Consider the following 144,179-nt stretch of genomic DNA (forward strand, 5'->3'; position numbering starts at 1 on the left):
CCTTGTAATGTTTAATGCTCACAGTTTTAAATTCGTAGCCCTAAAAATAGCTGCTAAATCTTTGTTAAATATTGTTATTGCTATAATTTTCTTCTCTTCCTTCTCCTCCTCTTCATCTTGGTCTTTTCACTTTCTTATGTTCTTTTCAATCATTTTCTTTTTTTCTCTTCCATCCTCTTCCTTTCCTATTTCCTCTTAATAAATGGTGTTGGGTGGTTCTGGGTCAGGGAAACTTCTGAGGTTGCTGTTAAGATGTCAGCCAGGGCTGTAGTCCTCTCAAAATCACCTAAAACTGGCTCATGTGATAGTTGCAGACTTGAGGCATTTGCCATCTCAACCCCTCAAGAGAGCTACCTTGTGACAGCTGCTCTCCTCCAGAAAAAATAAGAAATGACACCCCCAATGAAAGCCACAGGTTTTTTGGTCTTTTTTTTTTTTTCTTTATAACATAATCTCAGAGCAGATACCTCTGAGATTTGGCCTGTTCTGTTCATTGGAAGAGAGTTCTTCAATTCAGCTCATGCTAAAGAAAAAGGGATTCCACAGGGAGTGGACACCCTGAGACAGGGGTCAGTGATCACCATCCTTACAGGCTGCCATGGTCACCACCTGCAAACCTAGGGAAACTTGGGAGAGCAGCAAGCCAAAATAACAAGTATTTGCATCAAAAACCAAAAAGTAATCCCTTGAAGTAATTTCAGTAGTTGAAGCTAGAAACAGATAAAGGCACATACAGTGGTGACTAAGTAAACCTTTCATTTCTACCAAAATGATGAATCAACTCAAAGAATATCCTTATATATTTGTTATAGTTGTAAGAATGTCGCAGAGGTGTTTAAAATACCAAAATGTTCTCCATTACCAAAGTTATATGACTGAAATTAGGTTACCTGTAGGTTTTTTGTTTGTTTGTTTTAGTTTTTCTAGTAAATTTTGTTATTGTGAATGTTGCTGTCAGCTGTATTTTGACCAATATCTTAGGGTGTTGTGGTAGACGTAGTACTGACTGTTTCTGGGATATGTTTCTGCTCTCAGTATAATACTGAGCCAACAGAGAAGACCTACATGTCCTGTGGTGCCTGATCCATCATGGAAGGTAAGATTGTAGATAGCTTCTGTCTCTCTTTTTGGTAAAGACTTTGCTACGCTAACTAATAATCTGAGTTATAATAGTCCAATGAGAACACAAGAGCCCTTAGTACATCACGAATCGGCTTGATTTTCTTGAGTTTCCCCAGCTTGTTGTCCTGTGGTTAGCCCCACCCTAGAAATCCGAGGCCAGCTCCCACACTCTGTTTGAGTCAGACTCCCTTCCAGGCAGACGAAAGCAGCCGATGTTGGAGAACAAGGCAAGCCAGGTCTTGTGAAGTCAAATGCAGAGAGGTAAGAGAGGTGGAGAGAAAGACGTAGCACCTTAGCACAATAGGCATGCGGCTAGCCAGCCTGTACTCCATTGGTTTCCAGGCTCCGAGACCAGGCGGGACATGTAACACCAGCCATTCCTCTTCCCAACCCTGTGTTCAACTCCCAAGTGCCTGCAGTCACAGAGCAAGGAGCAACGGCTTGTGAGGTTCCATTCCCACACACCGTTCTGTGAGTTAGAAAGAGAAGGCCAGGCGTGGTGGCTCACGCCTGTTATCCCAGCACTTTGGGAGGCTGAGGTGGGCGGATCACGAGGTCAAGAAATGGAGACCATCCTGGCCACCATGGAGAAACCCTGTCTTTACTAAAAATACAAAACATTAGCTGGGTGTGGTGGTACACACCTGCAGTCCCAGCTACTCGGGAGGCTGAGACAGGAGAATCACTTGAACCTGGGAAGTGGAAGTTGCAGTGAGCCAAGATTGTGCCACTGCATTCCAGCCTGGTGACAGAGCGAGACTCCATCAAAAAAAAGAAAAGAAAAAAAAAAAGAAAAAGAAGGAGAAAGAGCAAGGTGAGGAGAGAATGCATTGATATCCTCCTGGGAGGGGCAAGAGAAGTTTACATGAGACCTTCTGTCCTCTGGAATGATGTAACAATGACCTTTGGTGTTTTTTGCTCAGTCAGTGCCAATTTCCCTGAACCAAAGTGTTTGAAAGAGGCCCATAAAGGCTTTTTACTTCTAAAATAGCTTGTCAAAGAATAGACTTTGATGGAGGAATCAGTGATATGTCCAAGCTTAAGATGATGCAAATGTAATCATCTGAATTGAATCAGAGTCATCACCAAAGGAAAGTGGCTCATTTTGTGGTCAGTATCATATTTCCAATAATATCAGTTAGGTTTTACCCATCTTCACTGGAAACAGCACACAATAACAGATAGTCTATAGGAGGTTGTCCTGCAGTGACCTTGATGGCAGGGGAGTTTTAAAGGCTGAGAATAATTGTCCAAAGCAGCACAACAGATTTGGAGGAGACCTGGCGAATGAGCCCAAGTCTCAAGAATCCTAGAATACTCAAATCACTTATCTCTGCTGCAAGCAAATGTAACCAGATTGCTGCAGTGGTTCAACTATGATTTTCCAGAGTCTTAGCATCCTGGCTGCTACAAGCAAAGTGAGGACATAACAGGGGAGGTGAGGAGGAGGCTTCATTCCGTATCGTTTTTATATAACTCAATCCTTGGGTTCTCTTGATATACACCAAGCATATTTTAAACTTTCCCTGGCTTACTTTCCAATTAAAGTCATTGTTAGTTTTAGAGTAATCTCATTTGAAAATCAAAGATCTAGAGTCATCACCCACTATTCTGGGCCATTCATTGGTAAAAATCTAACCCTTTTTAAACAAATTTATCATAAATTCTTCATGATGTTGGTTGTACTAAATAAAATTCACTATGAGTAAAATCTGAACTTTCTCTGTAGGTGCTTCCTTCATTCACTCACTAATTCATCCATCCATCTATCCAATCCATCCATCTATACTTACACAATCCATCCATCCATCCATCCATCCATCCATCCATCCATCATCCATCCATCCACCCACTCATTCAATCATTATTCCATTCACCTATCCACTCATCCATCCACATGTCTACCCATCTACCCATCCATCCACCTACCCACCTATCCATCCATCCTTCCACCCACCCATCCACCCACCCATCCACCTACCTACCTATTTATCCATCCATCCATCCATCCACCCATCTATCCACCCTTTCATTTATTCATTCACAAGCACCTACCATGTGCCAGGCTTTGTTCTAAGACCTGGGGATCCCATGGTGAATGTGATTCACTTCCCTGCCCTCATCATGGTCACATACAATGAAGGATTCAGACAGTGTGCAAGAAAACAAACAAACACGATTTTTGGTTATGATAAAATGCTATGAAGATAATAAATGGGTGATTTAATGGAGGGAGACTGGAATGGGAGTGACAGAGCTACCTGAGACGAGTCAGGGAGGGCTCCCCAGATGAAGACCAGGGGGTGCTGTCCTCTAAGGAGGGAAGGTGCAAAGCAGACAGGCCAAGAGCAGGAGCTGCAGGCACAGGACCGAGTGAGGGAAAGTCCTAAGGCAAGAATAAGCTTAGCTAATTTCAGAAACAAAATGGGCATAGGTAGATGGTATGTGTATTTGCTGCCTGAACACATTTCAAAAAGTTTATAGGTCAGGTTTGAAGCATTTAAATTCAAAAATAATCAATGAATATACACAGCATTTGAAGGTGATTTTGTGTGTGTTATTTTTATTTCTAGTAAGTTTTACCTGATCAATGTAAGGAATGCATGAAGATTCACTGATGCCATAGGAAGATCAATTTATATCACAAAAGCAGTTAGGCATTTCTACATCTGTTATTCTGCCAGGAATTCCCCCAAGTACAACTTTTGCTTGACAGTCTTTCCTGAAACCATCTGAAATCATGAGTCAGTATGCACCAGTTGTATTTAAGACCAAAGGCTTAATGTATCCACATCTGGGGTAGGAGTCAGATGTAAAGGAAGCCCAACATTGCCTTGGAAGTTGTATAGGATAAGTAGATGCTAACATTCACTTTCTTGCCTCAGTGGCTGTGGTTCTTCTCACCTCTACTACTGTAACTAGAAGCTTAATATTCACTTTCATTCTTTGAAAAGGTGATAGTGTTTCTTCCCATCCAATAATGGAACTTTCCACTAGGTTGGTAACACAATTCAATTTTTAAGCCAAGCTAAGCCTGGTTTTGTCTTAACAATTGGGTTATTTAGCTTGACTCCTATAAAAAACCAAGCTCTTTCATGATGGGATGTGCAGCTGTGAATAGTACAACGTGGATGAATGTAATTATGGGATTTGTTAAGTTTGGTGAAAAGAAAGTGGGTTGGAAGGCTGCCATATTTATCTATGGAAAGAAAAAAATGAAACATGTACAAATGATATATTAGAGGTTTAAAAAAGGCTCAGACATGCAAGGAAATTTGAACATTGACTAGATATTTGATGATATTTATATTTTTAATTCCATTTGTGAATGATTATAGTATTACAGTCATATTTTAAGAGTCCTCATTTTTTAACATGCATGAAAAAATTTACATATTCTATGAAAAATACCTCTCAGTGGGGCTTTTTTTAACCTTTGTAAAGTCTTCTGATCATGTTTTGTTTCCAAATTTTGTTCTGTTTGTATTGTTTGTTGTTGTCATTGTTGGTAATACACCGACCTAACCACCATGATATTTGGAATTCAACTCAGAATTTCCACAATCATAGAGAGAGGTCGTATTCATAATGCTTTATTCCTAAACGATTGAAAATTTCTCCTTCAAGAATTTGCTAGTATTTTGACATTTAGCCAAGAGTTTTCTTCTAAATCTACAGCAATGGACTCTTTTCATGTCTAGATTTGAATCCCATGTACAAGAGAAGCTTCCAAATGTGTTGTTTGGCCACAATGAAGAATCCTTATTGAAAGATCCCTTGAATGGCATAATTGAATAGACGTAATTGCAAAGCTCTGCGCCATGTAAAATTGTAAATAGCACTGACAAAATAATTTATGCTCATTTATGATACAGTAGCACATTATGGCTCCAATTTTCATTTCCTTCATTAGCTAAGCTCATTTGTTTCTCTGGTAGACATTCCTTTTGTCTTATCTACAGTCCTTTTCCCAGAGAAATACTTGTGCATGTAGATGAGAAGAACTGAGCATAAGAGGGTGCTGATGACAGGGGATGTAGGCACCGTATAACCTAAACAGACATTGACACCACATCAAAAGAGGGACAGGTACTGTAGAACAATGACAGGTAAATATTGACTTAGAATAGTGCCTATTGCTGCTTTGGTTTCAGGAATGTCTTATAATGAATGAATAAAGTGGGTCACCACTACAATTACAGCAATAATGATAATGAGTTCAATAATAACATGAAAGAACAAGAAGCTTGCAATCAAGTCCCATATTCCTTGTGGGTGTGTTTAAGGAAACGTCATGTCATAGATTTGTTTTACTTTAATCACTTCCCTTATCATCTAGTTTATTACTTCTCTCCACCTTGTGTCAGGTTAGAAACCATCACTTCCCTCTGTCGCCCATCCTTAGCTGCAATATTCCTTCTTTATCTTGAGCAGCGGGAGATCTCTTTTCTTTCCACTTGTTCCAGCTGGAGACCATGACACAGAAGCCTCTCACTTTCTGGGATTGTTGGAATAAAACTGAACCCCTTTCCCACTTTACTTGTTCAACCTAGAGGGAGGCTGAAAAACTGTGGAGCTGGCAGGATGCTTGCAGTATTTATTCTCTTTTTTCTAACTAGCAAGGTTAATATGTCAACATTGTAGTCATGTGTGACTTACTTGTAAGGTTCCTGGATTCTCTGTGTTTGGCCAAGTGAGAGGTGGCCCTGGTCCTCTATACCAGTGGGTCCAAAGAAAATCTGTACTTATCGAGTACAATGTAAAGGATAATTTTACTAAAGGCCCAACCATGTCTACTAAACCAGAAATAGGAGTAATAAAATTGCTCTGTTTGTCATATTTTAATATAAATATGCCTCTACTTTTGTTTCAGTTGGTTCCAAACTCAGAGAGGAATGAGGTAGGGTTAACTGTTGCCCTCCTAAAACCCAAAAATGAACAGTAACATTATATTAAAAGGGTGGGCTGTTGGCTAAATATGGTTTTTTAAAGTATATTAAGACAGAGAACCTCATTAAGGTGTGTGGTGTCATGTTAATGGCACAGACATGTTTTGTTCATCCTCACATTTAAAACATGCGATATTTAGTTGGTGGGTCTCAACGTTTTGTCTGAAAATTTTATCAGTTAAGAATAGTGTTCATTTGAATTACAGGCTAAAATATAGCTGCTTAGATGAGAGAGAGGTTTGTTTCTCTCTCATGAAAACATCTTAAGAAAGGGGTCTGAGGCTGGAATAGTGGTTTGGACCTAAAGGTCATCAGGAACCCGGGCTTCTTCCAGATTGTTGCTCTGCTCTTGATCTCCATTCCTCTTCATCTCGTTAGCAAGATGGCAGCATCAGCTGCAGACACCATGTCTACATTAAAGCATATAGGAGAAGACAAATAAAAAACCTAGGTTGCCGTCCATAGGAGGAGCATGTCCTTGCTATGCTTTGGAAGTTGTCATATGACACTTCTACTTTCATCTAGAATTTAGTTAGTCACCTGACATTCCCTTGACCCAAGGTGTGCTGGGTAATGTACACATTATTCTGGACAGCTACCTATGAAGTCAAAAAACACAAATTCTATTCTTATGGTGGAAATGCATAGGGAGAAAACGAGTAGTCTCTTCCATAGGAAATACAGTTGCCTTTAAATGGTGAAGACTAACATTTAATATACCTGCAATTCTGAGCTCAGGTCAAGGTGCGCCATGTGGTCTGTGGCAGTGTAGGTGCATGACGGCACATTTTCAACATCGCAGCCAACTGTATGTTTGTTCAGATGGTAACAAAGACATTGAATAGAAGCAAATGCACCTGAACTTCAGTGGCAAAACTTCTAAGTACCCTGCGGAGCCTCAGTTTCCTTCTTTCTAAAACCAGCATAATATTATGTAACATTGTGATTATAATATTTGCCATGCCTACTTTCAAAGGTGTTATAAGAATCAAATGGCCAGGCTTAGTGGCTCACTCGTATAATCCCAGCACTTTGGGAGGTGAGGCGGGTGGACCATCTGAGGTCAGGAGTTCAAAACCAGCCTGGCCAATATGGTAAAACCCCATCTCTACTAAAAATACAAAAATTAGCCAGGTGTGGTGGTGGGCACCTGTAATCCCAGCTACTCAGGAGGCTGAGACAGGAGAATCGCTTGAACCTGGTATGCAGAGGTTGCAGTGAGTGGAGATCGCGCCACTACACTCCATCCTGGGCAACAGAGTAAGACTCCGTCTTGAAAACAAAACAAAACAAAAAAGAATCAAATGAGAGACCATATAGAAAGCAAATAGCAGGTATCAAAATGAAAACCTGTGTGATTTTACTTTGCATGCCATACTAGGAGTCCCCAGTCCATTGGGTATTTGAGACTCACATAACATAATGTGTCGTAAGTACTTAGAACAGGGGCTGGGAAAGAGGAGGCACTCATTGTATGGGACTCGTCTTTAGGATGTTAAATAGAACCTTTCACCTGTAAATTAATTGGTTAGTTGATATAAAGTTGGTATCTTTTAGATAAAATAAAGAATATACATGCCTAGGACTATAAGATGTGGGGGAATTGAGATAAAATTTAAATCCACTGATTCCAACCATGTCCTCCATCAATTTTCCCCATTCTTCCACATAGTGTATCACCAGGACCCTGCCTCCCTACCTGATGGGTATTCGCTTGGTTGATATCCTGGAATGAGTTCATCATTTGTACCTCACACTATATTGTCTCTGACAGGAGCCATTAAAGAGAAAGACTTTTTGTTTTACATTGAACGATCTGAAGAGCCATTTTAAAGTAAAATCAAATAATGGCATTTTTATAACCAGGGTAAATTTCTTTGCCTTTTCCGTCTTGTCAAATGCAGTGTCCCTATTCGTGGATGCTTATTGTTTAGACTCAAGTAGATTAGATTTCCTCATTTTCCCTCTTCCTAAAGCCACGGGTGCTGATACCTGCTCAAAAAGATAACAACGATAACAAAGTGTAGTTGAGTTTGTGCAAAATTAGAGACACTGGAATGCTCAGTTCTTGTAGAATCAAAGTTGAGAAAAAACTCTGGAGCAAAAAATAATGCATCATTTAAGTGGATCCTTTCCAGTATCATGGAGGAAAAATCACTACTGTTTCTCATTTAAGTAGATCATAATATTGACCATCTCATGGGGGTTTTGTGAAGATTCTATGAAATCGTATTGGCACACAGTTCCTGTTGAGTAAATGTTGAATATTCCTATGGGAAACAATGGGCTTTAGTGACGGTTCTCAGATGTCCTTGGATGGAGGAATTGGATGACAGTTTTTCCTGCAGTCAGGGGACTCCGAGGGTGAGCAGCTTCCCACCTGGGCCCTGGTCTTAGGAAACTTCACCCTAGGCTCATGTCGGGGGTGCAGGTAGGAAAAAAGCCTCTAAAGGGGCTGGGTTATCTTTGCCAAATGGGAATGTATTTCCAGTATTCACAAATCTTCTAACGTTTCACAGAAAGCCAGATATTGCTATTTTTTGTAAAATATTTTATTTTTACATGTTGGATATTAATTTTAAATTTTTAAACATTCTGCAAGGCAAATGCAGTGTGTTTGCAAACAGCGTTGGGCCAGATAACCACCAGTTCACTCACTGCCTTTGCTCTGAAAGAATACAGTCTATCCCCAGGGATGCTGTTTCGTAGGAGAATCTCAAAGCAAATGAATGTAAAAAATATTGCTTATATTTTTGTCAGCACATGTAAAATGGAATCTTGGTGGAATAAATGGAATTTGGAGAATGCATGATCCTATCCCTACAGGGTTGAGTAGCATAGAGTTTGGAGAGGGTCAGCTTCAGTTATAGTCTGGTTTCTATTGTTATATCCAGTTACTGAATTTACCTCTCTAAATTCAGTATTTTGTCTGTGAAACAGGGATGATAATGCTCCCCGCACACAGAAGCATGCACTCACCTACACACATTAGGCTTTTGTGAGGATCTCGTCAGTGATGCAGGTTAAATCTTTAGATCATGAGCCAAACCCAGTGAACTCCTAGAAAAGGCAGCTGCTTCCTTCGTTCAGTCCTAGCTGCCGCTACCCTTCATTCAGCTCAAGAAAAACAGCCTTTATTTAACTGAGACTGGCTTGTGAGCAAGACTACTCTTGGGAGCACATTAATTTGTATTTGCTCAGATTTGGGGTTTCTTTAAAGTCCAGTGGAACACAGGTCCAATTGGCACTGGTTTTTAAGTATTCATGATGTGCACTCCTTAGTAATTCCCTGGAAGAGACATATGTGTTATGTGGGTTTTCAAGCTATACTTACTTGCAAGTTAAAACGGCAGAGAACTTTATAGTTTCGGGACTGGTGGGAACTGGCTCATTTAAGAAAATCTATGATGAGAGAGGTCTCCTTCTGTCTGTTTCCCTGACATTATAGCCTTGCATCTATTGTTTATTTTTCTATTTATTATATTCATTGGCACAAAGATGCAGCCACACCAGGGGGAGAACATGCTAGTAGGAATTAGAGTGGGGTTAGCTTTCCCCACCCTATGCTTTTCCAATCCCTGGATAACATTTTCCCCCTTTTCCGCTGTAAATGCTTACTTCAAATATTATTTTGATGTACTTTCCCCCAAAAAACCCTTTCATAGGCGTAGTTATGGAATCTTAGATTCATGGACTGGAAATTGATACAGAAATTTTGTCGCTGGTTCTCTGGGGAAATAGCTCATGCTGTTACTCCTGAATCCTAAGTAGCTGCCTTATCACTTGGCTTGGAATGCTAGGAGAAAGAGCTTGCAAAGAGCCATTTCAGCCACTGAGTTTCCTCCTCTTTCTTTATAGATGAGGGAGGGAAGCCTTCCCAAAGTGGGTTGCATTTTTCCCAATGCATAACGAATTTGCAATTGAAATTTAAGAGAACGTACATCTTTTGTAAAATACTAAAACCTTTTATTGTCATGAAAGTAAATTTTATCATAGAAACACTTAAAGACACAGTAAAAGCAGAAGGTAGGAAAAGGACTCAACTAAATCTATTGACAGTGAACATTAGTCCATTTCCTTAATTTCCCCCTGTACATTTTAATTGTATCCTATTCATGTTGGCATATAGATTTGAATTCTACTCCTTTTGGTCAGTATTAAGTATAAACATTTTTTGTCTTATGATTCCATATTCTTTATAAACACATTCATGATGTCGCAAATACTTCATCTGTAGACTTGCCATAATTAAGCAGGGTCTTAGTGTGATATCTTGGGATGGTTTCTGATCATTACTATTATACACAACCGTAATAGTAATAACCAACATTATGGAGCATTTGCCAATGTCAGCCACTGTGTTCAGGGTTTCATGTGCATTATTGCATGGATTTCTCAATAGCAGCTGAGACAGTTTCTATTGTCATCCCCATGGGCAAATGAGGTCACCGAGGCCGAAAGAACGTATTTAATGAGCCCAAGGGCCAATGGCTCACACGTGTTAGAGGCAGGATTGGGTGGTTGGAGTTTTCCGTTTTTTTCTGTGTTTGGATTCATGACCAGAATAACAATGTGGAGCCCTGCCTAGATTTAGGCGCATGACAAAGCAGGTGGAGCACCCAAAGTGCGGCTGGATTTCCAGAGACTGACCTTCTCTCTTGCCTGAATGAACCAACAGAAGTGATGTTCTTAATGGAACAGGTGCTTCCTCAGATCAGTTGGTTTTTTCCTCCTTGTTACTTAGGCAGCTCCTGTTTCTGTCAGAAAGTTGGGGGTCTCATTTTAGGACCCAGAGGAATGTGCAATTTCTATTTCTTTTTGGGAGGCTTGGGGGTAAAGCGGCGTTAGGTAGAGTTTGGGGTTGTCTCTGAAACGTCTCAGAGGACTGACTACACAAATACTCTTCCACAGAGAGATCAGTAGAGGCCACACCAGCCCAGAAGTCCTGAGATTGAAGGTTTAGTCTGAGCTCCACCTTGTGGTAGCTGTGGGTATGCAGGAACGTCCGTCCGTACTCACCTCAATTTCCTCATCTCTTAATTAAGGAGGGGAGTGTTTTCTCTTCCTGTGTCCTAGGAAGAGAGTATCTCGAGAACCAGTGGGAGAATTATGATGTCCTGTTTGTTTCTTCCTATCTGGGTCCAATTTCTCCTTCTGATAAGAACCCCCAGCTTTCCTCTGAAGATGAACTTTTTCCTCACAGTCTATGTCGTTCCAATGGGGCTGAGTCGACTCTGTGGCTCTCTGTCCATGACCTTTCTGAAGCCAAGAAAAAATACACACCCTCAATAACGGCTTCAGATATGTATCTGTGATCCAGGCCAGATCTCTCAGAGCAATGTTTGAGGATGAGGTAATCACAAAGCAATCCAAAATTGAGCACACTTCCCAGCCTGTTCCATGGAGCGTGTTCCATTTATAGGCCATCAGTCCCTCATGTCTCTGTCATGGTGTATACAGCTCTCTCTGGCTGCCCGGGCTGCCACTTTCCATCTTCATCCCTGCGTAATCATCTGTGTTGACATGTGTTGCGTTTACCTGCTCAGCATCCATCCTCCCCTCCACCCCAACCCTGTCTGATGTACTAACTTCCTGGGGCTGTCAATCAACGTGCCCAATGCTCTCTTGGCAGAGGGGTAAGGGAGCAATCTAGGACATGCACATACTCTCCTCAGCAACATAAATCTTGAGTTGGAAAGGCTGAAACCAGTTGGAGCTGCTTTATCCATTTGTTGCTGTGGCAACAAATACGTCCTCTTAGCTCCTGTTCAGTTTCTGTATTTCCCAAAGCCTGCTTTTTCTCTTTACCTTTGATGCTGTAATCAATATTATTTTTCTTTCAGTAGAATTCTATTCTGGGGTAAGATAACCAAATTTGTTTCAAAGAAAAATTGCACTCAACCTTTCCCTTCTCTACATTCTTGATACTCTTTGCTTCTTTCCTTCTCATAGAACTTAGCCATCCTTCTCTTTATCTCCTATTCCATTCTCTCCAGTCAGCTTTATGAGAAGACCCCAATAGTACATTGCTATTGCTGTTTATTTGAAGATTCCTCTTTCCATAAGCTGGGATGTCTTTGAGCATCTGACTGCCTGATAACCTTTAAGACCCAGTGCTGATGTCTGCGCTGGACATGAGAAGGAACCAAATATTATTGAATGGGAGTTGCCCTTTAATTAGTTGGTAAAGCAGCAAGTGAAAACTAATTAGGCAGGTAAGTGAGGGAGAGCTGTCCCAGATCAATTGCCCATGTGTTCTTTTTGTTTTCGTTTTCTTTTGTTTTGTTTTGTTTGGTTTGGTTTGTTTGTTTGGTTGGTTTTTGAGACAGCATTTCACTCTGTCACCCAGGCTGGAGTGCAGTGGCACGATCTTGGCTCACTACAACTTCTGCCTCCCAGGTTTAAGCAATTCTCCTGCGTCAGTCTCCTGAGTAGCTGAGATTGCAGGCATGTGCCGCCACGCTCAGTTAATTTTGCGTTTTTAGTGGAGACAGGGTTTCGCCCTATTGGCCAGGCTGGTCTTGAATTCCTGATCTTAAGTGATCTGCCCACCTCAGCCCCCCAAAGTGCTGGGATTACAAGTGTGAGCCACCACACCTGACCTAATTGCCCGTATGTTCTTGATCCTATTCTAAACAACACTCGAATCAAAAGCCTAAGTTAAGTGAGTTCAGATGAAAACACACAGACCCACAAAAATCTGAATTATTATCTTCAAGTCATAACTAATTTTCACTTTTCTGTATATTGTTCTTTTTTTAAAAAAGAAGATACAGAGGCGTGTGTATGGAAGGAAATTCTTGAAAAGGTAAACCAATTAACCTTTACCAGGAAGCTAGTACAAAGAGAAGGGGTGGTAAAACGACATCATTTGTAAAGATCAGATTTCTCGCTCCTGCCAAAAATATGCCTACGAATGCCAGGAGACAGACTACATTTACTCTACCTTGTAATCTACAGGTAACTTCTTAATGAAAAGCTAACTTTTTCTTGTCACCTTGTTATTCTTGCTTTCACATTTTTGGTTAATTGTGGGTTATCTGGGCTACACATATAAAGAAACAAAATATATCTTTACTTATATTAGTCTTTTTAAATATGGAACTTTTCAAACATGCATGAAGATAGAAAGAATGAAATAACTAATCTCCCTGTACTTCTTGAAGATTTTCCACAATTAGGCTGGGTACAGTGGCTCATGCCTGTAATCCCAGCACTTTGGGAGGCCCAGGCAGGCAGATCACCTGAGGTCAGAAGTTTCAGACCAGCCTGGCCAACATGGCGAAACCCCGTCCCTATTAAAATTACAAAGATTAGCCAGGCATGGCGGCACATGCCTGTATTCCCAGCTACTCAGAAGGCTGAGGCAGGAGAACCACCTGAACCGGGGAGGCGGAAGTTGTAGTGAGTTGAGGTCAGGCCACTGCGCTCCAGACTGGAAGATAGAACAAGACTCCATCTCAAAAAAAAAAAAAAAAAAAAAAGATTTTCCACAATTATCAATATTTTGTTTCATTTGTTTTATCACCACTAATACTTGTCATTATTATCACCAACAAAGCAAGATTATTATTTTTTAAGTTCCCAGACCTCAAGTAATTTTATCTGTAAATATGGTGGTATGTATTGCTAATAGAGAACCTTTTTAAGTAACTAAGATACATGATCGTACATAATGCAATCATAGTCAGCAATATTCATTTCATATTGCTCAATACCAATCTATCTTCACACTTCTCTGCTACCTTAAAAATGTCTGCCTAGAGTTCATTTAAATTAAGGTCCAAACAAAGCCAGATGCAGTTGTTTTCTTTGGTAGGTGTGTTCCATAAATCTTTTCTAAGTTTTTTCAGTTTCTTGTACTTTTCCTCTTTATCTATGCCATTTATTTGTTTTCATATAAAAACGATTTTCCAATAGATTTTTCAGATTCTACATTGGGCTGCGTGCAGAAATGAGTCAGCATAGCGGGATGGAGACTACTCTCCACAGAAAAGTGTTCTTGCAAGTCGGCCCTTGGTTGATGTCTAGGAATGGATTTTGGGAATGTGCCTGCCATTCCATGGTAAGACTAGCTCACTATGCCTGGACTGTTCAAAAAATATGATTTATTCTGAACACCTGCTTTTCTTTCGGGAGTCTGGCATTTTGGTATGTGCCTGGCAAAAGATCTTTACGTGACCAGCTCCCAGAAAACCTTGGGTGCCGAGTTTTTTAATGGGCTTCCCTGGGCAGAAACACGGCCTACCTGTTGCTATATTTTCATAATTGGGGGAAGAATGGATTCTGAGAGCCTCATAAGAGGGAGAGAGCACCGGAAGCTGACCTGGAGATTCTGCAGGCCCTGCCAGTGTCTTTGACCCCTGGAATCCAGTGTGTATTCCTATCACATCCCTGTTATAAATCTTAGTCATGAACACAACTGTATGCTAGCCCTATGAAACTTTCTAGGAAAACTCCAGAGGGAGGGTGGTCTTGAAGGCCCTCCACAGAAGTCGATGATGTTATCATGGCCTCTCCAACACATTCTTACATCCCCTTGTTTCTGTAAACTGGATTTTTTAAATACTGAGGCTCAGTTGTATTGGAGGGAGGAGTAGATTAGAAGTGGGCTTGTACTTCTTTTATTTCATGATCTCAGGAGGCAGATAATAGCAAGTCATCTTCCCTCCAATTATGTTCTGATTGATCAGTAGAGGGAAGCATAGAGTCATTTTGTCATGGTTTTAAAGAAGTCGAAATATGTGTAGATGGGTGTGTGGGAAGCTGGTGAGGCTGGACCAGTTATCGAGTTCTTGACTTTCCGTTCCAAACCCATCCGTCTTGATTCCCTCTGTAACACGGGGGCTGAACTTTGTAAACATTGCACATTTGTTAACCGGAACAACTTACAAAAGAATTGTGCTTCTTCTCCTGATCCCAATACTCTCCTTCTTATTCCCATAAGGAAGTAGTCACCAGGAAACTCTCTTCCAATGGGCAGCTTCTTTGCCAGAATGCGTGGGGCTTCAATAGTACATCCGTCCAATAAGTTTTGCTGGTGCCCCAGTGGATGGTTTCTTGCTGGCCAGGCCCAGCCTGTTGTACCTCACCAAACCTCTCCACCTGGGTTCAGAGCCACATCCCTTCCAAAGAGTCTGATGTCAAACTTGGAGACGGCCCTTTCCCAAGTCTCTTCTCTCTTTGGCATGCCCCTTCAGTCCCAGAGGTAGTGCCTGCTCCCCACGTCTGTGACTGCCGTATCCTTCAGATCGCTTTTTACCCTTCTTAGGACATGACCCTCTTTTACATGCACGCTTTATACGTGATATGCAGCCCCGCCCCTTCCCTCACATGAGGAAAAACAGGCTTCAAGTCATTGCATCATAATAACAGTTGTATTAGTTACTCCTCAAATGTAGTCAGGGTCCCACTGACTATTCTGTTACCTGAAAGCTAGATTGTGTAACAATAGCTTATAATTTGTATGTAAAGTAATAAAGGGAAGGAGAAAAAGACAATAAAAATTATTATTTATAAAACACACACACACATAACAAGGAAAGAGAAAATATGCAAAAGCATAGAACGCTCATTTCTGCTTATATATACATGTGCATTATTTTCTTAGGATCCATTCCATATTTCCACACTTCTCTTGCTCTCAGCCAAGAAAATCAATTAGTCAAGATTCCTTATTGGTAGACTAACTCAAGCCTTCATTTCTAAAGAATCTGAATCTTCAATAGTCCTACTTTTGATTGTTGCTTTGATTTTCACTAAAAATTAATATAATGATTTTCATTTTTTCATTGACAGATAAAATGGTTTGTATTTTCTGTGTACACTATGATGCTCTGAAGTACATATACATTGTGGAATGGCTCAATCCAGCTAATTCGCATATTCATTAGCTCTCATAGTGCTCATTTTTGTGGTAAAAACACTTTACTCTCTTAGCATTTTTCAAGAATACAATATATGATTAACTCTCATTGTCATGTGCAACGGACATCATTCACTTATTCCTCCTGCCTAGCTGAAATTTTGTATCCTTTGAACAACACCTCCCTAGCTCCCTCCCAGGATCCTTGCTCTGATCTGTCCATCTTTACTACTGAGCACAGAAGCACCAGGAGACATCAGGATCAATAAATCACTGGGTTCCAGTGAGTCCTCCTTGCTCCGTGTACTAAACACGAACCCAATCTCCTTTTGGTAATTTGGTAATTTCCACCCCCAGCCAGCAGAGGCGCTCTTTTCTTGCCTATTTGTTTAGGGATGGCTGTCTCATCCTTCAATTCAGTAGAACCATTGTTGAGTCCTCTGCTGGGCCAAGACATTGTCTTATGGCCTTTGCAATTTTATGATTACAACCCAGATTATTTCAGAATTTTTTTCAGAGTGAGCTTATTGCAAATTTCATGCACTGCATTTTATTTTGTTCATTGGCTTATTTCAGTTCTGAAACTGGCCAATGCAATTAGCATTGTTCTTAAATAGGAGCACATTTGGACAACTTTGAAAGGCCAGTCTCCTACTCCTAAGCCAGCATTGCCTGTTTTCAGCAATGCATATGCAAAACAGGCGATGTTTCCCCAGAGCAGGGTCTGCCTTCCTGAGGGCCCTGGCTTTCAAACTACTGCTCACTCTGTGTCAGTGGCACAAAATCAGTTTAATGGATTGGAACCAGGTATTAAAAAACAGAATAGGCTGAAACAGAACAGCATAGAGAATAGAGTAAGAAATGTCAGAGCACATTATAGGTAGTAAGGTGTATACAAATTTATGAAACTTCTCTTTGAGTTTTGAATGTGTATGATCACATACTACATCATTAACATAAAATGTAATTCTTGCTGTGGGTTATGCTACAAAAGTGAAGTTCACTTTTCTACAACTTATACTATGAAATGGCTAGTGCTTACACCTAAATGCAGAGAACAACCTTGTATGGGTAATACAGTGATGTTAATTTAAAAGAAACACTCATCCATAGGTTTCAGCTTTAATTTAAAAAAAGATAACCATAATAACACACAAAACTCACACTCATGTACATATAATTACACATTCTTAGTGTGCCTTACTACAGACTTATTCTTCACTATCTCAGTGAATCACCACCTATCCCCTTGGAATCGACATTATTATTATCCTCATTTTTCAAATGAGGAAACTGAATCGCAGAAAGGTAAAGTAATTTCCTGAAGGTTGCACATTTAGGAAGAACTGGAGCTAGAATTCAAACACAAACAGGCAGCCTATGTTTCCCTGAATCTATTGGCGTTTCTTACCTGGTCATCTGGAGAAGAGAGATGAATGGGAATTTGTTTCATAATCCTATTTGCATAAAGCCAATTTATTTCTTAAGTGATAGGCAGTTAGTCTTGGAGTAAGGAGGGTGATATCATGTTTAAATTGAGCAGCAGCTAGCTCCAAAATTGTGGCAGCATCAGTAAGAACTCTGATATTGTTTATGAGTCTAGTAGAGAAGTGTGGTGAGTGATTAGCAATGTCTGCCATGGGCACAGAATGAGATAATGGCACACATGCCACCAAGTAAGTGTCCTGCAGTGTTTCTCTGAAGCACTGTGGCCTAGGCCTAGGTTCTAGTTCCTGAAGAAACAGAAGTGAACAAAAAAGACAAATGAACTCTCCTATGCAGGAAAGACAATAAAGATAGATAATAAAATGAATACTTGAATACACACACCATTTTAGGTAGTCACTTTGGATACTAAGAAGGAAAGAAAAGCAGTGCAAAGAAAAAGAGATGGCACAGAGGTAGGCAGTGACCCACTAAGGTATCAGGGGAGCCATCTCTGCATCTCTGCAGAAGGGATGTTTACTGGGACAGAGGAGAGAGTGAGCCCACAGATAGCCGCAAAAAGAGCATCTGAGGCAGAAGAAATAGCAGAAGAACATGCCACTTCCTTGCCTTACTCAAGGAATAGGCAAGACCTGTCCTAAGCTTTTCGGCCTTCTAGATATAATTTTAAATTGTACAAAAAGCTCAGAAGCATAGGCATGAGCATGCTAGAAGAATTTGTAGAGAAGCAAGTGTCTTTTATTTTGGACTTTTTAAAAAAAATTATTTATTTTGAAATAGAGTGTTGCTCTGTCATCCAGGCTGCAGTGCAGTGGTGTGACCCAGGCTGCAGCCTTCACCTCCCAGGCTCAGGTGATCCTCTCACTTCAGCCTCCCAAGTAGCTGGGAGTCATGGGCTCATGCCACCACACCTGGCTAATTTTGTTTTATTTTTTTTTTAGAGATGAAGTCTCAGTATGTTGCCCAGGCTGGTCTCAAACTCCTGGGTTCAAGCAGTCCTTCCACCTCGGCCTCCTAAGGTTGCTGGGATCATAGACATGAGTCACTTTGTACATTTCAAAGTTTTTTTTTAAAGTAATTTATGAGAGGCACGTAAACGAAAAATATCAAAATACTTTATAAATTGTGTAAGTGTTATCTAAGTTAATAACACATTTGAGGTCGCGGTTTGGAATTCCTTCTAGGTCTTCATGATGTGCCTGCTAAGAAGATATTTGCTCATTTCTCTGTGGCAACCAGAACCAATTTCAGAATAAGGTCATTTTTAAAATGTAAAGAAATTATACATTATACGACACCCCATCCAATTTGGTTCTACGTTCCAATGACCTAGTTAAGTTTTTCTCAGCTGGGAATGATTTCTTCCCACAGAAGACATTTGGTAATGTATGGGGACTACTGAGGTTATCCCAATTAGAGAATGGTACTGACCTCTAGCCGGCAGAGGCCAGGATGCTGCTAAAAATCCTACAGTGCACAAGAAAGACCCTATGACAAGGAAGCATCTGACTTATAATGTCAATATATAAAAGGCTGAAATGCCCTGATTTAGGTAGAAAGCACTGTTAACAAGTGGACACTGAATCCCTTGTCTCTGCTCTGATTTTCTAGAGTTGCCATGGAGACCAGGTGATACATGGATGCAAATTCAGTGGCTGGGCAGAAGTTTCAAGGTCAGGGCAAGGGAAAAGACAGACAGTAAATGAGACTGCAGAGGCAACACTAACAAGCAAGGTTCTGCAAGGGCTGAACATCACATTCATCACACTTTGGAGTTTGCCCTCGGAGATCCCCCTCCTGGAGCAGGGGAATTCCTGATCTATCAACTTCTGTGTCAGTATCCTGAACCGGAGGACCGGCTTCTTTTCCCTTTTTCTCCATACTCAAGAAAACACCTTAATGAGAGAGGTGGCTGCAAAATCCCTTCCAAGAGATCATGGTCATCACAGTCAGAGATATGTCAAAGCACAGGCAGTGCAGGCTGGGTGGAAATGTGGTTTGGAAATTCAGAAGGAGTTTACCACTTGGATAACAGATGCATTGTGTCATTTCTTCTGGTGGTCATTTTGACATCGAAGCAATCATCTTGAATTTTGCTATTTCTTTCTAATTTTAATTCCCTTCTATTTGGCTTTATTATTAATCCTGAGAAGGCTTTTCTTTTTTTTTTCAAAAAAGACAAATATTTGGTATTGATCATCTTACCAAGAAGAACAGAAGAGTATGGCCATGTTACCTTAGAGCTATTAATGCTATTGCAGCATAGGATGGAACAATTGAGGCTTCATTTGTGCAGGGAGAGAATTCAGTCTTCTTCAAAGCTGATCTCTCTCTCTCTCTGGTGTGTGTGTGTGTGTGTGTGTGTGTGTGTGTGTGTGTGTGTGTGTGTGTATGTAATACCAGGATCTCATTTTATCTGTAATTGAAACGTAAACTAATGCACTAATATTAGTCTATCACCTATCGAGAAAAAGAGAGTCTTCAGTGATCAGAAATCAACTTAATACACTCTAAGTCCTTTTAACATCTTACACCACTTAAACCACACAGGCACATGCATGGGGTGAGTGTAAAAACAAACGGACACATCATAGAAGACAGTTCGCAATTTTATCAGAAGTCTTAAAATATATTTACACTATGAATTCGTGTTTCACTGCGAAGAATATATCCTAAGAAAGTAATTTCAATGCTGCAGTTAACTGTTGCTTCTGCCTGCCCTGGAAAGGTTGTTCCTTCCGCTACTGGCACCCAAATTCCCTCTGGGAATGTCTGTCGTGCCCACTCTCCCCCCATGCGTTTATGTGGGGCTGGTGCCCTCCTCTGCTTAGAGAGCAGTCCCAGTGTCAGGTCTAAGGAATTAGTGAATGTCACTGTTTTGCACTGTAATCTGTTCAAAGCTCTAGGCCAGGCATGTCCCAGAACATTAATAGAACTGTGGAAATAAGAAGGTCTCTTGTTAATCACATGTATTGCCGGAAGGATATGAGCTTGAAAAGGTAGGGTACCACCACACGGACAGAACCTAACTAAGAAGGTATCTGTCACAGAAAACAGTAGGGCTGAGCATGTGAACCTAGAACGGACGCCTGGCCTCTCTCACCATCGGTTAGAATCTTGGCTTGAGGAAGACAGAGCTTCTGTGTGCACTGCTGTATCTCTGCTACCAAGAATGTCATTTGGGAGATGCTCATAAATTGTGGGATAAAGACTTTGGGGAACAAACTCCTGATGAGGGCCCTCGAGTACCTCCACGAAGCCATTCCTAAAGCCAATGTACTTCTTTCCAGTCACGACATTTAACACATTCTTGTTGTGTGGGTGTGTGTTTGTTTTCTGGCTTAAGGCAGCTTGAATTGGGTTCATAACAAATAAACATTTCTAATACAAGAGATGTCTGCACAGGGGTTTATTCACGATAGTCGTCTCACAGTTTGCTCTGGACTGTGTGTATTTTGTATTTCGCTAGCTGGTGAGGATGAACGTGAGACAGCCAAGTAGAAAGGGCTCCCCGAAAGAACCTCGGTCCGGCCTGGACACTGGGAGGCTGCGCGCTGGGGTGCGGGCTCGGGAAGTTCGCGTCCTTTGCAGGAGGGAGGAGCCTGGCCTCTCCTGTTCTGGGGTGAAACTGGGGATTCCGTCTGTGAGGCAGGCAACCGGCTAGCAGAACTCTCGCTTTGCTGAGAGTCCCTGTTTTCCTTTTTTATTTTTTCTTTTCACCCAATCCATTTTATTTTTCTCACCTTTCAAGGTGTCTGCAAGCCTAATCTTTCACGGCCGTGTGAGAAGAACCTGGCTTTTAGCTGAACTAAAAAGAAAGGCCTACTACAAATGGGGTCACTGTTACAGAGAGATGCTCTTAGATTCCATGCATTTAATGAGCAACAAGTTTAGTCTTGTGTAGGTTGGTCTACCCATACATTTCCTAGAACCCCTAAAGGGGCTTATGGATATCACCTTAATCACCTTACAGTTCTCTGAGACGTCTTGAGATTTTACATCCTAGGTCCAGTTTTTCTGTAGGTCCAGGGGATCAACAGCCCCTTTATGCCTTGGGCCAGCATTTCACAATATCCCCCTAAGTCCACCTCCCTGTGAATCTGCGCAGTGAGTGTGTGTTACCAAATCTGTAACATAACCGAAATAAGGCTCAGCTCATATCCAGCCAGGAAATCTGTTTACATTTACAGTGATAGAAAATAGCATCAACATAATGCCCAACAATAGATTTAATAAGAGCTTTTTTTTTTTGAGGTGGAGTTTTCCTCTTGTTGCCCAGGCAGGAGTGCAGTGGCACGATCTCAGCTCACTGCAACCTCTGCCTTTTGAGTTCAAGCGATTCTCCTGCCTCAGCCTCCTGAGTAGCTGGATTACAGGCCCCACCACCATGCCTGGTTAACTTTGTATTTTTAGTAGAAATGGAATTTCACCATGTTGGCCAGGCTGGTCTCGAACTCCTGACCTCAAGTGATCCACCCACCTCAGTCTCTCAAAGTGCTGGGATTACAGGCATGAGCCACTGCTCCCGGCACATCCAATAGTTTATCATACAGTTATTAAAACCAAGTTCATTTAATGCACTCACTTAACAAATATTTTTTGTGTCCTGTTCCCAGATTCCCAAGCTGGCCCTGGGAGACAATGGTTTAAACAAATGTCTACCTCACCTCTGAGCAACTGATACTTGCTTTCCAGTGGGAGAGGTGGATAATAAACAAGTCAATAAGCTAAATAATTACAAACTATAGTAACTCTATAAAGAAAAGGGAGCTGTGATAAGAAGTAGAAAAGATAAAGCCTATTTTCTCTAGGGGTAATCAGGGAAGGTCTCTCAGAGGAGGTATTGACTCTGAGACTTAAAAAAAAGGAGGAACCAGCCATGCATAGCAAAAGAATGTCCTCGTGCACTCAGGGAACCAACCAGTTCTGTGCAGCTGGCATGTCGTGAGTCACAGGAAAACAGTACGAGATAGATCTGAGGTGGAGGTGAGGAAGGAGTAGTCTTCCTGGTTCCTTTCCACCCCAGTAAGGAAGCATGATTTATGTTTGCTTATTTTCATGAGAATATATCACTGAAGAATAAGTAAAGAAAAATATATTACATGCATGCAAAAAATGCATTATCATTCATGGATAGAAATAAATGTTGGTGGCCGGGCGCGGTGGCTCAAGCCTGTAATCCCAGCACTTTGGGAGGCCGAGGCGGGTGGATCACGAGGTCAGGAGATCGAGACTATCCTGGCTAACATGGTGAAACCCCGTCTCTACTAAAAACACAAAAAACTAGCCAGGCGTGGTGGCGGGCGCCTGTAGTCTCAGCTACTTGGGAGGCTGAGGCGGGAGAATGGCGTGAACCCGGGAGGCGGAGCTTGCAGTGAGCCGAGATCACGCCACTGCACTCCAGCCTAGGAGACACAGCGAGACTCCGTCTCAAAAAAAAAAATAAAATAAAATAATAAATAAATGTTGGTAAGGAATACTTCAAATATTCAAGAATATAATGGGTTTATGAGTGATCTTTTTGTTACTTCTTTTCGCCTATCTACGAGGGACATATGTAAAAAGAAAAAGACCCATAGTTTAAACACAATGACACTGTAGAAAACTTAACAGATGCCTGCGTGTAATGTGGTTGGCAAACACTGATGACTCGGCATGTGAGGCACAGGCAAATCCTAATGGAGGGCTGCTCACCATCCAGAGAAGCGGACCTGTCATTGCTGCTCTCCCGTTAACATGTGAGGTCATGTGCACAGATCCTCAAAGATGACTCTTTAATGGGATGTGGGCACCACGATATATAATTCTACAATATTCATACCGTGGCTCATATGCCATTTGAAAGCTGGCAGAAATAAACCCTTGAGAACTGACATGGCATCTCCCTAGACCCCAGAAATTTTGTCACAGGAAATATTTTGATTGTGTTAATCACTATTGAATTGCCCATTCCCTGCCTTCCAATCAGCCCTTGTTTAAAGCTTATTTTCTGTGCCAATCAAAGATTTCTTTCAGATAATCATAAGAACTCTTCTTTGGGAGCTAACAAATGTACTCATTGGGTTTCACTGTCTACACCTCCAAGGGAATGCTGGAAGACATGATGCGTATCCTAATGCTACTCACTTTATAGCTGTACTCAGATAAATGTGAATTTGGTTTCAATCTTCAAATGCATTGTCTGACATGAGTTGTGTAGACCACTGCTCCATGATTACATTCGGGGAGATTCAGAGGTTCGTGACTGTGTCTAAGCCAAAAATAGTGGCAGTATGTCATATGAAATAAAAGTGAGTAAAAGATTACATAACGGAAAATATGAAAAGTGAATTTCTCCAGGGTATGCCTTCAAGATTGCAGCCAACCACATCTCCCAACAGGAGAAACTAAAAGCACACAGACAAAATATTTTTAAGCTTTTTTCTCTTTTTTTTCTGACAGAGTCTCACTCTGTTGCCAGGCTGGAGTACAGTGGTGTGGTCTCAGCTCACTGCAACCTCCGCCTCCTGGGTTCAGGTGATTCTCCTGCCTCAGCCTCTCCAGTAGCTGGGACTACAGGCATGCACCACCACACCCAGCTAGTTTTTGTATTTTTAGTAGAGATGGGGTTTCACCATGTTGGCCAGAATGGTCTCTATCTCCTGACCTCGTGATTCGCCTGCCTCAGCCTCCCAAAGTGCTGGGATTACAGGTGTGAGCCACCGCACCTGGCCTAAGCTACCTTTTTCAAGACATTGGAGAGCCCTAAGGGGAGGAGGCCATGAGCGACAAAGACCTCGGTATAAAGGAGCCCGGTTGGTGTCAGCTGCTGTTTTTCACAACCTTTATCCATTTAGGCAGTTACCAGCTTCAGTGTGATGGGGTGGGGGACTGGGAATCTCAGCAGAAATCCTAGCATAAAACAGAAGCCAGGTAGCATTCTCAGCAGCCTCACAAGGACAAGGAAATAAAAATTGGAGTTCATGGTCATCAAGGTAACTCGAACTTTAAAGGCTAAGGTCTAAGAGAAATGGGAAAAACAGAAATGAACTCAGAGAGTCTTCTCAACTGAAGGCATTTGAGAATGCCTTATTTTCACAGTGAAAGAAGCAAAGAACCTGCAGAGAAACGTCATTAAATGGCTGAAAAGCTAAACATAGCTTTCAGCAGTCTCATAGTTTCAGGGAGATGAAAATTGCAGTTAATGGTTGTCTTGATTTATGACAAGAGTGACACCATAGTACAGTGGCGGAAAGAATCATTCTTTGGATGTATGGTGCTGGATCAAATGAATATTCATACAGACAAAAAATGAATCTCAAGACTTATCTAAAAGTTATACACAAAACTCTAAATTGCCTGCACTTCTAGAAGTTACAGATAAAATGATAATCCTTCTAGAAAGGAGGATAGGAGAATCTCTTTGTGACATTGGGTCAGATGAACATTTTCTAATTAGTTCATGGAAAGTAAAAAACTTCAAGGAAAAAATCAATTTAGCTACATTAAATTGGAGAGTCTTACTTAACAAACAAACACCAATAATTAGCTTGACTATGGTCATTTCACAATGCACATGTATATCAAAATATCATGCGGCACACATAAAATATACCAGTTTTTGTTTGTTGATAATACCTCAATATAACTGTTGGAATAAAAACACTGGTAGGAAAAGGCAACCTGTAGAAACACTATAAATATATTTTTTTAAAAGATGAGATTCAATAGAAACGCTGGGAAATTTTGGAACAAGCATTTCATACAAAGAAAAAAAAAACACACACATCCAAATAATCACTGAAAGTCAGCATAGCAGCTAATTCTGGGTGTGGCGGTGTCTTACCGGGTTGAAAAGGGATCTTTTTGGGGGGCCAGTAGTATAGTAGTTCTTAATTTTGATGTTAGTTATACAAGCATATTAACTTAAAAAAATTGCTGAGTTCTACACCTATGATTTGTGCCTTTTTCTTTATATCAACTGTATATGTAATTTCATTTAAAATTATTTACTTAAATCTTACTTTAAAAAAGAGTAGGAACACTTCCACTTCCAACCAACATAGAGTAATGAGAGCTGCTTTTACCCATCCACCTGATACAGACCAAAAAAAACCTAGAAGTAAAAATATTTGAAACAATAGATTGTAAGACATTGAACGTTAGCCAACAAGGGACGCTAATCCCTGAGGGATGGAAGACAAACTAGATGGATATTACAATGCTTCTAGTTTACAGCCTCAAGAGATTATTCTTGCTGTGGTACAGGGAAAAAGAAAGCTCTTTGATTTGAGGACTCTGAGAGACCAGCAGACCAGAATCAAGAGGACATCATACTGAAGAAGAGAGAGCAGCGCTCTCTGAGAGAGAGAAAGAACCCCCACATTCTTCAGAGGAGCCTCAGTTAACATGAAACAGAATTCCGGTCAGCAGAGGAATGTGAGGAACCCCCTGAAGCCAGAGGAAAGAAATACTTGAAAGAATTTGTGGTAACCACATTCAGGGCCAAGTGCAGTTGTTGTTCTCACCAGCAAGAATGGAAAGCCTCATGCTTCAAGTATTACACACGGTGCGGAATGAATCTCACTCAAGAAGGGGCGAATCATTAGACCTACAATGGCCACTATTCAAGTTGCAACTAAAACATTGTAAAGTAAGTTCTAAAACTGACAAACTATTTTCATAAAATATAATGGCATCCCAGAACAAAAGCCAGGATTATTTCTAGTAATGCCAAAAAACAAAAATAACCTCACCCAACTAGGTAAACTGTAGTGTCTCGCATCTGATCCAAATGTGTTAAGGCATGGAAATAAGCACACAGATATGCCTCATGATAAGGAAGAAAACCAATCAGTCAGAAGCAAACAAAAGAGAACTGACACAGACGTTAGAATTATTAGACAAATACATGAATGAAGTTATTATAACTGCATTTCATATGTTCCAAGACGTAAAGAAGGCTATCCCCTTTCTTTTCCTCTCTCCCCCACATAAACACTGACACGCTCACACACATACAGACAGAAATGCTCCTCAACTTACAACAGAGTTGTGTCCAGATAAACTCAACATGAGTCATAAGCAAAAAATGCATTTAATACACCCAGCCTATGGAACATCATAGCTTAGTTTAGTCTACTTCATACATACTCATAACACTTACTTTAGCCTTCTGTTGGGCAAGGTTATCTCACACAAAGCCTATTTTATAATATGGTGTTCAATATCTCATGTAATTTATTGAATACCACACTGAAAGTGGAAAACTGTATTGTTGTGTGAGTATTCAAAGTATGACTTCTACTGCATAAATATTGCTTTTGCACCAGAGTTCAGTTAAAAAATAAAATCCTAAGTTGAAACATTGTAAGTCCAAAACTGTCTGTATATGTACATGCATTTATATATACTTACATGCATATATGTTGAAATATACATATCTACATATGTGATGAATAGATACAAATGTTTTAACATGTAGAAAATCCTATCTCTCCCAATTAAAACTTCTAGAGATAAAAACCACAATGTCGGAGATGGAAAATACCCCGGGTAGGCATAACAACAGACTAAGCATCACAGAATAAGAACTGTGAACACAAAACTGTAACAGTAGAATGACTTTATCCAAAATGAAACAAAGAAAAAAAAAAGAGAAAACAGAGAAATAAGAAGAGCATCAGTGAGCAGCAAAACAATCCCAGTCACCTAATATTTGAGTAACTGAGGTTCCAAAAGGAGAAGATGAAGAGGGCGTGACAGAAAAAAAAAGATTTGAGGATATAGTGACTAATTTTTTTTCACCTAGTTTTATCAAAACTAGAGATCCAACAGGCTCCATAAACCCAACCCAAAGCCCAAGAAGCATAAAGAAAAATACACAAAAGCACGTCATAATCAAATCCGCCAAACCCAGGGATAAAATCTTAAGAGCAGTCAGGAAAAGAAGTGTTTGATACAGAGTAACAAAATAATGATGAGAACCATTTCTTGTCAGAAACAAGCTAAGCAAGAGGAGAGTTGGATAGCATGCTTTAAAAACTGAAAAAAAAAAAATGGTTCATCTATTCGACAATTGTCTATCCCCAGAAAAATATGTTAAAAGTAAAGGCAAAATAAAGATTTTTTTACACAAAAGATGGATAAAAGGATTTATCAGCGACAGACCCACACTACAAGGAATATTAATAGAACTCCTTTAGGCAAAAATAAAATGATTTCATAAGGAGATATCGATGTCCACAAAGAAATAAACAATTCTAGAAATGATAATTGCATGGATAACTGCATAAGATTTTTTTCTCATTTCTTATTATAAAACTCTTTAAAAGATAATTGACTATTGAAACAAATACAAAAACAATGTAATGTGAGTGTTATGTAAAAGCTTGGCAACAATTGCCAAAGGTTTAGAAGCAGAAATAGAAGTACACTATTTTGGTTTCTTATACTTATGCAGAGTAGTATAAATCACTCTAAAGTATGCTGTGATTGCCTTTGCCACGCCATGGATATAACTGTAGATCATCACATTAAATGAAATAACTCAGAAACGGAGAGTCAAATACAGCATGTTTTCACTTACAGGTGGGAGCTAAAAAATGTGTGCATGGACATACAGAGTGGAAAAATGGATACCAGAGAATCCAAAGGGAAGGGAGGCTGGGAGGGGAATGAGGGATGAGAAATTACTTAATGGATATCATGTACACTATTCAAGTGATGGCTACACTAAAAGCCCACACTTCACCACTGTGCAATATATCTGTGTAACAAAACAGCACTTATACCCCTTAAATCTATTGAAAAAAACTATACTGTGATGTTACAGTTGTATAATTTAAACTCTGAAGAATGAATCATAATAACAAAACAAACATTTAATCAGCAAACATAGAATATAAAATGGAATAATAAAATATTCAATTAATCCAAAAGAAGGCAGGAGAAGAGGAAAAGAGGAAGAAAGAATATTTGAGGAAACTATAATATAAATAGTAAGATGATAGATTTAATTCTAAACATATCCGTAACTATATTACATGTAAATGTATAAATACTCCAATTAAGAAGGCAGATTTTTTTAAATATAAAAGCAAAGCTCAACTATGAAGCCCACTTTAGTATAAAGAAACATATAGGTTAACATTAAAATTATGGGAAAAAAAACATGCTAACACTGAACAAAGGAAAAGTAAAATTGATGCATTAATATCTCATGAAGTAAATTTTAGAGCAAAGAATATTGTCATAGATAAAGTTGATTTCACAATGATAAAATAGTCGATATATTGAAAGGCTATAATAATCTTCAATATTTACACTCCTATTAACAGAACTTGAAAATATATGAAGCAAAAGCTGATAGAACTGCTAGAAGCAGACAAACCTACAATTATAATCAGAGATTTCAGTATTCCTCCCCAAAATTCATAGGTCTAATGGAAAAATCTGTGAGAATATACTTGAACAATACTAATAATGAACCTGACCTAATTGACCTTCATAGAATAATCCACCAAAGAAGAGCAGAATACAGTTTTTTCAACTGCACATTGAATAATCACCAAGTTAAACCACATCCTGTGCAATAATACAGTATTACTGACTGAAACTTGTATTTTTATTTTATGTTTATTTTATGTTTTATTACATTTCAGTAATACAAAATACATGTTGTGACCACACAGGAATTAAAATTGTAATCAATAACAGATTTCAGGAAAATTTTCAAATTTTTCAGAAATTAAATATGCAGTTTTAGATTTCTATGGGTCAAAGAAGACATTAAAAGGAAAATTAGGAAGAATTTTGAAATGAATGAAAATCTTAACACAATATCAAAGACTGCAGGATGTCAATGACCCAGAATTTGGGAGGGGATGTTTAAATACCTGTATCAGAAAAGAAGAAAAGCCCCTCGGTGACTTCAGCTTCCGTCTTAAGCAACCAGAAAAAACGGATGAAGCTCAAAGTAGGCAGAAGAAAGAATATGTTTTTTAAAGAGCTCAGAGAAGATGTCGATGAAATGGAAAACAGGGAAAAAAGAGGGAAATTAATCTGAAAGCTTGTTTTTAAAGGATATAAAAACTACTGATAAATACCTTTCACACTGATCAAGAAAAAAAAGGCACACAAATTCATAATACCAGTGAGCAGAGAGATGGCATCATGACACATTCTAAAGACGCTAAAATGCTAATAACAACATTATGAACAGTTATGTAGCAGTAAATTTGAAAATATATATAGAAAAAATCTTGAAAAACAAAACTACTGAAGCTCAAGTGAAGAATGAAGAGCTATCTTAAACAGCTGTATATCTAATAAGGAAATTTGCATTATTCGTTTAAAAAGTTCTTGAAAGAAAATTCCAGTTCCAGATGGTTTCACCGTTGAATTCTACCAAGTAGTTAAGAAAGACACAACACTAATTTTATAAATTCACTTCAAAACATTGAAAAAAGAAACTATGAGGCCAACATGGCCAGGATACAAAAACCAGACAAAACTTTACAAGAAAAGAAACCTAAGGACCGATATCCTTCATGAACATAAATATAACAATTCTAAACAAAATTTTAGCAAATTGAATCTAACAGTGTAAAAAATCATAATACCTCCAGATCCAGTGTTGTTCATCTTAGGATTGTCTAGTTGTTTTAAAATTTATATATTCATCAATTCTTTACTTCATATCAACAAACTTAAAATGCAAAGCCATAAGATAATCTCACTAGATGTTAAAAAGCATTTGGCAAAATTCAGCATTCATTCCTGATTAAAATATAAATAAATAAACTTCTAACCAAACTAATCATCAAGAAAAATCATTGCAATCTGTAAGAGGCATCTACTGAAAACCAGCAGTTGGCATCGTTCTTACTGGTCAAGTTTGAGTGCTTTCCTCATGAAATCAAGAACAAGACAAAAATGCCTGCTTAGATCACATGTGTTCAACATTGTACTGGAAGTTCTTTTTTTTTTTTTTTTTTTTTTTTTTTTTTTAAGACGGAGTCTCGCTCTGTCGCCCAGGCTGTAGTGCGGTGGCGCCATCTCGGCTCACTGCAAGCTCCGCCTCCCGGGCTCACGCCATTCTCCTGCCTCAGCCTCCTGAGTAGCTGGGACTACAGGCGCCGCCACACCCGGCTAATTTTTTGTATTTTTAGTAGAGACGGGGTTTCACCGTGTTAGCCAGGATGGTCTCGATCTCCTGACCTCGTGATCCGCCCGCCTCGGCCTCCCAAAGTGCTGGGATTACAGGCGTGAGCCACCGCGCCCGGCCTGTACTGGAAGTTCTCAAAAGTGCAATAAAGCAATTAAAAGAAATAAAAGGCACCCAGCTAGAATGGGATTAGGAAAACTGCCTTTCTTTATACACCATATAGAGAGTGGAAAAAGTCCGTGTAGGAAATCCAATCAACTGTATCGTAAACCGACCGGAACTGCTTAGAACACTTGCAGGGTCCAAGCACAAGATTCAGCAAAATCAAACTACAAAAATCCTTTCAAAAAACACTCAGATATCCACATTGAAATTCAAAGATACTACATACTTTCAAAGAACAATCAGACATCCAAATTGAAATTCCATGTATAATGCATAAAAAATGTAAAATACTTAGGGATAAATAATAAAAATGGGAAAGACCTACCCTGAAAACGATAAGACTTTGCTGGGAAAATTATAAAGAAAGAGATACATCATGTTCATAGGTGAGAACTCTCAATATTGTTAACATGTTGGTTTTTCCCAAAACAATTTATGATTCAATGAAGTCCCAATCAAAATCCATGAAGACATTTTAAATAGACATTGACAAACTGATTTCAAAATTTATATGGAAAGGCAAAAGACCTAGCATAGCCACAACAATATTGAAAAAAAAGAACAAAATTAGTACTAATCAAAATCATAACACACTTTTTGTATAAATCACAACTAAAGAGAATAAAAATGCAAGCCACAGACTGGGTGAAAACATTTGCAATCATAAATTTGACAAGAAGTTTGTATCTAGAATATTAAGAACTCTCAAAATTCAAGAAGAAAAAAATGATATGAGTGAAAAATGGGAGGAAGATTTGAACAGGTGCTTCACCAACATAGATATATGGAAAGCAGACACACAAATAGGTATTCCACACCATTAGCCATTAGAAAAATGAAAATTAGAACCACAGAGAGAGATTACTACACATCTATTTAAATAGCTAAAGTTAAAAAGACGAATGGGCCCAGACATGGTGGCTCACGCCTGTAATCCCAACACTTTGGGAGGCCCAGGCGGGCGGATCACCTAATGTCAGGAGTTCGAGACCAGCCTGGCCAACATGGTGAAACCCTGTCTCTACTAAACATATAAAAATTAGCCGGGCATTGTGGAGAGCGCCTGCAATCTCAGCTACTCGGGAAGTTGAGGCAGGAGAATCACTTGAAACCAGGAGATGGAAGTTGCAGTGAGCCCAGATCGTGCCACTGTACTTCACCCTGGGCCATAGAGTGAGACTCCATCTCAAAAAAAATAAAAACAAAAATAAAAATGAAAAGACTAATGGCAGGAATGTGAAAGAAATACTCCACAACGACTTTGGAATACAAGTACTTCGGCAATTTCTTTGAGTTAAACATATGCCTATCATATGATGCAACCATCCTAGGTATTCGCCCAAAATAAATGAAAAGACATATCCATAGAAGCTGGCACATGGATTTTCACTGAAGCCTTATTTGTGAATAGCCCCAAATTGGAAGCCAACCAAGTGTCCCTTAACAGGTTAACGGATGTACAGAGAGTGGTATCTTCATACAATGAATACTAATCAATAATAAAAAGAAACAAAACATTATTAAATATTACAAAATAGCTGAAGTGTAAAATAGCCATGCTGAGTAAAAGAATCCAGGCTGGGTGTGGTGGTTCACCCTTGTAATCCCAGTGCTTTGGGAAGTCAAGGCAGGAGGATGGCTTGAGGCTAGGAGTTTGAGACCAGCCTCAGCAGCATAGTGAGACCTTGTCTCCACAAAAAATAAATTAAAAAAAATTAAAATTAGACAGCTGTGGTGGCACATACCTGCAGTCCTAGCTACTCGGGAGGCTGAGGTGGGTGGATCACTTGAGCCCAGGAGTTCAAGATTGCAGTGAGCTATGATTGCACCACTACACTCCAGCCTGGGCAGCACAGCAAGATCCTGTCTAAAAAAAAAAGAAAAATCCAGACCAAAAAAATTGTACAGATTCTATTATTTCCTTAAATGATGTTTGAGAAAAATGCAACTTCATTTATAGTCACAGGAGGCAGAGGAGGGGTTGTCTGAGGAGGGTGGTATAGAAGGGTGTGAGGGAGGGATTACAAATCAAGGTGAAAAATCTTTCTGACCAGTCTCTACTAAAAATACAAAAATTAGACAGATGTAGTGGTGCATGCCTGTAATCTCAGCTGCTAGAGAGGCTGAGGCAGGAGAATTGCTTGAACCCAGGAAGCAGAGGTTGCAGTGAGCCAAAATTGCACCATTGCACCCCAGCCTGGGCAACAAGAGAAAAACTGCATCTCAAAAGAAAATTCTTTTTGAGAAGATGGATGGGCTCATTGTCTTGATTGAAGGGAGTTTTTCACAGGTGCATACGTATAGCAAAACTTATGAAATTGCACACTTTCAATGTGCACAGCTTATTGTATGTTAATCATAATTCAGTAAAGCTGTTAAAAAATACTTGTCCACAATTTATTTGCCACTTTTTCTGTTAACAAACAAGATGTAATAGAAAAGTATATGCAAATACCTGTGAGTCACCAGTGTTGTGGTTCCCCAAACTTTGGAAATCTTCTTTTATATTTCTTTTGTTGGTGGGAGAGGAAGCTTATTTGTTTCCTTCCTGGGCCCTGGAATAAAATACGTTGTTGTCTGTGAAAGATACATGAACTCAGTACTACCAAATTTAGCAACCATCATCAATAACATCTCTGAAATCACAGTTTTCTGTGCTAATTGTATGATCTTCAACACTCATTAAAATAAATTCTTATTTTTTCATAGTCTACTCTAGTTCCTAAAAATCATCTTTGCATTACCAGTTTGATGTTCTTTATGGAACATGGTCAGAGCTTAATGTCCATGGTGTAGTGCGTGTCTCCATCTCATTTTCCTTCTTCTCTTACCTCACCTGCTATATTTTCTCCAAATATGGTGGTAATTTCAAAAAACGTGGGTTTGTTTCTTAATTTTGACTTTTTAATATTCCAGTGGAAGGCCGGATGCGGTGGCTTACTCTTGTAATCCCAACATTTTGGGAGGCTGAGGCGGGCGGATCACCTGAGGCCAGGAGTTCGAGACCAGCCTGGCCAACATGGTGAAACCCCTTCTCTACTAAAAATATAAAAACTAATCAGGCATGGTGGTGAGCGCATGTAATCCCAGCTACTAGGGAAACTGAGGCAGGAGTATCCCTCGAACCTGGAGGCAGAAGTTGCAGTGAACTGAGACCAAGCTATTGCATGCCAGCCTGGGCAAAAGGCAAAACTCCGTCTCTTAAAAAAAAAAAAAAAAAAAAAAAAATTCCAGTGGAGATTGTGCTTCTAAAACTCTATCTAAAGATGATCTAGGCTGCCTTGCTAGTAGAGTTCTAATTTGTGTCTGCAAGTGAACGTCAGGTGCGTGAGGTTTAAAAGGTAAAAAGCAGGGAAGGCATTTGTCTCCAGTGGCAGGTGCAGAAGTGCATGTGGGCATTGCTGGATGGTGAGCATGAGGTGGTGCCACAGTTTCCTGACTTCCTCCTGGGCATCAGCCACTTGGGTGCGAACATAATTTGCAAGATTTCCATCAGCCTTTCTGACTGCCTGCTCAGTCCTTCCCTGGTTGAATCAACCTTTAATTCTCTACATGAAATAATCCCTGCTAAAAGCATCTAATGACTTCAGATTTTTTTCTGAATCAGTTAGTGTTTTCATATTTGGTTGGTTGGTTTCGTCTTTTAAGTCACTAAACTTTCTGGGATTTCTTAAATTGTGGTAAAATATACATAACATAAAAATTTACTTTTTTTTTTTTTTGAGACGGAGTCTCGCTTTGTCACCCAGGCTGGAGTGCAGTGGTGCGATCTCGGCTCACTGCATGCTCCACCTCCTGGGTTCACACCATTCTCCTGCCTCAGCCTACTAAGTAGCTGGGACTACAGACACCTGCCACCATGCCTGGCTAATTTTTTATATTTTTATTAGAGACGGGGTTTCACCATGTTAGCCCGGATGGTCCTGATCTCCTGACCTCGTGATCCGCCCGCCTCAGCCTCCGAAAGTGCTGGAATTACAGAAGTGAGCCACCATGCTTGGCCAAAAATTTACTCTCTTAATCATTGCTAAGTGTACAGTGCATTCACACTGTTGTGTAATTGATCTCCAGAACTATTTTCATCTTGCAAAACCAAATGCTATTCCTATCTCCCCTTCCCCCAGCAAGCACCATTCTCCTTTTTGTCTCTATGGATTTGACCATTATATGTACCCCATATAAGAAGAATTATACAATATTTGTCTTTTGTGATTGGTGTATTTCACTTAGTATGATGTTTGAACCAGTTGTATTTTGTCATGTTTAATATATGGAACCTTGGCCTGAAGAATAAAGCAAGTATTTGATTTTGTTGATATAAAATAGATTCCTTTCCTAGAATTCTAAGTAGTTCTACCCATGCAAAAATATTCAAATGCTTTGTTTCTTACTTCCTCTGCAGTTTTCTACTACCCTGATTTTTAGTGCATCCAAGGGGCTGATGATAGCTAAGGATAATATGCCAGAGAACCTCTGCCGACTGGCAAGCCCCGGGAAACCTCTCCTTGTTGTGTTAAGTCTCCAAAATCAGGCACTCTTACCCATGCTGAGTGTTATCTAGACATAATTTCTCTCTAAATTCTATTACTGGCCTTTGGCTGCAGACAAATAAGTTAATTCACATCCATGTCAATAACTCAGTCACACTAAAATTGAATCAATGAATATAATTAGGACTCCAAGTATGCTGTAATTTGGCAATGATGGTACTCATAGTGAGGTGGTGAGATTAATCACTGGGTGTCGTAAATGAAATGTGCTGGTTCACAAAGAATCCAGCACAATTTCCCTGGCTAGGATGAAGGTTGGCAGTCGTGGGTTTTCCTGGACAGTGTCGGGCCTATACACTCTGGGGGAGCCTGAGTGCGCTACCGTGAAAACATGCAAGCGTGAAGAATGTTCTCCATCACCTGGAGATTCAGGGTCAAATGAGTCAGTGTTCTCTTTTGGCTGCCCAGGTTTTGGGGGGTGCTAAATGTCTTTACCAGCCAGGAAACCTGTGGTCCCCCAACTATCCAGTACAATGGAGGAAAATTCGAAATGAAAATACCTCATGCAAACTCGAAAGCTCATCCATGAAAAACTAACAACTTGTTCTGCACATGAATCTTCTGAATTTGGTTTTCTGGTTTACAAACCCACAGCAGATCAGAAATAGCAAGTTACAAAATGAAACAGAGCAAAGTATTCATGAAATGACAATGGGCAATGAGGAAACTCTGGAAAATAACACAAACACAGCAGACGTGGGACCTCCAAGAACATCTCCGTTTGGGTCATTAAATGTAGGAGCAAATAGCTCTACAGACTGCAGCAGGTCTTATGTTTATCTACAAATTTCACCACCACACACACCACACGCTTACAAACATAAGCAGGTCTTATGTTTATCTACAAATTAAGAAACATGTTCATAATTACGATGTTCAGGTGCCCTGAAGAGACTGATAATCCTTGTAGTTTATGGAGTCAAGGGATGCAATAATATGTTTAAGCACAGTTCTATCTCCCACACATATTAACGGGCTCATACATGGTTCTTAATATGTATCAGGCATTATTATCTAGCATTTGACGGTGCTCGTTTCAGACAAAGAAAATGAGGCTCAGAGAAATTAACTAACTTTCTTAAATCACGGGGTCATTAAGTAATGAAGCATGAATTCAAACCCCAGCAGCCAAGCCCCAACCCTGCTTTTAAGTACCACAACACATAGCTCACTTGTGACACTTCCAGATAGCCAGAAGCTTTCTTCTATTGGAAACACATCCTACTACCCTCTAGAATAAAATTATTGGAAATACGTCTTTAAAAGGAAACTGACTAATGTAACTCTGTGAAGCCTGGGGGAGCCTGTGCTATTCTCATTAAGCATGAGTATTAGTGAGTTGATTTCAAAGTTTATTAAATGAGTAAGTGTGGGAAACAAATTAGGAAAGAAACTATTCAGAGGAATAAAAATGACAGAAACAGAAGTTTTAAGTTTATAATGTCCTCATGTTACAAAGCATGTGTCTGTAGGCTGATACAGGTCCAAATATATTGAATTCCTATGGACTGATGGTTTTGCACACACATTAGATCTCTTTTGGAAAGAATAAATGCATACATTTGATAAAGAAGTTTGGTAGTAGTAAAAGAGATTGTGCTGTTGAGTGCAGGTGATTGTCACATTCTGTGGTATAAAGATAACCAGCTATGGAGTAGAGGGCTGGATTTGATTGCTGTCTCTACTATTTGTAAGCTCTTTGACTTTGTGCAAGTTAACTCCTGTATCTTTCATTTTCTTATCTGCAAGACTGGGAAAATAGTAATATGTGCTTGCCAAGTTGTGAGGGAGGATTAAATGAATTGGTCTTCATGTATTTCTTAAGACATGGTACTAGATCGGAGCTGGTAAGCTCTTTTCTGTAAAAGGTCAGACTTTGAAATATTTGCAACATTTCTGGCTACCAGGACAGAACTGCAGCCACTGAATTACAGAAGTCTTTTCTTTTCGTGGGAAAATAGCCATACAACCTACAGAAATTAATGAGCACAGTTGTGTTACAATGAATCTTCATTTACAAAAACAAGCTGTGGGTCAGACTTGACCTCAGGACTGTGGTTTGCTGACTGCTTCACAAGATAAATGAGGGTTAATATCATCAAAGGATTTTGATGAGAAGTCATTGGCATACTATATGAAAAGTATGTGGTACAGTATCTTGCCCGTGAAAGGTGTTTAGCAAATGATAGTTATTATTGTAAGGCAGATACTTCATATGTAACCTAGAAAATTACATATGGCTTTCCAATCATCAGACCCTCTGTCCTAGCTTCTTAATTTTCATCAAGGAAGGTTAAGAGACAAGGTTAACTTAGCTAAGAAGTAACTATGTGCAAGAATAAATGTAAGCAAAATGACAGAATTTGGTTACAGTTCCAAGATTCCTAGTTCAAAACAGAATGGGAAGAAAGGCTAATTTTCTCCTGATATGGCCTTCCCTGACCTCGCAATATGTCCCCAGAAGGCTGTAGACCCTTTCTCCTTTATAAAACATTAAATGTGACTACCTTATATTAGTAACAGGTGTATTAATGGAGGTGCCGATGGCAGTCAGGAACAGGCTGAATGACATGAATTCTTCCCTTCATAAATGGGCATCTTTCCATGAAAGCACAACATCATTTGTTGAATGTCAAGTAGACTAGAATTTCAGACCTGGAAACATTTGCCTTGAAGCATCAAAATAATTGAATACTGTAATGGCTCAGCACCTGGCTTAAAGTTATAATACCAAGATTTACATTATTCTTAGCCACAGGCATATTTTTCACCAGCTTTTAACAACCCACCTCCTTTTCCCCTTCCCTCCCACACAATAACTGGGATGACTTGTCTAGATCTTAGGCAAAAATTCACTTAGCACATCAGCTCCTGGAAACAAATGCACTTAACCAGAAAAATAGGGACATCAACCAGCAAAGATGCATCCTCATTTAATAGAGCTTGAAATTACTATAATCTGTAAAGTACAGTGAGAAGAAGAAGTTTCACCTGCCTGCACATCAGTCATTGATTCTCCATTTGACTTGGAGGGACTCTGAGGGACCGACCTGAGCCTGAGAAGAGGCAAGATTCCCCTTCAAGGACACACTGGGAACTTACGGACCTCTTTCTCCATGGTGCAGAGCACAGAGGTAATTACATAATTGTCTGTTCAATTACTTTATTCAAGAATCACAATCTCAAATTCCATAAGCCACCAGAGAAATGGCATCAATGAATGAAGCAGTTCATTTGAGGGACTTCAATTAACGGAAAGGGGTGTGTCCCAATAAAGACTCATACAGTCAACTGTTTCCATGCTGGCATACCCCACTGTTAATTGATTTCCCACATTTTCAAGGCAGCAGGAAATGTCATTTTTAATACTTTTATTTTTGGCTTTACGGAATTACTGCAAAGATAGTACAAAGTTCCTGTAAATCCAATGGGGATACCCAGTGCCCCTATCATTGACATCTTACATTAGGATAGTGTATTATTATTAATTATTATATATTAGTATAGTATTATACATTAGTATAGTGTTATACATATGCATAGTATGTGTGATATACATTATTCATTGCTATTAGTGCTACTAATAATTATTATACATTAGTATGTATAACAATATATATTAATAATATATATTATACATATGTATAGTATTATACATTGGTATTAGTATTAGCAATAATTACTATATGTTAGTATGGTATATTATTAGTATGGTGTAGTTATTATTATTAACTGAAGCCCATATTTTAACCAAAAGTATAAATGGTAAATGTTCTGGTATTTAAATATTGATCACTGTGATAGGCAGAATAATTGATTCCCTCAAAGATGTCCCAAATACATAGGCAGAATAATTGTTCTCCAAACATTTCAAAGGCTTTCTAATCTTTGGAACCTATGAATAGGCTACTTTACATGGCAAAAGAGACTGTGAAGATGTGACTGAGATAAGGGTTAAGCTAATGGAGAGACTGGGAGCTTGTCCTGGACTATTCTGGCGGACCCATGGGAATCACACATGTCCTATTAGAAGGAGGCAGGAGGGTCAGAGTAAAAGGAGCTGTGATGAAGGCAGCAGAGATAGGACTGATGTGGCCATGAGCAAAGGAACACTGGAAGCTTCCGGAAAAGGAAAATGGTCACGAGATGGATTATACCTGAGAGCCTCAGAAGAAATTGAACCTTGAAGATACCTTCAAGGGATAATGATGGTGATGATTCTCTTGCTAGTCCAAAATTATCTTTGTTCAGATTTCAAATCATGAGGCACATGTCCCAGGGGCCCAACCTAGACAAAAGAAAAGCTTTGTAGATAAAGTCTTATTAAGAGAAATCAGAATAGGCCATTGAGGATTTTTCTTTAGACCCTTGAAATTGAACAGACTGACAATACACTCTGAAACGGTGCTCTCTCTGCTTGTGTAATTTTCAAAAGCATAGTCACCCCATCTGTAATGACACTTCACCTGCAAACCCAGTAAGACCCATTTTAGATTTCTGAACTGGAGGATAATACATGAGTGCTGTTGTAAGACTATGCTAGTGGTAATTTGTTGCAGCAGCAAAAGGAGCTAATACAGGCATCAATTCAATGAGAAAGAAATACTCTGTTCCATCAAACAGAGACTCATCCACTAGGCCCCCATTGTGCAGAGGGTGCATGTCTGCTGTGTGACACTAGTCTTAAAGGGGACCGAGACTATGCCCCCTCTGTATCTCAGACCTTAAAACAGCACTTGACACAGAGAAAAGACTCATTATATATGGATTAAAGTAATGCTTTTTAGCCCTTGAAGAACTGCTATATCAATGGTTGTCTTTGATATGCTATGCATTCTTTATTCTTCTTTGGCAAGAAGTGTGAGAAATATCAACTCTATTTATCTCTGTCCACTTAGGGCTCCTGAAGTACTTATCCTTATTTCCAAGCAACGTTAAGTATGTCTTTGGTTTCTTATTATGGAACAAAATGAGATACATACTTAACGGTTTGCAGATTAAGTATCATTGCAGATGGGGTGACTATGCTTTTGAAAATTATGCAAGCAGAGAGATCACGGTTTCAGAGTGCATTGTCGGTCTTTCACTTTCAAGGGTCTAAAGAAAAAAAAACTCATTGGCCTGTTTTGATTTCTCTTAATAAGACTTTAATTGTGAAGCTTTTCTTTTGTTTGGGTTGGGCCCCTGGGATAAGCGCCTCATGACTTGAAATCTGAACGAAGATAATGGTGGACTAACAAGAGATTCATCAACATCATTATTCTTTAAAACTCTGCAAAGCCCAGTGTGTTTGCACCATTAGACTTCAGTTTTCCTCTGCAAAGAGAAATCAAAGGCGATATGAGAAGACCACACACACACACACACACACACACAGACACACACACACACACACACACACACAAAGCACAGAAATGGGAATCTCAGGATCAATGCATTATTTTTTTCCCAGAGAGGTTCTGATGGGAGAAAGGGCTTTTCTGCATCTCTTTCCCTACATCTTGCCCCTCCTGCCCACCCCTGTCCTTTCCCCCTGCACAAACACATTGTAGACCCAGCCATTGGACACCACTGCCTGTGTTTTCCCTGTTTCCTCTTTGACACCTGAACCCTGGCAAGGAAGGCATAGCCTATGCCATCCTGGGTAATTATAGTTTGAACACTTTTCCCCCCAAGTCTCATGTTGAAATGTGATCCCCAATGTTGGAGGTGGGGTCTGGAGGGAGGTGTTTGAATCATGGCGGCAGATCCCTCATGAATGGCTTGGCACCATTCCTTTGGAGATGAGTGAGTTCACAGAAGAGCTGATTGTTGAAAAAAGCCTGGTCTCCTCTCACTCTCTCACTGTCTCGCTCCTTCTCTCTCTTGCTCCCAGCCTCCCCATGTGATGCACTGGCTCCCCTTAGCCTTCCACCATAATTGTAAGCTTCCTGAGGCCCTCACCAGAAGCAAATACAGGCACTATGCTTTGTGTACAGCCTGCAAAACTGTGAGGCAAATAAACATCTTTTCGTTATAAATTAGCCAGTCTCAGACATTCCTTTTTAGTAACGTAAAAATGGCTTAACACTCTAAGCCTGTTTTGAGCACATTCCATTGAGGTCTGCTCACAGGTGATTGTCTCCTCCACAAACCCCTGTGATCTGTGCTGTTGCTGTTGGTGCATCCCTCTCATGATGTCGCTGCTGTGGACACAGCCTGCGCCCCCTCCCCAGAGTTATATTTCCATAGACCTTGCTCTTCCTATATTTTCCAGAAGCAACTCAGTTGGGGTGTGGCCAAGAAGGGTGACAATCACAGAAATGATTTCTCTCTTCTACCTCCTTCAGGAAAATCTGGGCTCCAAAATCTGCTTCTACTGATACCTGGCTGTGGCCAAGGTCTTTCCACCCCTCCAAGGCCTCCATTTTTTTATCTTCATAAGACAGAACGATCCAACCTGCCTATCAGTATTGTGAGTGTATCACGGCTCCCCTGAAGTCCTGCAAGTTCTTGACTGCAGGTTCCCAGGAAATGGCAGATGTGACTAGCAATGATTCATTCATTGTTTCATTAGTCAAGCCAGCTTCCCTGATGATCTACTGGGTGCAGGACTCTGGCATGGCAGGCTGTGCATTCTGCCCGTGCCCAGTGCACATTTCAGCCCTGTCTTTTGCTGCCTGGGTGAGCTGGGCTGAATTACAGATCCTTTGCACTTCAGTTTTCTCCCTTCTGAAATAAGTGCTACAGTGGCATTGCCCTCAGAATTGTTTTGCAAGGAAATCAAGGAGTGTCTTGCATAATGTGTGCAAGACACATAATTGGCCCTAGAAAATTTTAGATAATAATAATGCCACTATTACATTTATCGAAGGGCTCAGACAGTGTGAGTCCCGAGCTGTGTGTTAACCACTGCAATTATTGCTAGTAATGATGTTATTTTAAACTTGTTTAATTATTCCTATGTGTACACAGTAGTGCACCCTTATTTGGGGTTTAACTTACACTGGTTTTAATTACCAAAGTTCAAAAATAGTAAGGTATTTTGAGATAGAGAGAAACCACATTCATAAAACTTGTGTTACAGTATATTGTTATAATTGTTCTACTTTACTATTAATTATTATTGTTAGTCTGTTATTGTGCTTAATTTATACTTTTATGATTTTAATTTTTTGCAGAGATAGGGTCCTACTATGTTGCCCAGGCTGGTCTTGAACTCCTGGCCTTAAGCAATCTTCTTGCCTCTGCCTCCCAAAGCACTGGAATCACAGACAAAAACCACCATAAACAACTTCCTAATTTATAAATTAAACTTTATCATAGTTATATATTAGGAAAAAACATAACCTATGTAAGGTTTACACTATCTGCAGTTTCACACACACACCGAGGGTCCTGCACTGTATCTTCTGCAGATAAGGGGGAATGACTGTATACACATATATGTGCTTCTATGTGACTATACACATTTAGATGCAGGAGTAGGTGCAGGTGGATACAGGTACGGGGTATACATAGATAGACATAGAGATGTGTTTTTCCTCTTCAAAGAGCAAGGACTTAGGAGAAAACAGAACTAACAAACTGGAACATAGATTTGAGGAACTTGCCCAGAACACAGAGAGACAAAGCCCTGAAAAATATTCTACAGAAGATAAGAGACATGAAGGATAAAATAGGCAGGTGTTCCATACGACGGGAGAAGAATGAAGAGGAGCAGCATTTGAAGAGCTGAATCTAAGCATCATCTAAAGTTCATTTTTGTGAAATGCACCTTCAGATTCAAGAATTTACATCAAAACCCCAAGCAGAAGTTTTCTAAGCCCGTGCCTAGATAGCACTTGGTGAGTAAATTCAAGGAAACTTTAAAAATACAAAATAGTGGCCAGGCGCAGTGGCTCACGCCTTAATCCCAGCACTTTGGGAGGCCGAGGCAGGCAGATCACGAGGTCAGGAGTTCAAGACCAGCCTGGCCAGCATGGTGAAACCCTGTCTCAATAAAAATACAAAAAATTAGCCAGGCATGGTGGCATGTGCCAGCTACTTGGGAGGATGAGGCAGGAGAATTGCTTCAATCCAAGATGCTGAGGTTGCAGTGAACCGAGATCTCACCACTGCACTCCAGCCTGGGCGACAGAGCGAGACTATGTCATATATATATATGTGTGTGTGTGTGTGTGTGTGTGTGTGTGTGTGAAAATAATAAAAATTATGATAAATTTAATGATGATTAAATTTAAACATATTAAAAATCAAATGATGCTAAAATTCCAAGTAATAATAATATATAATTCTAACAATTTGGCATTGGATATTTTGTTTATGGCGGTTAAGTACATATAATTTGAAATTACGTTACAGTGCCCTAATATTTAGATTTAAAAAAAATCAAGCACACTACAGAAGTCACTTAAAGATAAAATTATATATGTCCTTTTCAGGGACATGGATGGAATTGGAAGCCATTATCCTCAGCAAACTAACGCAGAAACAGAAAACCAAACACCGCGTGTTCTCACTTAAAAGTGGGAGCTGAAAAGATGAGAACACATAGACACATGAAGAATAACAACACATACCGGGTCTTGTTGGAGGGGGAGAGTAGCGGGAGGGAGAGCATCAGGAAGAATAGTGAGCGGATGCTGGGCGTAATACCTCGGTGATGGAATGATCTGGGCAGCAAACCACCACGACACACGTTTACCCATGTAACAAACCTGCACATCCTGCACATGTACCCCAGAACTTAAAATAAAAGTTGAAGAAAAAAATACAATGATATAGACAGAATACAAGAGAACTAATGGAAAAAGTATGTACAATAAATGCCAACCAGGGAAAACCTGGTAAGGTTTCATTAAATGTCAGAGAAATAGTATTCTAGGCAAAAATGTTCTGGATACAAATAGAATACTAAATAATGACATAAGAAACAACCTACGAGTTTGTGAGAAATCTAAAATTGGAAGTAACTAAGAACACAATTTAAATGTAAGTTGCTGTATGTACTGTCAGAAATATAAGGTGAATTTAACAAATAATTTTAGGAGTAAGAAGGTTTATCATACCTTACTTGGAAGCTGATGTGCCAAACAGATATAAATGAGGAGGAAAAGCAATAGATGAGCAAATTTTAACTAAAGGACTTATTTAAATGAAAGAATATGCATTTCCTCTAAACACAAAATATCATTTCTAATGATATAAAAAATCTTTAAACAATTAATATAAAACAAAACACTTTTTTGAGCAGTTGATTTCATCCGTATAGATTCTTTTTATTTATTTATTTATCTAATTTGTATTTTAAGTTCAGGGGTGCATGTGCAGGTTTATTATATAAGTAAACTTGTATCATGGGGGTTTGTTGCATAGACTATTTTATAATCACACAGGTATTAAGCCTAGCAGCCATTAGCTGTTTTTCCCGACTCCCTCCCTCCTCCCATCCTTCACCCTTTAGTAGGCCAGAGTGTGTTGTTCCCCTCTATGAAGACGTTTTTTGTTGTTTTTTGTTTTTGAGACAGGGTCTCACTCTGTCACCCAGGCTGGAGTGCAGTGGCACAACATTGGCTCATTGCAGCCTCCACCTCCTGGGCTCAGGTGATCCTCCCACCTCAGCCTCCCAAGTGGCTGGGATTGCAGGGCCATGTCATCACACCTGGCTAATTCTGTATTTTTTGTAGAGATGGGGTTTTGGTATATTGCCCAAACTGGTCTCGAACTCCTGGGCTCAAGTGACCCCCCTGCCTCAAACCTCCCAAAGTGCTGAAAACACATTTTTAAACCAGAAAAATATTAAAAGCAAACCAAATCTTCAGAGATTTGGGATTTATGTAAAACAAGAAACTCTAATACAAATGAGAAACATTTAGAGTTGAACCACAATGAAAACAAGGTCTAGAGATCCTGGCACAGGCGCGGAAATGATGTGTAGAAGACACATCACCATATATGTGTTCTGGAAGTGAGAATTTTAGAAAATAGAACAAAAGAGTAACAGTGAGTAGAGTAAAGAAAGCAATTAGAAATAGAGAAATTAGTTCAAAGGAAATCACAGGAGCCATTGAAAGAACCAGTAAAACCAACATGGAATCTTCAAAGAAACCAAGGAAACGGCAAAACCATTTGAATGATCGATCGAAAGAAACAGTGTGTGTGTATGTGTGTGTGCATGTGTGCATGTGCTGTGCGTGTGTGTTTAATAAAGGTAAAGACAAGAGAAGAGACAGCCATAGATAAATTATCGTCTTTGGAGAAGATCAGAGATACTTTTCCTCCTCATTCTTGAACTTCTTTCTCAGCTTCAGTAAGAATGGTGACTCTCTTGCAGGGCATGTGGGAAGGAATTAAACTTCAGTTTTGTTCAGCCTTTCTAAAAAACAAATAAGTAACCGCTGTATGAGAGACAAAGCTAATAAAATGTGTGGCATTATGAAACGATTGAGATCACATCTGATATGAGGAAAGGAATTAATTGTTAGAAAAATATGCGAACACTGGCCTTTGCAAACTTATCTCTACTGTAAGAACCTATAAAAACAAGGGTAATGGTGTCAGAACTTCTGAGCCAGCATTAATGAGTTTCCTATTTTTTGTTTTTGTTTTTGAGACAGAGTTTCGCTCTTGTTGCCCAGGCTGGAATGCAATGGCGTGATCTCAGCTCACTGCTACCTCTGCCTCACGGGTTCAAGCAATTCTCCTGCCTCAGCCTCCCAAGTAGCTGGGACTAAAGGCACCTGCCACCATGCCCAGCTAATATTTGTATTTTTAGTAGAGATGGGGTTTCACCATGTTGGCCAGGCTGGTTTCGAACTCCTTACCTCAGATGATCCACCCGCCTCAGCCTCCCAAAGTGCTGGGATTACAGGTGTGAGCCACCGCACTCAGCCTATTAATGAGTTTCTGACAGAAAATTTGTCTTGCAACCAAATCAGGTTGTGTGTGGACTTCCCCTTCTTGGTGACCTTCCTACGCTCACGTGAACCTGCATGTGCTCTGGTGCCCACACTCTGCCCTTTATGTATTAGTAGGAGCACAGCTTTCATGGTAGAGATAAAGATTGAAGAAGGGATTAGCAAGACTTGAATGAAAAGAATTTGGTAGTAAGAATAATTTGTAAAATATCCTATCTGATCATTTTTACAGTATCAAATTTGGTCCATTTGCTGTTATGTGCAGAGGCTATACAGAAGTTTGTTTTTCTGAACAAAAAGGATTTATAAAAAAGTAATTAACATTTATAATAATATTGTTATTATTTTAAGTGCCCATTAGGCCAGATGTCTAAAAAATAGTTATAATTTATCTCCAATCTTTACAAAATCACAGCAAGGGAGATACTGTTATACCCATTTCACAGATGTAAAAGCTTGAGGCAGTCACTAGTTATAGCAGAGCCAGGATTCTCAGCCATGTCCCTCCAGAACTAAAGTCTAGCTCTTTAAAATTCATTGTTATCTTTCCAATTAGAGGGAAAAAATGTGTAGACTGACAGGTGACTTCTCAACCAAAATCATTGAAAGTATCTCAGCAAAAATATCCTTTAAGAATGATAGTGAAATAGACTTTTCAGACAAAGAGAAACTGTCTTTGTTACCAGAAGACCCACATTAAAGAAAATATCAAGGGTTGTTATTCAGGAAGAATGAAATAATCCCAAATCTTGGCCAAAGCACACACACACGCACACGTACACATACACACACACACACACACCCCCCACCCCAAAACAACAATAACAAAAAGCCAAGACGGAATTAAATCATCAAAAAGGATGAATATGCAGAATGAATAATGACCACATAAAACAATAACACAAATACAAATTATCACGTGAGAAATTTAATGCACACATAAACAGAATTAACATGCATGGCAAAATGGCATTTAATTCAAAAAGTGCATAAATGAAGTTAAACAATTCTAAGATTTGTGCCTTTTCCTGGAAAAGAAGAAAAGCCACAATTAATGCAATCATTAATATTTCAATTATCCATATTGCTATCTTTATGATAATCACTTAGAAAGAGTAATATTATTTATAATTTCCTAATTCATAGGGAAAATATGTAAATAAACATTTTCTAATTTGGAATAAGAAAAGACAAAACAGACAAGACAAACAGAAAAACAAAAGCAGATTAAGCTGACAGCCCAAATATATTAAGAACTGCATTACGTATAAGGAGACTGAATCTAACAATTAAAACAGAAATAAGCATCTCTTTGGATTAAAATAAAATTATATTTATAGGAGATTCACTTAAAACAGAGACAGAGAAAGACTGAAAAAATTAGACCATGCAAGCTATACCGAAGAAAGATTTTGTGACCAGAAAAATATCTGACAAATTAGTCTTTAAGATAAAATGTACAACTAGAGATAAAGAGACTTCGTAAAAGTTTAAAGTCATTGAGAAAATAGAATGATTCTCAATGTGCTTGCACCTAAATAGTTTAGCCTCAAAAGGTGGTTATTTTGGGTGACATTGATTATATGCTTCTATATGTATTCTGCTTTATGTTTTTAAATCTATGTCTATTAGTCCGTTTTCACACTGCTGTAAAAATACTACCTGAGACTGGGTAATTTATGAAGGAAAGAGGCTTAATTGACTCACAGGTCCACATGGCTGGGGAGACCTCAGGAAACTTACACTCATGGCAGAAGGCGAAGGGGAAGCAAGGACTTTCTTCACGTGGTGGCAGGAGAGAGACGTGTGAGTGCAGGAAAACTGCCATTTATAAAACCACCAGATCTCATGAGAACTCACCCACTATCATGAGAACAGCATGGGGGAAACCATCCTCATGATGCAATCACTTCCTTCCCTTGACACATGGGGATTACAATTTGAGATGACATTTAGGTAAGAACCCAGAGCCAAACCATATCACTGTTTTGTTTTGTTTTGTTTTGTTTTGTTTTGAGACAGAGTCTCGCTCTGTCGCCCAGGCTGGAGTGCAGTGGCGCCATCTCAGCTCACTGCAAGCTCCGCCTCCCGGGTTTACGCCATTCTCCTGCCTCAGTCTCCCGAGTAGCTGGGACTACAGGCGCCGCCACCTCGCCCGGCTGGTTTTTTGTATTTTTAGTAAAGACGGGGTTTCACCATGTTCGCCAGGATGGTCTCGATCTCCTGACCTCGTGATCTGCCCACCTCGGCCTCCCAAAGTGCTGGGATTACAGGCGTGAGCCACCAGGTCTGGCCAATCACTGTATTTTTAATTGTTTACAATAAATGTATGAGGAACTGCTATAGGATTAAATAAGAAACTACTCATATTTGTTCAACATGCGATTAATCCCTAGCAAGCACTCAGTAAATGGTAACTGGGATCGTCACACATATCACCATCATCATTAACTTTTTTGTAATTGAAACAGAACAATGGTCAAATAGGAAAAAGTAGGAACTGGAGTCCTACAGAGCCAATTGTTTTTACTATAATTCATAAAAGCAAAGCGTGAGAGTCATTTGTCTCACCCAGCATTTATAAGCCATCCTCCCTGAGACATTTAGGGCTCATCAGATGCAAGCCATGGAAGATACAAAAGTATAATCACTATTTAGTATTTCCATCACTCCTGTAGGCCCTGTCTTTGATCCATTTTGACTTAGTTGTGTTTCCAGAACTCCAAGTACCTGATCATATCTTGGGGTCACGTGAGGGAAACTTGGCCTTGAGGAAAGGGGCTTCACAGACAGGCTGTTTATTGTTACTCTCCCAGGGAATTCAGTCCGGAGCCCAGAGCCTGGGTTTCCGTGAGTAACTCCTGACATCTGCTGGCCAATGTGCTCCTGGCCTGTTCACTGCATGCTGAGAGCCAGAGAATGCTCACTCAGGACAGTATGTCTGTGTTGGATTTTTTTTTTTTTTTAATATTTAGAGAACTTTATTATAGTGTTTATCTCAAAAAAAGAATAAAAAATTCAATTATTAAAAGGCCAGGCATTCTCTAATTTTCATGAACTATAAGTAGAAATGATAAGGAAAATAAATGTCCAAACATGCAAATAACCATCAGGTTAAAGTAGGAATTAAAATCTCAATTACAAGCCATTTAGGAATTAACAAAAATGACACCGCATATCAAATTATAGAAAGGCAACAAAACTGCAACCAGAGGCTGACTCTTATGACTAAAAAACTGATGGATTTTTTTTTCTTGTGGTTACATTGGTAAATTCTTCGGTGGTAATTTCTGAGATTTTGGTGCACCTGTCACCTGTGCAGTGTACACTGCACCCAGTATGTAGTCTTGTATCCCTCACTCCACCTCCCAACATTCCCCAAGTCCCCAAAGTCCTTATGTCATTCTTATGCCTTTGCATCCTCATAGCTTAACTCCCACTTATAAGTGAGAACATGCAATATTTGGTTTTCCATTCCTGAGTTACTTCACTTATGCATTTGAGAGAGCTCACAGTTCAATTCACCCTTCAGGCTTATGAGTCCAGAAGCTTTTGCACAGCCAAATTGAAAAAAAAATGACACTTATAAAGTGAGTGGAAGCCCTGATGGGAGATTTGCCTAAAGGGTAGGAGCCTGGATGTTGAAGTCTGTCTCATAAACCTATGCTCACCTCCTAGTGGTACATCTGTATCCCAGCTAAATAACACCTTTGTGCCTCAGTTTCCTTGTCTGTGAAATGGGGCTGAAAATATGACCTACATGATAAGATTATTATGGGATGGAAGTAGTTAAGGCATATATATATATAATATATATATATATATATATATATGGTAGAACAGTTCCTTGAAAAGAACAATTTCTTAATATGTGAATGTTGTTATTAAACCCTAAAATTGTGACTCATACAATCTAATAAAGCTATTAATCAACCTAATTTACTGCACATTTATTTTAAAAATCCCTAAATTATGGGGGCTATTTCCATTCTGCCAGCACTGCAGGAAGCTGCAGATAGCTCTGGAAAAGAGTAAATGTGCTGTATATAACAACTTCTTTTATACCCTGCTTTTATTCTAAAATATGAGAAGGCCTGGGTGTAAGTATGGCTGAGAAGTCTTTTATTGTTACTATTAACGTGAAAATGAGTTTGTGTAATGCACTCTGATTGTGTCTAAATCATCCCAGCTCTTGGTCTGTTTCACATCGTCTCAGACAAAGAACACTGGGCCTTATATAGTAATCACACATTAATAGGTATTAGTTGTGGTACAAAGAGCTTTTTTAGCAGATTAATTGAAACTCTCACTGTGCAAGCTTGAGGACCTCCGCTAGTGACATTGAACATGCACTCTTACAATTAATGTTAAAAACTAAATATTGTCATGGATCCCACTGCCAACATTTTGCTTAGGAAAGTCACCAGCCTGAGCCATTCTCACGTTAGAGCTTGGAATCCCACAGATGGGCTGTACAGCATAAAGACTGAGGCATGGATCCTATACGCAAGCCAATGAGGTTTAGATGCTGGTTCTGCTAGCTACTAACTGTGTGACCTGGCGGGAGTCAGGGGTGCTCTCTGAGCATCAGTTTCTTCATCTGCAAAATGACAATTACAGAGATTCCCTATCTCATTCAGTCACCGAGAGGACAAAGTGAACCAGCTTGTGTGTGAATGCACCCATCATAGAACCTGGCATGTAAAGAGTGCAAAGTAAGTGTTACTTGCTATTATTATTATTAGTTTATTAACTGGGTCCTCACAGGAAATACATGGTACACTCAAAATGGGATTGAATTTAATAAATTTAATAAAGATAGTAGTTAAATAGATTGGACAACATTAAATAAATGGGAGATGGCACTGCACCCAGGACCTAGCAACAGTGGGAAGCCATCACACGAACTCCACACCACTACCCCAACCCAAGGAACAAGAGGAGGGGACAGTTGCCACATCATACAGGAGCTTTGGCATTAAGAAGGCCTTGACATCTGACGCCACGTAAGCTGTGGCCTCCGTAAAAGGAACACAGACAACGCCAAGTCACGGAGAGCAGGGAGAGAGGGAAGGTGATAAATCTCTTGACTTCTCTCTTCTTTTGACCCTGAAAACCCAGCGTCTCCAGTCAGAAAACTAACCAGAAGCCAGAGAGCAGACGGAGCCAGGTGATGCAATATGAAGAGGTCAGCCTACAGGTTAGAGGTCAGCCTACAGGTTAGAGTAGTGCAGGGTGCACTAGGGTTAGGAATAGATCTGGAGGGGAGACTGGCAAATATCAGTCCCCAAGGAGAGTGGTCTTGGGGCCATCTATATTATGCATGCAATCAGTATGAATAAACTGAGCAAATATTACCAATATAGCTGCATACCCCATTGCCAAGAAACACCAAGGGAACAAATATAACTGTGGAAGTGACTCAGTGCCTTCGAGTCTGGTTCTGGACTGCGAACAGGAAGAGTGATAATCCTAACAAAAACAACTGAATAAAAATAGTAACAGCAACTGGCATTTCTATAATACTTTGTAATTTTCAAGTTGCTTTCATGTATATAACCACATTTCAGCCTCGTAATAACTCTATTGGAAGGCAGGTATTTATTTCCATTTTAAAATGAGAAAATTGAGGATGAAGTGTTTAGTTGGCTGAGATCAAAATCCCTTGTGTAATTCTTGCTTAAATTTCCTAGAGGATGCATGAAAAATGTTGATATTACATGTTAGTGTTCAGGAATACAAGATGTGGAATTTACTTGGTTTACTCATGTGTTGTGAGGCTTGTAACGTGTCAAGCTCTGTTCTAGACACTGGGGATCCAGCAGTGACCAAAACAAAGTCCTGCCTATTTTTGAGCTGCAGTTACTTTGGAAGAGTCTGGAAGTCCTCCAAGAAGTTAAAAGAGTTATTTATGACCCAGAAGTCCCAATAGAAATGAAAACATATATCCACAAAAGACCTTGGACATAAATATTCATAGCAGAATTGTTCATGATTGCCAAAGTGTAGAAATAGCCCAAATGCCTATCAGCTGAAAGATACATAAAGTCATATATCCACACTGAAATATTACTTAGCAATAAAAAGGAGTGAAGTACTGATTTATACTACAGGAAAGAATCTTTAAATGATTACACTAAGTGAAAGAAGCTGGTCCCAAAAACTACTTATTATATGATTCCACTTATATGAAAGATCCAGATTACGCAAATCTAGAGAAAAATTAAGTAGATTAATGGTTATTTAGGGTAGGAGCAATGAGTGAATGAGAATATTGGGAGGGAGAGTGATAGCAACAGCAGGCAGCCAAATGCCCAGACAGACAGAGGTGGGACCCTATGACCCCATCTCCAAGCCGAAGACAGTTGAAAACCTGAAAGCCAAGCTACAAGTTAAATCCTTGGACTGGATTGAGAACTTGTCTTCCTGTTTGGCACACTTTCCTCTGATTCATGCCTGCTCTTCACGTATTTTACATATAGCTACCCTTGCCTAGTTGGTTTTCTACACTATCATGCCAATCTTTGGATGGTGTCTTCACTTTATAACCTTTTTTGCATACTCACAAACCAATCAGCACACACTCCCCATCCTGTGCCTATAAAGTCCCCAGACTGAGTCAGTATTGGAGAATATGACCTGACTTCAGGGAAGGAGATGGCCTGACTTCAGGGAAGATGACCTGCCCTTCCTGCCCCCTCTCCAGCTCCCCTCTCCATCTCCTCTCTCCACCGAGAGCTGTTTTCATCACTCAATAAATTCTCCACCTTCACCATCCTTAAATTGTCTGCATGACTTCATTCTTCTTGGATGTCAGACAAGAGTTCAGGACCCACTGAGTGTGGGTACCCAGAAAGGCTGTCACACTAGCCCTTTGCCTTTGCTGGCAGAAGGCAACCACCCCACGGATGAGGCAAGGGGCCAGTGAGCTGCTAACATGCTGCGGACCGTTGAACTAAAGGAGCTCTGTAACACCTCCTCTGGGGTTTCAGGATCATGGGCACCCTCACCTGGGAGCTGCCACATTTCCCTCAAGGCAACATGCCTGGACTGGCCCCAGGTCCCACTCAGAGCTTGCTCCTCTGTTGATGCCCAAAGCAGCCAGCCAGGTTCTGCAATCGCTCACTCACTTGTTCCCTTCTGCAGGGGGTTAAGCATGGCAGATTGAGTAGATGGGCATCCCTCCCACAAGTCTGGCAAAGGGGACTGAGAAAAATCCTGCATCAACAGCTAACTGATGTGGGGTTTCTTTTTAGGGTAACCAAAATGTTCTAAAATTGGTCGTGTGGTAAATGCATAATTCTGTGGATACTAAAAGCCAATTGCCTGTACACCTTAAACGAGTGAACAGCATGTTATATGAATTGTATCTTTTTTTTTTTTTCCTTAGACAGAGTCTGGCTCTGTCACCCAGGCTGAAGGGTAGTGGCACGATCTCAGCTCACCGCAACCTCTGCCTCCTGGGTTCAAACGATGCGCCTGCTTCTCAGCCTCCCAAGTAACTGGGATTATAGGCGTGCACCACCACACCCAGCAAAGTTTTGTATTTTTAGTAGAGACTGAATTATATCTTAATAAGGCTTTTCTTTTCAATGCACCACCCCTTGAAGTCTGAGATTTTAATCTAGTGAGATGTTGAAACTTTTAGCCAAACTTCTCTTGGTAAACTTCTTATACTGTACTTGACCCAAAATATAATTGTGAAATATTTTGGATGTTCGTCCCCACCCGGATCTCATGTTGAGTTGTAATCCTCAGTGCTGGAGGTGGGGCCTGATAGGAGGTTTTTTGGGGTCATGGGTGTGAATCCCTCATGGCTTGGTGCTGTTTTCATGATCGTGAGTTCTCAGGAGATCTGTTCATTTAAAAGTGTATGGCACCTCCCCCTGCCAACTCTCTCTCTTGCTGCTTTCACCATGTGAAACGCTGCTCCCACTTCACCTTCTGCCATGATTGCAAGCGTCCGGAGGCCTCCACAGATGCTGACGCCAGAGCTATGCTTCCTGTACAGCCTGCAGAAGGGTGAGACAATTAAACCTCTTTTCTTTATAAATTACCCAATCTTGGGTATTTCTTTATAGCAATGCAAGAATGGCCTAATACAAATTGGATTAGAATTTTTACATAAGCAATCACCTTGGATGTCCTGCTGAGCTGTATCTTTCTGGAGGCATTTATGAGAAAAACTGAACACACACACACACACACACACACACACACACACATATTCCTAGACCTGATTCTTCCTCCAACTTTACATCAATTTCAAATTAATAGAACTATGATTTGTTCAGATGATTAGGAACCTTTGCAGGAAAACAACTTCCTGAGCAATGCATGTTCCTTCTGATATTTTCATCAGCCTCATTTCCAAAGAAAAGGTGCCTATTCTTTTCATGTGCTCTTCACTTTGTTTTATTTCATTCTTTGATGCTAAAAGTTAAAGCGTCTTCAACTTTTGTGCCGATTTCTTTGTAGATTGTATCACTCGCCTTGCTTAGAGATAAAACATACCTGTATCTCTGGCCTTGGGAAAATCTGAAAGCTCAGGGCTGCTCCCCAGAGCTAAGCTTTTATGGGCACATCTGCCTTTCACTGTCTTGGAAGATCATACTCAGGCCACCATGTCCCCCAGTCATAGGGGTTGCATCCTAATGCCTACAAATAGCCCTACTGGATCCTCTTCCTTTGGGGGGTTTGGGATAAGAAGATGGGCATTTGCTCTCCCTTGGGAGGGAATAGAGGTAACAGCACAATTGATTTTTCAAAGATAATCCACCTCCAGGAATCTTTCTTCCTCATCTCTCAAAGCTTCTAAAGTCTTAAAGCAAATAAAATATTTCAATAATTGTGAAAAAAGTATTTTAAAAAAATCCATGCATAGCAGATTCAGCATATTATTTCAAAATTTCTCATCTTTCTTGACACCTGGTTGGAACCCGAGTTTGGCATCATTGTGTGCATCTGTTTCTGCATGTTGGTCTGTCTGTGCAGCTGGGAACAGGGAGTACAGACTGCGGGTGGGTTTCTGTGAGGGTCTGTGTGAGCATAGGGTCCATAGACTGTGGAGAGACTTAGGAAAGGCGGAAATGTTCCTTTTCGATTCCCCATCAAGAGGGAACCTGTCAAATCCAGGGCAGTTAATAAAATCCATCAAGTTGGAAGTTCTCCTTCAAAAGCCATGGAAATGTGAGTGAAGTATCTGTCTCATCCTCAGGGCATGGAAATATCTGTCTCATCCTCAGGGCAGTCCATCCTATATGATCTCATTATGCTGGACTCACAAGCCCTGTGTCCACTGCCAGAGAAAGAGGTCCTGAGGAGCAACAAAGGTGTTCTAGTTCTTCACATTCTATTTCCTTCAGCCTCTACTTGGGGCCTAGCCCAGGAATAAATGCACAGTGGATACAGAGAGTGGAATAATAGCTTTGCATGAATATATTCATCCAGAAAAAAAGAAAGATACCATAATCAATGAACTAAATGTTCATGCCATGGTGTTATTTTTAAAAACCAGCAAGTCACAGAAAGTAAATTCTCTTGAAAGTAGAAAATACTGAAGGAAGAAAATAAGGACAGAAATATGTGAAATAGAAATAAAATATACAATAGAAAAACATCATCAAATGTAAAAGATATTTCAGTGAGAAGACTAATTAAATTGATTTGAATCTAGGAAGACTGATGAAGGAAAGTAAGATAATGAATAAATTGCAAATATTGACAATGAAGATAGGGCATCATTAAAGCTCCTATGTACATTTAAAAGAATAAATTTATAATATAAACAATATTATTTTTAAAGAAAGAAATTCAGGTAACAAATTCCAAGAAAAATACTGAGAATATATAATGAATTTGATACAAGAAGGAGAAAATTGGAATATATCTGTGTTTAATAAATGAACTGCATGAATTTTTCTTAGAGCCTTATCTAAGCTAGCCCTAATTCCCTACTTATCTTCTATTATCCAGTTTTATTTTTATAGCAGTTATCACTACCTAAAATTATATCATCTTCTATATATCTACTGCCTGTCTCCTTTCACAAAAGTATAACTCTTTTTAGAGTCTTGAGACATTTTGGATATGCTTTATTGTTGATTTTAGGCAGTGGAGAAATCAGTTATATTTTTTATGGGCAGATAGTCTATTATATTTTTTAAATCTCCAGACTATGTGTTTATGTCATTATATTTATTATAAACATTTGTTTAAAAGTATTTTATTTTGATCCTATTGAAAAACTAAGTAATAGGGGATGAGAGTCCTCTCTGTCTTGATCAACTCCACAATCCTGGTATCTAAAGTAAGACTGACTCACATTAAGTACTCAAAAATATGTTTAAAGAAACAAAGGCATACAGGAAGAAATAAATTTATTCATATTATAAATAATTTCACCATCTGAGAAATTTTTATGGCAGGAAATCTTGTTACCAGTGTACAGTGGTGACCACAAATAGAGAAATGAGAAAATTTCCACCCAAAGAGGTGACTTTCAGAGATTATTTCTTCTCCCTGTCTTCTACATTTCTTGAAGTTTCCTTCCAAAATATTCTCTTGTAAATTTTCAAATATATTTGATTTTTTAATACTTCATTATTGGGTGAACTCCAGTATTTCAACATAGGCTCCTTTCTACTTTCCCTAAGTGTTGGCTGGTCTGAGAAATAAAGGGAAAGAGTACAAAAGAGAGAAATGTTAAAGCTGGGTGTCCGGGGCAGACGTCACATGTCGGCAGGTTCTGTGATGCCCCCTGAGCCATAAAATCAGCAAGTTTTTATTAGCAATTTTCAAAAGGGGAGGGAGTGTACGAATAGGGTGTGGGTCACAGAGATCACATGCTTCAAGGGCAACAAAAGATCACAAGGCAGAAGGTCAGGGCGAGATCACAAGGTCAGGGCAAAACTAGAATTACTAATGAAGTTCCATGTTCTGCTGTGCACACATTGTCGTTGATAAACATCTTAACAGGGTTCAAGAGCAGAGAACAGGTCTGACTAGAATTCGCCAGGCAGGAATTTCCTAATCCTAGCAAGCCTGGGGGCGCTGCAGGAGGCCAGGGCGTGTTTCATCCCTTATCTGCAACTGCATAAGGCAGACACCCCCAGAGTGGCCAGAGGCACCCCCTCGATGGGAATGCATTCTTTTCCCAGGGCTGTTAATTATTAATATTCCTTACTGGGGAAAGAATTCAGCGATACTTCTCTTACCCATTTTCGGTAATAAGAGAAATATGGCTGTGTTCCGCCCGACCCACAGGCAGCCAGACTTTAAGGTTATCTCCCTTGTTCCCTGAAAATCACTGTTACCCTGTTCTTAAGGTGCCCAGATTTCATATTGTTCAAACACACATGCTTTACGAACAATCTGTGCAGTTAACACAATCATCACAGGGTCCTGAGGCGACATTCATCCTCAGCTTACGAAGATGACGGGATTAAGAGATTAAAGACAGGCATAGGAAATTATAAGAGTATTGATTGGGGAAGTGATAAATGTCCATAAAATCTTCACAATTTATGTTCTTCTGTCACGGCTTCAGCAGGTCCTTCTGTTTGGGGTCCCTGACTTCCTGCAACATTTCATGACATTAAGCCCCTTTCTCACCAGACTACTTGTGTCTCTAAGTCTGTCTCCTCTGTCAGGAATTCCTGGGGGTCCCGGTGAAAAGGGTCCTCACCAGCATCCCCCTGGCCTGTGAACCCATAGGATCAATAGTCAGAAGGTGACAGATGGAAGATGTGGCTTCCTGAGCTCTCCTGTAGGGCTGCATTTCATAAAGTCACAGGGGAAGGCTGCTAACATTGAAACGTTTTAGTATCTATTCTGGACTGTGGTTCTCAGAATTCAGGACCAAAGTTGGGCACTGTGTGTCAAGATATCTGCATAGAAAAGCCATCCTGGCGTTCAATGAGGAAAGAAGAGAAATTAGCAAAAATATACAGTCAGGTCTTAGTATTAAGAATCGTATTTTCTCCCTGCAAAGGCTACCTGAGAATATCCAGAGACTACAGAGGTCATCAAGTTGACGCATCAATGTTTACATGTAAGTCATTCAAGATGTATCTCACTAGTTTGTGAATACTATACCCCTACCCTTTTGTCTCTATTGTGCTTTAGAAATATTTCCAATAAACCAATTTATAAAGGAGGGACCATAGGAGGAAAAGGCCAACCCTTCAGCACTGCATTCCATTTTTGGCCATAATCCACTCATTAACAATCTGCAAATAACATGCAGTTCAGGATGAAGTTTCTAAATTGCCTTCAGCCAGAGGACTCTCCAAACCACTTCATTGTCACGATCAACATGGAAAATCAACTTTCAGAGCAGTCTGAAGAACGTGCATATTCTTCTTCTAAATATCGTGAATATTTAAATATTGTATTGAATATCCTAATAGCATATTTTGAAGGTTTGTTTTTCTGGAATACATTTAAGTATAGAGAGTTTCATGATTTAGTCATAAACACTAAAAGAAAACAATTATAGCACTTGTCAGATAAATACATAGAACAATTATACTAGTGGTTCACCAATCCCACACTGAGGAGCCTTTTTTTTTTTTTTTTTTTTTTTTTTTTTGAGGCAGAGTTTTGCTCTTGTTGCCCAGGCTGGAGTGCAATGGCGCAATCTCAGTTCACTGCAACCTCCGCCTTCCAGGTTCAAGCCATTCTCCTGCCTCAGCCTCCTGAGTAGCTGGGATTACAGGCATACACCACCATGCCCCGTTAATTTTATATTTTTAGTAAAGATGGGGTTTCTCCATGTTGGTCAGGCTGGTCTTGAACTCCCGACCTCAGGTGATCCACCCACCTTGGCCTCCCGAGAAGCCTTTTAATTAGGAGAAGAAGCAGGCAAACGTTGGTCTCCTGCCCTCCTTTAACTCCCCATCTCATGAATTAGATTTTGTTTCATGAGGGCACCAAAGAACTCTCATCTCAGTCCTTTCTTCATCAAGGGCTAACCTTGTTTTAGGGACTTAGTAGAGGCATGCTAAGATTACAGACTCTGAAGTCAAAGTGCTCTAAGTTCAAACATCAGCTCTTGTACTACTTAAGATCTTTCTAAATTCAGCCGATCGCGGTGGCTCATGCCTGTAATCCCAGGACTTTAGGAAGCTGAGGCGGGCAAACCACTTGAGGCCGGGAGTTTGAGACCAGCCTGGCCAACATGGTGAAACCCTGTCTTTACTGAAAATACAAAAATTAGCTAGGCACGGTGGTGCACACATGTAATCCCAGCTACTTGGGTGGCTGAGGCACTAGAATTGCTTGAACCTGGGAGGTGGAGGTTGCAGTAAGATGAGATTGTGCCACTGCACTCCACCATGGGCAAGAGAGCGAGACTCTGTCTCAAAATAAATAAATAAATCCATACAATTCATGTTACCTCCTAACTATTCCATTTCCTTATCTGTAAAAGAGGCATTGAACATATTGTAGAGTGTAATTAGATTACAATAAAATAATGTGGGCGGATAAAAGCTCAGTATATTCAAAAACTTACTATTTTTGTTTGTCTCCGCAATTCATGAAATTAGGAGCAAGTAAGTTTTGGGCTGCGATTTGGCTGTATGCTGTCTTATTGGGAAATGCCTGAAACATTTTTAAAGTATTTTATTGTTGGTTTTAGAAAGTGAGGAAATCAGATTTTTTTTATGGGCAGATATTCCACAATATTTTTTAAATCTCTAAACTATGTGCTTATGTTATTGTATTTATTACAAATATTTATTTTTAAATATTTTGTCTTTATTATTTTGACAAATTAAGTAATAAATGAAGAATCTCGCTGGATTTACTGGGGATGGGAACTGAGCATGGGGGGTTACTGAGAAGAGCTGCAATTTACTACACACGACTGACACTGTGCACTGGTCAACAGCCACACAAAGGCTCCTCTACACATGCCACCATGCCCTCCTTACCGCTGGCTCAGAAAGCCTGCTTCTACGAATCTGCTACTATTTATTATATTATTGTTTTATTGCTTGAAGAACAGAAATTGGAAAGCCCTAACTGAAATAGATAACTAGGGAAGCATGACTTTCCCTTGTGTGTCCAGAAGCACCAGGTATAAAGTACACAGGACACAATCAGGGGTTAAATGAGAAAGAGACATGTTAGATTTGGTGGTTTGACATGGAGTACTGAGCTGTCACGAAGATAACGGTGGATTAGATGCAGCATCATTGTGTTCTGAGAAAGTGATCAGATGGATCAGGCCTGTGAGAGGAGAAATCTCTGGGCAGATCCTGTTTAAGTCTGGAATTATTCATTGTCCAACCAGAAATTCCAGTCCTGCTAACAATATGCTGCCTTCATGGATATCCAGAAGCCAAGTGGAAAGGAACTCATTTGCATTTAAATTAAATTTGTATAAATATTTTAGTAAAAATAAATAGAGGCAACCTCAGTCTTGCCTAGAGTTGTTCCTCTTTGGCAGGAGAGGGAATAGAAATTGCCTTTGTTATTGTGAGCCCTCTCCAGGTACCCAGAGAAGGGCAAGGGGACCCAACCTCTGAAGTAATGCATTTTCCACTGAACTACATTGTGAGATAGAATGAATTCAGACTTTCCTTTCCTCTACTTTTTCAAACCAGAATGAAAGATAACCCTATATATTTTCTAGAAATTTCTCAAAATTCTAGAAATGACCTCAGTTAGAACAGAGTGAAATGTGGATCTAATTAAATTCAAGAGATGAGGAGGTGGAGGCAGACTACAACAAGAATCAGCAATTCAGTTTGCAGTTGAAGCCACCGACTAAGTGCCTGTTCCTGGAACACCAAGCTCATTTCCACTATCTGCTCACAAAAGGACAGGAGTGTTCTAACGTAGCAGAAAGAAAGCTTAACTTCCGGTTAGGGAGTGAGAATTTCGACAGGAGGGCGGAGGAAGTCTAGGGTGGGGTCTTGGTCAGGGAGACCCTCTCTGGAATGGCTGTAACAGGGTCTAACCAGGACAGACAGTAAATCTGGTGATTGACAGCTTCCAGATGAGCGGGACCTAAAGGATTTCCAGCCCCAGAGGTGTGAGCTTCGGGCTGCCAAGGGTGCAGATGCAGGGCCAGGGCAGCCTCACTCACATCTGCAGCCGTCCATTCCCATGAATTCTATGTAAATGGAGCCCCCCGGAGTTGTGCTAGGTGTGGGCGAGGTCCCTGTTGGAAACTGAACATGGCATAGTCTGGCAATTTTGTCTGAGACGGTGGCAGTTAAATATCTTCTTCAACCTTCCTTCCAGCTCTGTACAATCAATACTTCTCAATTTCCTAAATTCTAAGTACTCAACTTTCCCCATAAACTGGATCTTCAATTACTACATCTTGACTTAAAAGATTCCCTTTAACAGGGAAAATGTGTGTTCACCGTTATTGATGGAAAAAGTCAAATTCTATAATATATTTTAAAAGGTTCATTCTGAGGCAAATATGAGTGACCACAGCTGGCTCAAGGCATAGTATCAAGAGTTCCTGAGGATATGTGCCCAAGGTGATTGGGTTATAGCTTGGTTTTATACTATACATTTTAGGGAGACATAAGACATCGGTCACTACATGTACGGTTTACATCGGTTTGGTCCAGAAAGGCAGGACCACTCAAAGTGGGGACCTGAGGGTCATAGGTGGATTCAAAGATTTTCTGATTGGCAACTGGTTGAAACAGTTATTATCTAAAGACCTGGAATTATTACAAAGGAGTGTCTGACTTAAGATAAGGGGTTCTGGAGACCAAGGTTCTTATTATGTGAAGACTCATAGTTGGTTATGCTTTAAGGCAATAGATGGCAAATGTTTCCTATCCAGACCTTTAAAATGTTCCGGACCCTCTGGAAAAGACCTAGTAAAGAAAGAGAATTTGCTACAGAATGCAAGTATCCCTCACAAGAGACAACTGTGCAGGACCATTCTAAAGCATGGCAAAGAAATACATTTTGGTGTAAAATACTTTGATTTCCCTCAGAGCCTGCTATCTGTCATGTGATATATGAAGGTCCGGTTGGAATTTGGTAACTTATTGTTACAGAGAGTCTGCTCTATCAGTCTTGAGATCTCTGTTTTAATGTTAATGCTGGTCAATTGTACCTGAACTTCAAAGGGAGGAAGGTATAATGAGGTATGTCCAACCCACCGCCCCCCACTCATGGCCTGAACTAATTTGTTTTTTGTTTTTTGTTTTTTTGAGACAGACTCTCACTCTGTTGCCCAGACTGGAGTGCAGTGGCCCGATCTCAGCTCACTGCAAGCTCCGCCTCCCGGGTTTACGCCATTCTTCTGTCTCAGCCTCGCAAGTAACTGGGACTACAGGTGGCCTGAAGTAGTTTTGCAGGTTTCTTTGGAATCCCCTTGGCCAAGAGGGAGCCCTTCCAGTTGGTTGGGTGCTTAGAATTTTATTTTCAGTTTTCACTCCTCATGTTTGTTCATATTGAGGTCTATTTCTCAAATATGTCGATGCTCCTGAAAGTCAAATGATAGGAATATGGCAAATAGCTATGCATTTGATGAGGTGGTGTTTCAGATGGCATGAATTTTTCAAAGTTTCCATGTAGAGGAAATGGCTAGCAATGTGAATCTTCATGTTTCCATTTTGAAATGAAGATATGTGCCTGTCATGTACTGGAAAATCAATAAAATTCTGTTGAATAAATGTTGTAGAAAGAGGTTTATAAACATTCAGAGGAAAGCTGAATTTTCCTGAAATGATCCCTATTTCAGTTCCAAGGGCTTTATGTATTAAAAAATATCAAATATTCTTCTATTTTTTTTCCGTTACAGCGCTCACAAATGCACGTGTGTTCTGAGAATCAAAGGGTCAGCCTTGGACACATCTGGCATATCAAGTAAAGGATTTCTCTGTAATTTTTGAAGAGATCTGGTATAATGTGTGCTCAAATGTTCTGAAGTGTTCATGAATCACTTAACTTGTGACTGACTCTAGAATTGTTTGTTATGTTTTCCATGAAAAGTGTTGTTTACACACACAGAATCTACTGCCTGCTCAAGCCTGCCTAGCTAAGCCATAATGTTTTCCAGGGATTCACTTCTCACCATTACAGCCTTGGACGGGGCAGGTCTGCTTGACCCTGGAGTATTCTAGTTCCCTTGCAATCGCTGTTCAGGAATGTATAGACCTATGACCTTACTAAGATGAACAAGATATAAGGAGAATTTTACTAGGGGAATTCTAGTAAAAAGCTTTGCTCTTCTAAAAAAAGAAATGTAGGAAGCTAACTGCTGCCTTCTTTATGAGGAGCCTCCTACCTCATTTGATGGCACTTGGAATTTCAGGTGCTACCTTACCACTAGTCTAAGCGAGACACCATTCTGAGGATGGCTGTGCAGAAAGATGAATGGAACCTTGGACAAGCTGACATTGCTGAACTGTTGACTTTGCCAACTTAGCAACCCCACTCCCTGCTGCTGGATCTTTGGGCTTTCTAAGAGAGAGAATAAGATCCTTCATTGCAGAAGTCTGATGAGCCAGGATTTTCTGTAGCTACAGCTGAAAACATTGAAAAGATACAACTTATTTGTAAATGGCCATGTTTTACAGAAAACTAATTGTATTAGAAAAATTCATTTTCTCCTCAGAAGATCATGAACTTCTTGAGGGCAGATATTGTATTTTGTGATTCACTGATGCTCAGAACCAGGCACAGTGAGTCCTTGTGATGCTGTTTTGTTTAGTTTTGTTTTCATTAAATTTTGGGATAACTCGTGGTATTCTTAAGGCTGCCTCTTCAAGTATGCTATAGCAATTTTCTCTGCTTTGCACTCTGAAGACTATACAGGTGAATAAGATTTGAATATATCCCCAAATAACTTTAAATATAGTAGAAGAGGCAGATGTACACACAAGGTATAATCCATGGAAAAATAGGAAATAGGAAGACCATTATGATATTTTCTATCAAGCAGAATTGAGTTTTTCGGCAAATAACCGTGAAATGAATCATAATGGCTTAAACATTAGAGATTGCTTTTCCTCATGTGACAGAATTTCTAGAGGTTACTGGAGTTAGTACAGGAGTTTAGAGGAAACAAGAGAATGTTTTGGAATCCTTTGGCTTTTTCCTTATCATTGAAAAGTGACCGCTGTATCTCATGCCATCACATCCTAATCAACACAAAAATATCTAGAAGAGATGATGCCAGCCATATCTCTCCTATTATCCATAAAAGTTTGGCAAGAAATGCCTCACAGTGATTTATACATAGACTTGTAGTTTAACTTAGGTCAAACAATCACTCTCATCTTTAAAGATGACCTGAGAAAAGGAGAATAAGTCTGTCAGTCACCTTCAGTTAGCCTTACCACTGCCCGAACAAAGAACGGGCAATTTTAAGCTTGAGAAGTAAAAGAGACTGAGAAAATAGACAGCTATTAGAGAACGCCACCTACCTGATGTATGACATTGAGCTGGAGCCTGGAAATAGTTGAGGCTAGAGAGGGAGGTAGAACGAGATTATGAGGCTGTGGCTGGGCTGAATAGCTTTGTCTATTCTCCAAGAGCAAAGGGGAAGAACATGGTGCCATGATGGTACACCCTGGGCACACTCAAAGACTGTGAGAAGGAAAGAGGAATTAATTTCATTTAAACATGATCACTTGACAAGACGTCCACACTATATCTACAATAGGTTTTATATGTTTTGTCTTGGAACTTGTCTTAGACATTTAGGTATTGAAAACACTAAGATGAAGAAGACAGAGAATTGCTTCATGCTTTTATTTCCCCCCACACCCTCCAAAAGGAAGTTGTTTAACAAAGTTGCTCGCCTCTGGAGGAATAAATTGTAAATGGGATTTAAGTTTTCATTAGTAGCGTATGATTGGGTAGCTATGTAGAGGTAAGGAACTTCAAGTTTAACCAGGACATTATCTGAATTTCCCAAAATATCAATTTTAAACATAACTCACTGTTACTAATGTTTGAAAATGCAACTTCACAAATTAATTGGGATATAATTCATAGACCACATAACTGTGCATTTAAAGGGTACAATTAAATGGTTTTATTAGGTTCACAGCTACCAGCAAAATCTGATTTTAGAACATTTTCACCCCGCAAAAAGAAGCACTGTGCCCATTGCCAGCCACTCCCATGACCCTCCGTCTCCACCCTCCAGATGCTAAGTAATGACTAATTTACATTTTGTCTCTACAGTTTTGCCTGTTCTTAACATTTCATACAAATAGAATCACATAACATATGATGATCTCTTGGGACAGGATCCTCTCATTTACCATGATGTTGTTCAGGTTCATCCTTGCTGTAGGATGCATCAGTAATTCTTTTTTTTTTTAATGGATGAATGTTATGCTGTTGTTTAGATAGACCATAGTTTGTTTATGCATTCAAGTGGAGAGGCATTTGGGTGGTTTTCATTCCATGATTGTTATGACTATATTGCTCTGAAAATTCTTGTACAAGCTTTTGTGTGCACACATTTTCATCTTTCTTAAGCGCATACCTAGGTGTGGAATTGCTGGGTCATTTAGTAACTATGTTTAGCTTTTTGAAGAACATTCAACTCTTTTCTAAAGTGGTTGCACTATTTTATATTCTCACCAGGAATTATGAAGCTTTCCATTTCTCCACATCCTCATCAACATTAGTTATTACTTGTCTTTTAATTGTAGCCACCCTAGTGGTTGTGAAGTATAACCTTACTGTGGTTTTGATTTGCATTTCCCTAATGGCTAACGATGTTGAGCATCTCTTCCTTTGCTAATTGTCCATCTGTGTACTTTTTAAAGAGAGAAATATCTTTTCAAATACTTTGTTGGAGAATGACATTCACTGGGGCAGGAGGCAGGGGTGAATGAGGCTAGAGATGGAAAGAGCTACACCCACATCTGAGCTTGATAGGATCTGTCATGTTTTGTCCATTTCAAGTATTCTCACTGGTGACTTACACTCTAGAAATTATTGAGGACCCCAAAGATGTTTTGTTTCTATACCTCAGGTGCATCTATATTTAATACATTATTATAACAATATTATATGATTATACTAATATATAACATTATTAATACAATATTAAACATTGAGATATTCAAAGTATTCATTATTTCATTTAAAACTAACAAAAACAAACCTATTAAAAGTGAATATACATAAAATGTTTTTATGAAAATTACATTTTTCAAAAGAAAATTACTCTGAGGATACCAGCATCATACTATATTTTTGCAATTATGCATAATGTTTTCTTTAATAGAAGACAGCAGGATTCTCATCTCTGCTTCTGCATTCCATCTGAGACAAGATGTTTGAATTGAAGCAAATGAGAAACATTAAAAAAAATGAAGTAAATAAAGAAGCTATGGCTTCACCCCAGTACATTGTTGTTAGGAGAAACAGCGGCAAATCCAGGAAACTAAAGGAAAATCATTGTTGCTAGAGAGAGATACGGAACTGGAGCTGGAGAGGGAGGTAGGACAAGACTTTGAGGCTGTAGCTGGGCTGAATGGCTTTGTCTATTCTCCAAGAGCAAAGGGAAGAACGTGGCCCCATGACAGTGCATTTTGGGCAAATGAGACTCCTGAACTGGGGACCTTGAAACAGGAGGGCCCACATTACCAGCCGTGTAGGAAGCCTGGAATGAGGTGAGGCTGGAGAGGGAGGTAGGACAAGACTTTGAGGCTGTAGCTGGGCTGAATGGCTTTGTCTATTCTCCAAGAGCAAAGGGAAGAATGTGGCTCCATGACAGCATGTTTGGGCAAATGAGACTTCTGAACTGGGGACCTTGAAACAGGAGGGCCCACATTACCAGCCATGTAGGAAGCATCTGTTCAGTGGCAGAATGCAAAGAGGATGGTAGGGGGGCACTGCCTCCCCGTGTAACCGTAATAGGTCCCTACCCAACACATGCAGCAAGTCATCACCTGGAGGCATGGGGTTGCAGCAGAGAAAGGGCTTTAATCATAAGGCCACCAAAGGAGGACGTGGGAGGAAACCTCAAATCCGTCTCTGCCAGGAATTTGGGGCTAGGGTTTGAAGAGATTTGGAGTGGGCTGAAGGGTAGAAATTGTTGATTGGTTGAAGAATGTAGGGCAAAGCCATGGGCCGGGGAGGGGAAGAAGCTATATTCTCATGCTGATCTCATTCTTCTGTGGGGGGTCTACACACTAGTTGCTAGAATTTGCTGAAAAACATCCTAAGCAATCTGTAAACAGAAGCCCCATGAGCTGACTGTCAGACATCCTGTCGACAGGAGCAATGGGAATGCAAGACAATCCTTCAACGGTCTAATGACCCTGTGTCCAAACTCCTGTCTGTAGGAGCAACAGGAAAGCACCAGGTGAGGACCTGGTGCTACTGGGCTTCTAGCAACAAGGAAGGGGCCAGAGTACAGCCTGAGGCATCCTTACCTGTAACTCTATTTCTGTCCAAAACCTTGTATGCAATTCTTATCAATCCTAGGGGGATGGCTTCACCCAGGGCCTGGCATGGGAAAGGCTGCTGAGGTCAATAGTGACAGCAGTGGCAGCCCTGGCAGTGGAGGAAGTCACCATGGGTGACTGAGAGGTGTCTCTTTCCAAGTTCTGTGCTGAGTGCACATTGCAGTTTGGTTTTTTTGCAGGAAGGAGATTCTGAAATTGAGTTTAGCATGCAAGACATATATTTGGGAGTGTCCTTGATATAAACATCTATGGGAAAAGGGGGAGAAAGCTGGCAAAGCAGGATGTTCTGCTGGGAGGTGGTCCTGGAGGCCTCAGCACATTCTGTTTGTGCTCAGGAGCCCACATGGCCTGTCAGAGCTGTGCTGCATGGGGTCAGGCATTTACTCCTCAGCAATGGTAACCACCCAAGGGGTCCACCTTGCCCACTGCCTAAACACAGTGGATTCATCAAGACAGAGGAATTGCAATAGAGAAAGAATAATTCACACAGGGCCAGCTGTACGGAAGACCTGAGTTTTATTATTACTCAAATCAGTATCCCTGAGCATTTAGGGAGTAGAGTTTTTAAGGACAACTTGGTGGTTTGGAGGAAGCCAGTGAGCCAGGAGTGCTGATTGGTCAGGGATGAAATCACAGTGAGCCAGGAGTGTTGATTGGTCAGGGATGAAATCACAGTGAGCCAGGAGTGCTGATTGGTCAGGGATGAAATCACAGTGAGCCAGGAGTGCTGATTGGTCAGGGATGAAATCACAGGGAGTCCGAGCTGTCTTCTTGGGCTGACTCAGTTCCTCGGTGGGGGTCACAAGATCAGGTGAGCCAGTTGATCAGTCTGGGTGGTGCCAGCTGATCCATCAAGTGCAGGGTCTGCAAAATGTCTCAAGCACTGACATTAGGGGCAGCTTAGGGAGGGTCTGAATCTTGTAGCCTCCAGTTGCATGACTCCTAAACCATAATTTCTAATCTTGTGGCTAATGTTAGTCCTACAAAGGCAATGCAGTCCCCAGGCAAGAAGGAGGTCTGCTTTGGGAAAGGGCTGTTTCCATCTTTGTTTAAACTATAAACTTTGTTTAAACTATATAAAACTATGTCCTTGTTTAAACTATATAAAACTATATCCTTGTTTAAACTATAAACCAAGTTTCTCCCAAAGTTAGTTCAGCCTAAGTTTGGGAATGAACAAGGACAGCTTGGAGGTTAGAAGTAAGATGGAGTCAGTTAAGTTAGATCTCTTTCACTGTCTCAGTCATAATTTTGCAAAGGCAGTTTCACAATTATTACTATTATTGACTGTGAGCCACCCCTAAAAGGGCATGACCTTGGTGGGAAAGATTTTCTTCACTGGCAACAATGCAGACGAGATTTGAGAGCTGTCTTCTGGTCATTTGTGACCTAAAGCTGAGCTGCACGTGTGGGATCAGGTGGTCTCGGGTCCACATGCCCCTGTCACCTTGGTGTTTTAAATACTTCATCTCATTCGCTCTTCATATCAACCGTACGAAGCAGTGACTTTATTTTCCTCTTTGACAGGTGAAGAAACAGACTCAGAATAGTCCTTGAGCTTGCCACTGGGAAGTGAAAATCAATTGCTTGAATAAATGTAAGGACTCAGGTAAGAGGCATGGGTACAGACCGAGACAGCCCTAATGTCCCTCTTGGTTTAACTCTTCTTGCTGCCTCCAGGTCCCTGGTTTCCCTATTCTTAGAGCATTTACTTTAGAAGACTTGCCACTGGGGCTCTTTCTCTGCCCCTTGGAGATGCAAATCTGTTCCAAATCCTCCTGCCAGAGTTAAAAACCTGGCCCGTCTTTCTCAAGGACCTGGGAGCCATTCCTTTGAAATACAGTCATCCAGGAACACGGGCTGCCCTCTCTCTCTGTCTCTGTGGGAGAGAAGGAGCCTAACTTCAGCGGGAATCTTGCTCCAAGTGTTAAAACTCCCTCTTGTCGTAAAGATACGAGAAAGTTCACTTTTCCTTTGGGGAAAGTCCATTCACCAAGAAGGATGGCCTACAATTCCCTGACCCCAGGTCTTCACACACACACACACAGACACACACACACACTTTCTTCAGAGGAGCTGTGCTCAAACTGAGTTCTGGTCTCTTTACCGTATTGCAGTAGCTTTGAACGAAGCCTTCCATAACTCTGCCCAGTGCAATTCAGTTTTGATGGTTCCGTTCAAAATCGTGGGCTGGAAGATACGCTGGAATCAGGTTTAGAAACTCTAATGCATAGGTGAATGAGATAGGCAAGGAGAATTTGGCCATATACAAGATGGAATGGGGAAGATGCTGGAAGGTGGAGACCCCACTAGGGGAGTGAATAGCGTCTCCCCAAAATTACTTCTGACACCCAACTCCTGGCACCTATGAGCCTTATTTTGGAACTAGGATTTTTGCAGGTGTAATTGAGCTAAAGATCTTGAGATCATACCATCCTTGATTTAGGGTGGGCCCTAAATCTAAATATTGGTGTCCTTATAAAATAAAGCAGGGAAAGATTTGAGACACAGGGAAGGAGGCCTGTGAAGACAGAGGTGGAGACGAGAGCGCAGCTGCCACCAGCCGAGGCAGGAAGACCTGGAGGCAGCACAGGCAAGGGAGGATCCTCCCCTAGAGCCTTCAGAGAGAGTGTGACTCTGCCGGCCAAACTTCCGGCTTCCTGTACTGTGAGAGAATCAACCTGTATTGTTTCAGGCTGTTAAGTTTGTTGCGTCTGCCTCAGGAAATGAAGGCACCCATCTAAAAGCTCCATGGTCGTTACTCTGAAGAAATGTGTTAGTAGATCCCTTAGATTTGCCAAAAAGTGCCAGAAGTCTGTCATTTGTTGTCAGATCCTTTTATTTTTAATTTTATTTTTTTAATTCTTAATTTTTACTTTTTATATTTTATTATTTGTTTATTTATTTTGAGACAGAGTCTCACTCCGTCAACCAGGCTGGAGTGCAGTGGCAGGATCTCAGCTCACTGCAGTCTCTGCCTCCCAGGCTCAAGTGATGCTCCCACCTCAACCTCCTGAGTGGCTGAGACCACAGGCACTCTCCGCCACAACAGGCTAATTTTTTGTATTTTTGGTAGAGAGGGGATTTCACTATGTTGCCCAGGCTGGGCTCCACAATCTACTTAGCCTTCCAAAGTGCTGGGTTACAGGCTTGGGCCATCACACCTGGCCTTAGATCCTTTTATTTTTTATTATTTATTTATTTATTTATTTATTTATTTATTTATTTATTGAGTCGGAGTCTCGCTCTGTCGCCCAGGCTGGAGTGCAGTGGCCGGATCTCAGCTCACTGCAAGCTCCGCCTCCCGGGTTCACGCCATTCTCCTGCCTCAGCCTCCCGAGTAGCTGGGACTACAGGCGCCCACCACCTCGCCCGGCTAGTTTTTTGTATTTTTTTTGGTAGAGACGGGGTTTCACCGTGTCAGCCAGGATGGTCTCCATCTCCTGACCTCGTGATCCGCCCGTCTCGGCCTCCCAAAGTGCTGGGATTACAGGCTTGAGCCACCGCGCCCGGCCGATCCTTTTATTTTTAAATGTCAACAAACAACTGATGTTTTTTCCTCAGTTCTTTGCAGGCCAGCATGTAAGGGGGAAAGCAGGTAAGAAATAAGCCTCTGGGGGCAGGCACAGGCTCCAAGTACCACATTAAGAACCTAGATTTGATTTCGAATTTGAGCTGCATTGAATTGTTTCAGGTGAGTGGTGAGTTCTGCCTGATGGGGTGACAGTTGTTGGTCCTGAATATGTTTACTGTCCTCCTAATTCAAGGTCAGAGGGAGCATCTTTCTTTCTTTTTTTTTTTTTTTTAAGACGGAGTCTCGCTCTGTCGCCCAGGCTGGAGTGCAGTGGTGCAATCTCGGCTCACCGCAAGTCTGGCCTCCTGGGTTCACGCCATTCTCCTGCCTAAGCCTGCTGAGTAGCTGGGACTACAGGCGCCCGCCAACAAGCCCGGCTAATTTTTTTTTTGTATTTTTATTAGAGACGGGATTTCACTGTGTTAGCCAGGATGGTCTCAATCTCCTGACCTTGTGGTCCACCTGTCTCAGCCTCCCAGAACGCTGGGATTACAGGTGTGAGCCACAACGTCCGGCGGGAGCATCTTTTGCTACTTAAGACGTGGACCTGTGTCTCAGCCTAGAAGTGTGAAAGAATGAACCTGGATAGTTGAGTAGAAGGCACATCACACAAAACACTGAAACTGCCTTTGCAAAAGAGCAGTGAGAGAAGTCTTGTATGGCTGACTCCATCTTGCCTCAAGCCTCGCAGGCCAGCTATCTTCACTCATTCCGTAGCACAGGCCAAGCTAACCATGGGAGGGATTTATAGTTTAACTGAGAGCAAGGATGATTAATAGTGCCTTCCTAAAACTAATTCCTCCTTGCTCAGGGACCAAGAACTGATGAAAGGCCTGAAGATGAGGATCATGGGAGGAGTCTGAATTCTGCTAAAATGTAGGCATCGTTTCTATCATCCTTACTACTCAGGAGTCATGTGGTCAGAGGTCACAAGATTTGAGCCGCCCCCAATTGCTCCTATGGATAACTTCGCTACTATAGAGCCTAAAATTGGTCTCTCAAGATGTTTTTCAGACCTTTGCATTCTGGCAATCAACTGACCTCACCTGGACTCGTGAGTCATGACTGAACCCGTCCTGTGGCCCCACCTGGAGATAAACTCAGCACACAAGGATCATTTTCCCACACTTCTATGATTTCATATCCAACCAATCAATGGCACCCATTTTCTAGCCTCCTGTTCACCAAAGCATCTTTGAAAAATCCTAACCTCTAAGCCTCTGGGAAGACTGATTCGAGTAATAACTCTGTTCCCTGCATGGCTGGCCTAGTGTCAATTAAACTCTTTCTTTACTGCAATACCATGGTCTCAGCGAATTGGTTTTGTCTGTGCAATGGGCAGAAAGAACCTGTCTGGTGAGCATCTCCACACATTCAGGAATTGTCTATCTAAGACAATGGAGTTATCTTCACCCTCAACAAATGTCTCAACTCTGTGACATTTTAAGCAAATCTTAACTTTGACTTATGAATTCAAGAAGGAAAAAAAAAGTAAGAAACTGTGATTGTAATAGTTCCTCTGGACGTCCTCCCCACTGGAGACAGATTCCCTTGCTGTTGTGTGGTCACTGTTCTCATTAACCTAATGAAATCTACACTTGCAAATGAAGTCCTGGGGTCCGGACTAAATGTTCACAGTCTGGCCACATGCTAATATTTCATGTGCTAGCCCGTATCTTTAAATAGACTCATGGAAATGTGTTAAATGATATAACAGAATAAAAATCAAGCTTAACTTAAAGATGAGTCTTTTTTTTTCTATATGAGGAAATAAAGCAATTGAACATTTCTTTGCACTTTATGTTAAATTAAATCCTAACATGTATAGAAAAAAGAAAAAACGCACTCTGATGATGAAGGAACTGAGTGCCAGGGTTTGTTTTTTTTTTTTTCTGAGACAGAGTCTCACTCTGTCGCCCAGGCTGGAGTGCAGTGGTGGTGTGATCTCGGCTCACTGCAACCTCTGCCTCCTGGGTTCAGGTGATTCTCCTGCCTCAGCCTCCCGAGTAGCTGGGACTACAGGCAAGTGCCACCATGCCTGTGTTAGCCAGAATGGTCTCGATCTCCAGCCAGTGTCATTTTAGTGAATGAAAACAGTGAATCAAAACCCACAAAAAACCATTTTTGGCAATCAATTGGTTTTTATTGTATTTGAAGATAATCTCAGCCATTTGCTTTGCATTGGAATTCACTTTGTTTTGATCTGTTTTGCTAACAAATCAGACATTCAGTTTTGCGCACCCCAGGGGCAGGCAGCACATCTGTTTTATAAACCGGTGTCTACCCATTGCTTTGCAGAATACCAGACATGGGTGCTCCAATCCATGTAGTGTTGAGGCAGTGAAGTTTATGTTCCAGGGACTTCAGAATTCCTGAATGTACTGGTGTTGATAAAAGGGGATGAGATGAAGTAGAACGATCGTAAACTTAGAGGTTGGTAACATGTGTCCTAGCCCCTTGTCTGTGGTAAATCTCAGGAAAACAGTATGCCCTTCTTGGGTTTCATTATCTCATCTGTAAATGAAACTGTTAGACAATGTCAGTACAGAGGACATGTGCTTTGGCTGGAATGTGAGATAATTTTAGGTGTTATCAATCTTAATGTTAAATAATATGGCCGGGTGCAGTGGTTCATGCCTGTAATCCCAGCACTTTGGTAGGCTGAGGTGGATGGATCATGAGGTCAAGAGATCCAGACCTTCCTGGCTAACATGGTGAAACCTCATCTCTACTAAAAATACAAAAATTAGAGCACACCTGTAATCCCGGCTACTCGGGAGGCTGAGACAGGAGAATTGCTTGAACCCGAGAGGCGGAGGTTGCAGTGAGCCGAGGTCGTGCCATTGCACTCCAGCCTGGTGACAGAGCAAGACTCCATCTCAAAAAAAAAAAAAAAAAAAAAAAGTTAAATAATATTATGAGGAATAATTTCCCATTAGCATCTTCTTTTTTCCTTCTGGTGATACAGAAGGATCATCTTCTATTGTAATAGCATTTTTTACACTTTTTGAGCTCCTATTTAAAAGAACAAATCCATGTTCAGAATTTTGGAGGTATGATTATGTAGGTAGAGCTCTATGAAATTGCTCATCTTTATTATATTTATTTTTGTGGCAAGATGTAGTCATTTTTTTCACTTAGAGTTCAAGAAAAGGTTCATTTTTAAATAGATGAATTTAAACGCAACAGTGTGTCAATTTATAGATAAATACTGAGAAACAGAATAGGTAGAACTTAGGAGTGGCAACATTTGCTGGTAGTGCATAAGTCAGTGATATTCATGGGATCCTGCAGGCTGGTGTGTCAGGACCTTTGTCATCTTAAAATTGGACCTCTCTGTCTACTGTGTATTCACCTTTCTTTCGAAAAGTGCTGTAGTTTTCTTGGAAGTGGAAAAATAAATATACCTACACACACACACAAACAAAAACTGCATGGATCAATTTCTCTTCAGGTAGACATCACCATGTGACTCAACAGCAGCCAATAAGATGGAAATAAAGGCTATGAAGTTATCAGATGGCATCTACAAGGAATACTTAGATGAGGAGGTGACTCTGGTGGCAATTGTTCTTTTGTCTTTCTCACCTTCCTTCTCGCCCTGTCTGGAATGCTGAAGTGATGGCTGGTATACAGATGACTTCTTGTGATGTTGAGATAAACGTGAGAATAAAAGTCAGCGATTACAGATGGCAGAGAAGGGAGAGAAAGATAGGATGTAGGTGGATACTGATGGAACTAAGTTTCTATTACACAAGTTCTACCACTAACCTCTGGACTTTATGATATTTGAGGGAGAAATAAACTCCTATTTTAGAAGAGATCTATGTTACCTGCAACTGAACGGAATGCCTAGTTGGCACATCCTATGTGCTCCAAACCTTCCTTAATTTCTATGTGTAAGGCATACTTAGCCTTTACCCATTATTCTGTTCACATCCATTCACTCAAACGGCCTCCCAACTCTTTAGTAAAGAGTTTACTATAGTCTACTCTATTACCAAGGCAGATTCTGGAGCAAGCCCCACAAATCATAGATTGAATATCCACTCATCACAAGAGAGAGATTTGAAGATACTTCGGTCCAAACACATTTTAAATTTCCAGCATCTTTGGTGGACGTTCGTGGTGGTTGATAGGGTTTAAATGACTTGTGATTCAAGCTCCATATTACAATGTAACAGTACAAAAGTTCGTGTATTTTTTTTTTATTTATTTTACTTTAAGTTCTGGTATACATGTGTAGAACATGCAGGTTTGTTACATAGGTATACATGTGCCATGGTGGTTTGCTGCACCTATCAAACCGTCACCTAGGTTTTAAGCCCCACATGCATTAGGTATTTGACCTAATGCTCTCCCTCATCTTGCCCCCAGACCCCTGACAGGGCCCAGTATGTGATGTTCCCCTCCCTGTGTCCATGAGTTCTCATTGTTCAACTCTCACTTATGAGTGAGAACATGCGGTGTTTCATTTTCTGTTCCTGTGTTAGTTTGCTGAGAACGATGGCTTCCAGCTTCATCCATGTCCCTGCAAAGGACACGAACTCACTATTTTTTATGGCTGCATAGTATTCCATGAGTCTGGATTTGGTTATAGATAGAGCTGGATGTGCCTTAGCTATATCTAATGGGTTTTGACATGTTATATCAATTTATTACTGCTTTTGTAAATGAATATATTAAGAAGAAAAATTACAAATGACCCTTTCTTTACAAACTTTTAGGGTAAGCAAGTTCAGTTATTAAAAAATGGATGTGTGCAACATACAGAGTAATTCTTTTCAGGAAATTAAAAATGATTAAAAATTATAATCATTTTGATCCCATTCAGATATTACATATTTAACTGTGAGATAATTCTCAGAGATAAATGTCAACTTTTAAAAAATGTTAAATAAATTAAATCAAAATGTCCACTCTAAAATAAAAAATTAGCTCCAATTATTTCTTCTTTTTAAATTTTTCCTTATAGTTGTAAAAATAAAGTGAATGTTTTGGCTCGTTTCCTTATTAAAGTTTGACTTTTCCAGTCACCAGTGTTTTGTTCTTTCTTACAAATGGTTATGTGCCTGGAATGAGAACATTACCCTGTAGGGCATTTGGTGGTGGAAACCCTTCCAATGAGGGAGCAAGCAGGATGCCAGCTTAAAATGATTATAGAGGCAACAAACTCAAATGTTAATAGGTGTTGAGGAAAGGAGTGTGAGTGGGTTTGGAGGGTTGATCATAAGGCAATAGGGAGTGGTGAGGACTGTGGCAAACAGGGGAGCTTCTGCTCTGCCTAATGTAGGGCACCCGGGACACAACTTCAGAGGCTTCTTATTTTGTGACATCTTTCAATATGTAGGGAAGAGTGAAAAAAAATCTTGTTTTTTAAACTCTGTCATAACAGCAACATAAAATACACTTCTGTGACCTATATCCAATCTGTGTGTCTGTATGGGACTCGGTGACCTCAGTCCCTTAGGACTAGTGAATTATCAGAGATGTCAGGAAAGAACAGGCTGGGTACAAGTGGAAGTTGACTTCTCATCTCAGAAGAATAAAAAAGACAAAGAGATGAGATCCCATCTTTCAATGTACCTTCCGTCTTTGAAGTGAGTCTAATAGCTGGAATAGAGAATGAGTTAAAGCTAATAAAAGTTAGAATGTTATTAATCCAATTTTAATTGTAACCAGAAAATAATGCCATTCTTAGTTATCACCAACCTTCCAATATAAGAATATTTCTCCTAATTTTCTTCCTCTCTGCCCTTCACTAAACATAAATCCAGAACCATGAAAGTCAATTCCTTCTCCCTGGCACTGCTACTCATGACCCATATTAAGTATTCAAGTCTTCTAAATTATTTTACTCTCCATACAAAGAAAATAGCATTAGTATTTATAAGTGAAGACAACTCCAAATATAAATGACAGAACTCTAACTCAACTTAACCATAAAGATGTGTCTTTTTTCACCTAAGAAGAAGTCAAGTAGGAATGCCTTTGGGGGAAGTTGATCCAAGGGCTAAATATTGTACCCAAGGCCCCAGGTTCTTTCCATCTCCCCAATCCTTTATTCTTGGTGATGAGTTTGTCCTCACAAGGGCTGCAGATGGCTGTAGCAATCCTAAGTGTCTCATTCAGACATAATAGCAGGCACAAGAAATGACTGTTTCATCCTGTGTCTCTTTCTTAGGAATCTGGACCTTTCTCTCCCGGGTACCCACAAACAGAACTTCCTTGTCATTGGCCAAAATTGGGTCACATAACCCTTTCCACCCTCACTGGAAATGAGGACAGAATTAGCCCATCCCTCAAGTTGGAGTGAATTCAGATTCTCCTGGGGTAAATGCTATATGTAGAAAGAGTAGATGTCTTAACCAAATCATAATTGAGGACAACAGTTGGTGGATAGGTAACCAAGGTGTGCATAGGATTATTATCACAATTTTGGGTTCTATCTTCTAGTCTCCTGTTTTCCAGTTTTTATAAGCCAACCAGATTGACTACGCCAGCTCATTCTTGTTTCTTGATTTCACTTAAAACAAGACAACCTAGAGATTCTACTTGAAGCCAAACAATAGCAACATTAAAAAAAAGTACTGGAAAATAAGCCTTGCAAAAATCCAAAACGCTGACAACACCAAATGCTGCTGAGGAGGTGGAGAAACAGGAAGTCTCATTCATTGTTGACAGGATGCAAAATAGTACATTCACCTTGGAAGACACTCTTGCAGTCTCAAAAAACTAAACACACACTTACCATACAATCTAGCATTCACGATCCTTGGAATTTACCCAAAGAAATTGAAAACCTGTGTCCACACAAAAACTTACTCATGAATGCTTATAGCAGCTTTATTCATAATTAACAAAATTTGGGATGTCTTTCAATAAGTAATGGATAAGTAAACAGATACATCTGAACAATAGGATATTATTTAGCTTCACAAAGACATGAGCTATCAAGCCCTGAAAAGCTACCAAAGAACTTTAAATGCGTATTACCAAAAGAAACCAATCACAAAAGGCTACAATCCATTTGATTCCAACTATGTAACTTTCTAGAAAAGGCAAATTAAAAAGATAAGAGGTTTCCAGGGACTGGGAAAATGTAGAGGTAATTGTATGGAGCACAGAAGACTTTCAGAGCAGAGAAACTACTCTGTGTGGTAATATAATGGAGGGTACAAGTCATTATATACTTGTCAAAACCCCTAGAATGTACAACACCAATGGTTACTGACGTAAGCTGTGGACTTTGGGTCATAAGGATGTATCATCAATTGTAGCAAATGTACCACAATCGTAACAAATAATTATAGGGATGTTGATAGTCCAGGAGGCGGTATCCGTGCATGGGTTGGAGCAGGAGGTATGCAGGAGCTTTCTGTCCATTCCCTCATTGGGCTCTGAATTTAAAATGGCCCTAAAAATAAAGTATTTTTAATTTTTTTTACTCTGACTTTTAACTTTTATTTTAAGTTCAGTGGTACATGTGCAAATTTATCATATAGGTAAACCTGTGTCACAGGAGTTGGTTGTACAGACTATTTCATTTGGTACGCCTGTTTCACCTAGGTATTAAGCCTAGCACCCATTAGTTATTCTTCCTGGTCCTCTCCCTCCTTCCACCCTCCACCCTCTGGTAGGACCCTGTGGCTGTTGTTTCCCTCTATGTGTCCATGTGTTCTCATTATTTAGCTCCCATTTATAAGTGAGAACATATTGTATTTGGTTTTCAGTTTCTGTGTTAGTTTGCTAAGGATAATGGCCTCCAGATCCATCCGTGTTCCTGCAAAGGACACAATCCTGCTCCTTTTTATGACTGCATAGTACTGCATGGTATATATGTACATTTCCTTATCTAGTCTACCATCGATGGGCATCTCGGTTGATTCCATGTCTTTGCTGTTGTGAGCAGTGCTGCAATGAACATTAGCATGTGTGTGTCTTTAAGATTAGAATAATTTATATTCTTTTGGATATATACTCAGGAATGGGACTGCCAGCTAGAATGGTGGTTCTGTTTTTAGGTCTTTGAGGAGTTGCCACACTGTTTTCCACGATGGTTGAAGTAATTTACACTCCCATCAACAGTGTTTAAGTGTTCTTCTGTCTCTGCAATCTCACCAGCACCTGTTACTTAAAAATCATGTTCTTCAGCCATCACATTTTTAAAGGCAAAAACTGAGGCCCAGCTTAACAGGAGTGAATGGGTCAGAGGAGACTCCAGTCTCATTCTAAGTGCCTTGAGTACATGGATGTCCACTGCAAACTGGAAGAAAACTGCTGGGAAGTTTTCTTCCTTCCACTGGGAGGAAGAGGTTATGATAATGCCCTTCCACCTATGCCTGTTACTTGTATTTCTGATCCAGATAAAAGCATGACATTAAAAATGGATTTGTGGGGAATTTGTGTTTTGAATCATCAACTGATTTTTTCCTTGGTATTTCTTCTTAGTCTTCGCTCTTTTTCACATTTGTGAGGTCAATTCAGCTAGCATTCATGGCACTGGAGAAGAGATGATATGCCAAAGAAAAACCTCCTGGGTATTAAAATTCTGAATTCTAAAGTAACTCAGAACATATAATTTAAAAATTGATAAAGTTGAGGAAGGTTTCCTGCCTTCAAGACCAGGCAAGATACAGAAAAAAAAGAGGACCTGAAGGAAAGTTTGGTTACCTAGTAACATTTGTCTCAGTCTTGACTTTGGAAGTCACTGCGGGTGGGATTTCTGAACTGATGGAGGATAACATTCAGGTATCTGATAGCAAGGATACTTATAAAAAGTAATATAAGTAACTAAAATAAAAAAGAGAAATGTATCTTTTCTCTATACTTGAGCTTGTAGATTGACATTTGTACCTCTACAGGACCAAAGAAATTTAAGTTGAGTCTTCTTATATCCCTGCCAAAGAAGAAAAAAACGACTGTAAATGTTGAAGTCCTTAAAAGTCTGGACATGATCAGATGCCTCTAAATTGGTTATCATAGAGACAAATAAGACAATAGGCAACCTTTTCCACTATTTCCTTTAATTAGATTACATTAACCTTCCCATTTCACCATCGCCTGCTGATTCGCATACACTAGAAGCCTACAGTGGTAAAAGCAATGTCATGATAATAAAGCAAAAGGAAAATCTTGCCAATATCTGGATGTGGGACCCTAAGCCAATTACTGTCCTCTCTGATCCTCAGTCCTGTTACCCACAAAAGGAGAGTGTGGGCTGATATAGATCAACTTTTAGTTTCTTTTGGGTTAATTGTGCAATTTTATGGTTTCAAGTGAATCATTTGGAATGTGTTCTGAGCTTGAATTTATATTTATTTTTGCACCTCCATAGTAATTTTCTATAATTTCTCACAATTAATTTTATTTGACATGTGGAAAAACTTTGGTATATCCTAAACTTTAGATATTATGTTGCTATGGATCAATCCCTGGATTGAAATTCATTTTTTTAAACCTAAAACTTGAATATGGAAGATAAAGTAGTCTCTGAAAAAAATAGAGCCCTCAGCTCTTTGGGAGTCTGAGGTGGGAGAATCACTTGAACCCAGGTGTTTGAGAACAGCCTGAGCAACAAGGCAAGACCCTGTCTCTATTTTTTTAAAATGCAAAAATTAGCTGGGTGTTGTAGTGCTGTGCAACTGTAGTCCCAGCTACTCGGGAGGCTGAGGTGGGAGGATCACTTGAGCCCAGAAAGTCAAAGCTGTAGTCAGCCCTGATCATGCCACTGCACTCCAGCCTGGGTGACAGAGTGAGACCCTGTCTCAAAAAAAAGAAAAAAACAAAACAAAAAACAGAAGAATCATCTGAATATTCACTAGATTTGTCCTGGAAGTGTTGAAGAACCATGTTGGACAAGAGAAGACTACAAGAAACAAAGGCTGTGAAATACAGCAAGAGTGGATGAGAGCTGGGTCATTTTTCAGGGGTTTTTCTCAAGGTTGGAGCCCCTTCATGTTCTTGGTGATGGCAGTCTTGACCCTTTCCTGCTGCAGGTGCTGAGTCTGCACTTAAAATGGCCTTTTCCTTCCAAACAGAACTAACAGAACAGTAGTGAGTGTCCAGACAGGGACAAGGAGCACCTGGATTCTGTGTGTACCTATATGAGTACAAGTAAAACAAACCACCCAGCAAAGTAGACAGGTTTAAGAGGCAAAAAGACTGAAATAACCTCTTTTCATATCAAAAGGAAATAAATAATCCTTTTTTGTATCTTAATTAACACTGTACTTTTTAATGCAGCATCTGTTTAATAGACTTTTTTAGCCTTCCCAAGAGACAAACAGGATTAAAACCATAGTCTGGCACAAGGGATGTAGGTTAGAATTTGCTCCCTGAGGAATGATCTAGACAGCTTCAGAGTTTAGTCATCAGCCTACTTCGGTGCTCAGTAAATCACAGAGCCTAGGCTAAATCTTGCCCGCTACCTATTTTTGTTAATTCAGTTTTTCTTGGAACACAAACACACTCGTTTACATATCATCTATGACTCTGCCATGCAGTAGCAAAGCTTAGCATCTGCACCAGAGACCACATGGCCTGCAAACCTACAATATTTACTATTAGGTCCTTTACCAAAGATGTAGGCTGACCCCTAGCTCACACGTTTATGAGCACTGATGCACAGCAAATGAATGTCACATTTTTATTCCTAAATAAATTCCTACAAGGTGAGTGGTTCAGTAACAATTCTGGCTGAATAGCATCATGATGGGCAAGTGTATTTCTACTAAAACCAGTGGGCCTAGAAGTCCCACACATCTTTGTCCCTGGGAGGAAGTACTGTATGGATAGAGCCATACCCCACAGATGCCAGCCTGGCAGGATTTTCTTAGAGTATCAGGTAGTTGAAAAATAAATAAATAACTCGTTCGTTGCTGCTCTTTGGCAATATGTTTCTTTCAATTTGCCCACATAGCAAGAACTTCTCAAGGGACAGCCGTATGATGATGTGCTTAGAAGCATCTCACCCACCTATGCAGAGTTGAAGAGTGTCCCCCAAGAATTCCCATTCTTCCTGGAACCTGAGGATGTGACTTTATTTGGAAATAGGGTCATTGGGTCATTACAGATATGATTAGTTCAAACGTGTTATATTGCAATAAGGTGAGCCCTTGGTCTCATATGTCTGGTGTCCTCTTGAGAACAAGAAGACACAGAGACAGACATGCACAGGAGGAAAATGATGTGAATGGAGACACATGGGGACAAGGCCGAGTGATGACAGAGGCAGAGATTTGAGTGATACATCCACTAGGCAAGGAATGCCAAGCACTATCAACAGCACCAGAAGCTAAGAGAAGGGCATGAAACAGATTCTGCCTTAGATCATACAGAGGGTGCACAGCCCTATTGATACCTTGATTTCAGACTTCTGGTCTCCAGAACTATAAGAGAATGACCTTATGTTGTTTTAGGCCACCCTGTTGGTTGCACTTTGCTGAGATGACCGTAGGACACTAATATGAACCCCATACAACAGCTTACATCTCTGATGGGCATCAGTGCCTGTAATAATTTTCTATTGCTACTGTACTAAATTATCCCAAATGTAGCAGTTAAAAATATTGCACACTTACTATCTCACAGTAGGTTAGAAGTCCAACATAGGTCTCACTGGGCTAAAATCAAGGAGCTCGCAGGGATGCAGTTTAACTTGTGGATTCTAGGACAGAATTCAATTTCTTGCCTTTTCTAGCATCTAGAGGTCACCCACATTCATTGGCCTCTGGCCCTCCTCCTCCATCTTCAAACCCAGCAACTGTAAATTAACATAAGTACTGCTTTTTTTTTTTTTTTTTTTTGGCTGGTCAAGTGAAGCAGCAGAAGTGGAGAAGGAACATGAGGCCTCCTTATGTGGCCGTCTCTCAAATTGGCCTTCTGCACTCAAAGTGCCCTCCATGCACAGCTGAAGTGTCCTTCAGTTTAAAAACTCATCACTTTGGGTGGCCGAGGTGGGCAGATCACGAGGTCAGGAGTTCAAGACCAGCCTGGCCAACATAGTAAAACCCCGTCTCTATTAAAAATACAAAAAATTAGCCGGGCATGGTGGTGGGCACCTGTAATTCCAGCCACTCGAGAGGCTGAGGCAGGATAATTGCTTGAACCCACTAGATGGAGGTTGCAGTGAGTGGAGATTGAGATCTTGCCATTGCACTCCAGCCTGGGTGACAGAGCAAGACTCCGTCAAGAAAAGACAAACAAACAACAACAAAAAACTCATGGGATTAGACTGCACTCCCCTCAATAAACAGGATCATTTCCCTATCCGAAGGTTCTGAACCTTAATCACATCTGTAGAGTTCCTTTTGACAGGTAAGACAATATATTCATTTTCTGCAGAGTTAGATCCAGGTAAGTTTGAGGGACTATTATTCTGCCTACCACATCCTCTCCATAGATTGTCCTATCCCTCATGGTGTCTGACTTCCTCCAAGAACTCCAGAGGAAAGGGATTAAACTTTTTATTTCTTCACTCCTGGATGCTCCTTGGTCCTCATGCAAATCTGCCCACTGTGTCCCCGGAAGAATTCCAACTACATATTTCAGGGAAACCAAATAAATGTCTCCTTCCACTTCTACTAAAATATGCGTATGAGAGCTGCAAGGAACTTTTCTTAAAAGCCTTTGACATCTCCCCTTTCCGCCTTCTTTCTCCTACCTTTCTCATCTAGCTAACCTGAAGCAGGTGTGATGGTTACTTCCAGCCACTGTTGTGGACCAAGGGAAGGCAGAGCTCTGCCTAGTGTTAGGGAGGGAGAATGTCTGAAGGAGTCTGATCCTGATGTCCTTTAGGCTGTCATACCTGACCTGTGTGGCATCCATCAGGACTTTTATTATATTAGAGCCAAATACAGTTTTATCTTATTTAAACCACTCTTTGTTTTAAATCTGTCTATTAATAGGAAGCCAAACTAATCCTATCTGATACAAGAAAGAGAAGAGAATTCCAAGAAAGCCATCTTCATTGGCCAATAATTTTCACTTAGCAAGATAGGTCACAGTAATTCATCTTTCCTGGAGTATTCCAAATAAAGCATAAATTTAGGAATAAAACTACTGTGAATGAAGATTCAAATTAGTAATGGAGTGACATTTTGTGTCAATTTTTGTCAAATATATGTCCTAAGGCATTGTTTCATTAGCTAGCTATCTAAATGAGTGAGAATATCTGTACTTACATCTGATTTATCGTGGTCCTATGGGCAGCTGTTACTTTTGGAGAATCTGCTTAGAAGACAAATTAAAAAATTAAAACTAAAGTCTGTTCACACTTAAGAGTCTAAGGTTCCTGGCATTTGTCAGTGCTGTCCTTGGCTTTGCTGCTGGGAAGTGGATAGGAGAGAAGCCACATGCAAGGGCCAGGACAACCGTAGACTAGGACGGGCCAGGAGAGTGGAGCTGGAATGAGGACAAGCAGGAGGTCACTGGGTTTTCCAGACCCAAGTCTGGGAGGTGGTAACATGACCCCATGTTTGAGACCAATTGAGGCAGAGACAGGATCACTCAGGGGTGGGGGAGATGATAGTTAAAGAGCAAAGGGTGAGAGGAAATGATCAAACTCTTGCTCCAATGTGTGACAGTTAAGTTTAGTCCACACAACCACCTCTAAGGATTAGGTGGGGTCAACCCATTTTACAAATGAGGAATCAGAGGCTGAGAGCTGAATGCATTTGTCAGTCACACAGGTAGTGAGTTGTGAGGCCAAAGGATGAATTGAGGTCGTTTTAACAGCAGAGATTGGGTTCTCTTCACGATATTGGTAACGAGGGACCAGGTTTGACTGAGGATATCATCTGCCTCCTTCTAGTGTTGGAGTTGGATCTTGGGGCAGCTGTCCTCAAACTGCTCTGCACAGGAAACCTGTCCCGGCAGTGGACTGTGTTCATGTGACCACCAGTCATGCTCCAACTCATTACCAAGCTCAGGTTCAAGAGTGTGCCTGAAAACCCATTTTCCTGAACAGGTCTGTCATTTCAAAAGTTGGAAAGTTATACACACACACACACACGCGCACACACACACACACACACGCACACACACACACACACACCCACGCACGCACACGCACACACACGCACCCACGCACGCACACACACGCAGACGCACGCGCACACGCACGCGCACACACACGCACACGCACACACACACACGCACACGCACACACACGCACGCACGCACACACGCACGCACACACGCACACGCACACACACGCACGCACGCACACACACGCACGCACACACACGCACGCACACACACGCACACGCGCACACACACACACACACGCGCGCACACACGCGCTTTTTTTATCTACTCATCTGTGGGTTCAGGATCTAGGTTGTTCTCACATCTTCCCTACTGCGAATAATGTTGCAATAACATGGGGATCTCTTTGAGGTTCCAATTCAGTTTATGGGAAGAATCCGTCCCAGACTCTGATACACAGCATTGTACCTATAGATAACGATGCTGTACTTTACACCTAAAATCTATTAAGAGGGTAGATCTCATTTTAAGTGTTCTTGCCACAATAAAAGAGGAAACAGTGTTTTTAAAAAATCTATATCTAAACAGTCACATTAATCTATTTCTGGTTGTCCAAAAGCAGCTCTTTTCTGTCTTATGTTCAACCCACGTGTCTGAGAAGGCCAAGGCACCTGTACTTCAGATCATCCAGGTTGTTAAACTTGGTCAAGCATTTTCTTTACTTTATTTGAAAATACAGGGTGCCATTCTGTCACTTAGGCTGGAGTGCAGCAGCGGGATCATAGCTCACTGCAGCTTCAAGCCCCTGGGCTTAGGCAATTCCGCCTCAGCCCCTAAATAGCTAGAATTCCAGGTAGAGCTGCAACACCCAGCTAATTTTCTTTATTTTCTTATTTTTTGTAGGGACAGCATCTACCTATGTTGCCCAGGCTGGTCTCGAACTCTTGGCCTCAAGCAATCCTCTTGCCTCAGCCTCCCAAAACATTGGCATTACAAGCGAGAGCCACCGCACCTGACCCATCAAGTGTTTTCCGTGGAATGTGAGGGTAAGACAAAAAAACTTCTGTACACAACTTGCATATATTAAACATGACCAATTACCAGGCCTTCCGCCAAGAATTTTCACATGTCTCCTTATTTAATCTTCTCACCCTACCAGGTAGTTATTACTATAATTTTATTGATGGGAAAATAGGTGTTAAAGATGTTTAATGACTGACCAGAGCCACATGGTGGGGACTGATTGGGAAAAGGGTTTTTGTGACACACACATCTATGTTTTCAATGCTCTAATATGAAGACAGAGGCAACTGTTCAATGAGGGGAGAAATCCCAGGCATTATGCAAAAATGACAGTGACATTTTTCAGAGAGATAAGTCTATAAAATTTTGTTCAGTGACACCGTAAAGGAGTTTTGGGAAAACTGAAAATTACAAGCCTTGCTCCATTTCCTTAAATTCAATGTTGGCTAGAAAGTAGCGCAGAAGCCAACAGCAAGATGTTTCAGGTAATTGTTTTGTTTAGGGTCCCGTGGACTCAAGGGCTTGGTGGGGAAAATACTTCCCAACGTGGTATAGAGATAAGGAGTATGCTAGTGAATATTTATATACCAGCTATCATGACATTTAAGTTGAATCTTGACCTGATGTATATATCATACATATGCATCATAAAATTGAGATTAATGTATATCATTTACGGAGAAGGGCAAAGAGGTTTCCTGGATATGAAAAGATTTGTTTTAACAGCTACAGGATCACTGCCTTATAATATTGAGACCATAAGTATTTGTGAAGATGCCTCCTATTAAAAAATACATCTGATCCCTTATGAAATAACACGTGCTCCACGAGAAACTAGCTTAACCTTCAACACTGTGATCATTAACTGGCAGCCTGTGACCTCCCCAAGTTTGTTCTGCAACTCCAATATTGCAGAAGTTATCTGACTTCACTTACAAGGCATGAAGTCACACAACTCACTGTCGTGACTTTCCCCTGTAGCTCACAGGTAAGTCCCTTGCAAACCCAGCCCACGCATTTCCAAAAAGCAATACAAATGTGTGTTTTCTCCATGATTCCCTTTACACAGAGAAGACAATACCATCCCGCATCTTGCAGTTCCCGTCGTCACTTTCCATTCACCACGGGCTGCTAGTTGCAGGGATGCAGTAATACTTGGGAGAAAACTTCAAATGTGAACCACAGAAAAGAGTGCGCAAGAGTGCAACCTGTTTGTTGAGCTTTTTGCATAAAATGTTGTACTGGGAATATAAAGTCAGAGAGAGTCTATAGAAAGAATTTACTGCAAGTGATTTTTTAACCAGAGGGAAATTGAATGTTATGTTATGGCTCCCTCACTCCATTTAAGTGTATACGGTGCACATTGTAAGATGCCACAGATAAACCACCTGCCTCCACGAGGACTTTTATTCATTGTAAACAATGTTTGTTTCATAACTCACAGTGCCCTCTACCCAGGGGCTTCCCAGTACTTCTTCCCACCAGGTTCACGAGGAGAAGCTGGTGAAGATGGCTGTTTTGGTACATTGCATGAGGCCAAATGACTGAAGATTCAACAAAAGACCTCACAATAGTTCTTCAGAAGCCATTTTCTTTCACCCAAGCTATTGCTGGGATGGCGAGGGTTTCGTTATTTTTCTCAATATAAATCAGAAGGTTTAAAGAGCTCTTAAAAAGAACTATGTGCACTTTCTGTGCTGAAGTTGTTTCTGCATTTATACCACCTTGACCTCCAGTTCTCATTCTTGGGAAAACAAGGATGTTTTCCAGAAACAGTAACTGATACTATGTACAAGGAGTTTACAGAACTATGCTATGAGCAGGTGGCACATTATTCTATTCTCAAAGATTCAATTCACTGGACGAACCCTGGTGCAAAACTCATTTTTAATGAAACGTCTTTTGAAAATGGTAACTGGAACAAAAACATGATCAGCATCTCCCTTCAATAACTGTCTACGACCGCACTAAATCATAATTGCATTTGAAAAGCTAAAATTTAAAAAATGCTTTGTGTGAAGAAGAAAAATAAAAGTTACTGGGATGTAGATGGGCAAAGACACCCGAATTAAAGATGCTCATCTTTCACTAATCAATACATTTTTGCATAAGAAGTTTATCTTACTAGTTTGGACAAACATAACTCAAGTATTTTACGTAATCATGGCAACGATTGGGCTATGACAGTTTAATGTTATTTTGCAAAGCCATAATTTTGCTGGGGCTCAGATGAGCGCAATTTGCATGGTTGTTTTCTTAACTTCTTAATCATAGACCATCTCTGAGACCAGTATCCACATACCAGCGTTTCACATGCAGCTGTAGAGTGTTACTGGCTTCCACCTAAGAATCCTCCTTCCTCCAATTTCCAGTAAATGCTCCAAGAACAAGACCAAAGAGTCCCAGCAATGGACAATAGATACAGAGTCTACCTGTAAATGTGTTTCCTTCACCTTTACGCTCATCTCACCTGAGCAGAATCATGTAAGAGAATCACATGGTATGAAGATTCTCTTATGCGGATTTCTGAGGATTCTCTTATGCGGATTTCTATGCAAAAAATTTGCATGTTTTGGGAGCTAGGCTTTTTAATTATTTTTAATTATTCTTGATTTCCATAATGAATGTGATTTCAGAGACACAAATCAAAAGAGAAATGAAGTAACCCACATAAGGTTGACAGATGCTCCAAGGAAACCAGAGAAGAAGCTCTGCTTTAACTAAAAGTCACTGATCCAGGAGTCCCCTGCATTTATCAGATTCTAAAAACCATTGTTTTCCCATTATACCCCACTGCCTCTTTTTTTACCAGTAGGAAGTAGAATCCTTTCCTTAAAGATGTGAAAAGTATGTAGGGAAAAAAAAAAGTATGAGTTTTAAGAGTTGCTTTACTGAGAATTAAGACACAGAAAATAGTTTGTAAGTGAATACATAATAGTATGAGGTATTGTGTTTGGTTGAAAATAACATCAATCTCTACATCAGTGGCATAAATATGTGGAGGAGTTCGGTCTTCTCGTCAAATGAGGCAGTTTCTGGTTGTTGATGTGGCTCAATGTCGCCATCAAGAGGCCAGTATTCAACTCTCTTTAGCCTCAATCAATATCAGCATGTGACGTTTTGTCCTCATGGTCATAAAATGGCTCCTCTGTCTCCAGGCATCACAGCTACATCCCAAGAAAGAAAAAGGGTGGTATATGAAAAAAAAAAAAAAAAACTTCACTCAAAAGGGTTTTGGGTTATGTTGTTGTTGTTGTTGTTGTTGTTGTTGTTGTTGTTTTGCAGCAGACAGAGAGGACAGATATCTCTTCTAAGTATTTCCATTTTGCTGTCACTGGGGATCATTGGTTCAAGGTGAATCACATGGTGACTCAGAGTTACAAGAAAACCTGTAAAGTATTTTGTTGTTGCTTATGCTGCTTTTGGTTTTGGCTTTTCAGCCTCTATAATAGAAGAAAAGTGGAAAGAAAAAATGAATAATGATTCTGGTGTGCTCAATCCAAATTGTCTTCCATAAGTCTTGAATCATGAAATTAGAGATACTTCTAGGATCTTGAGATAGTGAATTAAAATTCTTAATTTTTGTACAGACTGAATTTGATTTCAAGTAAGTTTAGACACTATCTCAAATACTGATTTTAATAAATGAGAGTGTTTTTAAAAATGTTTCTTTATCTACTCTACTTCCTACTGTCATTTTATACTTATTTATTTCACAAATACATTGCATGATCCAGGAAGGAAAGAGTGTTGTATTACACAACTTTTCATCCACTAAAAAAATGTATCATTACCATAGTGGCTGTCCTGGAGCAGATATTTAATAAATGTTTGAGTGTCTGATTGAACAAATAAAAATAAAAACACATGGGGTTTATACTGAATGCATATATTCACTAAAATCAGCATATGATAATTAGAAGACAGGGTTGAATAAATGTTGGCAAATATGAGCCAGCTTCCCAAAGGTAATAAAGTAAGGTAAGAAAAAAAGATGCATAAGAAGAACTGCTAGTCTCAGTGAGCATTGGCCATTTCAGCACCATTTAAAAATAAATGAAGAAGTTCTGCTTCTGGCCAACATGGACTAAGAGGGATCCACTGTTAAAAAATATGAAACAAGAGCTGGAAAGACACTGGGCACCAGGTATAAACAGTGATCCCAGAGATATGGAAACAAGCATATGAACCCTGTGATTGCCCCAGCTTGCTGCCCTTAGAGTGTCCCCAGTTTGCAGCATGTGAGGGGAAACTGAGGTAGAACCTGGAAAAGTCTCTGAGCTGAAGAGACAGAGCTGGTGGCTGAGGAAGCATGAGGAATCTGGAGCTGATGGGGAAGGGTACGAAGCGAGGAGAGGACCCTGAAGATCTGGAAAGGGCCTCCAGGAATGTTGAGTGGATTGCCGGTCTGCACGTGTGTGGAGAACCTTCCTGTATCTGAAGAAAGAACCATTCAAAAGGATGACGGGGAGCAGTGCCTGGTGTTCACTCAAGGGTGAAAACAGTACCTGTTCCCAACACTCAGACCAGAAAACTTGATAATCCATGGGGCATTGAGTACAGTGCTAAAGAAGGTCTTGTTTCAATAGTAGGAAAGAATTAGCTCTAGACTGAGTGTATTAGTCCGTTTTCATGCTGCTGATAAAGATATACCCAAGACTGAGCAATTTAATGGGCATTTATGGTTCCACATGACTGGGGAAGCCTCACAATCCTGGCGGAAGGCAGGAGGAGCAAGTCACATCCTATGTGGATGGCAGCAAACAAAGAGAGAAATTGGGCAGGGAAACTCCCCCTTATAATACCGTCAGATCTCATGAGACTTATTTGCTATCATGAGAACAGCATGGGAAAGACCTGCCCCCATGATTCAATTACCTGCCATCAGGTTCCTCACACAACACATGAGAATTCAAGATGAGATTTGGGTGGGGACACAGCCAAATCGTATCATTCTGCCCCGGTCCCTCCCAAATCTCATCCTCACATTTCAAAACCAGTCATGGCTTCCCAACAGTGCTCCAAAGTCTTAACTCATTTCAGCATTAACTCAGAAATCCACAGCCCTAAGTTTCATCTGAGATAAGGTAAGTCCCTTCTGTCTATAAGCCTGTAAAATCACAAGCAAATTAGTTACTTCTTAGATACAGTGGGGGTACAATCACATTGGATAAATACAGCCATTGAAAATGGCCAAAACAAAGGGGCTAGAGCCCCATGCAAATCTGAAATCCAGCGGGGCAGTCAAATATTAAAGCTCCAAAATGACTTCCTTTGACTCCATATCTCACATCCAGGTCATGCTGATGCAAGAAGTAGGTTCCTGTAGTCAGGAAGCTCTGCCCCTGTGGCTTTGCAGGGTGCAGCTTCCTTCCTGGCTGCTTTCATGGGCTGGCATTGAGTGTCTGTGGCTTTTCTAGGCAAATGGTGCAGGTGCAAACTGTGGGTGAATCTACCATTCTGGGGTCTTGAGGATGGTGGCCCTCTTCTCACAATTCCATTAGGCAATGTCCCAATAGAGACTCTGTGTGAGGACTCTGACCCCACATTTCCCTTATGCACTGCCCTAGCAGAGGTTCTCCATGAGTGCCCCACCCCTGCAGCAAACTTCTTTCTGTACATCCAGGCATTTCCATACATCCTCTGAAATCTAGGCAGAGGTTCCCAAACCCCAATTCTTGACTTCTGTGTACCTGCAGGCTCAACCCCATGTAGAAGCTGCCAAGGCCTGGGGCCTACACCCTCTGAAGCCACAGCTCAAGTTCTACATTGGCCCCTTCCAGTCACTGCTAGAGTGGCTGGGATGCAGGACACCAAGTCCCTATGCTGCACATAGCATGAGGACCTGGGCCCATGAAACCATTTTCTCCTAGGCCTCTGGGCCTGTGATGGGAGGGGCTACTGTGAAGACCTCTGACATGCCCTGGAGACATTTTTGCCATTGTCTTGGGGATTATCATTTGGCTCCTCGTTACTTATACAAATTTCTGTAGTGGACTTGAATTTATCCTCAGAAAATGGGGAGTTTTTCTTTTCTATCACATTGTCAGGCTTCAAATATTCCAAATTTTATGCTGTTTCCGTTATAAAACTGAATGCCTTTAACAGCACCCAAGTCACCTCTTGAATGCTTTGCTGCTTAGAAATTTCTTCTGCCAGATACCCTAAATCATCTCTCTCAAGTTCAAAGTTCCATAAATCTCTAGGGTGAGGGCAAAATTCCACCAGTCTCTTGGCTAAAACATAACAAGATTCACCTTTGCTCCAGTTCCCAACAAGTTCCTCATCTTCATCTGAGACCACCTCAGCCTGGACTTTATTGTCCATATCACTATCAAGCTTTAGGTTAAAGCCATTCTCTAGGGAGTTTCACATTTTCCCACATTTTTCTGTCTTCTTCTGAGCCTTCCAAATTGTTCCAACCTCTCCTGTTACCCAGTTCCAAAGTCATTTCCACATTTTCAGGTATCTTTTCAGCAGTGCCCCACTCCTGGTACCAATTTACTGTATTAGTCCATTTTCATAGTGCTGATAAAGACATACCTGAGACTGGGCAATTTACAAAAGAAAGAGGTTTAACTAGACTTACAGTTCCATGTGGCTGCGGAAGCCTCACAATCATGGCAGAAGGCAAAGAGGAACAAGTCATGTCTTACATAGAAGGCAGCAGGCAAAGAGGGAGATTGGGTAGGGAAACTCCCCCTTATAATACCATCAGATCTCATGAGACTTATTCACTATCATGAGAATAGCATGGGAAAGACCTGCCCCCATGATTCATATGCCTCCCACCGGGTCCCTCCCACAACACGTGGGAATTCAAGATGAGATTTGAGCAGGAACACAGGCAAACCATATCACTGAGTATTGCTTTGGTCCCACCTAAAAAACCATAAAGGCAAGACCCAAAGGAATCACATTTTTTCTAAAAAACTTAATTGAATCCCAGAACAATATTCAAAATGTGCCAGAATATAAAAACAGCACTCAAGCAAAGCAAAATGTTTAACAGCTGGCATTCAAACAAAGACTACCAGGCATGAAAAAAAGACAGAAACTCACCATTCATCATGAGGAAAATAATCAGTCAACACAGGCTTCAACTGACCCAGAGTTAGGATTAGCAAAGAAGAGCATTGAAACATATATTATAAACCTATATGTCCAAAAAGTTAAATAGAGACATGAAATATGTTTAAAAAGACAAATTGGACTTTCCAAGATGGAAACTCCAAGTGCCTGAGATACTGAGATAAAATACACACACATACATATACACGCAGACACATATACACACATACACAAACACACACATATACACACACACTCACACACACATATGCTGGAAGGGGTTAATGTTGATTAGACATTGCAAAAGAAAAGATCACTGAATTTTAATGCATAACAATATAAAATACCCAAAATGGAACATTGAGAGAAAAAGAATCCCTCCCCCTACCCGCCCAAAATGGAAAGAGCATTAGTGAGCTGTGGAACAACTTAAAGCAACTTAGTATAAGAAGAGAGACGAAAAGTAAATATTTGAAGAAATAATGGCCAAATGCTCTTCCAACTTAATGAAAACTAAAAACCCACCAATCCAGGAAGCACAACCGACTCCTACATTCCACGTGATCCTATTTCATCTTTATCCAGCACAGTGGGAAGCGTTGTAGACAATCAATCAACTGGTGAGTGAAATTACATTGTTGCACATGAAAATATACGGCAATGTGGGTTTATAGAGGTTCATTTTAGATAAACTACCTTTTATTATTTTTTAAATTTACTCTTATTTATAGAAGTTGTCCACGCTTTAACACCAAATATCACAATAAACAGCTACTCGGGTGAGAAAATGTTTATGTTGATAAGAAAATTCACCACGGAATAACTGGTTGCAAACTCCCTGAAGAGCTTATGGCTTTCTTTGATGTGTGGAAATGCATACATGATGTGGACTCCAGCAGAAGACAACAACCAACTCTGACTTCATTAACATAGCTAAGGTATATGATCTTAGTCACATCGCCAATCTTATTTAAATGTACGATTCAAGATGGCTACTTGAATATTTAATTTCAGGCAAAATGTAAAGGCAACAGAGTTAGGTCTTAAAAGTACGGGCTTTGTAGGCAGACTAGCTTAGTTCTAATTCCAGCTCTGACATTAGCTGTTTAGTCTTGGGTGATTTATTCAGACTCTCTATACCTCAGCTTCCTTCTGTAAACTGGGATTAAAAATGTTAACTTTTATAAGGAAGAGATGTAAATATTGTAAAACGCATTAATAACATGTATTAAAAGTTGAATTATTTTTAAAAAGCCCATTTCATCGGTGTCTGCCATTATATGCCTATTTCAATATTAAATCAATTCCTTTGTATTATCACATCACAGGTTTTTTTTTTCCTCCTTTACAACTGACGTTTCAAAGGCAGGAAGTTGTCTATACTTCTCCTTTCTCATTGAGACTGTTGGTAGTAAAGCTTCTTGACTGGGAGATAAGCACATATACTTTAGCCCTTTTAAAAATAAGACGTTTATTTTAAATGGGGCAACATGCCTAAATTTCTCTTTGACAACATCCTCACCCTGACTCAAATGCCACTCTGTCAGTAAGGATGTTAACCATGCCTCTACGTTTGTGATGTTTTATCTATTTCTATCCTTAGCCACTCAAAAAAAAAATTCTTTTTTATTGAGGCATAATGTATATGCAATAAAATCTATCTTTTTAGCGTGCATTTCTGAGTTTTGACAGATGCACATAGTTATGTAATTACCGCTGCAGTCAAAACACAGAATCATCTCATTACCCAAAGAAATACTGCACACTTCTTTGTCTGCTGCATCTGGGGGAGTCATTCACTCTCCAGATCCCCAGGTCTTACACAGGGGTCAGATCTCCTCTCCTATAATTATGCCCCCTCCAGAAGGCCATAGAAATGAAGACATATGGTGCGGAGCCTGCTTTTACTTATTATAATGAATTTCAGATATATCTATGTTTTTATATGTTATTCATCATTCATTCCTTTGATGTGTGGTAAACACCAGAAAATGTGTTCAGCATAACTAGCCATTATTGAAATGCTGATTAAAACTACAATGAGATAGCACATTAAAACAATCCGCATTACCAAGAATGGACGAAGAAACAGAGCAGCTAGAACACTTACACAATGCCTGTGGGAACAGCAATTGAAAGAGCCACTTTGGAAAAATGTCCAAAAATTTCTTACAGGGTTAAACACGCACTTACCATGTGACCAAGCAATTCCACTTTTTAGTATTTATTCAAATGCAATAAAAACTTATGTTCACACAAAAACCTGTACATTAATGGTCGTGTGGATATTTCTTTATAACCCCCCCAAACTGGAAGCAAACCAAATACTCTTCAACTGATAAATGATAAAAAAAAAAAAAAGTTCATGCATTTATACAATGGCAACTACTCAGGAACAAAAATGATGTACTAGATATTTCATTTGTGTTTTTGTTTATTGTTTGCCTCTGCCACACACAGTAGAATGCAACTTACAAGGTGGCAGGTATTGATTTATGCATTCACTATTGTGGGCTATTTTATCTAGTATAGTACCTGGCATCATGTGTTTGACACTGAATGATAATGTGTTTAAAAAAATGAATTCATTATAGACTCTACAACAGGCTAGGGAAACAGGGGCAGAGATCTACAGCTGGAAAATGCCCAAATTACACCCAAGCTGTTGCAAGGCAGACACTCCTATTGCCATCATTAGCACTGGTATGGTGGTTCCTACTGCCACCGTAGAGCACAGCACACTCACCCAAGTACACCTGCTGCTGCTGCAGCCCCTGAAAGTCAGGGGTCCCTCACCCCCACTCCTGCCAAATGGATTCCAATCAGCACATCCCACTTCATATCACCATCTTCCCTATCAATGACTTCCACAGGTTGTCTTAAGAGTAAAATCTGGAATCTTTTTCTGACAATACCTTGAAGAACAAAAATGTCCATGAAGTAGGAAATTTTCCAAACTTAACAACTATGTTAACATATATTGGATGTTAAACATAGAATTATCATACGACCCATCAGTTTCACTCCTAGGTATACACCCCAAAAATGAAAACAGATGTTCAGGAAAAAGTGAACTTGCATGTGCATAGCAGCATGATTCACAATTTTTTAAAAAAAGGAAAAAGCACAAATATCCATCAATTGGTGAATGGGTATAGAAAAGTGGCATATCCAAAATTGACAAATGGGATCTCATTAAACTAAAGAGCTTCTGCACAGCAAAAGAAACTACCATCAGAGTGAACAGGCAACCTACAGAATGGGAGAAAATTTTGGCAATCTACTCATCTGACAAAGGGCTAATATCCAGAACCTACAAAGAACTCAAACAAATTTACAAGAAAAAAACAAACAACCCCATCAAAAAGCGGGCAAAGGATATGAACAGACATTTCTCAAAAGAAGACATTCATACAGCCAACAGACACATGAAAAAATGCTCATCATCACTGGCCATCAGAGAAATGCAAATCAAAATCACAATGAGATACCATCTCACACCAGTTAGAATGGCGATCATTAAAAAGTCAGGAAACAACAGGTGCTGGAGAGGATGTGGAGAAATAGGAACACTTTTACACTGTTGGTGGGATTGTAAACTAGTTCAACCATTATGGAAAACAGTGTGGCGATTCCTCAAGGATCTAGAACTAGATGTACCATATGACCCAGCCATCCCATTACTGGGTATATACCCAAAGGATCATAAATTATGCTGCTATAAAGACACATGCACACGTATGTTTATTGCAGCACTATTCACAATAGCAAAGACTTGGAATCAACCCAAATGTCCATCAGTGACAGATTGGATTAAGAAAATGTGGCACATATACACCATGGAATACTATGCAGCCATCAAAAAGGATGAGTTTGTGTCCTTTGTAGGGACATGGATGCAGCTGGAAACCATCATTCTTAGCAAACTATCACAAGAACAGAAAACCAAACACCGCATGTTCTCACTCATAGGTGGGAACTGAACAATGAGATCACTTGGACTCAGGAAGGGGAACATCACACACAGGGGCCTATCATGGGGAGGGGGGAGTGGGGAGGGATTGCATTGGGAGTTATACCTGATGTAAATGACGAGTTGATGGGTGCAGCACACCAACATGGCACAAGTATACATATGTAACAAACCTGCACGTTATGCACATGTACCCTACAACTTAAAGTATAATAATAATAAATAAATTAAAAAAAAAAAAAGAAAAGTGGCATATCCATAAAATGGAATATTATTTAGCCACAAAAAGGAATGAAGCATGCTACATTTCACAATGGGGATGAACCTTGAAAACACTGCTCAGTGAAAGAAGCCATCACAAAAGGCCATCTATTGTATGATATTGTTTATAGGAAAAGCTGAGATTAGGCAAATACATCGAAAGTAAATTAGTGATTGTCAGGACATGAGAGGAAATAGTGAATTCTAAAGGAGCAAGAGGTTTCCCTTGGGGATGATAAAACTATTCTACAACTAGATAGAGGTGATGATTGCATAACACTGTAAATGTTCTTCATGCCACTGAATTGTATGCTTTAAATGACTAATTTTATGTTATGTAAATTTCACTCAATAAAAAATGCCAAAAAAAAAATTGTGTGGCCACAAAGTCTAACAAATATCTCCTACATAGGATAAACTCTGCTGAATAAATTGGCCCATCAGCCTGATGATTTTATACTTCTGCTTTAAAATAGCACTTTGTGTAAATATCAGTCGCCTTAGGGGTGAGACCATTTCTGAAAAGACTCCTGGTGGTAAAAAAAAGTCCTGGTCCTTTTAGAAAATGCATATTTTCCGATGGTTTAATAATTTCTTTCCCTCCAACACCGAGGCCAGGCTCCCGTCCTCCATCCTGATGTAGGATCACTGGCTTTCCCTGCAGGGCAATATCCTGTGGCTCTTATTCCACTTGTAACTTGATAGTATTCTTCTCCTCTGACTCTGTTTCCACTCCATTTTAGCAGGTACTAAAAGTACACATTGTAGATATCTTTTTGTTGTTGTAAATTCAACCAAGCTTTCATTTTATTTGCAAGCAAATTCTGCATCAACTGGGCAAAGTCGACACTAGCACAAGTAACTTAAAATCCTTTTAAGAGTGGCCCACTCCAATGCCTGATGAAGTGAACAAGGTGAATGATATGGTTATGCTTTGTGTCCCCACCCAAATCTCGTCTTAAATTGTAGCTCCCATCATCCCCACGTGTCATGGGAGGGACCCAGTGGGAGGTAATTGAATCATGGGGGTGGGTTTTCCCATGCAGTTCTCCTGATAATGACTAAGTCTCATGAGATCTGATTGTTTTATAAATGGGAGTTCCCCTGCACAAGCTCTTTCTTACTTGCAACCATTTAAGATGTGACTTTGCTCCTCCTTGATCTTCTGCCGTGACTGTGAGGCCTCCCCAGCTATGTGGGAGTGTGAGTCCATTCAACCTCTTTCCTTTATGATTATCCAGTTTGGGGCATATCTTTATTAGCAACATGAGAACAGACTAATACAGTGAAGAATCAGGGAAACTATTTAGGCCTGTGGAGAACTGGGAGCCCCTGTAGGGGAGGAAGGTTGTGACTCTGCTCCCACTGATCTTGCCCTGTGAGAACATGGGCTAAGGGGCAGGGGTGAGGACTGAAATAGAGATGTTCATGTGGAAGTCATAAGAGGTTGCACAAATATATACCGACATGTATCCACCATTAGAGCACCACACAGAATTTCTATGGGGTAACCAATTAAATATAAATTTAAACACTGAGCACCATAAGAAAAAACCCACTGTAGAACAAATTCAATCTGAAAACTATCCATTAGCTGACTCTGGAATACACAGTAATATTTTATTAGAGAATCCTAATCCTTTTCTTTTCTCTTTTCTTTTTTCTTTTCTTTTCCCTTCTCTCTTCATCTTTCATTTGCTATTCTTTTTTAGTAGATTGTATGTTTAGAGCAGTTTTAAGTTTACTGCAAAATTGAGAGGAAGGTACCGAGATTTCCCATATACCCTCCACCCTGACACATACATCAGCCTCCCCTATATCAACATCAGCCACCAGAGTGGTCCATTTGTTACAATGGATGAACCCACATTGACACATCATTATCACCCAAAGTTGTAGTACATGTTAGAGTTCACTCTTGGTTTAAGTTCTCTGGGTTTGTACAAATGCATACTGACATGCATCCACCACTGTAGTATATCACAGAGTAGTTTCACTGTCCCACATAGTTTGTTTTTGAGCTTACTGTGTCATTAGACTGAACAAAGCTCTTTTCTTCCCCCTACTCAGTGTCGTTATGTTTCTGGCACTTTCTAGTTACTTTTAGAGTTATGGAGTTCTGTGTTCATTTAAATCTGTTTCACTCTTTCACAGACAAATCTGTAAAATCCTATTTTGCCACCTTAGTTGCAAACAGGTCACGTTTAGTTTAAATGGATTAGTTTAAAATGCTGCTCATAAAATAACTTATTTTTCATATTTTGTTTTAATAGTACAAGAAATGATGTGATTTTAAGGTTTGTAATGAAGTGTAGACAACTTATAGAGTAAAACTTGAGGAGATATTCTTCCCATAGGAAGTCTTTACTGAAATGCTATTGAATTAAATAAGTCTAAATATGATTCTGCTTCACTACTGAGTGTTCGTTCACTATCATTTTCATGCAGAAGTTGGAATTTTGTTATATAATATCTGATATTACAAATAGGTTTGCAAGCCATAGTTTTGAAATGTTTTTTATTTCTTAAAAAGTCCTGTTTTTCAGATTTTTGGATGAAATCCCCCAGTTCTTCAGAGTTGAAACTATTATTGAGAACAAGCAGAGAACATTTCAAAGAGCAAATATATTCTAGCTGTGAAATACTGTGAAAATAGGGAGTCTGGTAAACTGCATTTGACATTAACTTTTCAGCTTCTCATTTAGTGTTAGAAACCTCAATTTCTTCTAGTTGAATGAAAAACATAGAATTCTTTTTTTTTTAATTTTCTTTTTATTTCCATAGATTTTTGGGGAATGGGTGGTATTTGGTTACATGAGTAAGTTCTTTAGTGGTGATATGTAAGATTTTGGTGCACCCATCACCCAAGCAGTATACACTGTACCCAATTTGTAGTCTTCTATCCTTCACCCCCTCCCACCCTTTCTCCCAAGTCCCCAAAGTCCATTGTGTCATTCTTATGCCTTTGCATCCATATAGCTTAGCTCCCACTTATGAGTAAGAACATACGATGTTTGATTTTCCATTCCTGAGTTACTTCACATAGAACAATGGTCTCCAATTCCATTCAGGTTGCTGTGAATGCCATTATTCTGTTCCTTTTTACAGCTGAATAGTGTTCTGTGGTGTATATGTATCACAATTTCTTTATGGGCATTTGGGCTGGTTCCATAGTTTTGCAATTGCTAATTGTGCTGCTATAAACATGCATATGCAAGTATCTTTTTTGTATAATGACTTCCTTCCCTGTGGGTAGATGCCCAGTAGTGGGACTGCTAGATCAAATGGTAATTCTACTTTTAGTTCTTTAAGTGGTATAGAATCACGGTTTTGATTTGCATTTCCCTGGTCATTAGTGATGTTGAGCATTTTTTCATATATTCATGGGCCATTTGTATATCTTCTTTTGAGAATTGTCTATTCATTTCCTTAGCCCATTTTTTGATGGGATTTTTTTCTTTTCTTGATAATTTGTTTGATTTCCTTGTAGATTCTGGATATTAGTCCTTTGTGAGATGCATAGATTGTGAAGATTTTCTCCTACTCTGTGGGTTGTCTGTTTACTCTGCTGATGGTTTCTTTTGCTGTGCAGAAACTTTTTAGCTTAATTAAGTCCCACCTATTTATCATTGTTTTTGTTGCATTTGCTTTGCGGTTCTTGGTCATGAAGTCTTTGCCAAAGCCAATGTCTAGCAGGGTTTTTCCAAGGAGGTGGCAGACCTCAACAAGGAAAACTACAAAACACAGCTGAAACAAGTCACAGACACTACAATCAAATGGAAACACATCCCATGCTCATGGATGGGTAGACTCAATATTGTGAAAATGACCATACTGTCTAAAGCAATCTACAAATTCAATGCAAATCCCATCAAAATACCACCATCATTCTTCACAGAACTAGAAAATGAATCCTAAAATTCCTATGGAACCAAAACAGAGCCCAAATAGCCAAATCAAGACTAAGCAAAAAGAGCAAATCTGGAGGCATCACATTACCTGACTTCGAACTATACTCTAAGGCCATAGTCACCAAAACAGCATGGTACTGGTATAAAAGTAGGCACATAGACTAATGGAATGGAATAGAGAACCCATAAATAAAGCTAAATACTTGCATCCAATTGACCTTCAACAAAGCAAAGGAAAACATAAAGTGGGAAAAGGACACCCTATTCCACAAAGGGTGCTGGGATAATTGGCTAGCCACATGTGGAAGAATGAAACTGGATCCTCATCTCTCATCTTACACAAAAATTAACTAAAGATGGATCAAGGACTTAAATCTAAGACCCAAAACTATAAAAATTCTAGAAGATAACATCAGAATTCTTAAATGGGTATCATAATTCCCAACTCTTTTTTCCCCCTCTTCTGAGGTGACTGATGAAGTTCTACTGACTGTTTAATACTACAGAAAGCTGTTGGGTGGACAGGCTGCAGGGATACTGACTCAGTTACCTGGAATCATCCTAGACCTATTATTTACTTCATTCTCACATTCCATCCAGAGACAAAGCACATCCACTTTACCTAACAACAACTGCACAAGCTGAAAACTTCGGTGGACTTGATGCTAAGGTCCTCACCAAAGTTAATGATTCTCCCTGTTGTGCACTCTTCTTGGCTACTCATGTTCGTCTCTGTGAAACACTTTTGCTTTCCCCTTCTCAGGTCATTGCCCATGGCTCAACATTAGCATATTCTTCTCATCCTCACCTCTCCAGCCCCATCACCCTTGGAGCTCCCTGAACCCCCTCCACCCCTAATTCCAGTGGGCCTGGCTCTCTTCTCTCTCTCTCTCTTTGCAAACTGCCCCATTGACATGGGTGGCTGCAGTCTCGCCCTCTTCCCTTCTCACTATGCTTACTGTCTCTTCAAGCCTCTTCCTCCTCTCCAAGTCTCTCCTCTTCTTTCCCTGTCCCATCTCTCTCTCGATGGCTACATTCATTCCCACAGCCACCCTCCCTGCCATCCTGGCTCACAGTAGTGTAGGCTGTTCTCTCTTTTCTCAGACTCTTTCCTCCAGAGCATCAGCCCATCACCAGGACACTGAGAGGAAACAAGGTAAAGGAAAGGGAGACACAAGGAGGAGGACAAGGGTCAGTCTGGGGACAGAAGAGCAACATCCACTCTGGAGTTGGCCAGGTGAGTGAGACACTCCCCATTCCCCACCTGCATTCCTGCTAACAACTCCTGAGGGAGGCAGTGAAGAGTCAGACCTCTGTAATCACCATCTCCTTTCACTTTTTTCACTTTTCACTTTCTGCTCCTGGTGGCCAGATTCCATGCCTGTCTTGTTTATCATCGTATCCCCAATACTCAGCACAAAGCCTGGGGCACAGCAGGCCATCTACAAATGCCAGCTTAGTAGATGAGTGAATGGAGATGCCATGCTCTTGCTTACAGACAGGGAAACAGGGATCTTGACATTGCAAGTGAGAGGTGAGGCCAGTTGGACTTCCTGGGTGGAGTGGGGACTTGGGGAACTCTCCTGTCTTACAAGAGGTTTGTAAAACACACCAATCAGTGCTCTGTAAAACACATCAGTCAGCAGGATTCTAAAAGTAGCCAATTGCGAGGAGGATTGAAAAAAGGGCATTCTGACAGGACAGAAACGGAACATGGGAGGGGGCAATAAGGGAATAAAAGCTGGCCACCCCAGCCAGCAGTGGCAAACCGCTCAGGTCCACTTCCACTCTGTGGAAGCTTTGTCCTTTCACTCTTCACAATAAACCTTGCTACCACTCACTCCTTGGGTCTATGCCATCTTTAAGAGCTGTAACACTCACCATGAAGGTCTGTGGTTTCATTCTTGAAGTCGGCGAGACCACGAATCCACCAGCAGGAACCATCTCTGGACACATCTTGGGTGCTCATCTGGGATCTTGCCACATGGTGAGTACCATCAGACCGCTTTCGCTTGCTATTCTGTTCTGTTTTTCCTTAGAATTCAGGGGCTAAACACCGGGCACCTGACGGCAAATTGAAAGTGACTAGCGTGGCTGCTGAACTAAAGACTCAGGTGTCAGGCTTTCCGGGAGAGGGCTCTCCAACAACCCCCAACTCTTCAGAGTCAGAAGCGTTGGTTTGCCTGGAACCAACTTCAGTTTTCCTGCACTTCTGGGTTGAGCCAAGTCTTGACAGAGAGGAAAGACATTCAGCTCCGGGGTCCCGACAGAAAGTTGGTTGACCCTGCAGCCATGAGCAGAGAGCTCAAAAGTTACGTCACCCAAGTGAGACTCATCCATCTATCCTATCTATCCTGACCCTTGCCTCCTGGGTCCTAATGCCTGTCAAACAAATTTCCTCCTGTCCCTCTTCCCGGAGGCTAGTCCTGCTTCTAAAAACCACTCCCTGTTCCTGGTGCTCTTCTAGTTTTGCTTATAAGGATGATTTCTAATATAAGTTTCGAGACTCTGTTTCCTTCTTTAGGCACTAGGGTCCACCAATCAGAAAGACATAATTTTTGCCCGAAGCCTATAAAGGAGGGACTATCTGGAATTTTAGGATCCCTCCTTAGACTAGTAGGCATAACAAAGGCTATTCCCGCAGCTAGGATATGAGGAGCCTCAGAAATTATAGACTCCAAAATTTGGGGGATATCTTTCCTATTCATATGATGAGAAATGAGGACAAAAGGATCAGTCTTCCAACTCTAGAGATCCCGTCCTCCTTCAAGGTATGGCCCTCCCCTCCATTTTGAGGCTTATCGTATTTATAGGACAAGGGTAAGACCCCAACACCAACAGGAGAAAACACTTAGGATTCCAACTAACAGGTTTTAGAGAATGTGTCAGTAAGGGCCACTAAATCCGACCTTTCTTGGTCTTCTTGTGGTCTAAGAAGTAAGGCAAGGGTGCAGGTTTTTGAGAATGCATCAGTAAGGGCCACTCAATCCGACCTTCCTCAGTCCTCTCTGTGGTCTAGGAGGAAAACTAGTGTTTCCGCTGCTGCTTCGGTGAGTGCAACTATTGTGAACAGCAGGGGCCAGGGACCATTGTGGGTTCTTGGTGGGGGGAGGGGAGAAGAAAGAAAAAAAAACAGACCAAAACCATGGGCGTTTTTTTCTTTCAGATGAGGAACACTCAGGCATCAACAAACTCACCCTTGAAATGGCATCCTAAGCCACTGGGACCAATTTGACCCACAAACCCTAAAAAAGAAGCAGCTTGTTTTTTTCTGCACTATGGTCTGGCCCCAATATTCTCTCTCTGATGGGGAAAAATGGCCACCTGAGGAAAGTGTAAATTACAATACTATCCTGCAACTTGACCTTTTCTGTAAGAGGGAAGGCAAATGGAGTGAAATACCTTAGGTCCAAGCTTTCTTTTCATTGAAGGATAATCCACAACTATGCAAAGCTTGTCATCTACATTCCATAGAAGGACCTCTCAGTTTACCCTATATCCTAGCCTCCCTACAGCTCCCCTTCCTATTAATGATAAGGCTCCTCCTCCTCTAATCTCCCCCACCCAGAAGGAAACAAGCAAAGAAATCTCCAAGGGATCACAAACCCTCCCCAGGTTATCAGTTATGCTCCCTTTGAGCTGTAGGGGGAGGGGAATTTGGCCCAATCCCAGTACATGTCCCCTTCTCCCTCTCTGATTTAAAGCAGATCAAGGTAGACCTGGGGAAGTTTTCAGATGATCCTGATAGGTACACAGATGTCCTACAGGGTCTAGGGCAAACCTTCGGCCTCACTTGGAGAGATGTCATGCTATTGTTAGATCAAACCCTGGTCTTTAATGAAAAGAATGCGGCTTTAGCTGCAGCCTGAGAATTTGGAGATACCTCGTATCTTAGTTAAGTAAATAATAGAATGACAGCTGAAGAAAGGGACAAATTCCCTACCGGTCAGCAAGCCATCCCCAGTATGGATCCCCACTGGGACCTAGACTCAGATCATGGGGACTGGAGTTGCAAACATCTGTTGACCTGTGTTCTAGAAGGACTAAGGAGAATTAGGAAAAAGTCCATGAATTATTCAATGACGTCCACCATAACTCAGGAAAAGGGAGAAAATACTTCTGCCTTCCTCAAGCAGCTATGGGAGGCCTTAAGAAAATATACTTCCCTGTCACCCAGCTCTCTTGAGGGTCAATTGATCCTCAAAGATAAGTTTATTACCCAATCAGCCACAGATAACAGGAGAAAGCTCCAAAAGCTAGCCCTGGGCCCTGAACAAAATTCGGAGGCATTATTAAACCTGGCAACCTCGGTGTTCTATAATAGGGACCAAGAGGAACAGGCCAAAAAGGAAAAGTGAGATAAGAGAAAGGCCACAGCCCTAGTCATGGCCCTTATACGAACAAACCTTGGTGGTTCAGAGAGGAGAGAAAACAGAGCAAGCCAATCACCTAGTAGGGCTTGTTATCAGTGTGGTTTGCAAGGACGCTTTAAAAAGCATTGTCCAATGAGAAACAAGCCTCCCCCTCACCCATGTCCACCATGCCAAGACAATCACTAGAAGGCATACTGCCCCAGAGGACAAAAATTCTCTGGGCCAGAAGCCCCCAACCAGATGATCCAACAACCGGACTGAGGGTGCAAGGGGCAAGTGCCAGCTCTTGTCATTACCCTCACTGAGCTCCAGGTAAGTTTAACCATTGAGGGCCAGGAAATTGACTTCCTCCTGGACACTGGCGCGGCTTTCTCAGTGTTAATCTCCTGCCCCAGACAGCTGTCCTCAAGGTTGGTTATCATCCAAGGAATCCTGGGACAGCCTGTAACCAGAAATTTATCCTGGTGGGATAACCAGGAATTTATCCCACCTCCTCAGTTGTAATTGGGAGACTTTGCTCTTTTCACATGCCTTTGTTCTTATGCCTGAAAGTCCCACACCATTATTAGTGAGGGATATATTAGCCAAAGCTGGAGCCATTATCCACATAAATTTGGGGAACAAGTTACCCATCTGTTGTCCCCTACTTGAGGAGGGAATCAACCCTGAAGTCTGGACATTGGAAGGACAAATTGGAAGAGAAAAAATGCCCGCCCAGTCCAAATCTGGCTAAAAGATCCCACCACTTTTCCTTATCAGAGGCAATATCCCTTAAGGCCTGAAGCTCATAAAGGATTACAGGATATTTTTAGACATTAAAAGTTCAAGGCTTAGTAAGAAAATGGAGCAGTCCCTGCAATACTCCAATTCTAGGAGTACAAAAACCAAATGGTCAGTGGAGACTCATGCAAGATTTTAGACTCATCAATGAGGCAGTAATTCCTCTATATCCAACTGTACTCAACCCCTATACCCTACTCTCTCAAATACCAGAGGAAGCAGAATGGTTCACTGTTCTGGACCTCAAGGATGCCTTCTTCTGCATTCCCCTGCACTCTGATCCCAGTTTCTCTTTGCCTTTGAGGATCCCACAGACCACATGTCCCAATTTATGTGGACGGTCTTGCCTCAAGGGTTTAGGGATCGCCCTCATCTGTTTGGTCAGGCACTGGCCCAAGATCTAGGCCACTTCTGAAGTCCAGGTGCTCTGGTCCTTCAGTACGTGGATGATTTACTTTTGGCTACCAGTTCGGAAGCCTCATGCCAGCAGGCTACTCTAGATCTCTTGAACTTTCTAACTAATCAAGGGTACAAGGGGTCTAAATCGAAGGCCCAGCTCTGCCTACAAGCCAAATATCTAGGCCTAATCTTAGCCAGAGGAACCAGGGCCCTCAGCAAAGAACGAATACAGCCCATACTGGCTTATCCTCACCCTAAGACATGAAAACAGTTGTGGGGGTTCCTTGGGATCACCGACTTTTGCCGACTATGGATCCCCAGATATAGCGAGAGGGCCAGGCCACTCTATATTCTAATCAAGGAGATTCAGAGGACAAATATTCATCTAGTAGAATGGGAACCAGAGGCAGAAACAACATTCAAACCTTAAAGCAGGCCCTAGTACAAGCTCCAGCCTTAAGCCTTCCCACAGGACAAAACTTCTATTTATACATCACAGAGAAAGCAGCAATAGCTCTTGGAGTTCTTACTCAGACTTGTGGGACAACCCTCTAACCACTGGCATACCTAAGTAAGGAAATTGATGTAGTAGCAAAACGCTGGCCTCACTGTTTACAGGTAATTGCAGCGGTGTCCATCTTAGTATCAGAGGCTATCGAAATAATACAAGGAAAGGATCTCACCATCTGGACTACTCATGATGTAAATGGCATACTAGATGCCAAAGGAAGTTTATATCTATCAGACAACCGCCTGCTTAGATACCAGGCATTACTCTGTGAGGGACCAGTGCTTCAAATACACACGTGTGCGGCCCTCAACCCTGCTGCTTTTCTCCCAGAGGATGGGGAACCAATTGAGCATGACTGCCAACAAATTCTAGGCCAGACTTATGCCATCCGAGAGGACCTCTTAGAAGTCCCCTTAGCTAATCCTGACCTTACTCTATAAACCAATGGAAGTTCGTTTGTGGAGAGTGGGATACAAAGGGCAGGTTATGCCATAGTTAGTGGTGTAGCAGTACTTGAAAGTAAGCCTCTTCCCCCAGGGACAAGCACCCAGTTGGCAGAACTAGTGGTGCTTACCTGAGTCTTAGAACTGGAAAAGGAAAAAGAATAAATGTGTATACAGATAGCAAGTATGCTTATCTAATCCTACATGCTCATGCTGCAATATGGAAAGAAAGGGAGTTCCTACCCTCTGGGGGAAACCCCCATTAAATACCACAGGGAAATCATGGAGTTATTGCACACAGTGCAAAAACCCAAGGAGGTGGCAACCTTACACTACCAAAGCCATCAGAAAGGTGAAGGAGAGAAGGCAGAGGGAAACTGTCAGGCAGACACTGAGGCCAAAATTGCTGCCAGGCGGAACCTCCCATTAGAAATACCTATGGAAAAATACCTATGGAACGACCCTTGGTATGGAACAACCCTCTCCAAGAGATTCAGCCCCATTATTCCCCGACCAAAACAGAATGGGGACTTTCACAGGGACATAGTTTTCTCCCCTCAGGGTGGTTAACGACAGAAGAGGGAAAGGTAATCATACACTAAGCCAGCCAGTGGAAAATACTTACCCTCCGCCAAACTTTTCATATGGGTATTGAGAACACTCATCCAATGGCCAAATACCTATTTACAGGGCCAAATCTCCTCCAGATCATCCGACAAGTAGTCAAAGCCTGTGAGGTGTGCCAAAGGAATAATCCCTTGGTCCATCATAAGGCCCTTCTGGGAGAATAAAGAAGAGGGCACTATCCCGAAGAGGACTGGACGTTAGACTTCACTCATATGCCTAATTCAAGGGGATTTCAATACTTGTTGATCTGTGTTGATACCTTTATAAATTGGATAGAAGCCTTCCCCTGCAAGACAAAGAAGGCTCGGGAAGTAGTTAAAGTCCTAATTCATGAAATAATTCCTAGATTTGGGCTTCCCCAAAGCTTACGGAGTGACAATGGTCCGACTTTTAAAGCCACAGTAACTCAGGGAATTTCCAAGGTGCTAGGGATACAATATCACCTTCACTGCTCCTGGAGGCCACAATCCTCAGGGAAGGTCGAGAAGGCAAATGAAACACTCAAGAGGCACTTAAGGAAACTAATGCAAGAAACTATGAAGGAAAAGACCTTTTACAACGTCTAAATATGCAATCACTAGCTGACTTCCCTATCTCTGATAAGACCAAAAATACCCTAACTAGATGTGCAGTCCAGCTTTTATGCTCTTACATTTCCAACTTCACCTATTACATGAACAATGAAAAGCCCATACACAGCTCTGTAACCACGAATACCATCTTCACTTTCCAAGCCCCTTTACACATCCAATACAACCTGGAATCAGGCCTGCCCCTGGGGCACCTACTATCCCATCAGTGTAATTACGCCCTACAACTTCAAGCCCCAACTGCTCATAGTAACTTCTGAGTCACCCAAAAAGCTCCATTCAGATGGCTTGTCCACTTCTTAGCATCCCCCAAAATCATCACCTTCTCCCTCCTTAACAAACAGTCTGGGTTTTTTAATGGTAAACATACTCCCTGCATGACCATTCACCCCTGGACCCCTGCAGCAGCTCCCTCACCACTAGTGCGTGCCTTCTCATCCCCTGTTTCAATCACTCTCTCGAATGGTTCTTAGTAGATACAAAACAGTTTTTTCTCCAATGGGAAAACAGAACACAGGGAACCACTCAGTTTGCTCCCAACACCCCTTTCCAGCCACTCACTGGAGCTACCTTGGCAAGTACTCTAGGAGTGTGGGAAAATGAAAAGAACAAATTCACACACCTTTTTAACATACACAACCGGTTCTGTCTACTCAGCCAAGCCATATTTCTTCTTATGTGGAACTTCAACCCATATCTGCCTCCCCACCAACTGGACAGGCACCTGCACCTTAGTCTTCCTAAGTCCCAACATTGACACTGCCCCAGGAAATCAGACCCTATCAGTGCCCCTCAAAGCTCAAGTCCATTGGCGCAGGGTCATACCACTAATACCCCTACTTACAGGGTTAGGAATGGCCACTGCTATAGGAACCGGAATAGTCAGTTTATCTACTTCATGATCCTACTACCACACACTCTCAAAGGATTTCTCAGACAGTCTGGAAGAAATAACAGAATCTATCCTTACTCTACAATCCCAAGTAGACTCTTTGGCAGCGGTGACTCCTCAAAACTGCCGAGGCCTAGACCTCCTCACTGCTGAGAAAGGAGGACGCTGCCCCTTCCTAGGGGAAGAGCGTTGTTTTTACACTAACCAGTCAGGGATAGTACGAGATGCCACCTGGTGTTTACAGGAAAAGGCTTCTGAAATCAGATAATGCCTTTCAAACTCTTATACCAACCTCTGGAGTTGGGTGACATGGCTTCTTCCCTTTCTAGGTCCCATGACAATCCTCTTACTATTACTCGCCTTCTGGCCCTGTATTTTTAACCTCCCTGTCAAATTTGTTCCCTCCAGGATCGAGGCCATCAAGCTACAGATGGTCTTACAAATGGAGCCCCAACTGAGCTCAACTCACAACTTCCACTGAGGACCCCTGGACCGACCCAATGGCCCTTTGGCTGGCCTAGAGAGTTCCCCTCTGGAGGACACTACAACTGCAGGGCCCCTTCTTCATCCCTATACAGCAGGAATTGGCTAGAGCAGTCATTGCCCAGCTCCCAGTTGCAGTTGGGGTGTGCTGTGTAGAGGGGGGGATTGAAAGGTGAGGCCAGTTGGACTTTCTGGGTCGACTTGGGGAACTTTCCATTCTTACAAGAGGATTGTAAAACGTACCAATCAGTGCTCTGTAAAATGCACCAATCAGCAGGATTCTAAAAGTAGCCAATCACAGGGAGGACTGAAAAAAGGGCACTCTGATAGGACAGAACTGGAACATGGGAGGGGAGAATAAGGGAATAAAAGCTGGCCACCCCAGCCAGCAGTGGCAACCTGGGTCCCCTTCCTTGCTGTGGAAGTTTTGTCCTTTCGCTCTTCACAATAAACCTTGTTACCACCCACTCTTTGGGTTCGTGCCATCTTTAAGAGCTGTAACACTGACCACCAAGTTCCACAGCTTCATTCTTAAAGTCAGCAAGACCACGAACTGACTGGCAGGAACCAACTGTGGACACACAAGTGTGAAAGGAACAGCTGAGGCAGGAATGGCACCCTCATGATTCGCATCAGTGTGGTGCAGTGGCCACACCCTCTGACGTCTTGTCCTGGTCAAGCTAGACAGATTCACAGATGCAGTAAGATTTCACATATGTGTGTGACATTAATATTTTTATGTTTCAGTGCACAGGGCATTGTATATATGTGAAATAGTTAATAAAAGTTAGCTGAATTATATGCAGTTGATGTAATTCCAGCACTTTCCATCTTATGAGACTTTCGGAAATCACTTAATTCAAGTCCTAGTTTTATAGATGGGGAAAATTAATCCAACATAAGTTTTTGTTCAAGGTCATATGACTAATGTATAATTTTAAAATAATCCAAGCACCTTACTTGCTTAGGAAACAGATGTTTCATTTACATTCTTTTAAAAATGTTTTTGCTACATTGCATTTCTACATATTTATGGGGTCCATGTGAGATTCTGTTACATGCATAGAATGTGTAATGGTCAAGTCATGGTGTTCAGGGTATCCAACACCCAAGTGTCTATCATTTCTATACAATGAGTACATTTCAAGTCCTCTCTTCTAGGTATACAAATGGCAAAAAAACCTATGAAAACATGCTCCACATCACTAATCATCAGATAAATGCAAATTAAAACCACAATGAGATACGATCTCACACCAGTCAGAATGGCTATTATTAAAAAGTCAGGCCAGGCACGGTGGCTTACGCCTGTAATCCCAGCATTTCGGGAGGCCAGGATGGGTGGATCATCTGAGGTCAGGGGTTCAAGACCAGTCTGACCAACGTGGTGAAATCTTGTCTCAACCAAAAATACAAAAATTAGCTGGACGTGGTGGTGGGCACCTGTAATTCCAGATACTTGGGAGGCTGTGGTAGGAGAATAGCTCGAGTGCAGGAGGTGGAGTTTGCAGAGAGCTGAGATCATGCCACTGTACTGCAGTCTGGGCGATGGAGTGAGGTTCTGTCTCAAAACAAAAATAAATAATAAATAAAAAGTAAAAAAAAAAAAAAAACAGATGCTAGTGAGGCTGCGGAGAAAAGGCAACATTTACACACTGTTGGTGGGAATGTAAATTAGTTCAGTCATTGTGGAAAGCAGTTTATAGATTTCTCAAGGAACTGAAAATAGAACTACCATTCCATCCAGCAATATCATTTCTGACTATATATCCAAAAGAAAACAAATTGTTCTGTCAAAAAGACACATGTACTCTCCTGTTAATGGCAACACTATACACGATAGCAAAGACATGGAACCAACCCAGGTGTCCATCAACAGTGGACTGGATAAAGAAAATATTCAGACAGGGAAACAGAAAACAACCATGTTTCCCAGAGGTGAATATACACCATGGAATTCTACTCAGCCATAAAAAAGGAAGAAATCATGCCCTTTTCAGCATCATGGATGCAGCTGGAGGCCGTTATCCTAAGCAAACTAATGCAGAAACAGAAAACCAAATATCCCATGTTCTCACTTACAAGTAGGAACTAAACATTGGGTACTCAGGGACATAAAAATGAGAACAACAAACACTGGGGACTACTGGAGGTGGGAAGAAGGAAGGGGAGAAAGGGTTAAAAACCTATTGGTTACCACATTCACTCCCTGGGTGACAGAATCATTTGTGACCCAAACCTCAGCATCACAAAATATAACCGGGAAACAAACCTGCGCATGTACTTCCTGAATCTAAAATTTAAAAATCCAAATTAATCCAGTAAATTATAACAATGCTTAAAAAGTAAATTTGTATATATAACCCCCCACAAAAAAAGTCCTCTTTTCTACCTATTTTCAAAGATCCAGTCTATTGTTGCTTACTGTAGTCAACCTACTCTGCTATGAAGCATTAGAACTTATTCCTTCTGTCTATGGGGATTCATTCAGGATGGTGAGGAAAATTATAAGTCACAAACCTTCTTGAAAGGCCTGAAGGTTTTTGCAAAAGTCTCAGGATAAGGTTATGGCTGAAGGCAACCGAATCCTTACTTTGAGTAAATAGCCTAAAGTGGGTACAAGGGAAGGTAGTTTACCTAACTAGCTTGTTTACCCATGTGGTCCTTAGACTAACCTTTGATCTAGGTGAGTGCTTAATTGCTTTCTACTCGGGAAGCCAGCAATGTCAATTATCCTCCAGTGGTGTTTACTCACAACCTTTGTCAATTAATCTTTACTGAATAAATGCAAGTATCATTGACTGATCAAGGCCGCAGCTGCGTCTACGTGGCCCAGATGCTCAGCCAAACTGGCAAAGCAGAATATCTGTGTGTCAGTGTACTTTATTCATCTGTCGTTGGGTCAGGGTCTGCAGGACAGACCCCCACATCTATCTAACTGTATCATTTTACCCATTAACCAAACTCTCTTCATTCCCCAGCCCTCCCACCAGCACACCCCCTTTCTAGTCTCTGGTATCTATCATTGTGCTCCTCTACCTCTATGTGATCAATTTTTTAAGTGCCCACATATGAGAACATGCAATAAGATATTTTGATCCTCTGTCTTACAGACCATGAGCCTAAGGTGCTTTAAGGATGCCTGCGTGCCAGTATCCTTGAGATAAAGCTGTCTTCCTTCTGTCCCTCCCTGCTCAGGCAACACCTGTCTCCACCTTTGAGGGCCACAGTGACCCCTGCTGTCTCCTTCCCACCCCCTATGCCCCCAGGTTAAAAGGAGAGAAGTGTTCTGACCCCTGTGGGCATCCAGATGGGGAAAACCAAATAACTTTTCCAAAGGGTCCTACAGGAGCAATTCTGAGTGAGCATAAAGTTATCACTTCATTCCAACTTGAGACAAAATGAAACATCAAATACCCGTGCATCAGAGAAATGCCTGGCCTAGAAAATACACACCACTGGAATTATTTTTCTCCCTTTTTTCCTTTTCTTGATAATGTATCTCACTGATAATACACCAGGAGAGAGAAACTGAATTAAGACGCTTTGTCACTCTTGGTTAATAGAGCATTCTTTTTCTACTTCACAGAACTAGCAATGAAAAGTTACCTGTTAGGAAACTTCTGCTATTTACCTAGTTAACTTGTGCTCAGTGCCATAGGAAATGTAAAAGTAAATGGCAGAGACTCTGCTCCCAACATTCTCACAGTCTACTAAGATGATTCTAGCAAGGATAACATCCACCTGGAGGCATGCTCCCTGCACATGGAGTCTTGTCTAAGCCCCTTCTAACGTTAATGCATTTTAGCATTATCACAATTACCTGAGGAAAATACTGTTTTAAAACTCCTTTTATAGATGCATAAAACCAATAACAAGAGATGTTAAATAGCACACATGAGGGCACACAAGTAATTTACAGAAACAATAGAACCCAACTATAGATACCTAAGATTCTGGGATTTCCGGCTTCATGCCCTACAGCTTCCATAATGACACATAGCAGAAGGAAGGAATGACAGCAGAATTCAGCAGAAGTTCACCTGAAGTTATCAGGAATAGGGAAAGTTGTCTTGGAAGCAGCTGGGTTTCTGTTAGCAATTGCAAGATGGGTGGGGGTTTGAATGTGCCTGAAGAGTACAGGGAGGTATCTCTTAGGTAGAAGAGACAGCGGAAGAGGAGGAGAAAAGTGGATGTGGAGACCTGCGCGTGGGTTGCAAACACCTTAAGTGTGGAATGCTAGGAAGGCCTCCAGGGTGGTCCCTCCCAGACTATGAGGACAGGGACCATGATGCTGATGTGTGCCTGAGGGACTCTGAGGACTATAGACACCAAGGATTCTGCCCTGCTGGGAATAAACACATTAAAATAATTCATACAAGGATAAGGCAGGGCGCAGAGAGGAAAGTCATTTTGCTGAAACATCATTAAAACAGGTTATAGAAAAATGTTTATCATATCCTTAAAATAATCATGTAGGTAGTTTGTAATAAATGTTCCTAGTAAAAAAATCAATATGCTGCAGAGAAAGCCAATGCTCCTTGGGTCACCACTTCACTTCCCTGGACCCTGATGCAACTATCATGATCAATGTGATGTATAGCCTTCCAGATCTTCTCCTGAGATTTTACTAACATATTTATCCACGCATAGGAATTGGAGCATATAATGTTTTTGTTTTTTCTTCCTCTTTTCTTCCTTCCATACTGCATGGTCATTTAATAATGTACTTCAGCACTCAAAAATATGACTTAGGAGTTTTTTTCAACATCTGTATTTGTAGCTTTTTTTTCCCCCCAGCTGCCTCAAAGTATTTCATGGAGATACAATGGTTTTGTTTTGTTTTCTTGAGACAGAGTCTCTCTCTGTCACCATGGCTGGAGGGCAATGGCACGATCACAGCTCACTGCAACCTCTGCCTCCCAGGTTCCAGCGTTTCTCCTGCCTCAGCCCCCCCGAGTAGCTGGGATTACAGGCGCCCACTGCCACACCCACCTAATTTTTGTATTTTTAGTAGAGACAGAGTTTCACCATGTTGGTCAGGCTGGTCTTGAACTCCTGACCTCAGGTGATATACTTGCCTTGGCCTCCCAAAGTGCTCACACTGTGCCCAGCCAAAGATATAAAAGTTTATCAGCCACTTCTGTCAGTGATAGACACTGGTTATTTCCAACTTTTCAGTTCTGCTAACAATCATGGAATGTGTTTCTGGGTTTCTCCATTATACATGCACGTGAGTTTTTCTCAAAGTATTAAAAGAGGTTGACTTGAAAGGCTAGAGGGCTTAACTATTAAACAATTTAATAGATACTACCGAATAGTTACTGTACTGTAACGACGCCAATTCAACTTCCACCAGCAGACAGTAATACCCCATAATTTCTCACACCTGGCCAAAATTTGCTGCTCTTGAATGGTTCATGATTTTAATTTGCTTTCTGTTGAGCGTTAGTGAATGCATTCGTCCATTTTCACGCTGCTGATAAAGACATACCCGAGACTGGGCAATTTACAAAAGAAAGAGGTTTAATTAGACTGACAGTTCCACGTGGCTGCGGAGGTCTCACCATCATGGCAGAGGGCAAAAGGCATTTCCTATATGGCGGCGGCAAGAGAGAAAGTGAGGAAGAAGCAAAAGAGGAAACCCCTGATAAACCCATCAGATCTCATGAAACTTATTCACTATCATGAGAACAGCATGGGAAGGACCAGCCCCATGATTCAATTACCTCCCCCTGGGTTCTTCCCACAACATGCAGGAATTCAGGGAGACACAATTCAAGTTGAGATGTAGGTGCGGACACAGGCAAACCATATCAGTGAGTTCCATTATATTTTCATATTTAATGGCCATTTGCATGTCTCTTTCTGTAAATTGCCTGTACATTCTTTTCTGCCCTCACAGTTATCAAATGGATGGACTAGTATTATCTTAGGGTCATACAGTAGCTAAAACTATTGTGATATAAAACTATGTGAGAAATGGTCTTTGCGGGAAGCGGTAAGAAGACCCAAGCTGTCATTGTGATTAATATTTGATGGGCATTTGTTATGTGTGGAACATTCTGCAAACTGATTTATAGATGTGGGTCCCTGTGTTAATTCCAACAGCAGTCTTGTGAGGGAGATGCTACGATCTTCATAGTAGAGATGACAAAACTGAAGCTCAGAGACGTAAACCTGCTTGTCTAGGGGCAGGGTTGGGAAGCAATAGAGATAGTATTAAAACCAGGGCCCTGGAGAAAATTTTTGCAATCTACTCATCTGACAAAGGGCTAATATCCAGAACCTACAAAGAACTCAATCAAATTTACAAGAAAAAACAAACAACCCCATCAAAAAGTGGGCAAAGGATATGAACAGACACTTCTCAAAAGAGGACATTCATACAGCCAACAGACACATGAAAAAATGCTCATCATCACTGGCCATCAGAGAAATGCAAATCAAAATCACAATGAGATACCATCTCACACCAGTTAGAATGGCAGTCATTAAAAAGTCAGGAAACAACAGGTGCTGGAGAGGATGTGGAGAAATAGGAAAACTTTTACACTGTTGGTGGGATTGTAAACTAGTTCAACCATTGTGGAAAACAGTGTGGCGATTCCTCAAGGATCTAGAACTAGAAATAACATATGACCCAGCCATCCCATTACTGGGTATATACCCAAAGGATTATAAATCATGTTGCTATAAAGGCACATGCACACGTATGTTTATTGCGGCACTATTCACAATAGCAAAGACTTGGAACCAACCCAAATGTCCATCAGTGACAGACTGGATTAAGAAAATGTGGCACATATACACCATGGAATACTATGCAGCCATAAAAAAGGATGAGTTCGTGTCCTTTGTAGGGACATGGGTGCAGCTGGAAACCATCATTCTCAGCAAACTTTCGCAAGAACAGAAAACCAAACACCGCATGTTCTCACTCATAGGTGGGAACTGAACAATGAGATCACTTGGACATGGAAAGGTGAACATCACACACCGGGGCCTATTATGGGGAGGGGGAGGGGGGAGGGGTGGCATTGGGAGTTATAACTGATGTAAAGGACGAGTTGATGGGTGCTGACGAGTTGATGGGTGCAGCACACCAACATGGCACATGTATACATATGTAACAAACCTGCACGTTGTGCACATGTACCCTAGAACTTAAAGTATAATAAAAAATAAAAAAATAAAACCAGGGCCCTGCTCTTAACCTGACCTGTCTGCAATGCCCTTAGCAACCGAACTGGCACCAAGGGACTGGGGAATGAGCAGGGATAAAGTCTCTAATAATTATAATAAATTGTGCAATTAATACAAAAATTTGCCAGGCATGGTAGGTACATGCCTGTAGTCCTAGCTACTTGGGAGGCTAAGGTGGGAGGATCACTTGAGCCTGGGAGGCAGAGGTTGCAGTGAACTGAGAACGTGCCACTGCACTCCAACCTGGTTGACACAGTGAGACTCTGTCTCAAAAAAAAAAAACATTGTATCTTTTCAATGATTTTTAACTTTTACGAAGTCTTCTTAACTCTAATTGCATGCTTTATTATTAAGACTACTTTGTCAAATATTTTTCTGGACACACAATCTTTCTTTGGTATTGTTTGCATGGTATAATTTTTCCAATCTTTAAGTGAGTTTCCTATAAATATCATTTCATTTTAATTCAAAGGGACATTTATTTTTGTTTAATCGTTAAATTCATTCTCCTTATATGTAATGCAATTCTTAATATATTTGGGCTGTCAACTTACCCTGCTGTTGTTTTTCTGTGTCTTGCCTGTTTTACCTTTTCTTATTTCAAATTAGAAAATGTTTACTTACATATTTTCTCTATGAATTGGGAAATTATAAATAATGTTACCACTCTTAAGTAATTACCATAGATTTCAACATGGATAATTGACATATTAAATGTTGTATTTATTGAGACTTTTCTTCTGTCTCAGAAAAACAAGAAATCATCGATTTAAGAAGCTGAAAGTTTTGCACTGGTTGCTTGACGTAACTTAAGATTGATTTTTTACTACATTGCACAAGAGTCAGAAAACACCACCAATACATACCAGGTTACAACTTGAGTTCAAACCCTAGCTCTATTACTCTCAATCTGTGTGGCTTTGAGCAAATCGCTTGTCCTCTCTGAGCCTGTTAATACATAAATTAAATGAGAATAATATTTGCGCTTACTAATTCCAGGCATCTGTGCAGATGACGAAAAAAAATCACAGAATAAAGCATTGAACACATAGCCTCGTTGTGACATGCATCATCAGTGCTTGATGTGGTTGGCTGTGATCATTACACATCAACAACAGGTGAGGGGGTGTTTATGAAGCTCTCTGGGCTGCCTGCAGAAACCCACATCTGACTCCTGAGTGAAGAGAGGCTGCAGGTGAGAAGGGAATGATCCAAACGCTCGGATGTCACGAAGAATTTATCATTGCTGATTCCTTTCAGCCTGAGCACCAAAATGTCGTAAAATGTGAAGCTTCATTTTTAATCTTTGCCTTCACTAACCTCACTTCAGCTTCTCCGTAATACATCAGACAGGCTTCCTTGAGAAAAGGCAATCTATTTGCAGCCAGTCATGCCTGTCCCTCCTCGGATCCAGCTTTTGTCTCACTCATGCAAAATCTCATGCCCTCAATTTCTAAAGCTCTAGCCATGGAAGGATTGCATGACTGGGTAAATTTTGTTCTTCTCCGCCACCCATCCCACAACAAAACCTGTAAATTTCTTTCAATCCCTTTGTTCCCAAAACTAACAGAGCCTTCATTTGGTAGTCTTAAAAGATGACATTTAAATCAGCAAGCACCCTAGGCATGAGATTCCTCCAGGAGCATGCCTCTCCTTCTGTCTCATTTCTGGTCAGGGAAAAACATGCCTCTCTCATGATCACACGCATGCATGCAAACACACACACACACACACATACACACACACACAAACACACACACATACTACACAGACCTCTCACTGGTCGTCCCCTGCACCTGTTCTCTGCCATGCTGGCCTCTGCCCATCTTCCTGCAGCACACTTTGCTTCCACATGACCAGGCATGAACGTTAATGCATATTAGCTCATTCTGGCTCACCTGGGCTTGTTTTTTTCCCAGAAAAAGTAAGCCTAGCCACCCAGGCCATGACTAATAGCCTCTAGGAACATTCCTTTCTTTGGACATCAGAAGTGGCAGCAGGATAGAGAAGCCACCTCATGTCCTTTGCAGGATAATAGGGTCACTGCTGTACACCGAGTCCTCACTGTGCCCGTTCAGGAGCTTGGGGGATGTTACAGAGATTCTCTCATTTAATATTCACCACAACCCTGTCTCACAGGCAGCATATTTAGCTCACTTCCTCAGTTAACGTCGCGGTCAGCTGGAGGTGGAATCTGAACTCCAGCAGGCTAACCCACATGTGTGCAGTTTAGCCACAGCACCATTCTTAGATTAGCTGTCTCATAAAGAGATCCTGGGATGAGAATTGGGCTTTCTCGTGCCAGAATCATCAGTCACTGGCAGTGAGTCACTGTGGGGAGGGACTAAACTCCCAGGCCCTCGAGCCTTTCTACAACCCTTCCTGGTGACAGAATATTGATGCAGTGGCCCGAAGGCACTCTTTATAGGAAAATAGCTGGGGCAGGCTTCAGAAGCCAAAGGGATCCAGGGAGAACTGAGCAAAGCACCAGATGTGATTCTCTCTGTAGAAGCTACTCTATTAAGGAAAGAAAAACCACCCTGAGGTGAATCTGACAAGGTAAAGCACAACTCCTAGAGGCCCTTAGCTGGTGAACGCTGTGTGTCAGGAATCACAGCACCACCAACGCATGGTGCCACCAACGCAGGCCCAACACTGCGAGTAGGCTGACACCACGTGATGCAAGCTAATAAATGCCGGCAATTTCACACTTTTGCTTGAGTAGTAAACAATTATTTTTAAATACAATCCCTATATGGATCCCGTATTGACACATATAGATGTAGAGGTATTGAGAGAAGAGAGACCTCCCCCCGTTCTATATTGTTTTATACTCAGTACCTGTTTTAAGAAGAAACAAGGAAGCAAAACCTAAGACAGGCAGCCTGGTACCAGGCACCAGACCCAAAACCAGGCCTGGGCCTGCCTGACCTTAGCCTGATAGTTAAAACTCAACCCATTACCTAGCAACCAATGTTATCCATAGATTCCAGACACTGTATGGAAGGACATTGCGAAACTTCCTGTTCCGTTCCGTTTCACTCTTGATTAACGGTGCATGAAGGCCCTGTCGCATACCCTCTAGATTGCTCGATCAATCACGGCCCTTTCATGTAAAATCTTTAGTATTGTGAACCCTTAAAAGGGACAGAAACTGTGTACTCGAGAAGCTCAGATTTTGAGACGTTAGTCTGCCGATGCTTCCAGCTGATTAAAGCCACTTCCTTCACTACCTCAGTGTCTGTGGGGTGTTGTCCGCGGCTCGTCCTGCTGCAGTGTGTCTACGCGCACATGCATGCACACACCCCTGTCCGGATATCTCAGAGAAGCAACCTGCTACGGATAAAGGAGGAATGAGGAGGGTCTCACATTAGAAGAAGAAGATCTTGCAGTTCTTTCCCCCACGCCCGGCCTCATTCCACTTGGCATATATCCAGTCACCCTCCTGGAACTGCTGGAATAGTCCCCCTATCTGTAGCTTCCTGATCACCTCCACTTCACACAGAAATAATTAATTTATCCCATATTTCTGCCTAGAGCTTTTCAAATATTATATTTAATTGTCTGTCTCAGGTATTGCAAGCCACCAACACGTTGGTTCAATCCAGCCCAAAACACCAGTTTTTAGAATTGAAACGATCAGTATTGCTGCATTATAAACATCTTTAAATCTTTTTTCTTTGCCCAGAATATTTTATAAATTTTTTTGCGGGCAGATCACGAGGTCAGGAGATCGAGACCATCCTGGCTAACACGGTGAAACCCCGTCTCTACTAAAAAAAATACAAAAAACTAGCCGGGCGAGGTGGCGGGCGCCTGTAGTCCCAGCTATTCGGGAGGCTGAGGCAGGAGAATGGCGTAAACCCGGGAGGCGGAGCTTGCAGTGAGCTGAGATCCGGCCACTGCACTCCAGCCCGGGCGACAGAGCGAGACTCCGTCTCAAAAAAAAGAAAGGAAAAAAAAAAAAAAAAGAAGGGCATATACTAGTTCGTGAACTACAAAGCCTCACCACTTTCTCCTGCCTTGTGTGTGTTCTATTCGTATCTTCTCATTATCTGCCCAAGGCCTGTGCACATTTAAATTTGCTGCTTCTCATGTACATATCAGTCTCACTTGTTAGGCTGAGAGTTTGGAAATAGGAAGGAGTTTTGTCCTGTTTGTGCTTTATGTCCTAGGTAATAAGCACAGTGGATGGATCTCAGCAGATATTCAATAGCTTTTGTATTTGAATTTTTAAATAATTTATCAGTGACTATAATTTTATTTACTGTTTCAATTATTACAGGTCTAGTAGCCTCTGACTGGGCTCTCTAAAATCCACCACGTGACAAATCTTGACAATGATGAATGCATTTCAATCCTCGCAGACTATATAAGTCAAAAATATTTAGTGTATGAGTGCCCAGAATGAGCTAGACTCAGAGATCACAATTTATGCCAACCAAATTCCCAGAAACTGTATAATGAACCAGGAAGGGCTTATATTCATTTGACACAAAGCATATAATTCATTGCAATTGTAGCAAAAGAATAAAACTGCTACTATGTCTCTTTGAATCTCACTTGAATACTTGAGTATTGTGTTTATAAACATGAGTGTGTGCATGTGTGTATCTGTAACCATGTATCTGTGTGTGTGTGTCTATATGAATGTGTTGTGGTGGGTGTGTGTGTGTGTGTGTGTGTCCAGAGGACGGGATTTGGGGATAGGAAAACAGAGATGATGGTGAAAAAATATTTTCAATGTTTACTTCTATTTATATATTTCTGACTTTCTTCTTTACAAAATTATAATGCTTGCTTAGTCTAAAAAAAAGTTCATTAATTAAAACAATACTTCTTTGTCCTACATTCATATCTAGAAAGTCTCTATATCCCATTTTTAGCCCATGAGCTTTGAAAGATAGAGACTAATATTAGAATTCACTAGTAGTTTTTAGAATTGAAGTAAGTATTGCTGCATCAGAAACATGTTTCATTTTGTTGAGATGCAATTTTGCTCTTTTTTGCCCAGGCTGGAATGCAGAAGCACAATCTCAGCTCACTGCAACCTCTGCCTCCCGGGTTCAAGCAATTCTCCCGCCTCAGCCTCCCAAGTAGCTGAGATTACAGGCGCATGCACCACACCCAGCTAATTGTGTATTTTTAGTAGAGATGGGGTTTCACCATGTTGGCCAGGCTGGTCTCAAACTCCTGACCTCAGGTGATCCTCCTCGGCCTCCCAAGTGCTGGGATTACAGGCGTGAGCCTCTGTGCCTGGCCATAAACATTTTTAAGACATGTTTGAAGAGGTCACAAAGATGATGTTCCTGATGGCCCGAGCTTGTCATTTATTTTGTATATTCTGTACACTTCTGATTTTACAAAAGCTACGAAGCTCTTATATTGAGAGAGATAACTTTTATATGTGAAAATAACACTTGTGTGTCCTGTATCAATGAGTCAATGTAATCTCTGTCCCATTTTTAACACCACACACTTTAAAACATAAGAATCCAATATTGAGGTTTATTATCAGGTGCTGGTATTAGAATGATACATAATGCTGCGTCTTAAAACAGCTGTGAACTTTTTGTGTTGTTTTTGTGCTTGGTGGTGCTCCTGAGCACAGGGCAGGAACGACCCAGACTTCTGGGGTGCAGTTATCACAACACACCCTCCCAGCCCCTCCGGGTGGGGACCCCTGAGGCCGCTCTCCTCTGCCTCTGATCCTTCACACGGGTCTGCCCTGCCGGAAGGTCTAAACTGCACGCCACGTAAAGGAGAAACTCAGAGATCAGGCAAGAGTCCCAGTGTCCCCGAAGGAGAAGCCAGCCCAGTTATGTCCATTTTACATTGAATTAGCAACTTACCGAAGAACAATGTATTGGAAATAAAAGTTTGTCTAAGTTATTTAGAAATGAAAGACAGAAAACTGCATAATATAAATAATTTTGTGAAAAATGTAATTAACTCTGAGTTTCACATGCAAAATTGTTTAAAGCCCTTTACTTTTCTCTCTCTCTCTGCTCTTGAGGAAGATTATTTGATGTAGTCAATAATATCCCAAGAATTCTACTCTCCTAATTTTCTATTTAATGGGACTACCAGCTTCAGAATTGATGCTTTTTGTTATGTTGATTCTTTCAACCAAACTCCAAAGATAAAAGGTATTTTAGTTCAAAGAAATATGAAGTTCTTCTTTTAGTAAGCGGCATATCACTGGCATATTTTCAGACATGTAGCATGAGAATGCCGCTCGAACCCTATTAAATGTTTCCCTATTTGTTTTCAAATCCCAATAAATCAGCCTTTGTTTTATTATTTATTCTTTTTTTTTTTTTTTTTTTTTTTTGAGATGGCGTCTCACTCTGTTGCCCAGGCAGGAGTGCAGTGGCATGATCTCCACTCACTGCAACCTCTGCCTCCCGGGTTCAAGCAATTCTCCTACCTCAGCCTCCAGGGGAGCTGGGATTATAGACGCCCACCACCATTCCCTGCTATTTTTTTGTATTTTTAGTAGAGATGTGTTTTCACCATGTTGGCCAGGCTGGTCTCAAACTCCTGACCTCAAGAGCTTCATCCGCCTTGGCCTCCTAAAGTGCTGGGATTACAGGCGTGAGCCACCGTGACTGGTCCCCATAAATCAGCCTTTGTGATCAGGTCTGGGGGTGTTTGTATGTGGAGAGAAACATATTTGCACAGGTCTACAGATGTAGGGCCTTTGAAGAAGCCAAATACCGGGTAGAATTTTGCTCACAAGAATACAGGAAAATTGACCAAAGGAGGATGAGTTCACTCCAGGTTTGTAAATCATGGTAAGTTCAGCCCTGGTCACATGCACTGTCACTGTGTTTTGTGGGTTGTTTCCAGCACCCGCCCCACAGCACTGCCTGTGGCCAACACAGCTGAGAAAGAAGGAGTGTAAGGGGCAGAGGGAAGGGCTGCAGCCAGCTTTGTCATTAACCCACCATTCTCTTGGTCATTCCCACAGGGTGGAAACCCAAGAGGCCCATGTTTGCTCGGCTGGAAGATGCACTAAATTTCTTTCCCTTAAATTCTGCTGAAACAGAATGTGAGTCCCGTGCCCTCAGCATGCCTGGGGATCACAATTTGGTTTAAAGTGAAACAACTGTGTCTCTTAAAAGTCCCTGAAAATTCACACACGGCAAGCTAAGACAGCAGGTTTCAGGCAGGGCAGGCTTGCATCCAATCCTGGTGTTGGGCCCCCTGCCTGGTGTCTCTGCTTACTAGTCCCCAGTTTTCTTATTTATATTCATGGAGTACCAACACTGAGATAGCAAACGGCACTCAACTATAGAGGTGGGGCTTGGACACAGGACCCTATTGAGGACGAGCTAACACAGGGCGGGGGTGGAAGAAGCTTTCCATAGGACATGTTCATCAGTGCGCCATGTCAGTTTACTGCAGCCATGGCAACACCTGGGAGTTATTGCCTCTTTCCATGGCAATGACCCACCCCTTTTAAAAGAAATTTCTGCATAATCTGCCCCTTAATTTGCATGTAATTAAAAGTGAATATAAATACGACTGCAGCACTGCCTCTGAGCTGCCGCTCTGGGTGCCCTACCTGTGGGGGAGCCCTGCTCTGCAAGGAGCAGTGCCTCTGCCACTGGTGTGCATGCCACTTCAATAAGAGCTGCTGTCTCACACCACCAGCTCACCCTTGACTTATTTCCTGGGTGAAGCCAAGAACCCTCCCAGACTAAGCCCCAATTTCAGGGCTCGCCTGCCCCGCATCACTACTGCCAGTGTGAAGGTTAACTGTGATCATGTCTGCAGACTTTATACCCTGTTATTAGAAAGTGCTCTATAAATGGCACCTGTTATTGTTGTGGTTTGCAGAATCACCATCTGCATTTGCTTAAAGTCATACACAGTATTTGAGGCATCATTAAAAATCTCATGCTATTTAGTTATTACTGACATCTGTAAATCTCCCATTTCACAGACAAGTAAACCTGGGGTCCAAGTCAAAGCTGTGCAGCCAACAATGACTACACTGAGCTCACGCGAGCTTTTCTGTTCTAAAATCACACTTACTGCATTGAATCAACCTCATGGGTAGGCTGAGACTCAGCTTTCCCAGCCCAACATGTCCACGTGTGTGTAAAACTGAAAAAACAAGGAGCAACAGGTAAAGAGAATCCTACTGGAAACAGTTGGAAATAAATTAATTTCCCTAAATCTCAGGGTAAACCTGAGCCCATCTTTCTCTCACCCCTCTGTCATTAGCAATTACATAGAGGCCAATTGTAAGAGCCACACAATGGTGGCTATAGCTTGGATACAAAGGGTAGATATGTTTTGTTTCATGCTGGCAGCATGTTTTTAACTTTCTATTGTTGAAAATGTCACACACATTCAAATGTAAAGAGAATAGTATCATAACCTCTAAAGTACCCACCATTCACCTTAAATCTTTATCAACTGCTACCCAGTGTCTTCACAGAATTTTCTCAAATCATATAATTGGCAGACATTTGATTTGAAAACAGCAAAGCAACCTTGGCAATTATGTATTGGCTTCATGCAACTGCTTCATGCATTTATCTTATTCATTTGGTTTCCAAAGGCATCTGAATTTCAGAGCTTAAGACTTCTTCAGATGCTTCTTGAGATACAAGGAATGGTTCCTAGTCTTGTGGAGCCTGTTATCAATTAGGTTTAAAATGTGAAAGCAAAATTAAAATAAGCCACAGACGGAGCTAACCTCTGTACTCATTGCATCACAGAAGACAACACCGTCACTCTGCCCCGGGTGGTCCACACGGACACAGTGGAGGAGACGACCCACGCTGGGCATTAGAAGTAGAGTTTTGCAGCAACTGGGAGAGGTAGAGGCTCTCAGTGAGAAAGGCTGTGCTTAGCAGAGCACAGTGGGCAGAAGACATTACGCAGAGAGCCCTCAACCCACACAGCTCTAGTCCCAGCACTGCCAGGGTCTGGTTTCAGCAAAGAGCTCATTTTCCAAACCCTATGATCCCTAAGATCCCTAAGGTGACTCCACTTATGGGACTGGAATCCCAGTTCTCTACTCCACCTGTAGACACAATCACCAAGTCTTTTTTTTTTTTTTTTTTTTTGAGATGGAATCACCCAGGCTGGAGTACAGTGGTGCAATCTTGGCTCACTGCAACCTCTGCCTCCCAAGTTCCAGCAATTCACCTGCCTCAGCCTCCTGAGTAGCTGGGATTACAGGCATGTGCCACCTGGTTAATTTTTATATTTTTAGTAGTTTCATCATGTTGATCAGGCTGGTCTCAAACTCCCAACCTCAAGTGATCCACCCACCTCAACCTCTAAATGTGCTAGGACTAGAGGTGTGAGCCACGGCACCCAGCCTTACTGAGTCTTACTACTTCCATCTCCTTGGCCACCTCTCCAATCTACTTCCTGATCTCTACGCCACCTCCTTAACCTGAATTCAAGCTGCAACCATCTCTTCCATAAATTATTGCAATGGCTTTCCCACAGGACTCCCTGCCTCTACTCTTGAGCATGGCAGTCTTTCCTCCCTGCTGCAGGGTGGAATATATATCTGTATCATAGCCCTTCACCCTTAGAATGAAATGCATGCTCCTCTGTCTGGCTGCAGGTCTCCTTATGACCCAGCGTCCCAGCAATTCCATCAGAGGTCCTCTCTCTCAACACCACATGGGGAGCCTCCTGCTTTGTCTCCATTCTGAGCTTCTGCACAGGCTGTTCCTTCTGATGACCCTGCTTTTCTCTTGTCCCACACGCTCCAGTCTCTGCTGACAAGTCACCGATTCTGGGCTACCCAACCTAACTCCAGGGTGTGGAAGCCTCTGTGCTGTGTGCTTCTAGATCACCCTTCCATAACACCACATTTTCTCCTGTTACCCATTTCACTCTGTCTTTCACTGTAGCTTGTGAGCTCTTGAAAGGAAACAATGTCTGTCCCATTCACCATGATAAGCCAGTATTAAGGGTGATGCCTTATGAGGAATTGAATGAAGACATAAATGAATGACCACAAATCAGTGTTTCTTCTATACTATGTTTCCTCTCTACCCAATCCAATGACTGTTTTTGGATTTTACATTTTTCTTTTATTGTTTCCAATTTTGACCATAAAAGATATCGTTTCATTTTCCAGACTCTGTTGAAATGTATGACTTTAACAGATTTGAAGAGCATACTCAAGAGTTCAGTTGATTTTTGGTAGATAATTATATCATTCTTTATTCATTCAATCTAGAAACTCATTTTTTCTTAGAAAGACCCCCGTTTTAGACAATCAAATTTACTTTTAAGCAAAAAATATAGAGTTGCTGGGTCATATAAATTATGTACAATTTAATTGAGCTCCTATAGAAAAAAAAAAGAACACTAAAACCAAAATGTTAATAGTAGATGCTTCTGAGGGTGAATTATAAAAGCAGAGTAATTTCACATCTTTTAAAACTTTTATGTTAGTGTAAAAGAATCTTTAAAGATGAGGTGTTATGGTTAGTTTAAAAATCCATCAACAAGAAAAACCTTTGCTACTTACTGCAAAATAACATGATGCAAAGTTTTATGAAGATAAAGAAGAAAAATCTATATTAATCTCAACAGATTTAGGGAAAAAACACATAAAATTAATCATTGTTATCATTCTTAGAAAACCAGAAGTCTACATTATTGATTATTTTTAAAATACCTGGAAAATGGAAGTGTTCTTAATTTGAAAGTTGGGGTTTGCAGCTACCTCCATGGACCAGGTGCCCCATGACCTGTTTCTGAACTGAAACATTTTTTTTTAATGTCAAATGGTTATGAAAGAACAAGAAGAAGAAGAAGGAGGAGGTGGAAAAGAAGAAGGGAAGGAGGTGATAAAAGAGAAGAATATGTGATAGAAATTACATGTGACCCACAAAGTCTAACATATTTGCTGCCTGGCCCTTTACGGAAAAAAATTTGCTGACTTCTGTGATAAAAGATATCTACAAATAATTACATCAGCTATTATACCTAATAGTCAGATGCCAAAATCTGTCTTCTGGAATACAGAAATAGCTTAAGCCTCCCGCTATCACCACTTCAATTCAACATTACACTAAGGGCCGAGTCAGTAAACAAAGCAAGACAAAATACATCCGTTTTATGGCTGCATAGTATTCCATGGTGTATATGTGCCACATTTTCTTTATCCACTCTATTATTGATGGGCATTTGAGTTGGTTCCAAGTCTTTGCTATTATGCTGCAATAAACATATGTGTGCATGTGTCTTTATAGCAGAATGATTTATAATCCTTTGAGTATATGCCCAGTAATGGGATGGCTGAGTCAAATAGTATTTCTGGTTCTAGATCCTTGAGGAATCATCACACTGTCTTCCACAATGGATGTCCTTTGCAGGGACATGGATGAAGCTGGAAACCATCATTCTTAGCAAACTCACACAGGAACAGAAAACCAAACACCGCATGTTCTCACTCATAAGAGGGAGTTGAACAATGAGAACACACGGATGCAGGGAGGGGAACATCACACACCGGGGCCTGTTGATGGGTCAGGAGCTAAGGGAGGGATAGTATTAGGAGAAATACCTGAGATAGATGACAGGTTGATGGGTGCAGCAAACCACCATGGCACGTGTATACCTATGTAACAAACCTGCATGTTCGGCACATGTATCCCAGAACTTAAAGTATAATTTTAAAAAATTTTTTAAAAGAAAAGTTACAAGGAATGTAAAAGAAAAAATAAAGTTTCTATATTCTACAGAAATATATGCATGTATGTGTGTATTTATACATATATATTTATGCTATATAAAAATAATGTATAAAAATATAAAAATAATATATATGAAATACACATTATATATAAATTATATAAAAATATTTTATATAATTCATGTATAATTTATACATTATTTTATGTATAAAAACAATACAGCATGAATATATATGTATAAATATAAACATACATATATGCACACATGCATACAAATATATGAAAAATCTATAATAATCTACAGGAAAACTATTTGAATTAAAGAGTAAATTTGGCAAGTTTTCCAGGTACGAAATCAATGTAAAAAATCAATTATCTTTTCATTTAACAGCATTTTATATTCTACAACAACAATGTACTATAAATGATTTTTCAATGCTATTTACAACATAATAAAAACAAATATCTAGGAATAAAAATGAAGATATGCAAGACCTTCACAATAAAAATAGTTTTAAAATTACTCAGCGATTCTTTAAAAATACATAAATTGGTATAAAATATTCATAGCTTGGGACAACTGATAGCGCAGATAAGTAAATGTCACCAAATTGATCGATAGAGTCAATGCGCACCCAATCGAAATCTCAAGAAAATTTTAAATCAGAATGTATGCACTGATTCTAAAATGTGTGTAGAAATATAAAAGGACAAGAATAACAAAAACCATCTTGAAGATGTAGTACAGAGTTAAGAAAAATATTCCCAGATCTCAAGACTTAGTTAATGTTGTACTAATTAAGACAGTGTGATACGTGTGCAGGATGAGACAAACCAATGAAACCAGGCAGAGAACCTAGACGCCTACTCATACGTAATGGCCACTCAATTTGTGATATTCTGTCAATGCAGAGAATTATGAAAAGGTGATTTTTTAATGATAAACGGTAGAGATTCCTAGATATTTTATGAGGAAAATTAATTCCATACACAATAAATAAAAATAGTTGTATTGTATGGATCTAAAGTGAATATTAAACCAATAAATGTTCTAGAAGTAAACATAAGATAATACCTTCATGCCTTTGGGATATGCCAAGATATCTTAAACAAGATACAAAAAGCAGTAACAATAAAGTTAAATAATTACAAACTTGACAATGTTAGAATCTAAAGAGAAATCATCAAGTTGGAGCAAGTACTTTCAATATACGTGTATTCATCAAATATCTCACATCCAAAACATAAAAAGAATTCTGAAATCAATAAGAAAATGACATAGAACCCAGTAGAAAAAAAAAAGAAAGAAATGTGAATTGTCACTTCACAAAAAGTATCCAAAATGTCATATAAATACATCTAAATGTGCATATTCTCATTAATTACCAGGACAGTGAAAATTAAAACCTCAATGAGCTATCGTCACAAATTTTACTCGATGGCTAAAATTCAAAGGCTTGACAAGGTGATGTTTTCCTAAAGATACTGAGCAAGTCTCACAGCCATAAACTGACGGTAGGGATAAAATCTGTTTTGACTACTTTGGACAACTATTTTAGCAAGATCTCCTCAAGTTGAACCAATATACACCCCATGGTCAAGCAATTTCAGTGTTTGGACCATACTCAACAAAACTACATGACCACCAAGACATATACCAGGATACTCCTAGCAGCATTATTCAGGAGATCTGCACACCGAAAACAACTCAAGTGTCTCTCAACAACAGAATGGATAAATACATGTGAGTGGATTCACACAATGAGAAGCTATACATAATAAAGACGAATGAATGAAGGTCACACCCAGCCACCTGAAGGACTCTCCCAAATAAAATCTCCAGTATTGGACTCCACAAGGCAAATAGTTTATCCTCTGGAAATAATGGCTATCTTAAAGGAGGATGAGGCCAGTGATCACAGGGGGCTGCTGTGGCATGTTCTGGATGTTCCTCAATGTCTGTTTGCTGACCTTAGAAGTGATTACATAGATGTGCCTCTGCCCACTTTGTGGTAATTCAAGGCACGATGCACTAATGATCTCTGTGTGCATGTGTGTTTATTGTTTTAAGTTTTTGAACACACACAGCGATAATCAGTGAATTATACTACATTCAAGCAAAAGCTTTAAAGTGATAAATATATTATCTGCACCATAAAGCTAAAATAGTATTAAAATAATGGATGGAGCCCGGGCATGGTGGCTCATGCCTGTAATCCCAGCACTTTGGGAGGCCAAGGCGGGTGGATCATGAGGTCAGGAGATCAAGACCATCCTGGCTAACACGGTGAAACCCCATCTCTACTAAAAATACAAAAAATTAGCTTGGCGTGGTGGTGGATGCCTGTAGGCCCAGCTACTCGGGGAGCTGAGGCAGGAGAATGGTGTGAACCTGGGAGGCGGAGCTTGCAGTGAGCCGAGATCGCACCACTGCACTCCAGCCTGGGCGACAGAGCGAGACTCCACGTCAAAATTAATAATAATAATAATAATAATAATAATAATAGAAGGGAAAACTGCTCCCAAGCCATTTCTCTGTATCCTAGGACCACTTCACAAATGCTCAAAGTTTTGTATTATTTACTATGAATTATGGAGTAATATTCTTCTAAAATAAATGTAGAGGAAAAGGGGATTCAGATAAAATCTCATCAGTCATGAACCACATTATTTTGAAGTGCTAGTGGCAACTGTATTCTTGTCTATGAAATCCGCATTGCATCACTCTCCAGCCTATATTTTAATGGATGAGAGTAAAATTAAAATGTATTATATATTTCACCATAAGCAGAGGGCATCTATAATTATGATTATTAACATATATTCATTTTCTTGAGTGTTTGTCTCCTGAAATAATCAAATTCACAAAATGATTCTGTTAAAGGACTACCTGATGTGTAGAAAACACATTTTGTTATTGATTCTGCAACATGCAGATATGTATTTGTTAAAAGATGGCATCCAATACATTGCTAAGGATTAAAAGAGTTTCTTTTTAGACCAGCAGGGTTGCTCATCAGGACACTGATGCAACGTGTCATGACCGACGTGAGTGATGGGGTCTCTGCGGCTGAGCCACATGACTCAGGTCAGTGAGCCTGCATGGATATAAATTTTTCATTATCCTGGAGCAAAATTAGGCACGGGCACGCCCACTCCATTCTTTTGTATTATAAAAATTAGTTTAGTTATTGAAAAAAGAAAAAGATGACATTTATAGAAAAGATGACTCAGCATAAATATGAAATGTTTTTCTAACAAGCTTTCACTTTTTCTAGAAAAAGAGACTTTTTCATTAGCCATAAGAAGGATACATATATCAGATATCTTAAGAATTTCATGCACAGCTGTTAAAAATTAATTGCTACAAGGATGTTTAGTGCTGAGAATACTAAACATGATCTATGCAAATAATTTCACATTATACATATAGATGATTATTTTCATTTTCCATAAACTATGAAAAATCACAATAAAAATGTCAAACTGTGGTAGGAAAAATTGATATTTGGGAAGCTGAGAGAGGGCATTTATGTTTATCTTTATTAACTCATATACCTGTTTATTGTCTAAGTTACTTTGCTTACAAGCTTTCATATTCTAATTGATTTCCCCATACTGTAAGCCATTTCCTTGAGCTTAGTCATATCTAATGGAGTTCCATTCTTGGCTTCATTCACCAATGTGCTTGGCAACAATGGAAGTTTGGTAACAAGAATTCCTCCCCATCCATCAGCAGCCACCCAAAGACCTCCTTTTCCAGTCAACTGTTCCTCACTGTTGCATCTCAAAGGGAGTCCTCCTTGTAACTGCTGTTAACACAGATCATTGCACTTGGCTTTATTCATGCCATGTAGGACAGAACGGAATTCTCAAACCAATGGTCACGTCTTCCCAAGACGTCTACATTAGACAGGGTATATTTGTATCCCCGGGAGCCAAAGTCTACAGTTTGTGCAATGCTGTCCTGGTTTGAGTGTCCACTTGTTGCTGGAACAATTTTGAATATCAACACTAAGAAAGATGCTGAAATAGTTAGCTGTGTCTTTTATTCAAAGCAGTCAGTTATGTATACCTACTATGTACCCATGAAAATGAAAAATATAAAATTTTTAAAAAGCAGCCACTAAACTATTCTAAATCACTGAGAACATACTTATAAAACGAAAAGGCTAAGAGTTGAAGATAGTTCAAACTAACTAGGAAATTAAGAATGTAAAAGACAGCAACGGGTTACCATTTTATGCCCATCAGCTGGGGATACTGAGCAGGATGAATTAATTCCAAGAGTTAGTAAGGACATAATGTAATGGGATCCTTGCCACTGCTGGGGGCAAAATAAATCTGGCTCAGCCATTCTAAAGAGCAAATTAGTGGAACCATATTAAATTGTGAAAGTAAATACATACACACACACACGCACACACACACACACACATGTCCTTTTTCTGCAGTCCTGCTAGTGGTAAATAGCCCAGGGTCATTCTCACACTCGGCTGTGGGTAAACAACTCTAAGTGTTAGTGGGAAGATGGAAGCAACCGAATTCTCCATCAATCAGGAATGGGTGTGGACATAGCCATAGGTGCTTACCATGAAATGCCACGTAGCAAATAGAAGTAACAAACATAATATACATGGGACCACATAGATGCATTACATGTGGCCACATAGGTACATTTTAAAAATAAAATACTGGGAAACCCAAGGTAAACTTCAAAGTACTGAGAAGACTAGAGATTTGAGCCAATCACATTTCTTCCTCTTTCTCTCTAGCAGCAAACCAGAGTCTCTGATCATTTTGAATCAGGGGTGTGCATTTCTACCACATTTACAAAATTAGAATCAGAGTAGTTTCCATTTTCTCAATAACATAATAGAAGTTACAAAATAATAGATCAGTGCATTAAAATTCAAATGAAGATTGATGTCCAGTTTAGTATTCGCATATACGTGGTGTTTAATCAAATAGGGGGCAAGAATAAAGACATTTTCAGATATCCAAAACTCAGAAAGAAATGTCACACACCCAATCCCCAGCATCTAGTGCAGGAAGCACTTCACCAAACAGAGAAAGAGAGGACTCTGCCTACGGGAAACGGGGGATCCAGCCCCCGAGAGGCAGAAGGATGCCGGGGAGATGGTGAAGGGTTGAGCCTGGGGCAGTGGTGCTCAGGCCCGAGGCACCCAGCCAGGCTGGGGCAGCTCAGCAGAGCAGGAGGCTCCTTCAGGAAGCAAAGGTGGACAGAATAACAGATCGTTGTGGCCATGTGAGCAATAAGCATAGATATCTAAGCAAAATAAAAAGCCTAACAGTTATTAGCTCAAGGAAAAGCAGTAAAAGTCAAGAAAGCAAAAGGTGGTTCAGCTTAGGGCTTGTATGTTCGTAAATATTAACAGAATACTGATAGAAAAAAAATGCATGTTAGAGGAACTCAAGGCAGCACTACCATTCGACCCAACAATTCCATTATTGGGTATATACCCAAAGGATGTAAATCATTCTACCATAAAAACACATACATGCATACGTTCACTGCCGCACTATTCACAATGGCAAAAACATGGAATTAACTTAGATGCCCATCAGCAATAGACTGGATAAAGAAAATGTAGTATATATACACCATGGAATACCAACAGACATGAGAAACAAATGAGAGCATGTGCTTTGCAGCAACATGGAGGGAGCTGGAGGCCATTACCCTAACGAGCAAATTAACACAGGAATGGAAAACTAAATGCCACATGTTCTCACTCCTAAGTGGGAGCAAAACATTGAATACACATGGACATGAAGGAGGGAGCAACAGACACTTGTGCCTACCTGAGGGTGAAGGGAGGATGATGAGGATCAAAAAACTACGTGTCGGGTACTATGCTTATCACCTGGGAGATGAAATAATCTGTACACAAACCCCCAGAACATGCAACTTACCTACATAACAAGCCTGCACGTGTACCCCTGAACCTAAAATAAAAGTTAAAAAAAATGTATGTTAGAAACATTGTGGAAATGAGGGATGGGAAGGGTGCACACAGGGATGAGGGAAGTGAAAGAAAGCTTAAGGCACATCAGCAATATTAAAACTATGAGAGATTATGGCTGAAGCTAGTAAATAAGAACAGAAATAAGAAAAACATGGTGTTAAGCTAATTGAAGATAAATACCAAAACTCAGCTAGATGTGTTGAAAACAGCTCTGGGAAACCAATAATGGGAGGAGTGGATGAACAGAATTTGCTCCTTTTTGTGATGTTTTACAGATCTATGGGCCTGTTGATTCTTCAAAATGTAAAAGGTGATAACTTTGATGCAACTAAGAACAATGCAAAACAAATTAAAAAATAAGAAGAGTGTCAAATACAGAGTTCAGTATGTGACTTGAAACACACACACACACCCATGCACGCACATACACTCCCATGCACATACACACCAACACTGCAGACTTTATAAGGATATTTGTTCTGTTCAAGTTACAGCCAACACCTGTGCCTTAGAAGATGCCGGGAGGAAGAATCTAGGATTGGGGAGGAAAAGGAAACGCATGAATAGTACAGATTCCTACAGATCATGGGATAAATTGCACCATTAGATGAGAAAAATGATTAAGTATTTGCACCTGAGTCCGACTCTTCCCCAAATAAAAGACAGAAAGGAAAAGATAGCCACAAAAATAGAAATACGCTGTAGAAAATGGCAGAGCTTCTGAGAAATCCTGAAGACTGCCCTCCGGCACCCCAGCAGGTCCTGATTTGAGAAGCCCTGGCCTAAGAGGTAGCAACAGGGATTTCAACTGGGATTTGAATCCTTGACCTGTCAGACGTTGTCAGGTGACATTGGACGCCTGTCGAAGCCTTGGTTTGCTCATCCGTAAATAAGATCCACCTCCCAGGATTGTCTTAAGAGTTAAATGGGAAAACACAATAGATGGGCCTTGGGGACATTACGCTAAGTGAAAGAAGTCAGTCACAAAAAGGCAAATACCACAGGATTTGCAGGATTCGACATAGAAGGTAGCTAGTGCAATCACATTCACAGACAGAGAGGAGACACAGATTTTCAGTTCTGCAAGGTGACAAAGTTCTGAAAGTTTGTTGCACAGCAATGTGAATGTTGGTACTCTGGAGCTGTAGACTTCAAAATGATTATGACAGTAAATTTTATATTTATATGTGTCAGGAATATGGGGAACATGATAGATTTTTATGTCTAAAATAAAAATATATATATTCTCTTTAAATATTTGGAAGTATATTTATGTTATGTGTTTTGTTATTACAATTATGATTATTGTCATTTTAAAAAGAGACAATACACAGAATTGGCAAGGGGCAGTGGCTCACACGTATAATCCCAGCACTTTGGGTGGCCGAGATAGGTGGGTCACCTGAGATCAGGAGTTCGAGACCAGCCTGGTCCACATGGTGAAACCCCGTCTCTACTAAAAATACAAAAATTAGGCAGGTGTGGTGGCACACGCCTGTAATCCCAGCTACTCAGAGGCTGAGGCAGGAGAATTGCTAAAACCTGGGAGGTGGAGGTTGCAGTGAGCCGAGATTATGCCATTGGATTCCAGCCTGGGCAACAGAGTGAGACTCCATCTCGAAAAAAAAGAAAAAAGAGAGAGAGAGGGAGACAATACACAGAACAGATCCCAGCAAACAGCGAAGGATTCATAACTGATTGCTTTTACCATTATTACATTGTGCTGTATGAGGAACTCTATTTATAGTGGGTTTTGGGTTTTCCAGAACAGAAGTTAAGCCTTTTGAGAAAAGCAGGTGTATTTAATCTCTTTTCTGCCTCTTCCCAATTCCCTGCATATGAATGTTTAATTGTAACCGAATCTGGGCAACAAATTTAGATTAGAAATACAAAGACTATTTAAAAAAGAAAAGAAAAATACAGTCTCTGAGCCTAGATTAATGGGATTGGTGCTAGGGGGTTTCTGCTCAGAGAAAAGAAGCCCAGATTTAAGGAATCTTTCAATATTCACGAGAAAAGGATTGCAAACTGAAATGAGTACAAGGGCTTCTTTTCTTGGAATTAACAGTTCTTATAGTTGACCACGGGTGCTGTCTTGAGAAAGACACAGGCACAAGAAAGGACCCCACTTTAAGATAATCAGTAGGGCAAGCAAAGTGAGTTATCGCAGTGACACCATCTCAGCCTAGAGAGGAATGGACGTGGTGAGGCGGCGTCGCGCTGACAGAAGAGAGAAAAAGACCCCCCCATATTGTTTTATACTCAGTACCTGTTTTAAGAAGAAACAAGGAAGCGAAATCAAAGGCAGGCAGCCCAGCGCCAGACACCAGACCCAAAACCAGACCCAGAACCAGGCCTGGGCCTGCCTGACCTAGCCTGATAGCTAAAATTCAACCCATGACCTAGTAACCCATGTTACCCATAGATTCCAGACACTGTATGGAAGGACACTGTGAAACTTCCTGTTCTGTTCCGTTTCACTCTGATTAACGGTGCATGCAGCCCCTGTCACATACCCCCTCGATTGCTCAATCAATCACGGCCCGTCCATGTAAAACCTTTAGTGCTGTGAGCCCTTAAAAGGGACAGAAATTGTGCACTCCAGAGGCTCGGATTTTGAGACGTTAGTCTGCTGATGCTTCCAGATGATTAAAAGCCACTTCCTTTCACTACCTCGGTGTCTGTGGGGTGTTGTGCGCGGCTCGTCCTGCTGCCGTGCATCTGGGCTCATGCCCAAGGCTCGTTGCCGCACACTGAGGAAATAGAGGATGAGGACACGCACAAGGAGTGAGTTTAAGAGCAGAGGTTTAATAGGCAAAAGAAAGAGAAAAGAGAAAAGCTCTCCTTCCTGCAGACGGAGAGGGGGTCTCGAGTGGGTCGTCCAGTTTCCAGGTGAAATGCACGGGGGTTTTTATAGACGATCTTGAAGAGGCAGCGTCTGGTTTACATAGTGCCCAATGATTGGTTGGACCAGGTGTGCCATTTACAAAGCGCACAAAGCAGCTGGCTGCCCCAGCCTCATCTCTTACTATGCAGACGGCGTCTCTACCTGGCTGGCGCCGTGTTGCCTGCTCCTTTGCTGCACACGTGGTTGACAAAGAAAAGCGAAGATGGAGCGTCCATGTTGAAGATGCCTGGCCCTCAGGTAGCCCTTTTCTATTGGCACCACTGCTGGCATTCCCCCGTGCCGGGTTTCAGGCTCCAGCTTCCTTGTCTACGTCTGCAGCTTCATTTTACAGACTGCTCTTCGTTGAAAAGAAAGGATTTGGGGGTCTGCTTTTTGTTAAAAGGGAAACCTTACTGAGGACTATCTTACCCTCACTAAGTTCCTAAATAATTTCTTTGTAGCTCCTATATCAGTGGGGTGGGGGAACCAGCAGACCAGAGTCACGGGGTGCCTGAGGTGTGGAAAACAGGAACGGCAGCCCAGCTCCCACCCTGGGGCCCTGCAGGAATGCAGGCTGGTGCACCAAAACCTCAGATGCTCCAGGAGACAAAGGAAGTCTGGATATTTATGCAAAATCTTAAAATGTTAAAAAGACTTACTTGAAACTGTTTAAAACACTTCCTGAACGTAATAAAATGTGCCACATGTCTGCAGAGCAGACTTGGTACAAAGAGCTATAACATCTTTTTTAGAGTCACAGAATAGAAATTATCTGTTTGGCACCTGTGCCATTCAGTTTGGATCTGAAACCTAGAGAAGAGGAAAGTCTTGTCCAAGGTCACTGTAAACTAAAACTAAGTGCATACATAATCCCACGTCCTTCAGTCCAGGACTCTCCCAAAGGAAAAGGGGACAGGGGTTGAGGATACACAAATAAGTCGATTCCTATCGAGAAGGGAGACCCTGACCTCATATTCGTGAAGTGTCTCAAGTGTGAACCCTTGAAGTTAAATACATGCACACCCCTTAGATTTATGTTGTGAATTATAATACATCCTAATATCATACTCTATTTTATAAGGGTTAAAAGCATTACTGGCTGGGCGTGGTGGCTCACGCCTGTAATCCCAGCACTTTGGGAGACCAAGGCGGGTAGATCACCTTAGGTTGGGAGTTCGAGACCAGCCTGACCAACATGGAGAAACCCCATCACTACTAAAAATACAAAAATTAGCTAGGTGTGGTGGCACACGCCTGTAATCCCAGTTACTTGAAAGGCTGAGGCAGGAAAATTGCTTGCACCTGGGAGGCAGAGGTTGCAGTGAGGCAAGATCATGCCATTTTACTCCATTTTACTCCTGAGCAACAAGAGCGAAACTTCATCTCAAAAAATAAATAAAATAAAATAAAATAAAGCATTATTTTTAAAAAATAAAGATTTAAAATACACTACATTTTTACTATCCTATTGGATATTCACTCATTTTAAAAAAAAGTCTCAACACTGGGTGTATTTCAGGTTATTTTGACCTACTGTGAGTGCCAAATAAACCTTTGATGCTTAACTTTTGTCATCTGTATAATGAGGATGGTGTAATTACTCCCAGTGTTTTGATGTCAGTTATTGTGAAACAATGCCTGTCATTGTTGAACCCCCTACATTTACTAATAAAGAAATAATATTTTGTACATAAAAGTTTTTGATAATGTGCTGTCATCCAAAAAGAGAAAAATAGAAAATTATTTTTTCTCCAACAGTGTGAGCTAATGCATAAGACATAACTCTCATTGTTTTATTTTGGTAAACATAAAAAGAAGGTCATATCTCAATTCTATGTTCTTAAAAGAATTAACTTCAATTGCTCATAATTGGTTTCAATGTTAACATTTGCATAATGCATGATTTCTTTATTAAAAGGCCATGACAGAAAAACACATTACCTCATTTGAAAAAAGCTTCAGGAAGAATCTTTCCTGTAGCTTCAGATGATTTAAAATTGATCTCCTATAGCTTGTCCTACTTTTATATTCTTAACAACAGACAAAATAGTTTCTTTCAATTTTAAGTCAAACTCTTTTGAGGACACATGATTGAGTTATGTTGCTATTTTCAGAGTGTACTCATGGGCTTGTTTTGTCTTTCCTCAGTAATGCCGCTGCAGAGGGGATAAAAGACGCCACAACACGTATTTCACATTCATTAATGTGCCATAAACCTTGACTTTTCCAATGATCAAACATGTATCCTAAGCAGATCCATTTGCCTAGCACACTTTCTTGTGTGTCTATCTGTGGCTGATTGCACTGCACAAGAAAACTCCCAATTGTGAGGAAGACCAGGCAAATTGAAGGAGGAGAAGTCAGTGGAACTGAAGCTCTCATCAGAAAAAAATGACGTCTGCTTTTCTAGTCAATGTTTCCTGGTCATCTGCCGCTAAGCCCTGTACCAGGCTGTGACTGTGGGAGTCAGAAAATAACTAGAACCCTGCCCCTACCCTTGTGGTTTGAAGGGGAGGAAGTGGCATAGGAGGGAAGGGCCATTGTCCAGGGTAGGCACAGGTCGTGGACATGCTGCAGGGAAGAGCTGATGGAATTATAGTCGGTGGTTCTGGACTCAGCTTTCTCCTGGAAAATGAGAATCTGGGCATTTGAGAGACCTGGGTTTTAAGTTGGGTCTTGACAGATGTCTTTCGTCAAGAAGAGAGTGAAGTTTCCATTCTTGGAGGATTAAAAAAAAGCCAGGGGGGGGGAGTATCTTTCTAAACAAGAATCAATACCAAAGCACCCTTCACTAAGAGTAAACGGGGAGAATTTTTCCGTTTTTCTGAGGTGTGCCCAGTGACCAGCACTCTGCGCGCCGTGTACATAGAAAGGAATGGCCGAGTCCTGTGTTAGGAGCAGGGGCCACAGACTTGTGCAGGACCCCAAGTCTTACATACCAAGGGTTGAGGAAATATTTTATGATGATGGACTTTTAGATAATTAGAAGTTTAGGTTCAAATACATTCACACAACCAAGAAAATTCCCCAGGTGAACATGCACATCAGACACATATCGAAAAAAACAATGTTGATTGAAAAATGTTGGACAAAAGAATGTGAGGAAATACCAGTTATGTAAGTGAAAACCCACGCATACACACACACACACACACACACACACACACCACTATATTAAGGACAAATACCCACATGCTCAAGTTGTGCTTGGGGACTAAGTGGGAATGGGTATGAGAGTAGAGAATGCAATCAAATTAATATAATAAATAAAAAAAAAGGAGGCCTTACACAGACCACTGATGTGTTATCAACAGAAAAGTTTAACTTAATTATGTACCCGCAGTCCAACTTTTAAAATAGGATAACAATAAATGAATGACTTAAATTCTACAGACTATCAGGCATGGAGTCACTCTCTCCCTGAGCAGACACATCTGAATCACCAGTTAAATAAACCAGCTAAATAGACATATCTGAGTCACCAGTTAAATAAACTCTCATAGGTTAAAAGTCAAGTTTCTGGGAGGAGAAAAATGCTGGAACAGGATTAACAGTTTCTGACCTTGAGAAATTCAGGTTTTTTTCTAGTAGAGATAGAAGTCATAGACAAGATGAGAAGTCACAAACTCAAATGGCTGCAGGGGCCAGGCAGGTTAGACAGATGAATGAAACTAACTGGTGTGGGGCAATAGGGAGTGCTGGAGACTGTGGCTCACTAAAGACCTCTCATGCTGTCTAAAGAGCACAGTGGCTACTATCTTATCTCCAGCTGATTGTGACTGTTGGAATGCATACCAGTACTGCCACATCTCAGATTTTCATTTTTAAAGAAGTGTATATATCTCATATTTAATGTAAAATATCCTGATATTACACATTGTCAATGAATGCAAAGTTTTTTTAAACTCTCAGGCAAATCAAAGGAACCATATCTGTGAGCTCAACTCAGTCGACTTACTGTCATGCATTTGCATCCTCTGGCGCATAGGAATGTTTTGATCTTTCCCTGTGCGTCCTACTGTACCCAGCACACAGATGCTTGCACAGCGTGCTCCTGGGTGTACATTGATTTGTGAACAGAATCCTCTTCATAAAATGTCTCAGTTTAGGTGTGCTAGAAACGTTCTCTAAGATGGAGGTTCACTGGGCAGGATTCTCAAAGGCAGCATCTGGGAGGCAGTCAGGGAGGAGGAATTACCTGTAGAAGGTGGTGCTGTGTGGTGAGTTGTGGCATCAGCCCCCAGGAATCCCAGGGGAGCCCCTGATGCTGAGCTGGCTTTTCAGAGTTGACCTGATCAAGGCAATGGGGTTGGGCCTTTATAAACTGTTTCTCCGCCGCCTACCATTACTGGATTCTGGCTCCTGCAGGGAGGGTGCCTAACGTTGAGAGACACTTTCCTTTGGCCAGCGACATTCCCAGAGAGGGACTCAGCTCTGAGCTGTCTGCAGCTAATGCTCCGGCAGCTCCTGGTGAGGGGATCTGGGTGGGCCCTGCAGTATCTACTACATGTCATAGTCAAATAGAAGGGACCAGACCCATTTTTCAAATTATAAGAATAGTGTTTAAAAAGTTTTGGGGGCCCAACTTACATATGTAAAATTTTAGAGTTAAGAGGTCGAATAATCTATTTTCATAATTCACTGAGTTTCATGTGTGGGTAGGGGAGTGGGGATCCCATTTAGGGCTTCTTGTCAGGTGGGCTTGAACATTAAATTGAAATTTAAGATAGATCAAAGGAGAAAAGCATGCAAATATATCTAATACAAGTTTTACGTGGCATGGGGGCCGTCATTAAAAAAAAAAAGTCTTAAGCAGTTAGACAGAGTTACTTATATACTGGATTGGACGAAGAATAGAAAGTTGTGAAGAAGCGGCTAAACTGTGTGGGAAGACATAAGAGACAGGAGTTATTTTCACAAAGTCTGTACTGAATTCTTTTTGGTCTCCACTTCTCGTCCTTGAGGATAAAGATGCTATTTCTTTTGGGATAATGAAGGTGAATTTCACATGGGAATTTCATCTGCTTTGAAGACACAGAAAAGAGGTCAGGATAATCTTCCTGCACCTGCTATTTTTCAAATACCTTTAACTCAAAACACTCAGCATGCCAGGGTAATATATTTCCAACTTTTTCACTTGTTTAACACCTCTATATAAGTAATTATGCATTTTCATTTTGTGAAATGATTTAATTCACATTCTTTCCATGTCTCTTTAACATCCGGATAGTTTTTCATTATCCTTGGACTTACTGAAGTAACTTTTTAAAAGATGTATCACTCCTCTTGATAATATGAGGAAAAGCTCTTGGCGTAATTCTTTTCTGGAAATATTGTTCTCGGACACAGATACCCATCTTCATTACATCAAGGCATTTTTTTCCATTTATCTCACCTTAAATGCTTGCTATTAAGAGGCCAAACCCCAGAATAATGACAAAATCCATACTGAATGTCTCTGTCCTTCTTTGTCACAGAGAAGGTTATCTGAATGGTGGATGCTTCTTAAAATGGCATTGACTGGCATCATTTCACAGTGATGCATCTGATCTTAATCATGATGAAAGAGGCTTTTTCAGGGGTGGTTTTGCGGGAACTTCACCTTATTATCGGTTCAGAAAAGATACTTTCCCTGCCACCACCACACAATGGATACTAAACAAACACAAATATGTTTCCAGATGACTACGGAGAATCACACATCTACTCAAACTCTGATTTCATTTCTGAGGCTATTCGGCTATAATGATATCCTGAGATTTCTGGATACCACTCAAACAAGGTTTGGACATAGCCTATGCTGAGAAGGTCCTGATTATTACTACATTCTCTTCCAGCTTCAGTAAAGGCCACCCACTAGTGCTGCATGGACTCACATTGAAGGGACTGTGGCATCCACATTAGCACAAACCAATTGATTGTACCAAGCATTATGTTATCAGAAA

The 144,179-nt window shown here is 40.7% G+C and overlaps 3 long non-coding RNA genes across 3 annotated transcripts; 2 read left to right on the plus strand and 1 right to left on the minus strand.

Annotated features, from left to right (window-relative positions):
• Positions 1 to 6,227: 6,227 nt before the first annotated feature.
• On the minus strand, positions 6,228 to 92,805 carry LOC144332718 (uncharacterized). Its single transcript, XR_013400738.1, has 3 exons — positions 92,740 to 92,805; positions 64,556 to 64,718; positions 6,228 to 7,343 (listed from the first exon to the last, which is right to left on the minus strand). It is a non-coding gene; the product is annotated as an uncharacterized LOC144332718 (long non-coding RNA).
• Positions 38,099 to 72,879, plus strand: LOC106992502 (uncharacterized). The gene is made up of 3 exons (XR_013400735.1): positions 38,099 to 38,378; positions 69,092 to 69,173; positions 72,142 to 72,879. It is a non-coding gene; the product is annotated as an uncharacterized LOC106992502 (long non-coding RNA).
• LOC144332717 (uncharacterized) lies at positions 86,031 to 103,712 on the plus strand. The gene is made up of 2 exons (XR_013400737.1): positions 86,031 to 86,173; positions 102,471 to 103,712. It is a non-coding gene; the product is annotated as an uncharacterized LOC144332717 (long non-coding RNA).
• The last annotated feature ends 40,467 nt before the right edge of the window (positions 103,713 to 144,179 follow it).

The sequence above is a fragment of the Macaca mulatta genome, chromosome 11 (genome assembly GCF_049350105.2).
Source record: "Macaca mulatta isolate MMU2019108-1 chromosome 11, T2T-MMU8v2.0, whole genome shotgun sequence".
Classification (NCBI taxonomy): Eukaryota; Metazoa; Chordata; class Mammalia; order Primates; family Cercopithecidae; genus Macaca; species Macaca mulatta.